Raw genomic sequence first — 132,054 nt, forward strand, 5'->3', positions numbered from 1 at the left:
CAGTAGAACGGACCCGACTGAGATCGGCAATTTCCGCCTATTTCCGAGTGGAGAGCCACAACAGTGCCCCCGCTGGAACAGGGAAAGGTAAACATTGCACAGCCTGACATTTGTCGGCTGTGCATTCAGTGGGCTGCAGGCAGCGAGATCGCCGTGGGACACAGGAGGATGGAGGAAGCCTCGATAGGGTCCAGAGGCTTCCTCCATCCTCCCGAGGTGAGTACCCCTCAGGGGAACTTTTTTAAATTACAGAGTCTCTTTAAAATCACTGCGCTTCGCAAGTTCAAATAGCTATACAGAGAGTCTCTCCCTGAACGGTGCACTATTGAGACGATCAATGTATCCCCCACAAAGTACAATTCAACTTCAACAGCACTGCCAGCTCACGTCCTATGTCTAACCTGGATCACAGTGTCCACATACAGCGCTCTAGCCTGAGTGATTATATCCCGTCCATAGCGGGTCTTATGGATGGAATGTAATCACTCAGACTAGTGTTGTATGTGGCCATTGTGATCCAGTTTAGACATAGGATGTGAACTGGAAGCGCTGTTGAAGTTGAATTATACTTTATGGGGGATACAGCTGATGATACTGCAGAGAGATAATTGTAAATGACCCATTGACTGGCCAATACTACAAATTTCATGGAACATTCCTAATATCAGAAGACTTGTCCGTGGAAATGTCCCTGGTTTGCTGCCCTGCACCATTATACACTTGTTTCTTATTGACTTAGATTATATTTACTTATCGTCTGCTGGTAGATATCTTATCACTGAGGATGGTATAGTCTGCACTTCCTGATGAAGGGGACCCTCTGTGGCCCCGAAACAATTCTCAATCTATGTGTTGGCTTACGATGTGAAGAATAAATACTTCTGAACTTACAATTAGTGTGCTAACCGAACCTTGGACTCTGCTACTTATCACTGAGGATGCGGATCAGTGAATAATGGCGCACATCGCCTATGCATAAAAATGGCGACGCATTAAGAAGATACGCTTATCGCTATTTATCGTTAGTACTGCATAATAATGGTGCACAGGGAAAAAAAAGAAAAACGGCACACACTAACGTTATTTATCAATAGCGCCCTACATAAGCCAAACTGCAGACGTTATTTCCCACCGAAACGTTATTTATCAATAGCGCCCTACATAAGCTAAACTGCAGATGTTATTTAACTGCAAAACGGTGAATGGATTTAATGTAACATTGTCAAGGTTAGGGTTAGGCACCACCGGGGGGGGTCTTAGGGTTAGACACCACCAGGGGGGTGGTTAGTGTTAGGCACTAACAGGGGGTGGTTAGGATTAGGCACCACCAGGGGGGTCTTAGGGTTAAGCACCACCAGGGGGGTCTTAAGGTTAGGCACCAACCATGGGGGTCTTAGGGTTAGGCACCACCAGCGGGGTCTTAGGGTTAGGCACCACCAGGGGGGTGGTTAGGGTTAGGCACCACCAGGGGGGTGGTTAAGGTTAGGCACCACCAGGGGGGTCTTAGGGTTAGGCACCACCAGGGGGGGTTTAGGGGTTAGGGATAGGTACAGAGAGGGTTCTGTGTGTTAACGGTAAATAACAATAAGGCTTAAGCGTTAAATAGCGATAAGCGGCAAACGGATTAGCGGCAACACCATGCGCCATTATTCGCAGGTGCCATTTTCACATGGATGCCTGAGGATGAGTATGAAAAATACAACAGTAAAGAGGAAAAGATTGTGAAATATGTTTATTTTTGTATAAAGAATAGTAAAAATATGTTTAGCACAGTAAATAAAACATGAGATTACCTATAGGTATGTTATATTTACCACTTCCATCCAGCAGGTGGCGCATGAATACTATGTTTGCTTTGGACAGGTCTGTGTTAACAGCTTTTGTTCTCAGACCACACTGCAGACTTACTCACTCATGCAGGACATAATCCATATTCATTTTTATAGATGTCATATCAGGAAATGCATACGGTGCTTGCCTTTCTTAGCAGAAAACAATCACACTTTGCAAACTGTGCATTATGATTACTGTGTGTTACATTATTATTTATAGCTATCCTACTGCAATTTTATTGCTTTTCTTCAAGTGTACCTAAACTCTGGGCGTCATTTTTAAATAAAATGGATTTTTATGTTTTCCATGGAAGCATGATTAGCCACATGTCTTTACTTTATCTCTTTGATGTCATGCTCCTCAGATACACTGGAAGATACAGGAGGCTGCACATCTTGGTGTTGATGGCACAAAATGGGTGGGGCCTGCTAGGTGGGTGATGCTACCTAAGGATGAGTGGGTTTCAGATATCTGATGAGTGTTGGTGAACTCAGCCCGCAGCAGAGGGATTTAACTCAACTTGGCCACAGCGCTTCATGCCTCTCTACAGCCTCCCGATACTTCCTCCTTCCAGGTGTGAAGGAAGAAGTGTCTTTAGGATGTAGCATGGCATGGAATGCTGCACCAGAGGTGGGGATCTAGGTAAGTTAGCACCCCTCTGCCACGGGTCATGTCCACCAACATTTTGGTACAGATTTGGATCAGGCAAATCTGAATCTCACACTCACCCAATCATCCCTAAACAAAGCAATAAAGTCAACCCCAGCTGGAATATACTATATTGCTTACATTCCAAAGATATTTTCCTCTTGTGGTCTTTCTTTGTTACAGAGAGGGGCTGTGAGTGGAGTCATGTGACCACTGATCAGACTCCATTTTGTTGTAGCCTCAGAAGAGAAAGATGAAGAAGACAGTTATGGTCATTCCAGTAAAGAGCAGGCGGTTCACGGAGAATCCTCCAGGGGCTGCAAAGATAGAATAAATACAATTATTACGGAGCACAATAGGATCAGCCATGTCTGTACAAATTAAAATGTATAACTTTATGCATGTAAGTTAAAATGTCTTTAAAGGACACCCGAAGCGAAAATAAACTAATCAGATAAACAATTGTATCTATCTTCCTTCTCCTAAAAACTTGTGAACATATTCCACAGTTTTATTTTATGTTTAAATCTACTTTTTAAGTTTTAACTGTTTTATTGTTTTTTTTCAATGACACATTCATTGAAGTATGCCAGAGCTAAAATCGATGAACTATTGACCCTTTTTGTCTCTTTCCTGCTCTCAGAAGCCATTTTCTGCTAGGAAAGTGTTTTATGGTTGGAATTTCTTATCATTGAATTTCACACTGTAGTCACTTCCTGTCTAAGTCAGGCCTGAGTCAGCCACTTACGTACCTGATGTTTTACTCTTTCAGGCAGAGAAAGTAAAAAAAGGAACACAGCCTAGTTATTTGTGTGCTAGGCACTGTACATACCCATGTCTATCTCATCATGTCACATGTCACTTCAGGTATCCTTTAAATAGAACCCGAGGTGTGAGACCTATGGAAGCTGCTATATTTATTTCCTTTTAAACAATACTAGTTACATGGTTAAGAGTTATGGTTAAAGGGAACCTGAAGTGAGTAAAATTATTTAAAATAAACACATGATGTACCTGCAAATGAATATTACATACTTACCTCGCAGTTAGTTCCTGTCAGAAGCTCACCATGTTCTTCTTACAGTGATCCCTTCCAGTTCTGACTTCTGACAATATTTTGTCAGAACTGAAATATACCAGTTGCTGTCAGTTACTGTGTTTCCCCGAAAATAAGACACTGTCTTATATTAAATTCAGCCCCAAATAACATGCTACGTATTATTTTCGGGGGGGGGGCTTACAATTTTGTTCCTTAGTGGCAGCCCCAGCCAAGTAAAGCCATTCCCTCCCTCCCTCCCTCCCTGATGTGCTGCCCTGTAGTTCCCTGGTCAAGGACGGCAGCCCCAGCCCAGTAAAGCCAGGGAGAGGAAGCTGGACGCTGCGGAGGAAAGATGTTAACGCGGGCACGTCGGAAGCCGGTGAGTTTCTTCTGCTGTAACGGTAATGCTCTGCTCACGACTCTGCAGAGGGAGGGAGCGAATGGGAGGGGGACAACAAACTAGGCCTTATATTCGGAGGATGTCTTATATTTCAATCTCGCTTAAAATATATGACACGTCTTATTTTCGGGGGATGTTTTATTTTAGGGGAAAGACGTTATATATCAGCAGCTGTCAGTTACAACTGAATGTGCAAGGTAATGTCCATGCTTCCCTATGGCTCAAGTGGGTGATATTACAGTTAACAGTGTGCTGACCAGGAAGCTGTTATGGGGTAATGGCTATTTTTAAAATGGAGGACAGAGAATTCCCTTGATCACAGAGGACAAACAGGATGCAGGAGAGGAGAAAGAGATTGAGGAGGTGACTACACAGGAGGTAAGTATGACTTGTGTATGGTTATTTAGAGTTTTTATTTTCAGTTCAGGTTCTCTTTAAGGTTAGGAGTTATTGGAATCATCTTTTTGTCTTATGCAGCATGACAAATTTGGGCATTCAAACTAGAACAAAAACGTTTGACATTATTATTGGTGATAATCTCAGGGATCCCCTAAGATCATGGTGGTGCTTTCAAGAGGAACCTTACCTGATTGCTAAATAGGGGGTGGTCTCAGCAGGTGGCCAAATTTGTCACGCTCGAGCGGACAAGGGGATGAGCATGACCTTTAATGGCAGAGCTTCGGCAGTAGTGGGGCGGAGTTAGCTACATGAACCCACCATATATAAGTTGAGCCTGACATGGGTAATTCAGCTCTGACTTGGGCCATTATGATGTCCGGGGGGGGGGGGGGGCGTTATGATTTGATGTGGGTGGGGCTTGTACATACTTTTGTTAGTGCAGTGTTGCCAACCTCAGAAATACATTTTTACTGACAAAGCACCAAAAATTTACTGACAGAACACTTTTTTTTACTGACATCTAATATTATTGAAATTCAATGAAATATATCACACATTCGCCCTACGTGCAATACACCGGCAACTACTTGGGGCGCGAATGAGGAAGAAGAGTGCGGTGGCGGACACCGGACAGGTGAAGTAATAATGCACGGCATCTGGAGGGGTGGGGGGGTCGGGGTGGGGGAGACTTTGATACATTTACATTTGGAGGGATGCAACCAGGGGTTTCCTTCACATTTGTTCTTGATTATCGCAGCCCTTACCGCTGCACACCTGATTGAGCATGCCAACCTGAGATTTTCCAGCATGTGTGATTGTTACATGCGATCGATACATGCAACCGATTTCAGCCCGAAATTGGTTTGATTGTCAACTAGACATGCTCTTGATGGCACCGATTTTTATAATATCAATAATAATAGTCTTATCTGATGGTTTATCGGCCGCCAAGTCTACAGATGTATGGCCATTGGCCACCTTTAGCTAGATCAGTGTACATACCAGAGTGATACGTGAACTGATAAAGAGAGAGGTTTTTAAAAAAAAATGTTCATGGACTTTACTGACAGCCCAGATTTGTTGACTTTTTTACTGGCTGTCAGTAAATTTACTGACGGTTGGCAACACTGCTGCACTGTTGTATAGCATTCCTGAGGATGCCCTTCGGGGTGAAACATGTAGAGTTTGTCATTACATATATGGTTTAATCCTCCTCACTAGTGATGGGAACAAATTCCGCATAGTCATAATTTCGCATCATAATTCGCAATTACAATTGCAAAATTTTAATGCAAAATCTCTGGAAAATTCATAATAAATTTCCCATGTATACTTAATTCATCCATAATTTTGCGTAATTTCGACAAATTTCTCATAATTTTGAGCCGTCTTTGGCGGTTAATAGCAAATCCCCCATTCATACTATCATTAAAAGACCTTGTTGTTTTTAAGAAAATTGGTTTTAAAAATGCAAAGAAAACGTTTTTTAACTGTAATTTTTCAGAGATAAAAACATTTTTCTTTGCATTTTTAAAATTGATTTTCTCAAAAACTACAAGGTCTTTTTGAATTTTTTTCTCCTTAATTTATGTAGCAATTTTGGTGTCAGTGGCACGTGTGGGGCTTTGCTATTTGCTGCTAAATTTAGCACAAAAGTATGTGAAAATTACACTAAAATTTACGCAAAATTACATATGATTACATAAAATCACTTGAATTTGTAAATAGTTGCGTATAGGCGTAAATGCGAAAATTGTGTGTGGAAATTTTTGTGTAATTAGCTGATTACGATCATCACTACTCATTACCTATAAAGGAAATTTGAGAAAATTATAGATTTTTTTGAATATCTAAACCATAATCCCGCAGGCCTTAAAGCGGAATATAACCCTGCATTTCAACTTTGCTCTAAAACATTATTTACAGCATATTATATGCAACCAGCATTTTTTTTTTTTTTTTTTACTAGACCAGCATTGGAAGGGTTACACAGTGCTTTAAAGTTCCGTGGATAGAAATGCAGACGCATCCAAAGTTTAGATAGATACATTTAAGTAAACACAATGTAACAAGTGGTGAATGTTACACACTCTCTGGCTGTCCTCCAGCTCCTGCACAGTCAGAGAGTGTGTGTCACATTCCACACTTGTTACATTGTGTTTACTTAAATGTATCTATCTAAACTTCGGATGCGTCTGCATTTCTATCCACGGAACTTTAAAGCTCTGTGTGTAACCCTTCCAATGCTGGTCTAGTAAAAAAAAAAAATGCTGGTTGCATATAATATGCTGTAAATAATGTTTTAGAGAAAAGTTGAAATGCAGGGTTATATTCCGCTTTAAGTTCACTTTCCAGTACAATCCAATGTTCATAGAATTCTTTGACCTGTTTTTTTTTTATTGATCAAAACCAGATAAAAACAAAAGCACATTTTAAAAAAGTGGACACCAACAATTATATACATTTTAACACTTCCACCACAAATCCTGGATCCAAAACACACCTTACAGTGATTTCAAATGTATACCTAGAAATTGCACAGACTACACTGACTAATGACTATGAGACACAATCACGGGTTCTAGTGCAAAAAATCAAAGATAAAAAATAACTGAAAATGAATTAAAAATGCCAGATTCAGAGATAAACACCCTAAACCCGACTAAACAAACACCACAGTAAATCCATCTAACTTTGACACCAATCTACGATTCATCGCCAGGTTCAGTGCCCAGCACAAAAGCATAAGAAGCATCCTCACAAACAACTGGGAGATACATGAAGGCCCACTCTTGAGACCGATTTTACCTAAAGCTCTTACCTTAGCATTTAAAGGACAACTGTAGGAAGAGGTATGTGGAGGCTGCCATATTTATTTACTTAGTTGCCCGGCTATCCTGCTGATTATCTGCATCTAATACATTTAGTCAAACCACGAACAAGCATACAGCAGATCAGGTGTCTCTGGCATTGTTGTCAGATCTGACAAGATTAGCTGCATGCTCGTCCCTGGTGTGATTCAGACACTAATGAAGGCAAATAGATCAGCAGGGCTGCCAGGCAACTGGTATGGTTTAAAGAGACTCTGTAACAACATTTTCAGCCTTATTTCTTCTATCTTATAAGTTCCTATACCTGTTCTAATGTGGTCTGTGTTACTGCAGCCTTTCCTAGTTGCACAGTGGCTGCATTATCTCTGTTATATGATCTAATCTTTTTTCCTCTGTTGTCTTTGTCGGGCTCAGACACTCAGGCTGGAATGTGCAGCTCTGTTTGTGATAGGATAGAAGCTATACACACCCTCTCCAGCCCCCCTGCAGGCTTTGTGTGAGTCACAGAGTGAGCTTCTCTCAGCCTATCACAAGCTGGTAACAGCCATGTCTTTTGTTTGTAAACACTGCCTAAAACTGGCAATTACAATCCAGGATTGCAGTAGGGAGTGGCAGAAACAGCACAGAGGGGTCCAGGAGAACATAATGAATAGAATGGTATGTTTTTTATTGTAAGAATTTTAGAGTACAGATTCTATTTAAAAGGAAATAAATATTGCAGCTTCCATATTCTTCTCACTACAGCTGTCCTTTAAGAGTGCTAAGAGTGCTAAAAACCCACGCAATATTCTAGCTCAGGGCAAGTTAAAAACAAATAGCAAACCCCCACTCAACAACCCCCCCCCCCCCCCCCCCTGTGTCAGTTTTATGTTATGCTTTAGACCAGTTCCAGGGTGTTGTGACTACGGACCTCACACCCAAGACTAGGATACTGTGTCAGTTCTATGTTATGCTTTAGACCAGTTCCAGGGTGTTGTGACTACGGACCTCACACCAAAGACTAGGATACTGTGTCAGTTATATGTTATGCTTTAGACCAGTTCCAGGGTGTTGTGACTACGGACCTCACATCCAAGACTAGGATACTGTGTCAGTCATATGTTATGCTTTAGACCAGTTCCAGGGTGTTGTGACTACGGACCTCACACCCAAGACTAGGATACTGTGTCAGTTCTATGTTATGCTTTAGACCAGTTCCAGGGTGTTGTGACTACAGACCTCACACCCAAGACTAGGATACTGTGTCAGTTCTATGTTATGCTTTAGACCAGTTCCAGGGTGTTGTGACTACGGACCTCACACCCAAGACTAAGATACTGTGTCAGTTCTATGTTATGCTTTAGACCAGTTCCAGGGTGTTGTGACTACGGACCTCACACCCAAGACTAGGATACTGTGTCAGTTCTATGTTATGCTTTAGACCAGTTCCAGGGTGTTTTGACTACGGACCTCACACCCAAGACTAGGATACTGTGTCAGTTCTATGTTATGCTTTAGACCAGTTTTAGGGCGTTGTGACTACGGACCTCACACCCAAGACTAGGATACTGTGTCAGTTCTATGTTATTCGTTAGACTAGTTCCGGGGTGTTGTAAATACGGACCACACACCCAAGACAAGCACTGTACTTCCTTGGTTCGCCACTAGGCTGTAGTGAGATAGGATCTCACAGCCAGATAGAGCAAATCTGTTCATATTAGTAGCAGGGCTTCCTGCAACCAGGCCTAGGTCCCTCTCCTAGGAAGCCTTTGGCCTAAAGGAATTCACCCACGGCTAGGGGTGAATTTCCTTCTCCTCACTGCCTCCAGTCTTCCTGGCAGTTCCCTCTCAAAGTGTTACTGTTAACCTATACACTCACGTCTCAGGTGTCCAGAGGTTAGACATACCTGGATTATTGGTGATTCTGCAGATCATCCATAATCTGGTGTATATCTGCATTATTGGTGAGTCTGCAGCCCACCAATAATCAGATTCTCTCTGCGTGTTGACACCGATCGTTACACAGACATAAGGTTAACATCCTGTGTTTACACCTTAGCTGGTCTGCTTGGCAGATGAGATTCCAGAGGTGACAGCTGAGAGATCAAATTACAGTTGTAATTACGGTAGTCACAGATGAAGGGGAATTGGACAAACTAAAGTCTCAAAATACACACAGGGTGCATTTCTCTGTGTTTTCCTTCTGTCCTGTGCAAGAGTTCAGCTCCACTTTAAAATGTTATTGTACCCATTAGATTTCTCTATTCCCTCCTAACACATCAGATTGCAAAGTTTGATCGAATTTACATAGACCAATGAATATTGTTTTAAATTAACTCTGTAGCTAATAGTATTGTTGTTATATTTTATCTAGGAACATAATTGGCTATATTATCACTGTCAGCATTAATTTGGCTACGTTATTATTATTATTATTAATCACATTCACTTCCCCTTTCCCGGGACAAGTAACTACGTCCCTTTAAAATGCCATATCTCCGAACAGGGACTTAGCGATGGTTACCATTACTAATCACTTGCCAGCAAATCAATGAAAGGGAGCACAGTTCCCGCTCATTGATCTAAGTCCCCAAGTGAATGACCGCGCCCATCTATTAGACTGTATAGCCATTCAAAAAAATGATACTTACACACCCATGCATTACTTCCTCTTTGTGTAGTCATACTACGCATACGGAAGATATGCATGAGGACATCTTGTGGCCAAATGGTAAAATTACATCTACACACTTTTTTTTTTTAATGACATTTTTTTACATTTAAAATTACCCATTACCTCCCACACTCCCCAATAGTTACCCCAAAAATGTCGGGAAACAAATATATATATACAATTAAAAAAAATACATGAATAGTTACCTTAGTGACTGAACTTTTTTAATATGTATGTCAAGAAGGTTTATTACTGTTACTTTATAAATGATGGGCTTGTAATTGGGGATGGACAGAAAACTTTTATTTCCAAATAAAATATTGTCGCCATACATTGTACTAGGGAAATATTTTAAACGTTCCAATAACCGGGACAAATGTGTAAATAAAATGTGTGGGTTTTAATTATGGTAGCATGTATTATTTTAAAACTATAATGGCTGAAAACTGAGAAATAATGAATTTTTTCAATTTTTTCTTATTTTTCCTGTTAAAACACATTGAGAATAAAATCATTTTTAGCAAAAAAGTACCCCTCAAAGAAAGCCTAATTGGTGGTGAAAAAAACAAGACATAGATTGCCTTGTTGTGATAAGTAGTAATAAAGTTTTAGGTGAATGAATGGAGGAGCGCTGACAGGTGAAAATTGCTCTGTTTTTGTAAGGGGAAAAACCCTTGGAGATTAAGTGGTTAATGCTATTGTCATTACCATAACCTGTATTTTTATTCAAATAAATCTTCTATGGTTGGTGTCACTGTTATTATAGTGATGAGAAATTAGAAGCAGCACTCGTGTTGTCTTTCACCAGGGCCGAGCCGAGGCAGAGGCGAGAGAGGCTCCAGCCTCAGGGCGCAGTGTAGGAAGGGGCACACTCAGCTCAGCTATCATTTCTATATTGTGTTTGAAGCAGAGAGAAATAAGAGAAGTGGATACATGACAGTGACTGCAAGCCAGATAACTAGAGATTAAGGTGTTGGGGGCCCTGGGGAGCCTCTTAGTGTAATAACAATCAGTGTGTGACAGCTGGGGTGGGAGGGATGGAGGGGCACAGTTTGGTCTCTCAGCCTTGGGTGCTGGAGGACCTTGTCCCTGCTCTGTCTTTCACCTACGTACTCACACCGACATTCACAAAGACAATCTGTCCTTTGTACTTCATGTCCTTTTGGTGTACAGTACTTTAAATATCTTTCTCCATTTTTACCACTAGATGGCAACAACATACTGGAAACAAAGGTTGTGAATATTCTGCTTTAAAGTAAATGTAATAAGAAAAAAAAAAGCCAGATACTTACCTATGGAAAGGGACGGCTCTAGATCCTATAGAGTCTTTCCTGTCTTCTCTTGCTCCCTTTGTTCCAGCGGTGTCGCCCCAGTTGTTTGTACTTGCCTGTGTGCCCTCGGGAGCTTTGGAAGCAGTCGTGTACTCGAGTTCTTCTTAAGACATGCTTCTCCATACTCAGGGCCGGATTTATACTTTTTTACCGACATAGGCCATCTGTCACCAGTCGCCCTCCCCCCCTTTCTTCCACACATACATATACCAATACACAAATTCCACTTTTCTGGCGCCCTAGGCCATGGCCAAGTGGCCTTGCCAGAAATCCGGCCCTGTCCATACTGCGCATGCGTAAGAAAGCAACCAAACGCGATCATGCATGCACAGTACGGAGCCACTGGGACCTGATACAGGAACCTGCACCTGCCTTCAGAAGCATTCATGGACACGAGTGCTTCTGCGGACAGGCATCTCCATACTGCGCATGCGTAAGCGCGCAAACAAGTGTGATCACGCATGCACAGTACAGAGCCGCTGGGACCTGATACAGGAACCTGCATCCATCTTCAGAAGCATTCATGGACACGAGTGCTTCCGCAGACAAGCATCCCTATACTGCACATGCATAAGCGCACGCACTCACTGTGCGGAACCGCCCATCTACGGAAACACTCGACTACACAATTGCTTCAGAAGCCTCCAGAAGCTGCAAATTAAATGGAGTGCATTAGACAACCGAATGCCCTCTCTTTGTAATGAAGAATTACTTTTTGTACTGTTTGGCATAATTTTAATCTATTTTAGCAGACCTAAAAAAATCCCAGTTGACAACATTTTTGTAGCATTTCTACACTTATGAATGGCCTTATTTGCTGCTGTCACAACCTCCTCCAAAAGCCAGAAGAGTCGTGGAGCAAACAGTTGTAATTACATAAGAAAATACGCTCAGAATCACATAATGGGAATATTGTCCCTATTTACATATGAAAGTAATACTGAAGCTACCCTAAAAAATAATATAAAAAAATAGATAACCACATATAGAGGCGACCGATTAGAGCCTTCCTGTAACAGCCGGCGGGGATACCGCCGCGGCGGAGAGCGGCAGAGACACCGTCTCCACGTGTCAGCCGGCGGCGGTCCCCGCCTCGCTGTCACACAAAGGTCCTTCGGCCGCAAACAGGGCACGCATTACGCGTGCGCGCGCCCGGCGGCAGGACCTTTATGCAGCTAGACGGGGAGTCCGCTGACTTGCCGGTCAGCTGACTCCAACTAGCTGTTGGATTGGCTGGGCGGCTGGGTGGCGCTGCAGATGCGCTTCCAGCATATAAGGAGCTTGTGTCCAGTTGCTCCTCGTCTGCTGTCGTGAATACATTTGTGTTAGCGCTCAGACCTTAGTCCAGTTTCCTAGGTGTTGATACCAAGGACGTCACACCTTAGATTAGGATTGTATTTGTATACTGTATTTACCTGTGTTTTGACTCTGGCTATCCCTGACTACTCTTTACTCTAATCGCTCTTGTACTTTTGCCTATCTGATTCAAGTTGCCGACCCTGCCTGTTTACCGACTTTGAATCAGCCTTCCGTTTCTGTACTGCTGCCGCCTTCTCTGTTGCCGAACCTCTGCTTGTCTGACCTTTCTCCCTTCGGTGGAACGTCTCCCACTGTAGGGTTATCTCTGAGGCTTGCCTCTCCGAGACGCCTGCCCTAGCAGACAATTACTGCTAGGGGCCGAGATTCCTTTCTTTGCCTGGTTTGAGGATCTCACGTACGGGGTTCCCATTCAGAGGTAACCACACCTCTGAGGAATTGCCGTGTGGTGGATATTTCCACGATATTGTGAACTATTACTGTCGTTAGTATCATTTACTGTATTAGGTGTCCAGAGGTTAGTTACACTTGTATTATTGGTGATTCTGCAGATCATCAATAATCAGGTGACATCTGTATTGTTGGCGATACTGCAGATCACCAATAATCAGATTCTCTCTGTTTGCTGACACCGATCCTTACACTTCCCAGTCCTCTCTCTGTGCCCTCGACCCACCGCCATTGTCTTCTCTCCCATCTTGAAGTAATTCGACCAGCAGGTTGAACGCACCTCTGTTTGTCTTCTTCAGACTCTTCAGAAGATTCCCAAAGGTGCAAAAATTTCACCAGGAGACAATGGTGGCCCGATGGCATGGAGAGGGGACCAGGAAGTCTCTAAGGGATCCAGAGCTTTCCCCTTCCATAGATTAGTATATATCTTTTTTTATGGACTGGTCTCTGATTTCTGTCCTCCTGTATTGTTATTTTTGGTCACTACCTCAGGACGTGCATGCCATGCCTGCTGCCTTCCTTGGATGTGTGGTGGTAGCCATTTCTCAGGCTCCAACTCCGGACCGGAATCGAACCCTCATTCCCCGGCCATTACCCTGGGTCACAAATGGCAGACTTGCCCGACCTCCATATGATTCTCGTGAAAGGCAAGTGGTGTAATCACTGAGTGAGGAAGAGCAATCTCGCCATGTTGCGCAGTAGTCCAGCACGGCCTTCACTACACAAACAGATGTTTGCGGTGCGTTACACAGTGAGTTTGGTCTGTCAGTGTGAAGCAGAACTCTAATTACACTCCCTGATTGATGTATACAATGCAAGATGTTTTAAAGCACTTTAGGCCTGCAATTTAGCATTCAATGTGATTTCTGCCCATAAAAAGCTGCTTTGCGTCAAATCCAGATTTTTCCCCGGGACTTTTGGCAAGTATCCCACTCCGCCATGTCTCCCTCCAGGTTTTAGACCCCTTGAAACATCTTTTCCATTACTTTTGTGCAGACGCGTATCTGGAGGGATGCATGCATGACACGTGCCCCAGGCGACCTCCCTCTTCAATCATCAAGGGGGGCGCAGTGCTGCTGACAGCATTCCTGAGTCTAAGGGAGTAACAATCATCCAGCAGCCTGCCCGTCTCAGCCTTTGTCTTATATCTACATTACAAGCTATTGAGAGGTGAGCTCCGAAGTTTTCCCTCACTCCCTACCATGTCTCAGTCCCCGGAGATAGCAGCAGATGCTCCTGGTCTGGAGGTTACAAGATCTCACATCCATTCAGCTCTGTCATTCACACATTCCTCAGCCTTATCTTAGTGTGCTGTTTACTTACTTTTATTTATGGCACTCTCTGCACTTTAACCATTATCCTGCTGGCATCTCTGTGGCCAGATTTAACAACCTCTCTCTTGTACAGTGTACCTCAGTTGTTAAAATGCATTATATTTCTAGCTCAGTACCTATCTACTGATATTTAATAGGTTGTCAGCCTTTTATTATGTTATAATTGTCACTGCAAATGTTTCATTGCTTTCATTCATATGAGAGTGGTGGCTGCCATATTTATTTCCTTTTAAACAATACTGGTTGCATGGAAATCCTGCTGATCCTTCTGGTCACTAGGGTCTAAATCACACACCTGAAACATGCATGCAGCTAATCTTGTCAGATGTGTTATAGACATTTGATCTGCATGCTTGTTCAGGGTCTATGGCTAAGGCGGGGATCACACTTGTTTTTCAGTTTTCAACTCTGCTTTTTCTGCACACATTTTCTGCACACCAAGTGTGTTTCTATGCAGAAAAACGTGTGCTTTTTTCACAACAGCTAATGTAATTGATACAGAAAACTGACAAAATGTGCACAATTATCATGCAGAATGTCAGTTTTTTTTCTGTGCAAGAAAAACACATTAAGTGTGAACTAGCCCCTTGATTAACATGAGTTTTCAGTTCTACTGTGCAGAAAACGCTTATGAAAACAGTCAAGTATGTTCCCTGCCTTAAAGTATTAGAGGCAGAGGATCAGAAGGATAGCCTCATTTATTTCATAGTGACTGTTACATTCTGGTATTTGTGTGTGCGTGTGTGTTCTGAATGCATGATGGGGTTACCCTGTCCAAAAAGGTTAGACAGGATGCTGTTGATTGTAGGTGTGTGTGTGTGTGTGAGTGTGTGTGTGTGTGTGTGTGTGTGGGGGGGGGGCCTGGGGGGCGCAATTTTAGTATTTGTCATGGGCGCTGTCTTGCCTAGATACGCCACTGCTTTTGTGGCCAGCATAAGTGTTTCTAGTTTTCTAAGCCTCCCCATTGAACTCTATTGCGGTTCGCGAAGGTTCGCGTGAACCGAACCTTTTGCGGAAGTTCGCGAACCCGGTTCGTGAACTGAAAATCGGAGGTTCGGGCCATCTCTAGTCTTCAGTTACATTAGCAATGACTCACAACCAAGCACCTACCAAAATTCAGCACTCTCTTTCTTTGTGTAAGCTTGATATAGGAGTCCTAAAACTAGAAAAGCACTAAAGTTGTTTTCATTGCAAAGTCAGTCCAATTACAGCAATGACTGAATTCTTAGAATGGGACCAAGTTGAATTATAACATGGGGCCATTTGGTGATTCTAGGGGGACTGCACTTAAGGCCCCTCTATATCTAATGAAAAACAAAAATGTGCTTTCCTAAAACAGAAAGAATTTGCGATAATTCAGGTTGGAGTGAGCTTGAGATGTCTCCCAGAGCACCACTGCTGAATATATGCAAATTAACCATTGTACCCTTAGAAGCTAAACACACCTCCAGAACCGCTGGAATGCAATGATGTGTCAGCTTGTTAAATTGTACAGAGCCATAATAATCCAACATGCATACAGACTGTTTCGGATTGTTTGATCCTCATCAGTGCATGGCATGGATTAATTTGGCTCTATGGAGTAGGGCTTGTAAACCGAGAGGTACAGACTAACCAGCAAGCTCATGGTGACCCAGAACTCATTGGAGTGTGTAAGGGACTACAATGGTCCTAAAAGCCCCCTTACTAAGATGTTAAGAAAAACAAAAATGTGCTTTCCTAAAACAGAAAGAATTTGCGATAATTCAGGTTGGAGTGAGCTCGAGATGTCTCCCAGAGCACCACTGCTGAATATATGCAAATTAACCATTGTACCCTTAGAAACTAAACACACCTCCAGAACCGCTGGAATGCAATGATGTGTCAGCTTGTTAAATTGTACAGAGCCATAATAATCCAACATGCATACAGACTGTTTCGGATTGTTTGATCCTCATCAGTGCATGGCATGGATTAATTTGGCTCTATGGAGTAGGGCTTGTAAACCGAGAGGTACAGACTAACCAGCAAGCTCATGGTGACCCAGAACTATATCTAATGCATTGACCATAACTGCTCTGGTGCTCTGGTGATGTCATCATTAATGTGGCTTATGGAAATGCCTCGGTATACAGTGGACCAGAAACGATCTCAGGTCAGGCTGAGGAGCTCGGAATTGGCCCAGCACAAAGTTGCACACTGTTGGCATACAAGCAGGAACTTTTTGCATCTCATTGACCATCTGTAGTCCTAAGAACCCCCTCACATTTACCTAAGCAACCACCACTGTAGACCTTATTACTCTTACCTGAACTCTTCTCTGGAGTGCATGTAGGAGAACTCTGTTTCTCACCTGAAAATACAGAAACAGGACAGGGAATCAGAGGAAAACCCATAAATACTGGCTGATAGGTCTCAACAGGGTGAGTAATAAAGTTATGAAGAATTTTTCAAGTGGACCTAAAGAAATGTAAACATCATGTACTTAAAGAGACACTGAAGCGAAAAAAAATATATGATATAATGAATTGGTTGTATACTATGAATAATTACTAGAAGATTAGTGTAAGGCTTGGTGGTGTATTCTCCACAGTCAGCATGCAACGCATGAGCTGACGTGGAGGAGGTACACACACTAGCACACGGAAACAGGTTATCCCTAGTATAGTGGAGGGGAGGACTGACTCCAATAGGAGATTGTGGCGCACAGAGCCGGTGCAGATCCGACAGCCACAAACAATACTTTCGCTATAACGTCTCAGCGCAAGGTAGCGCTGAGCTCATAAACCAGAACTGAGGAGATCAGGACAGGTAGACAGAATGAACGCTTGCTAGCCAGCCGCTACTCAGCGACAGCAAGCGTCCACAACGAGACAGACTGGAATGAGGCAGCCAATGCGTTGCAGCGATGGCGTGCCTCACAAAGACAGGACAGGATAGTCAGGAAATAGCAGGATCAAGATAGATGAACGTAACACAGACAAATATACAATAAGTATGTTTTCCTAGCGTATTACAATTACAGCTATCAAAGAAACTATTTGTAACGTCTGACTAACATATGTATATATCGGCAATGAACCGATATATGACATAAGCAGGAACGCTGACTAGGACTGGAGTAATACAGGGAACAGGACTCAGAAGGATTCGCTATCTCTTCGCAGAGATGAACGCAATCCACAAACGGAAACAGAACAGGATTCAGAAGGATTCGTTATCTCTTCGCAGAGATGAACGCAATCCACAAACAGTAACAGAACAGGATTCAGAAGGATTCGTTATCTCTTCGCAGAGATGAACGCAATCCACAAACGGTAACAGGACAGGATTCAGAAGGATTCGTTATCTCCTCGCAGAGATGAACGCAATCCACGAACAGGACCAGGAGCAGGATACTAGCTCAGCACGGGTGCTCACGATACGCGCAAACTACCAAAACGTGCTGGAAAGCTGACAAACTGCACACAGGATATAAACAGTTCGTGTACGTATACATCAGCGACACTAATGTATCAACGTAACACGAATACAAGAAAAATAATAAACGTGCTGGTATGCATATATATTGGCAATGAACCAATATATGATGCAAAGACCAGCAAAGTATCTTTAGAACAAGAAACACGATCGGGGCTGAAGCGACAGCAAGACAAGCTTAAACTGAAGCTATGAGAACCCGAGGAAACCCTGCAGGAAGCAGATCTTTATACTGAGGTCATCCAATGGGAGCAGACATGCAGATTCCCACACAGGTGAATGATAATCAGTCACAAGCTGACAGCAGGGAAAGGCAGACAAAGCTATGCAGTTTGCATGGAAAGAGATCAGAACTGCCTGAGCTGCAGCACTACTACTTCCAGCAATACCTGCTGCAGCAGCGATCATGACAGTACCTCCCCCTTTAAAAGCGGATTCCAGACGCTTTTCAAAACTGAAATTCCCAACAAAACAGTCTGACTGATAATTCATGATGACCGGGACAGCCCGGCAAGACCAAATTCCAGAATCAGTCCCCACAAGACTGGACCCATCAGAACCAGAACCTACAGAACCATACCCATCAGTACCACAAGCCCCAGTGTGACACCCATCAGAACCATGATTTCCAGAAGAAAGCCCTCCGAAACTCCCTGAGCGATACCCACCACCTTCCAAGAACCGTTCAAAAACGCCAAAGCCTTTGCAATGCCCACCAGGATTGTCTTTACCAACACATAACCCACTGTTGAACCAGTCCAAGGCACCAGGACAAGTTTCCTCAGAGATCTCCCAGAACACTTCGAAGCTCCAAAGAGACCCCCATAGGTCAGAACGCCCCTTAGGCTCACATAGAGAACTATCAAGAACCCCTATGGAACCTAGGGCAATTCCCGAGTCAGGGCCACAGGGACAAACATCAAGATCAGGGCTTTCAGAGACCAGAACCATCTCTGGGCATGCAGGCAGACTGGCAACATCAGAACATGTTCCCACTAAGGAAGCATCAGGGCACGCTAACACCTTAGACACACTTGGGCATTCTGGCACACAAAGAACATCTGGGCACACTGGCACAAGAGAAACCTCTGGGCATGTCAAGGAACTGTGAGCCTCAGGGTCAGCCAAGACAGGACCAAAACCAGGACCGGCCAAAAAAAAATCATCATGACTAGACTTCGCAACTACTGGACTTTCACACAAGAATGCAGGATCAGACTTAGATGTCGCTGATTCCAGCAAAGTCAGTAACAAATCAGGTTCAGGGGCACTAACAAGACGGGACAAATCTTCTGATGTATGCACTGAACCAGATAGGGACTCCACAACTACCTCTGGACTGGACAGAGACTCATCTAATACACTGGATTGGAGCTCATGAGGGGCTGCAGAACAAATCAGTATTGCAGCAGCCCCCACTGGACCAGGCAAAACTGAGGGATTCCCTGGACAGGAAGGGAACTCCGGAATCTCTGCCACACCGGCCAGAGAATCGGAATTTCCCAAGATACCAGACGGGTTTTCAGGAACACTTACTAAATCAGACTGAAATTCTGAGACTTCTGTTATTTTGACCAGAGAATCAGAATTATCCATGTTACAGGGCAAGACTTCTGAAACATGCAGAGGACAGGGCTGGAGTTCCTCGGCTGTTACAACACTGGAGAGGGACTCCACAACATTGGTTAAATCAGACTGTGTACAGGGCAAGGTATCTAACACACTTGCTGACGAGGACAATATTTCAATGGCTTCTGCTTCTCTGGGCAGAGATTCATCAAGTTTTATTAGAGCAGACTGTAATTCCAAAACAGCTGCTAAACAAGTGAATATTGCTGCAACACCCACTGAGGTAAGTAGTGCCTCAGCGTCTTCTGCTAGAGGGTTTGAAGTATCCAAAGTACTGGGTGAAGCATAAGACTCTGCGACCCCAGCTTCACTGGACAGGATCACTGAACAGTCCATATTGCAGGGCAAAACCATGGAAGCACCTGCTGGACAGCATAATGATTCTGTGACCTGAGTTTCATTGGAGAGATCTACTGCACAATTCATGGTACAGGGCAAATTTACTGGAACATTTTCTGAACAAGGCAATAATTCTGCGATTTCAGGTTCACATAGCAGATGCTCTGAGCTATTCACGAAACTAGAGCGAGGTGTAGAAACAGGAAGATCAAGACACAATGTTTGCTCATCTGAATCACCATTCATCTGTAAAATTGGGAAATTCAGATGCTGGGGTTCTGAGGTTTCTAGACAGGATTGCTGGGACTCGGAAACTGATGTAGTGCATCTATTGGCATCTGCTGGATCAGACAGGAGTTGAACTTTATTAACACAGGTAATTTCTGCAGAAGTGTTTGCAGAGGCAGGCAAGATTTTTCTGGTGTCTGTTTCACTGAACAAAGACTCATGAGTACTGGCTAGACTGGACTCGGAAGTCAGCAGGACCTCTGGATTCTCTGCTGAGAAATTTGCGCAGGGCAAGGTTAAGAATGTATCAGTGGCTTCTGTTTTACTGGTAAGTAACACTGAGTTATCCATGGTACAGGGTGGAATTGCAGGAACTTCAATTTCACACAAAAAGAGCTCCGAATCACCTGCTGAATCAGCCAAAGGTGCTGAAGCAGGCGGGTCAGAACGCCAAATTTGCGAATTCGGAGTCACATAAAAATCATCCAAAATCAGTTCCCACACATCAATCAATGGAGCCACAAAGTCATACCCACACACACCAGTTTTTATTAGGTTATAGGCAGACTTAATGCATGCATTCAATACTAATTCACTTTTTGCACTGTAAAATTGACAAAATGAACTTGAATCATTCTTCCAATCATTGACCAGAGCTTCCATCTCTCCTTTCTCAAATGGAGGATTCCAAGCATACTTAACAGGCAGATCATGGTTTGCAGATATGATTGTAGCAGGGACATATATTGGGTTAATTAGCAGGTGATTGGCAGATTCCTTATTCTTAAGAATCTCCAATACCTGTAGCAAGTGTTGAACTGTAGTGTATGCAAACTTTCCTTGCTTCACAAATAAGTTGATTTGTTCAATACTCTGTAATATCTCCTCATAATCATACTCAGATAATTCTTTTAAACAAAAATCTTTATTTTCCCTAGCCAGGGAGGAAAGTTCATTAGTAGTTTCATAAGTCCATTTAACTCCCCTGAAAGACAATTGCATTTCATTATCTGTTAATGGCAGAATCTCATTATAGGTCTCAGTCGCTAAGGATAACGACTCTGCAGATCGGACACGTTTCTTAGAACGTTTGCGTTTTGCCTTAGACCCTGCTGTTTTTGGTGATTTATTCAAGGCTGCAGGAAAATTATCAGTAACACTTTCTGCTTGCTGAACATTTTTGCAAGCAATTGAAGGAGAAGCTGATTGGCCTGCTGCCAGGAGTTCATTAAGAGGAAAAGGCAATGGATCTATGCGCAACCAGTTATGGATCACAAACGCTAGAAATTCAAGCGGTCTCTCTTTCAAATCGGAATGATTGAGAACATCAAATGCCCACTGGAATAATTCCCCTTTAAATAAAATATAACTTAGTTGGAGTGCCCAGGTTGAAACAGGAGTCGCTTGGAGATCGGGATTGGCCAGGAACCTGGCACATTCAGAGAAAAACTCATTTTCTGTTTCAGAGCTAAGTTCTTCAAATTTCTTAAAGGAACAGGAACCATAATTAACAGTGTCATACTTTCTGGGAATCCCCCCCACAATGGGGATTGGTAATGGGGTTCTCATAATGTAAGGCTTGGTGGTGTATTCTCCACAGTCAGCATGCAACGCATGAGCTGACGTGGAGGAGGTACACACACTAGCACACGGAAACAGGTTATCCCTAGTATAGTGGAGGGGAGGACTGACTCCAATAGGAGATTGTGGCGCACAGAGCCGGTGCAGATCCGACAGCCACAAACAATACTTTCGCTATAACGTCTCAGCGCAAGGTAGCGCTGAGCTCATAAACCAGAACTGAGGAGATCAGGACAGGTAGACAGAATGAACGCTTGCTAGCCAGCCGCTACTCAGCGACAGCAAGCGTCCACAACGAGACAGACTGGAATGAGGCAGCCAATGCGTTGCAGCGATGGCGTGCCTCACAAAGACAGGACAGGATAGTCAGGAAATAGCAGGATCAAGATAGATGAACGTAACACAGACAAATATACAATAAGTATGTTTTCCTAGCGTATTACAATTACAGCTATCAAAGAAACTATTTGTAACGTCTGACTAACATATGTATATATCGGCAATGAACCGATATATGACATAAGCAGGAACGCTGACTAGGACTGGAGTAATACAGGGAACAGGACTCAGAAGGATTCGCTATCTCTTCGCAGAGATGAACGCAATCCACAAACGGAAACAGAACAGGATTCAGAAGGATTCGTTATCTCTTCGCAGAGATGAACGCAATTCACAAACAGTAACAGAACAGGATTCAGAAGGATTCGTTATCTCTTCGCAGAGATGAACGCAATCCACAAACGGTAACAGGACAGGATTCAGAAGGATTCGTTATCTCCTCGCAGAGATGAACGCAATCCACGAACAGGACCAGGAGCAGGATACTAGCTCAGCACGGGTGCTCACGATACGCGCAAACTACCAAAACGTGCTGGAAAGCTGACTAACTGCACACAGGATATAAACAGTTCGTGTACGTATACATCAGCGACACTAATGTATCAACGTAACACGAATACAAGAAAAATAATAAACGTGCTGGTATGCATATATATTGGCAATGAACCAATATATGATGCAAAGACCAGCAAAGTATCTTTAGAACAAGAAACACGATCGGGGCTGAAGCGACAGCAAGACAAGCTTAAACTGAAGCTATGAGAACCCGAGGAAACCCTGCAGGAAGCAGATCTTTATACTGAGGTCATCCAATGGGAGCAGACATGCAGATTCCCACACAGGTGAATGATAATCAGTCACAAGCTGACAGCAGGGAAAGGCAGACAAAGCTATGCAGTTTGCATGGAAAGAGATCAGAACTGCCTGAGCTGCAGCACTACTACTTCCAGCAATACCTGCTGCAGCAGCGATCATGACAATTAGCAGCAAAGAAAATATTCTCATATTTTTATTTTCAGGTATACAGTGTTTTTTCTAACATTGCATCATTCTCTAATATGTGCAGATTACACAACACTCCGCATTCAAAATTATTCTTTCAGAGCAGTCTGTGAACTAATGACCTCTCCTCTGGCAGAGGAAAAGTAAAAAATTAACTAACAGTTGAGATAATAAAAGTCAGAAGACAGCCCTCTCCACGACTTTGAAAGTCGTAGAGCTTAATGGCTTTTTTGTATGGAGATAACAACTGGAGTTTCTTAAATCTTCCTGTACTGGAAACAATTAGACTGATGGATCTGATCTTAATGTTTTATTTCTTAGCTGTACTACACATACAAAGCATAATATCATAATTTTTTTTTCGCTTCAGTGTCTCTTTAAAGGATACCTGCATCCACGCAGAGAAAGCGAAGTTACACACTCGCCTAAGAAGAGGAAAGGCTCTGGATCCCCTCAAGCCCCACCCTCATGCCAGCCTCTAACTTTAATGTCAATGGGAACCGATTAGTTTAACAACTTACCGTATTTTTCGGACTATAAGACGCTCCGGACTATAAGACGCACCTTGGTTTAGAGGGCAAAAAACAAGGAAAAAAATAAAAACTAAACCTAGGTGCATCCCTGGTCCAGGAGTGGCTTATGAACCTTAAACCCCCTCCACTCAGACTTCTCTAGCTAAGTAGTTACACTGCCCAGCTACACTAACCACTGCTGCCCCCACCAACTACACTACACTGCACTTCACTTCACTAAGCCCTGATGCCTCCCCCACCCAGCTACACTACACTACACTGCACTGCACTGCACATACCCCTACTTCCCTTCACCCTGACCTAGCTACACTAACTGACCACTACAATAACATTGAGCTCTCACCCATCCAGCCTGGGTGGCAGCTTCTTCTTTAAAAAGTAGTGGTCCAGTGTAGATGTCCAGGCTGCACATCGTCCTATTGAGGTCCCCGGTCAGAAAGCAGCAGCAGCATTATGATCTAATGCGTTTCCGAGTCCCCGGCGGCATAGCAGCAGCGCTGTAGTGATGTACAATTCATCTCCCCGGCAACGCTTTCCTTGTCCCCGCGGTGAGGCAGCTGCATGATCGGATGTCCTGACTTGGTAAAGCAGCAGCCGCTGTAATGTCCTATGCTGCTGGTCCTTTTCCGCCCATTTTGCTGGCGATTATCATGCCCCTCAGCCGCTATAGCGGCAGAGTCCTCCGAGGCTTCCGTACTGCCTTGGCTACTGGCGCCCTTTCATGACCTGTGGCGCATGTGCCGGGGTCATGGGGTGACGTCAATAAACAGAGCAGTACGGAAGTCTTGGAGGATGCTGCCGCTATAGCGGCTGAGGGTGTCTGTTCTGTCTGTCCGCTGCAGGGGATTTGAACGGAGGAGCTGCCGCTGTGACGAGGGCACCAGGAGAGAGGAGGGGAGGCTCACTAGGGCGCAGAGCCTTCCCTCTCCTTAGGTAAGTATCTGGCTTCTTTTTATTAATCAGGGTCCCATTGACTTTAATGTCGAAGAAGCCGTTGGGTTTCTTCGGAAGGCTACGGAAGTACTCGGGTCTCCAAGTACTTCCGGAGATGAATCCATACTACCCAGATGCAAGCGTGGAGCTGCTCATGTGCAGAAGTACTCAGAGAACCCAAATACTTCGAAGGAGACCCGAAGACGTAGCCGGTGGGAACTTTAAACAGGGGCCCAGTGATGTAATGAGGGCGTGCAGAGAGGACCAGGAATGCTCTAAGAGATCCAGAGCCCTCCCCCTCTCAGGAGAGTATGTTACTTTTTTCTGATTGTGGTTACAGGTATTCTTTATATCCGTCACACAGTAACGGGAAAGACAAACAAAGTTCTCCAGCACCAGAGATGCCCCCAGAATTGTATAGATATCAGATGTGCCCACAGTATTGTGTGCCCCCCCCCCCCCCCCCCCCCCCGGGCATTTCTATCCTTTTTGTCACTCCAGGCAAGAAGTCCTGTGTCATCTCCAACGCCTCCCTGAAAGAAAATACCACGCACTAGAGAATATACACCATGTGCCGTACGGGGTAAATGCATACTACAGGGAGTCCCTGAGATACAAACAACACGCCGATCCTGACGCATTTTGCTGCACACCCCCTCCTGCAGAAGCTGTGCTCTCATCTCTCCACTGGAGTCCAATGCTGTGCTTCTGCCTGTCATCTCACCACTCGCCCTAGTGCCCAGCATCTCATACCGCATGTAGCGTGATTACACTCTACATGAGGAGAGCCAGCACTAGAGGGAGCAGAAAACAGACAGGATGGTTGCACAGGCACAGCACTGGACTCCAGAGGAGAGGTGAGAGCACAGCTTCTGCTGCACTATACTCTGCCTTTACACACTGGACTGGGGGAGTGGGAACAAATAGTGGGACAAGGGGACAGAGGCATGCACAAAGGGGGACAGAAGGAGGCACAGTGGGACAGAGGGAGGCACAGAGGGATGCATACAGAGCCGGATCATCCACAAGGCAACTTAGGCAGGTGCCTAGGTCTGTAAAGAGTATAGGGGCCTGGTTTATGCTAACCCCCAATAAATCTTGCCAAAAAAGCTAGGTAGCCATCATGTGTGGGCCAAAAGTTTTTGCTTACCTAGGACACCATTTCACTTTAATCCATCTCTGGACACACAAAGGGGCAGAGGAGGCACAGGGGGGCTGAACTTGGCACAAGGAGACAGAAGGAGGCACAAAGCTAGACAGAAGGAGGCAAAAAGAGAGACAGAAGGAGGCACGGGGGGCAGAGAGACACACATGGGGCAGAGGTGGCACAGTGAGAATAAAAGTGGCACAAGGAGACAGAAGGAGGCACAAGGGGACAGAAGTAGGTACAGACACCTTTGGGGTGTGCGGCTTCCTTCGGGAGGTGTGTTTTAGCTGGGGGTGGGGCTTAATTCAGGGGGTGGGGCTTAATCTCAGGCATGCTGCCCTCCCAGAACTAATGGCACTCCAGGCAGTGGCCTGTAATGCCTATACATAAAAATGCCCCTGATGCCCCCTCCCCTCCAGTATAGGTAGCCAGATATGCCCTCAGTATTTAGTATGTTCCCCTCCCCCCACATGCATGCCCAGATGTGTCCCAGTACTAGGGAGCTCTCTTACCCAGTATAGAAAGCCAGATGTACCCTGAGAATTTGGTAACCTGTTTCCCAGTATAGGTAGCCATATGTGCCCTTGCCCCCCCCCCCCCATATAGAGGGGCGTCCCCTCTACAGTATAGGTAACCAGATGAGCCCCCAGTACCCCCAGTATTAGGTAGCCCCCAATCCAGTATAAGTACCCAGATATGCACCCAGTAAGGGGTAGCCCTGCTCCCCAGTATAGGTAGCCAGATGAGCCCTCAGTATAAGGAACCCCCCTCCTACCCGGTATATATTGGCAGATGTACCCTGAGTATTAGGCAGCCCACCTTCCCAGTATAGATTGCCAGCTAGGCCCCCTGCATTAGGTAGTAACCCCCCCCCCCCCCACCACCACCACCACCACTATGTAGAGTCATAAACAAATTTGTACCGTAGAAGTTTCTCATCTCTTGGTGCGTTATACACACGGGGGACCTGTCGCCGCAACACGCCCGTGCCATGTGGTTGCAGCGACAGTTGTAACCCGTGTCTATGAGGCTTAAGAGAGGGGACGCTGCGACAGGGCTGAAGGGAGATAGCAGAACTGAGAAGTAAATAGCTGCTCCAGCACGCTCTGCAAATATTGGTGGAATTGAGTTTTAAAAAGACAAAAAACGGTTTAGTGAATCAACCTCATTGGGTCTAGTATCAAAAACAGTTTTATTTTCACTACCTGATGCGTTTTGCTGGATGACCTGCATTGTCGGGCAAAATTCTGGAGTATCTTTCTTTCCAAAATCTGTGACCTTTGCACCTCCATCTTGTAGTGTTTTTGATACCAGTACCCATTGTGCCTGAATTACCAAGAGGTAAGTCCACCACTACCTCCCTTTTAATTAGCTTTTAGTGTATTTAACCTTTGTTGGTGCCACTGTGTTGAGCGTTATTTTCCTAAGGAAATGCAGACACTACGGAGGTTTAAATGTTGGCACCTCTGTACTCACATCCAAAGTAGGTACAGTTGAAGAAGCTGCAGATTTGCCGAGTGCTCTTCAGAGTGTATGTTGTTCCAGACTGGCTGACTCTGTTAAATGTTTCTCCAACAGGAATGAGGAACTCTAGCTCCTCATAGGGCGAATATCCATCAATGTCCACACCGTAACATGTTGAGATGATGAAAAAGGGGTTTTGTCCAAATTTTTGAGCCTTTGCTTTACTCAAAGATGAAGATGCAAATCGATCGAATCGCATTTCATTGGTGACTTTCACGGGACCAATGTTTGTCCCCCTGTAGACCTGAGTCATGGTACTGCAGTTGCTTCTCAGCATCTGCAAGGCTCTGGTCAGGTAGAAATGAAGAGCTTTGAAATGGAATTTGTCCATGTAATAATCTCTAGACTGTCCAGCAATGGAGATATTACGATTCAGCTGGCTGTAGATCGGGTATGGACTTTCCATTGTGTACAACAAGAGTGCAATCCCGTATTCATCTTTAAATTCCTTAGGGACATTGAAATTAGTTCTGTTCCATTCTTGGCTTGACTTGTTCCACATTGTGGCAAACTGGTCATCCCTCATCTCTACCTCTAGTATCTTTGGCATCACTGCCTCCATTTTGTCTGCACAGCCGATGTACTGATCATCAAACGTATCGGGCATCATGTCCAAAACCACCACTTCTTTTTGAAAGCTCATCTATGAAAAAGCATGAAAATATAAACATTGCTAAACAAGCTTGGTAAAGACATGTTTATCTATATATCTATATATATAAAAGTGTGTGTGTGTGTGTGTGTGTGTGTGTGTGTGTGTGTGTGTGTGTGTGTGTGTGTGTGTGTGTGTGTGTGTGTGTGTGTGTGTGTGTGTGTGTGTGTGTGTGTGTGTGTGTGTGTGTGTGTGTGTCACTCACGAAACTTGGTACACGGATCCCTCACTACCTGGGATGATATGTTCTGGGGGTCTCGTGTCCCCCCTGCACATCTGGGTGGAGCTACAAACAGCAAATCAGATTTACAGTCGAGTATGCCAAGCAGCTAAAATCCTTATTGGAGGAGGGACTCTTGTCCGGAATATTGGACCAGAGGGAATATGATTTCCTGATGGTTAAACATCCCAGGAGACCAATGTTTTACCATCTGCCAAAAGTACATAAAGATCTGGCAAGTCCACCGGGCAGGCCTATAGTGTCGGGGGTGGGATCCCTAATGGCAATCCTCTCTAGATATGTGGACACATTCTTACAAAAATATGTTAAAGAGACCAGAGCTTATATTAAGGATACTAGGGATGTGTTGAATACTGTAGAGGGTTTGCCGTGGAAGGAGGATTTGATATTGTGTACTATGGATGTGTCATCTCTTTATACTGTTATTGAACATAGGAGAGGATTGGAAGCAGTCAGGTTTTATCTAGATAAAGATGAAACAATGAATGATGCACAAAAGGATTTTATTTTAAGATCAATAAAGTTTATTCTAGAACACAATTATTTTGAATATAATGGTTGCTGGTACCTACAAGTCGGAGGAACGGCGATGGGGACCAGGTTCGCACCTGCATATGCAAATTTATTTATGTCCCATTGGGAGGAAAGTTATGTGTATGGAGAGGAGGGCCCGGGTGCGGACCTGGTCCTATGGCGCCGTTTCATCGATGATGTGATACTGATATGGCGCGGTAACAGAGTGGCGCTAGATGAATATATTACAGCGGTAAATGGAAATGATTGGAAGATTAGATTTACCACAGAGATAACATAGTTACATAGTTATTTTGGTTGAAAAAAGACATACGTCCATCGAGTTCAACCAGTATAAGTAAAGAAAGTATAAATGTTTTGGATTTGGAGGTATATGTGGGAACGGAGTCTCTGAAAACGAGAACTTTTCAGAAGACGGTTGATGTTAATAGCTATATTTTATATACAAGCTGCCACCTACCAAGGTGGCTTAATGAGGTTCCCAAGGGGCAGTTCACCAGGCTTCGCCGCCACTGTACGGATACCGTATACAGGAATATGATTTAGAGGCCCAGAAGCTGGGAAACTGCCTCTTAGAGAAGCGGTACCCAGCAGAGAGGGTTGAACAATCCAGGGTAACGGTTAGACAAAGGGACCGTGAAGAGTTGTTGGTGCCCAGGAGCAGACAAGATTGGGACGGTAATGATTTCAGTGTGACACTACAATATAGTGTGCAATCAAAGAAAATGAGGCACATTATTAATAAGCATTGGAATGTACTGAAACAGGATAAAACCCTGGGGGAATTACTACCGGAAATACCTATGGTTATTTTTAAGAGGGCCCCTAATATAGGATTATCCATAGCAACAGCAGCTAATGAGTACAAGGGCGATGGAATCGAGGGGAGGAATGGGAGGGGGAGGGCTGGTTTTGTTTGAATTGTAGGAGAACCAGTAATCCTGGCAGGATAATAGAAGTTGAAGCACTGGACTCAGTGAAATATAAAATCAAAGATCAAATCACCTGCACTACATGCGGAGTTATCTACTGTATCCAGTGCCCCTGCCGGAAGAGGTATGTGGGAAGGACGAAAAGAGCACTGCAGAGCAGGATTAGGGAACATTTTAATAAAATTGAAAATAAAAGTGAAACACACCCGTTGTCAAAGCATTATAAAGATAAACATGGGGGGAGTCTAAATGGTACCATTTTTTTCGGGTTAGAAGTAATTGGTCGTGGGAGAAGGGGTGGTGATTATATTCAGAGGATGTCTCGTAATGAATCCAAATGGATTTATCAGTTGGAAACACTAATTCCTAAAGGTTTAAATAGTGAGATGGAGTTGTTCGCCTTTTTTTAAGTAATTTTAATTTAATTTTACTTAGAGGGTTGGTATTGCATAAATGTGGGGGGTGGGATGCTTATTAGTATGTATATGTAGTGGATAATCGGCAATTGTAACAATGGAGTGTAGATGTTTGATTACAAGTAGCAGCCACTATAGCTCATACACATACTGGCTATGGGCTACACAAAAATGGAGTCTGTCAGCTGACGAAAATCACGCCGAGAATGAGGAAGGGCAGGCAGTAACTAAGGTCAGATGACTATAAAGATGGAAGGATCAAGCTGCCCTTGGAACTTTAAATCCTCCTGAAGAAGGCCGACGGCTATCGGCAGAAAAGCGTAGAGGTGCTAATGCAAGTGTTTGAAGAGCCTGCAACAATCTGTATAGGTCCTGGAAGCGGCGTACTGTGAGCGCGCAACAGCCGCCAGCAGAGTTCCAGCAACCTAAAGAGGTGACGTCACCCAAAAACAGTGCATGCAGAAGACTGCCGGATGTGTAGTACAGCGAGCGGACTCTTGCCACTTACAAACGGAAGTGACGTATGCTGTACGGAGAACGCCAGTCTGGAAAGCGGCACGTAGATTGTAACTACCAAAGAGACAGTCACACGCAGCTGTTTGGGAGTTGAAGTGGAGCGGAGCTAGTGTTCTATCAAGATCCAAAGTGGACTTGGAGAGGAGGTGGTGTATCCATTAAGAAGGAACCGTGAGTGTTTTGACCATAGTACTGTTTGGAGATTAATCGGCACAGATTGACCCAATACTTGCAATAGAGGAGTATAAGTGATATCTGCTATACATGTTAGAAGTTACACTCCTTTGCCAAAGAAGATTTGACGATTTATATGGAAGGTCTAACAATCAATTTTTATTAAGGGTTTTGTAGCGAATGTATATTTTTTACGTGGATCCATTCATTTTTTAGGGAATAGAGAGGCCTCTCTAGGGTATGAATTTATGATGAGTATGTATGGTTGTTAATTGAATCTGATTTTGAACCTATGTGTTTTAACCTCCTTGCCGGTTATCCTGAACTCAGTTCGGGGTAACCTGCGCAGGAGGATTTCTCAGGCCCCGCCGGGCCTATTTGCATACAGTGGTGCTCAACAGAGCTCGAATATTCGAGTTCTTTTTCAGCTATTCGAGCTCGGTATTCGAGCTCCGAATAGCTGCAGGTATTCGAATGGGCTATTCGAGTAAACTCGAATAGCCCATCCACTATTCACGCTATTCGAGCAACAGCGCTATTCGAGCTCGAATACCGAGCTCGAATAGCGTCATAGCCCAGATTGATGTCCTTAGAGCCAATCAGAGGGCTCCCAGGCCCTCTGACGGCAGCCAATCACAGAGGGGGACCCTGGCCAGCCCCTACCCTATAAATAGCGGCCGCCATGTTCCGTTTTTCCGTCCTTGCCTGACTTTGTACAGAGAGAGATCTGCTCCTTTGTGCTTTGGCTTAGCAAGAGCTCTATAGTGGTCAATTACCTAGCGTTTTTGCTCACATACACCTCCTATATACACCTATATTGTTGTTAGTTAGATAGACATTGTATTTTAGTTAGTAGCTTGTGTGTTACTAGAGACAGCCAGCTGCTGCAGGCAAGCTTACAGCTTTAGGCCTCAGGGCCTTGCCTGTGTGGGCAGCTGTCCTCCTGTCCTCTGTTACTTTATTTCTCTTCTTATCTATACCAGTGTTTCTGCTGTCCTTTACTACTGATTGATTGTATTGTGTAGTTATACTGTAACTGTACTAGGACACTCACTGTCACTGTTTGTTCATCATAGCTCCTGCGTGTGTGTGTGTGCACAGTACACACTCTATTTCCTTCTGATTACTACTGATTATTGTAATTTCTAGTTGTACTTACTGACTGTTACTACTTACTGTACTGTAGGGACACTCAGTCACTGTTCATAGGCTAGCTCCTGCGTGTGTGTGTGCGTGCACTCACTGTCTGTAGTGTACACACACTCTATTTCCTTCTGATTACTACTGATTATTGTAATTTCTAGTTGTACTTACTGACTGTTACTACTTACTGTACTAGTAGGGACACTCAGTCACTGTTCATAGGCTAGCTCCTGCGTGTGTGTGTGCGTGCACTCACTGTCTGTAGTGTACACACACTCTATTTCCTTCTGATTACTACTGATTATTGTAATTTCTAGTTGTACTTACTGACTGTTACTACTTACTGTACTAGTAGGGACACTCAGTCACTGTTCATAGGCTACTAGCTCCTGCGTGTGTGTGTGCGTGCACTCACTGTCTGTAGTGTACACACACTCTATTTCCTTCTGATTACTACTACTGATTATTGTAATTTCTAGTTGTACTTACTGACTGTTACTACTTACTGTACTAGTAGGGACACTCAGTCACTGTTCATAGGCTAGCTCCTGCGTGTGTGTGTGTGTGCACTCACTGTCTGTAGTGTACACACACTCTATTTCCTTCTGATTACTACTGATTATTGTAATTTCTAGTTAGTGTACTATTGGAAACACTCACTGTGTTCACTGTTCACACTTACTGATTACCAATACCGATTATTGTATTTTGTATTTGTACTGTACTAATCACTTAGCGATCTAATCACTTAGTGATTAGTGTCACCTCACCCACCAACCCACTCCATTAAAGTACCCCACTTTTTCACCCGCCCTTTTAAAAAACTTTTGTGTTTACGCCCAAAACATCTAAGATGTCTGGAAGTGGCAGCCAGCGCGGTTTGGGCAAGGGGAAGGGCAGCAAGGGAATCAGGAGGCGAGGGAGCAGCATTGTGGCAAGCCGCGGCCGCGCCACCATGCACAGTTCCGCAGCAGCTGCGTCAGTGGCTAACATTCCTCCTATAGCCACTGGCCGTGGATGCCTTGGGCGCCGCCCAGCAGGAGCATCTGCAACTCACGCTGCAGAGACACAGCAGCAGCAGCGTGTAGCACCTGCTCCTATTTTCCTCCAGCCGGGTCGGAAACGTCCCATTGAGGAAAAGGATGCAGCCACTGTGGTGCAACTGATGACGGAGGATGAGCAGCCCGCCATCAGCTCTGCATCCGAGGCCTCCACCCTCACCACCACCACCACCCCTGTTCGCAGCAGCCGCCCAGCAGGGCCTGGGGAGGAGGCCAGTTCACCGTCAGTCGCCGACCTGTCACTCAGCAGTCTTTTTACCCCAGGCATCATCAGGGTATTGTCTGCTGTTGTTGGCGATTTTGAGGAGGGGATGCTGATGGGCACTTTGGGGGAGGAGGGATTGGACAGCAAGACTGTGGCGACAGTCAAGCAGCCCATCCATGCATCAGGAGAGGAGTTTGGGGGGTCATCATCCCAGCAGGACATGTTTCAGGAGGGGGATGATGATGATGACACGGTGAAAGACAAAGACTGGGTGCCACCAGCTCCAGGGGATGTCGTCATCAGCAGCTCTGAGGAGGAGGAGGAGGATGCACTTGTGGGCCTTGCAAGGAGGCGCTCAGCAGGCTCAGCAGGCTCAGCAGCAGCAGCAGCAGCATCTGCCAGTACCACCACCAGCCGCACCCCCCCCCCCCCCCACCAACCACAGGGAGACAGGCAGCAGCGGCTCCAGGCCATAGGGGGTTGTTTTTGTCACCAATCTGGCGATTTTTCACCATGCCCACAGTGTACAGCAAGTACGCCACTTGCAACCACTGTCAGCGGAAGTTGAGCAGAGGTGCAGACCCCTTAAAGTTCAGCACCAGCTCGCTCATCAACCACCTTCCTGCGAAACATTTCCACCAGCATGAGGAGTTCCAGAGGTTGAAGGCATCTGGTGCTGGCAGTGGCACCACACCCATCACTGCACAGCCTTCAGCAGCAGCAGCAGCAACAGCAGCCACCCGCCCTCCTGCTCCTCCAGCAGCACCAGCAGGAGTGCGGAAACGCACTGCTCCTCCCCCCTCTGCAACTCCTGCCGCCGACACTGAGGCCTGTTCTGGCAGCCAGTCCTCAGTGGCCTCCTCTGCTGTGTCCGCTGATTCCCGTGCTAGCAAAAGGCCACGCCAGAGCCTTTTGAGCGAGTCCTTCCAGGGGGTGGTTAGGGCTCTGCCTCCCAGCAGCCGTCGCGTGCGGCAGCTGAACGGCTTGCTGGCACGGGCCATGTGCTCCCAACTCCTGCCGTACACGCTCGTGCAGGAGGGGAGCGACATGCGTGCGCTGCTTGCTTGTGCAGCCCCAGACTGGCAGCTCCCCAGCAGACACTTTTTCGCCCGCAAGGCCATTCCTGCACTGCACCGCTTTGTGATGGCCAATGTGGAGCGAGGGCTGGAGCACGCGGTTGGTGAAAGGGTCCACGTCACCATGGACTCCTGGAGCAGCCGCTTCGGGACAGGCCGCTACCTGTCTTTCACTGTCCACTGGGTCAGCTTGGTGGAAGGGGGTGAGGATGGGAGAGCAGCAGCGGGCACAGCAGCAGCAGCAACACAGTGAGTGGTGCCACCCCGCAGGGTCAGGGGAACTGCAGCAGGTTCCTCCGATCCTCTGCCATCCTCCGGCACACCTGGCCAAACCCCCCACCTCAGCAGCAGCGTGAAGGCCTGCCACTGCCAAGCGCTGCTGCAGTTGGTCAGCCTTGGGAAGACCAAACTGACGGCAACCCATGTGTTGGCCAAACTCCAGGAGCAGGAGAGGATTTGGCTGACCCCCAGAGGCCTCAGAGTCGGAGAGGTGGTGGCCGACAATGGGGCCAATCTGGTTGCTGCAATCGACAGGGGAAACCTGACCCACATCCCCTGTCTTGCCCACGTGCTGAACCTGGTGGTGCAGAAGTTCTTGCGCACCTACCAGGGGATGGGCGAACTGCTGGAAATGGCAAGGAACGTTGTGCGTCACTTCTGGCGCTCGGCTGCAGCCTGTGCGAGCCTGGAAGACGTGCAAAAGGAGCTGGAGCTGCCACGCCATCGGCTGATCATTGACGTTCCAACTCGCTGGAACTCCACCCTGGCGATGTTGGAGCGTCTGGTTGAACAGAAGCACGCTGTCAACCAGTAAATTGCCCTGGCCACTGTTTCCGCCGCTCAGAGAAGGGACAAGACCAGCAACATCCCGTCCATCGTCCCCGATGATGACTGGAGGCACATGCAGCAGGTGTGCTTAGTGCTGGCTCCCTTTCTGCAGGCCACTAACATGGTGAGCAGGGACCATGCTACGGTTTGCGAGTGGGTGCCCCTGGTTTGTCTTGCTCCCTCGATGCTTTGCTGGAACAGGGAGCGGCAGCCTTGGACCAGCAGGAGCGGCATGCAGCTGCACAGTCCACCTCTGAGGGGGAGGAGGAGGAGGACTTGGTGGAGGTCCCTGACCTTGCTGCTGATGAGGGGGATCAGCACAGTGCAGCTGAGTTGGTGCGGGGGTGGAGAGAGGATGAGGCTGAGGAGGCAGAGGAGGAGGATGAGGACAGCACTGCCGTCGATGTGCCAGCACACGTGGCCCGCCTCTTCCCAATGGCAGCGCACATGCTGACGTGCCTGCGCAAGGACCCCAGGGTGATCCAGATGAAGCAGAGGGAGGACATCTGGATCAGCATGATGTTGGACCCGCGCCTCAAGGGGAAGTTGAGCCAGTTCCTGCCGCCTGCAGGAGGAGACCCAGCGCAACAAATAAGGAGCTTGCAGCAGGCCCTTGTTGAGCGCTTGGAGGAAGCCTTCCCCCAGCCTTCCACCCCCACTGTCCAGCCAGCACAGAGGCAGCAGCAGGTGCCTGCATCCAGCAGCAAGCGCCTCACAGATCTGCTGTCTCTCAGCAACGAGCTCTACAGGACTGTAGAGGCTCCGGCAGCAGTGACTAGAGAGGAGGTGCATGCAGCAGCATCCTCCTCCGGTCACAGCCAGCACCTGACCCGCATGGTGGCTGACTACATGGGGTCCTACAGCGGGCTTGACAGCGATGCCCCTGTTGATCCCATGGAGTATTGGGTCAAGCGCCTGGAGATCTGGAGCGAGCTGGCGCAGTACGCCCTGGAAGTGCTGTCCTGTCCCCCTTCTAGCGTGCTGTCCGAGCGCTGCTTCAGTGCAGCTGGTGGCGTGGTCACCGAGAAACGCTCACGTCTGTCTCACAAGTCTGTGGACAGACTGACGTTTCTCAAGATGAACCAGGCGTGGGTGGAAGGTGAGTTCCTGGCCCCTGTTGTCGGCGAGAGGGAGACATGAACTGGCTACCGGAACAACCATCGTTAATGTGCCTTACCACCCTTTACCACCTCCTGGCTCCTGCTCACTAAGCCAGCCTGGTTCACTTTGACTATTACGTCGCCTGCAGCCACACATTTAACACCTACAGTGGGCTGCTGTGTACTGCCCTTCTGCTGTCTGTCTGTGTTTCCCAATGCCAGGGTACACAGCTTTACCTTCTGCTGCCACTCTGCCACCAGCTATTACGTCAAACAATAGCTATATCTGTCTGTGTAATTTGCTGTAAAAAAAAAAATAAAATAAACCATAAAAAAAAAAAAAAAAGGTTTAATTTTTCTGAGGTGCCCGGGTTGAAAACTGTGTTGTCCCAGTTGTGTATTGGACACGATGTGGGCTGCACGACCGCTGTCTGGGACCTCCTGTTGTGTTTATTTACGCCCTGGTATCACCGCTAGGTACCAGGGCTATTATGTCACGCTGCCTGCCTGCTGCCACACTCACACTACTCCTCCATTCCTCCTGCTGCTGCTGCTGTCTGTCTGTGTTTCCCACTGCCAGGGTACACAGAATTACCTTCTGCTGCCAGTCTGCCACCAGCTATTACGTCAAACAATAGCTGCTCACATTACTCCTCCATTCCTCCTGCTGCTGCTGCTGTCTGTCTGTGTTTCCCACTGCCAAGGTACACAGAATTACCTTCTGCTGCCACTCTGCCACCAGCTATTACGTCAAACAATAGCTATATCTGTGTAATTTGTTGTAAAAACAAAACAAAAAAAACCATTAAAAAAAAAAAAGGTTTAATTTTTCTGAGGTGCCCGGGTTGAAAACTTAGTTGTCCCAGTTGTGTATTGGACACGATGTGGGCTGCACGACCGCTGTCTGGGACCTCCTGTTGTGTTTATTTACGCCCTGGTATCACCGCTAGGTACCAGGGCTATTATGTCACGCTGCCTGCCTGCTGCCACACTCACACTACTCCTCCATTCCTCCTGCTGCTGCTGCTGTCTGTCTGTGTTTCCCACTGCCAGGGTACACAGAATTACCTTCTGCTGCCAGTCTGCCACCAGCTATTACGTCAAACAATAGCTGCTCACATTACTCCTCCATTCCTCCTGCTGCTGCTGCTGTCTGTCTGTGTTTCCCACTGCCAGGGTACACAGATTTACCCTCTGCTGCCACTCTGCCACCAGCTATTACATCAAACAATAGCTATATCTGTGTAATTTGTTGTAAAAACAAAACAAAAAAACCATAAAAAAAAAAAGGTTTAATTTTTCTGAGGTGCCCGGGTTGAAAACTGTGTTGTCCCAGTTGTGTATTGGACACGATGTGGGCTGCACGACCGCTGTCTGGGACCTCCTGTTGTGTTTATTTACGCCCTGGTATCACCGCTAGGTACCAGGGCTATTATGTCACGCTGCCTGCCTGCTGCCACACTCACACTACTCCTCCATTCCTCCTGCTGCTGCTGCTGTCTGTCTGTGTTTCCCACTGCCAGGGTACACAGAATTACCTTCTGCTGCCAGTCTGCCACCAGCTATTACGTCAAACAATAGCTGCTCACATTACTCCTCCATTCCTCCTGCTGCTGCTGCTGTCTGTCTGTGTTTCCCACTGCCAAGGTACACAGAATTACCTTCTGCTGCCACTCTGCCACCAGCTATTACGTCAAACAATAGCTATATCTGTGTAATTTGTTGTAAAAACAAAACAAAAAAAACCATTAAAAAAAAAAAAGGTTTAATTTTTCTGAGGTGCCCGGGTTGAAAACTTAGTTGTCCCAGTTGTGTATTGGACACGATGTGGGCTGCACGACCGCTGTCTGGGACCTCCTGTTGTGTTTATTTACGCCCTGGTATCACCGCTAGGTACCAGGGCTATTATGTCACGCTGCCTGCCTGCTGCCACACTCACACTACTCCTCCATTCCTCCTGCTGCTGCTGCTGTCTGTCTGTGTTTCCCACTGCCAGGGTACACAGAATTACCTTCTGCTGCCAGTCTGCCACCAGCTATTACGTCAAACAATAGCTGCTCACATTACTCCTCCATTCCTCCTGCTGCTGCTGCTGTCTGTCTGTGTTTCCCACTGCCAGGGTACACAGATTTACCCTCTGCTGCCACTCTGCCACCAGCTATTACATCAAACAATAGCTATATCTGTGTAATTTGTTGTAAAAACAAAACAAAAAAAACCATAAAAAAAAAGGTTTAATTTTTCTGAGGTGCCCGGGTTGAAAACTGTGTTGTCCCAGTTGTGTATTGGACACGATGTGGGCTGCATGACCGCTGTCTGGGACCTCCTGTTGTGTTTATTTACGCCATGGTATCACCGCTAGGTACCAGGGCTATTATGTCACGCTGCCTGCCTGCTGCCACACTCACACTACTCCTCCATTCCTCCTGCTGCTGCTGCTGTCTGTCTGTGTTTCCCACTGCCAGGGTACACAGAATTACCTTCTGCTGCCACTCTGCCACCAGCTATTACGTCAAACAATAGCTGCTCACATTACTCCTCCATTCCTCCTGCTGCTGCTGCTGTCTGTCTGTGTTTCCCACTGCCAGGGTACACAGATTTACCCTCTGCTGCCACTCTGCCACCAGCTATTACGTCAAACAATAGCTATATCTGTGTAATTTGTTGTAAAAACAAAACAAAAAAAACCATAAAAAAAAAAAAGGTTTAATTTTTCTGAGATGCCCGGGTTGAAAACTGTGTTGTCCCAGTTGTGTATTGGACACGATGTGGGCTGCACGACCGCTGTCTGGGACCTCCTGTTGTGTTTATTTACACCCTGGTATCACCACTAGGTACCAGGGCTATTATGTCACGCTGCCTGCCTGCTGCCACACTCACACTACTCCTCCATTCCTCCTGCTGCTGCTGCTGTCTGTCTGTGTTTCCCACTGCCAGGGTACACAGAATTACCTTCTGCTGCCAGTCTGCCACCAGCTATTACGTCAAACAATAGCTGCTCACATTACTCCTCCATTCCTCCTGCTGCTGCTGCTGTCTGTCTGTGTTTCCCACTGCCAGGGTACACAGATTTACCCTCTGCTGCCACTCTGCCACCAGCTATTACGTCAAACAATAGCTATATCTGTGTAATTTGTTGTAAAAACAAAACAAAAAAAAACATTAAAAAAAAAAAGGTTTAATTTTTCTGAGGTGCCCGGGTTGAAAACTGTGTTGTCCCAGTTGTGTATTGGACACGATGTGGGCTGCACGACCGCTGTCTGGGACCTCCTGTTGTGTTTATTTACGCCCTGGTATCACCGCTAGGTACCAGGGCTATTATGTCACGCTCCCTGCCTGCTGCCACACTCACACTACTCCTCCATTCCTCCTGCTGCTGCTGCTGTCTGTCTGTGTTTCCCACTGCCAGGGTACACAGAATTACCTTCTGCTGCCAGTCTGCCACCAGCTATTACGTCAAACAATAGCTGCTCACATTACTCCTCCATTCCTCCTGCTGCTGCTGCTGTCTGTCATTGTTTCCCACTGCCAGGGTACACAGATTTACCCTCTGCTGCCACTCTGCCACCAGCTATTACGTCAAACAATAGCTATATCTGTGTAATTTGTTGTAAAAACAAAACAAAAAAAACCATTAAAAAAAAAAAGGTTTAATTTTTCTGAGGTGCCCGGGTTGAAAACTGTGTTGTCCCAGTTGTGTATTGGACACGATGTGGGCTGCACGACCGCTGTCTGGGACCTCCTGTTGTGTTTATTTACGCCCTGGTATCACCGCTAGGTACCAGGGCTATTATGTCACGCTGCCTGCCTGCTGCCACACTCACACTACTCCTCCATTCCTCCTGCTGCTGCTGCTGTCTGTCTGTGTTTCCCACTGCCAGGGTACACAGAATTACCTTCTGCTTCCAGTCTGCCACCAGCTATTACGTCAAACAATAGCTGCTCACATTACTCCTCCATTCCTCCTGCTGCTGCTGCTGTCTGTCTGTGTTTCCCACTGCCAGGGTACACAGATTTACCCTCTGCTGCCACTCTGCCACCAGCTATTACATCAAACAATAGCTATATCTGTGTAATTTGTTGTAAAAACAAAACAAAAAATAACATATAAAAAAAAAGGTTTCATTTTTCTGAGGTGCCTGGGTTGAAAACTGTGTTGTCCCAGTTGTGTATTGGACACGATGTGGGCTGCACGACCGCTGTCTGGGACCTCCTGTTGTGTTTATTTACGCCCTGGTATCACCGCTAGGTACCAGGGCTATTATGTCACGCTGCCTGCCTCATTGACTGCCTGCTGCCACACACTCATCCTCCTTCTCCTGCTGCTGAATTTACCTCCTGCTGTCTGTGTGTTTCCACTGCCAGGGAGCACATACAATGGCGCTTCCAACATGCGTGCGCCACCAGCTATTTATTACGCTCAAAAATAGCTGCATTTCTTTAAAAAAAATATATATAAAAGAGAAATAAGTGAAGAAGAAGAAGACGATATAGAAAAATAAGAAGAAGGAGAAGAAGAAGAAGGAGAAGAAGAAGAAGAAGAAGATATAGAAAAAGAAGAAGACGAAATAGAAAAATAATACGAAGAAGAAGATATAGAAAAAGAAGATATAGAAAAAGAAGATATAGAAGAAGAAGATGAAGAAGAAGAAGATGAAGAAGAAGAAGATGAAGAAGATGAAGATGAAGAAGATGAAGATGAAGAAGATGAAGAAGAAGATGAAGAAGAAGATAAAGAAGATGAAGAAGATGAAGAAGAAGAAGATGAAGAAGATGAAGAAGAAGAAGATAAAGAAGAAGAAGAAGAAGAAGATGAAGAAGATGAAGAAGAAGAAGATAAAGAAGAAGAAGAAGAAGAAGATGAAGAAGAAGAAGAAGAAGAAGATGAAGAAGAAGATGATGAAGAAGAAGATGAAGAAGAAGAAGAAGACAATATAGAAGAAGAAGAAGAAGAAGATATAGAAGAAGAAGATATAGAAGAAGATATAGAAGAAGAAGATGAAGAAGAAGAAGATAAAGAAGAAGAAGAAGAAGAAGAAGAAGTATATACAGTACTGAACAAAATTTTGGACACAACTTCTCTTTCCACCTTTTTTTTTTTTGAAGGAACATCCCCACATAATCACTTGCTGTTGTTACTTGGAAAAAAAGATGTTTCTTGCATCATTCACCCTCAAAACTAGTTTTGGAAGCTATTTAAGGCCAATTCGAATAGTCAGCTCGAATAATGAGCTCGAATACCGACTCGAATAGTGAGCTCGAAGTCCGAGGTCGAATCGAATAGTAAAAAATATTCGACTCGAATATTCGACCGAATTCGAATAATTTACTATTCGAATTCGACCAAACTCGAATTATAAAAAGGGGTATCCGAGCACCACTGTTTGCATAATATCCGCCGCAATCCGCCGCGCCGAGCCGCTCCCCCCCCGCCCCAGACCCCTGCGCTGCCTGGCCAATCAGTGCCAGGCAGCGTTGAGGGGCGGATCGGGATTCCCTATGACGTCATCCCGCCCCGTCGCCATGGCGACCGGGGAAGCCCTGTAGGAAATCCCGTTCTGAACGGGATTTCCTGCTTACTCTGATCGCCGAAGGCGATCGGAGTGGGTGGGGGGATGCCGCCGCTCAGCGGCTATCGGGCTCGCTACATGATTTAAAAAAAAAAAAAAAAAAAAAAAAAACTCCTGCGCTGCCTCCTTGCTGGAGGAATTGAACCGGCAAGGAGGTTAATATACTAAGGATATTCTTTTGGAGTTATTAATAAAATATAGAGTCTTGGAGCGCGTGTCAGTAATATATAAATAGATAGACTACGCAATTTGGGGGTTAAGGGATCCCTCTACGTGTCATGCAGCTTGTTTGAGGATAGTGTTCCAGCGCCGGAAAGTGTGTTTTGTACAACAGCAAATCAGATTTCACCCATTCAAGTCAATGGAAAAATGTAAAAGGCTGCCATTCTGCCAGTAATCAAGCCAGAGTCCCCACACATGGCATAGTTGGTCACTTGGTGACGAGGTTACGAATCCAGGAAAAATGGGAGGAGCATAACACAGCCAATCAAATTTCAGCCATTCATTTTAAATGGGAAAATGTAAACTGCAGCCATTCTTAGGCTCTTAATCGCAGGGTTCTCAAACTTGCCACACTTGGTCCCTGGGTGAATGCAATTAAGATTCAAGAAAATGGGTGGAGCCTACAACAGCCAATCAAAATTCACCTATTGATTTTCAAGGGGAATATTTAAAATGCTGCCATTCTTACACTGTTACTGGAAGAGGCTTCAAACTTGCTACAGTTGGTCATTGGGTGACTGGGGTCCAAATTCACTAAAGGGGCGGGGCCAGATTTCCTTGGTGGATAAACTGCTTTCATTCACACATTTTTGATGCCAGGAACCTGAAAGCTCACAAACTTGGTCACTGGGTGACTGTGTGTCAAGGCTACAAAAAGTGGGCGGAGCTAAAAACAACTTTTACTGGAAAATATAAACTGCAGCCATTCTTACACAGTTAATGGCAGGGCTCTCAAACTTTGCACAGTTGGTCACTGGGTGAATGAGATTAAGATTTTGGAAGTTGGGTGGAGCTTACAACAGCCAATAAAAATTGCTGCCATTCTTACACTGTTACTGGAAGAGGCTTCAAACTTGCTACAGTTGGTCATTGGGTGACTGGGGTCCAAATTCACTAAAGGGGCGGGGCCAGATTTCCTTGGTGGATAAACTGCTTTCATTCACACATTTTTGATGCCAGGAACCTGAAAGCTCACAAACTTGGTCACTGGGTGACTGTGTGTCAAGGCTACAAAAAGTGGGCGGAGCTAAAAACAACTTTTACTGGAAAATATAAACTGCAGCCATTCTTACACAGTTAATGGCAGGGCTCTCAAACTTTGCACAGTTGGTCACTGGGTGAATGAGATTAAGATTTTGGAAGTTGGGTGGAGCTTACAACAGCCAATAAAAATTCACCTTTTGATTTTCAAAGGGAATATTATACTGTTAATAGCAAATGCCTCAAACCTGATACAGTCAGTCATTGGGTGATTAGGGTTCAAATTCAGAAAGGGGGCGGAGCCACAAACAGCCATATTTGCTTATTTTTCAATGGGAATATACAAAGTATTGATACCAAGGACCCCAAAGCTGATAAACTTGATAACTGAGTGACTCTATGTCAAGGTTAGAAAAAGTGGCCGGTGCCAACAACTAAATTTTTAACATGGCAGGGTTCCCAAACTTTACACAATTAGCCACTGGGTGACTGGGATGAATATTCAGAAATGTGGGTAGAGCCTACTGTCAGGAACCGGCCCGCGGCACGCCTACATATATGGTTCCCGACTGCGGGTTTGACCAGATCAAGCGGGGAGCAGCCTTATTCGAGCTAAAACAAGGTTGGGACCCCTCAGAACACCTCTCACTGCCACCACTAGCGGTTCGCTAGACACTTCCACTCTGCTGTCGAGTCCTCAGCGCGCAATCCGCGTTTTCGTATTCGGGTCAGCTTTGCGCTTAGGCCGAATACGGGAACGCCACGCACCCACACACACAGTTGCAATCTTACACTGTAGTGAAGCAAAACCACTAACAGTCGTTCCGAACGATACTGTTAGCCACTCAGCTGTTGAGCTACTCGCACTGGCGTTTTTGTATGTTGGGTCAGCTGCGCGCTTTAGGCCAACGTATGACAAACGCCCCACACACAATGCAATTACAATTTCATATGGTAGTGTTGCTCAAGCATACAATTAGGCATGGACTTATACACACTTCAATCTCTTCTAAGCTATGAGTGTTAGTTTAGTATAGCAGAAGTCAAGCTTATTAAATAATAATTTAATATTCCAGGAAAAACGTGGAACAATGCAGAACAGAATATATACAAAAGATTACCAAAAAACAAAATAAAACGTTACAAAATTAAGAGTTTACAAAGATGCACACAAGACAAGTTGCCAAAAATAAAAATGGAATAAACGTAAAGTGAACTTTTACCATCGCAAATGTCCAACCGTGGAGAGACGCGGATTTACCGATTTCCTCGGGATCATCTCTAGCAATGAGCTACTCTCGAGAGAAGATGCCTGTGCCTGTTCTGGACACACTTAAATAGTCTGAAGTACCTCCTGGGGCATTTAATGTTCAGTCCCCAGGAACTAATGCAATGTCCCCGTTTGTGACATCACCGAACGCTTGTCATAATCTTCCTGTGACATGCGAACTTCAAAGGGTTCCTGTCTCAGCTTTTTGAAGGTTGCCGATTTCACAGGTAAGATTGTATCCTGAGAACAACAAGTATCCTGTTTACACTTACAGATTCCAAAGCAATTCCACTTCCAGCTAGTGATGGGCGAACACCTGGATGTTCGGGTTCTGGAAAGTTCGCCGAACATGGCCGAGATGTTCGGCATGTTCGGGCCGAACCCCGAACTTTCCGAACATCCAGCTTTTGGGGGCCCTATGGGGTCGCAGGCATAAGGGGGGAGCATGCCCCGATCGCGGGGGGGGTCGGAAATTCCCCCCACCCCCTCCGCTAGCGCTCCCCCCTCTGCTCACTGCTGAACCGCCCGCTGCCCGGCCTCCCTCAACGCGTCACTCTCCGGACTCCTCCTCCTCATTCAGTCACTGCATAGTGCCGCCCACTGCCAGCCACCCACACTACCACCGGACACAGCAGGTACTTCTTGAAACTTTGTTATGGGGAAGCGGGCAGAGGGGGGAGCGCTAGCGGAGGGGGTGGGGGGAATTTCCGACCCCCCCCCCCCGCGATCGGGGCATGCTCCCCCCTTATGCCTGCGACCCCATAGGGGGGCCGTATTCGGCCGAACAGGGCCCTGTTCGGCCGAACAGGGGCCCTGTTCGGCCCTGTTCGGCGGCCATTAGAAGTTCGGGGCGAACCCGAACTTAAAAGGCCGAACACCATCAGGTGTTCGGCCGAACGCGAACATCACCCGAACAGGGTGATGTTCTGCAGAACCCGAACAGTGGCGAACACTGTTCGCCCAACACTACTTCCAGCCGGCTGTCATGTACATTTCAAACCTTCAGGTGTCAGCTTCCCCCTGTGCCCCAAGACTCTGGCAGGCTTGCTTTGTATAATGGGACAATGGCTGACGCCAGACTCAAAAGCCATGCCGACCAGCCTATTCTTCCTCAATTGGCAGCTGATTAGCAGTAGACAGTTTCCCCTGCTGGACAATGGGGCAGAGGTACTGGACATTTACATACAGAATTACATTAGACTTCAGTTTACTCTGGCCATGTGACCAATTACTCCCCAGCACAATACACATCTGAGGTTTTACCCAGTAGACTGAAACAGGACAGAAATATGTTCTGTTATTATCCTTAACGTTATCAGCCTCATAACTAGCGGCTATATTCCTGACACGCCCCCTCTTCCAGATGGCACTGGCAGATGTTTCTAACGAATCATCCTGCCAAAGCCTACATTGACGGCCGGGCCGGGTGGGGTAACCCTTTAGCATCCTCAGGAGGGTTCCCCACCTGTCAGTTAGCTCCAAGCTACAGAACTGGAAAGCTAGGTCTGGTTGCTGCAATGTGTCATTGCCCCTGGCAACCTGACGTAACCAACCAGGGGAATGAGGGTCAGTGACGACCGTGAATTCGCAACCATAGAGACAGTGCTGCAGCTGGGGAAGGGTTCCCACAGTCGCTACACGCACTTTCTCTATAGTGGTAGGAGCTATCTCTCTGTCCCTTTGGGGAACGATTATCTGCCAGTCTGCCTTCTCCACTTCGGACAGCTCCGAGGGAATAACTTCCCAGAAACCTCTCAGACCGCCCCTCCCAGCAGGTGACCTGCTGGCTAGCCCCCTGAGCTCTTCCAGGCTGCTGTCAAATCGAACAGCCCCAGAGAGCTCAGTGCTGCCTGTCACACATTCCAGGAAGGCTGCAGACGGAGAGGCCCCTGGGCCCTCAACATTTGTCACTTCAGTGGACAGTCCCTCTGCTGTAGACTCGCTAGTGCTGCGGGTTACCACGGCAGCTGAGGGAGCGCCCACTTTACACATATCATAAACCACATCACCTTTGGTCTTGAAACCATCTGAAGGGGAAGGATCTGGCCTGGTGCCATCTGCCTCTTCAGTGGACAGTCCACCTGCTGCAGCCCAGCGACCACTGCTGGTTACTCCTGCAGCCGACGGAGTGTCTACAGGACAAGCATCATTATGTAGCACAACACATATGACATCAACATTATCCGTCTTATACATATTGACATTTAGAACATCACATAAAATATCCACATTATCTGTATCATTACACACATTGCTACTCAGCACTTCACAACTATCATCAACAGTTCCTGCATCGATCGCCTCGATAGTCCGTGCGTCATAAATGACATCATCAGTTTCTGCATTCTCTGTATCAACAGGTTCCACTCCAGGCCTAGGCACTGGAGACTCACTAGGGCTGGCTCCTAACATACAGTCCGTAACCCCTGGGGCCTCGCCAGCACTCCCCACTTGCACAGCATTATCAAACAGTACCTTGCAAGAGTCCTGAACTTCTGCTGGGGAGGCGGGCTCCCCGGGGTTTGGAGTAGGCTCATACCGGGCTACTAACCGTCCCAGGTCAGTACCCAGCAAAACGTTGGTGGGGATTTTGTCAGTTACCCCAACTTCTTTCATTCCGCTGCTGGCCGCCCAATTCAGGTGGACCAAGGCGGTGGGTATGGCTGGGGTGACACCCCCAATTCCTCTGACAGCAATCATTTTCCCAGGTATGTACTGCTCCGGGTTCACAAGCTGGGGATGTATGAGAGTCACTTCTGCTCCAGTGTCTCTCAGCCCAGTGGCAATTGTACCCCCAACCGTGACAAGCTGCAGATTCTCTGCATAGCCAGCGGCATTTCTGGTAGCACACAAAGCAGTTGGGACTTCACTGGGGGTTGAGGCCTCACTGGATTTTGGGGCCTCCCTCTTCCTCTCTGGGTAAGTCATGCTGATATGACCCACCCTGTCACATACAAAGCATTTCCGAGTGTCAGTGGTTGGTTGCCTGAATCCAGAAGACAGCGGTGCTTGCCTCCTCTGGGTGCTGGGTGAAACAGGTTTAGCAGTCTGTTCTCCTCTCCAGCTGGGCGTAGTAGTCCTCCGGGACTTGGGTGCTCTATGGGCCATGTAGGAATCGGCCATTTCCGCAGCCTCATCCTCTGTCTTTGGTTCTCGATTCAGCACAAACAGCCGGACCTCAACAGGACAGGTGTGTAGGAACTGGTCTTTTATCATCAGTTCCTGCAGGGCATCCAAGGTTTTGACTGACAGTCCTTTTAACCACTGCTGGAAGGCAGTGTGCAGGTTGCAAGCATGATCCAGGTAACTGTCATTTGGACCTCGCTGCACTGTCCTGAAACGTTTTCGATACACCTCTGGCGTGAGGTGGTATCGCGCAATAATGGCTTTCTTAATTGCCTCAAAGTCTGTTTCTTCTTCCTGGGGGAGACTCACAAACGCCTCCAGGGCCTTGCCTCTCAGCCCTGGTGTGAGGTATCTTGCCCACTGCTCACGGGGCACCCCATATTGCCGACAAGTCCTTTCAAACCCCTGTAGGAAAGTGTCTATGTCAGAGTCCTTGTCCATAGCGGGGAACTTATCCAGGGGGATTCTGTGGACTCGCTCACCTTCCGGTTCTGCTGCTGAAGTTTAGCCAGCTCCAGCTGGTGTTGCCATTCAGCACTTTCCCTCTCGGCTTGGTGTCGCTGTGCAGCTTGTTCCCTCTCGGCCTGGAGTCGCTGTGCCGCTTGTTCCTTCTCTGCCTGTCGGTGCAATAGGATCAGCTTCAGGCGCAGTTCAGGATCAGCCGAGTTCAGTAGCTGTAGATCAGCTTCCAGGGATGTCATCTCCGTGTTAGGTGGATCATCCAGGACATCGTCTCCACTCGCATCCTGTGGCGGGAGCGATTCCTCCTCTGGCGTGTCGTGAGCTGCATCCGCTGACGTTGAAGCACGGGCTTGCTCTGCCTCATACTCCTCAAGGGCACGAACTAACTGCTCCTTAGTCTGGCCGTTTGCCGTCTCGATGCCTCTGTGCTCACACAGGTTGAGTAGCATCTCTTTGCTTTGCCTTGCGTAGTTGGTTGCTTTCTGAGCCATCGTGTTGCAAAATAACAAGAAAAAGGGGGAAAGGGAAGCAAAATGCCAAGTGTGTATCCTTGAACAAAAAAAAAAGTATATAGATTCTGCACTGAGTAGACTTCTGTAGGCTAGTTGCTTCTAGCAAGCTTCCAGCCCTTAGTACTCAGAATAGCGAGCTAAACTGCGTACTAATGTACTAAACAATCCCACCACTGCCACCAATTATGTCAGGAACCGGCCCGCGGCACGCCTGCGTATACGGTTCCCGACTGCGGGTTTGACCAGATCAGCCTTATTCGAGCTAAAACAAGGCTGGGACCCCTCAGAACACCTCTCACTGCCACCACTAGCGGTTCGCTAGACACTTCCACTCTGCTGTCGAGTCCTCAGCGCGCAATCCGCGTTTTCGTATTCGGGTCAGCTTTGCGCTTCGGCCAAATACGGGAACGCCACGCACCCACACACACACACACAGTTGCAATCTTACACTGTAGTGAAGCAAAACCACTAACAGTCGTTCCGAACGATACTGTTAGCCACTCAGCTGTTGAGCTACTCGCACTGGCGTTTTAGTACGTTGGGTCAGCTGCGTGCTTTAGGCCAACGTATGACAAACGCCCCACACACAATGCAATTACAATTTCATATGGTAGTGTTGCTCAAGCATACAATTAGGCATGGACTTATACACACTTCAATCTCTTCTAGGCTATGAGTGTTAGTTTAGTATAGCAGAAGTCAAGCTTATTAAATAATAATTTAATATTCCAGGAAAAACGTGGAACAATGCAGAACAGAATATATACAAAAGATTACCAAAAAAACAAAATAAAAAGTTACAAAATTAAGAGTTTACAAAGATGCACACAAGACAAGTTGCCAAAAATAAAAATGGAATAAACGTAAAGTGAACTTTTACCATCGCAAATGTCCAACCGTGGAGAGACGCGGATTTACCTATTTCCTCGGGATCATCTCTAGCAATGAGCTACTCTCGAGAGAAGATGCCTGTGCCTGTTCTGGACCCACTTAAATAGTCTGAAGTATCCCCTGGGGCATTTAATGTCCAGCCCCCAGGAACTAATGCAATGTCCCCGTTTGTGACATCACCGAACGCTTGTCATAATCTTCCTGTGACATGCGAACTTCAAAGGGTTCCTGTTTCAGCTTTTTGAAGGTTGCCGATTTCACAGGTAAGATTGTATCCTGAGAACAACAAGTATCCTGTTTACACTTACAGATTCCAAAGCAATTCCACTTCCAGCCGGCTGTCATGTACATTTCAAACCTTCAGGTGTCAGCTTCCCCCTGTCCCCCAAGACTCTGGCAGGCTTGCTTTGTATAATGGGACAATGGCTGATGCCAGACTCAAAAGCCATGCCGACCAGCCTATTCTTCCTCAATTGGCAGCTGATTAGCAGTAGACAGTTTCCCCTGCTGGACAATGGAGCAGAGGTAATGGACATTTACATACAGAATTACATTAGACTTCAGTTTACTCTGGCCAGGTGACCAATTACTCCCCAGCACAATACACATCTGAGGTTTTACCCAGTAGACTGAAACAGGACAGAAATATGTTCTGTTATTATCCTTAACGTTATCAGCCTCATAACTAGCGGCTATATTCCTGACACCTACAACAGCCAATCAAAATTGACCTAATGATTTTCAAGGGGAATATTTACATTGCTACCATTCTTACACTGTTAATGGCAGAGGCCTCAAACCTGATACAGTCAGTCATTGGGTGACTGGGGTCCAAATTCACTAAAGGGGTGGAGCCACAAACAGCCAATCAGATTTGTTAGATTGATTTCAGCTGTTCTCTTATTGGCAGGGTTCTCAAACGTGACACAGTTGGCCACTGGGTGACTGGGACTAATATTCAGGAAAGTGGGTGGAGCCTACAGCATCCAATCAAAATTCACCTTTTGATTTTCAAGGGGAATATTTACATTGCTGCCATTCATACACCCTTAATGGACAAGGCCTCAAATCTGGTACAGTCAGTCACTGGGAGACTGGGGTTTAAATTCTAAAGGGAGCGGGCCAAAACAGCCAATCAGATTTGTTTAATTTCAATGGTAAAATGCAACTTATTTATGTCAAGGACCCACTGGCGTAACAATAGGGGATGCAACCCCTAGGGCCCGCTGGAGCTCTTCCGTTCTCTAAGAGCTTCATGCAACTTCCTGTGTAAACAGGAAGTTGCTCTTAGAGAACAGAAGAGCGAGAAGGAGGTAATGTATTCAGCCTGCCGCCGCCGCTGCTGCTGCCACCAATGATTGCAGGAGGGGAGCGCTGAGAGGAGAGTCCGAGGTGAGGGGGAGGGGGGGGGGAATTTCCCCCCTCCCTACCAATCTGCCACACTCTCCTTTTATGCTGCGACCCCTCCTGCCCCCCCAAAAGTCCGTAAACGGACCCGGGGGGGACGGATTTTTTTTTTTGCAGAGGGGCCCGGGGATTTCTAGGTACGCCCCTGCAAGGACCCCACAGCTCATAAACTTGGTCATTGAGTGACTGTATGTTAAGGTTACAAACAGTGGGCGGAGCCAAAAACAACTAACTTTTTACATAGGAAAATATAAACTGCAGCTTTTCTTACACTGTTAATGGTAGGGTTCTCAAACTTCACACAGTTGGCCACTGGGTGACTGGGATTAATATTCGGAAAAGTAGGTGGAGCCTACAAGAGCCAATCAAAATTCACCTATTGATTTTCAAGGGTAATATTGAAACTGCAGCCATTCTTACACTGTTAATGGCAGACGCCTCAAACCTGTTACAGTCGGTCGTTAAGTGTTTTGGGTTCAAATTCAGTAAAGGGGCGGAGCCAAACACAGCACATCAAATTTCTTTGCTGGATAAACTGCTTCCATTAGCACAATTTTGATGCCAGGAACACAAAAGCTCACAAACTTGGTCATTGAGTGGCTGTGTGTCCAGGTTACAAAAAGTGGGTGGAGTCAAAAACAGATTTTTCTGGGACATTGTAAACTGCAGCCTTTCTTCACTGTTAATGGCAAGGTTCTCAAAATTTGCACAGCTGGTTACTGGGTGACTGGGATTAATATTCAGAGAAGTGGGTGGAGCCTAAAAATGCCAATCAAAAATCACATATCGCTTTTCAAGGAGAATATTAAAATTGCTACCATTCTTGCACTGTTAATGGCACAAGCCTCAAACCTGGTACAGTTGGTCATTGGGTCACTGGGGTTCAAATTCAGAAAAGGGGACAGAGCCACAAACAGTCAATCAGATTTGTTTAATTTCATGGGAAAGTACAAATTATCGATGCCAAGGACCCCAAAGCTCACAAAATTGGTCATTGAGTGACTGTGTGTCCAGGTTACAAATAGTGGGCGGAACCAAAACCAAATTTCACTGGGAAAATATAAACTGCAGCCATTCTTACACTGTTAATGGCAGGGTTCTCAAACTTTACCCAGATGGTCACTGGGTGACTGAGATTAATATTCAGGGAAGTGGGTGAAGCCTATATTAGCCAATCAAAATTCACCTGTTGATTTTCAAGTGGAATATTTAAATTGCTGCCATTTTTACACTGCTAATAGCAGATGCTTCAAACCTGCTACAGTTGGTTATTGGGTGACTGGGGTTCAAATGCTGGAGAGGGGGTGAAGCCACGAACAGCCAATCTGATTTGTTTCATTTCATAGGAATATACAAATTATTGATGCCAAGGACCCCAAAGCTCACAAACTTGGTCATTGAGTGTTTGTGCGTTAGGGTTAGAAAGTGGGCGGAGCCAACACCAGTCAAATACATACCCGGGCAACGCCGGGTCATCAGTGGGTGGAGACAAATACAAATTTCCCTGGGAAAATGTAAACTGCAGCCATTCTTACACTGTTAATGGCAGGGTTCTCAAACTTTGCACAGTTGGTCACTGGGTGACTGAGATTAATATTCAGAAAAGTGGGTGGAGCCTACAAAAGTGAATCAAACTTCACCTATTGCTTTTCAAGGGGAATATTTAATTGCTGCCATTCTTGCACTGTTAATGGCACAGGCCTCAAACCTGGTACAGTTGGTCATTGGGTGACTGGGGTTCAAATTCAGAAAAGGGTGTGGAGCCATAAACAGCCAATCAGATTTTTTAATTTCAATGCAAATTATTGATACCAAAGACCGCAAAGCTCACAAACTTGGTCATTGAGTAATTGTGTGTTAGGGCTAGAAAAAATGGGCGGAGCCAACACCAGCAAAATACATACCCGGTCAACGCCGGGCAATCAGCTAGTTCTGTATAAAATCATAGCAAAATATTGGCATAGTTACCCTTCCTCCCATCTGTAGTGAAAGGGTGTAAGTGAATGGAATACTCTTCTCGTTCTGGTCTGCAGTTTGGTATCAAATAAACCTTGTGTTGTCAAATAAGGACCATTTCTAGCCTTAAAGAAAACCAGAGATGGCTATAACTACAGATTTGATACTCACCTGGGGCTTACTCAACCTCCATAAGCACGTCTGAGTTCCTTGCCGTCCTCCCGCAGCACTCTGTTCAGCCGCAATCAGCCCCAGTATCTGGCTCAGTCGCGTTAGTCAGGGTCTTCTGCGCCTGCGAGGACCTCCCGCTCATGGGCAGAAGACCCTGCCTTGACGCGACTGAGCCAGATACTGGGGCTGATTGCGGCTGAACGGCAGACTGCGGGAGGATGGCAAGAGACTCAGATGTGCTTATTGGGCTGGAGGAAGCCCCTGGTAAGTATCAAATCTTTAGTTATAACCATCTCTTGTACACTTTAAAGGAAACTTGGGAGCACAAATAAAAAAGATTTCTTTCATTCTGCAATGCCCTTCTGTCTGGTCTTCCTATGACCTGAATTGCCCTGCTGCAGTCCATCATGAATGCAGCAGTCAGAATTATCCACTGCTCCCATCGCTCCACCACGGCAGATCCCCTCCTAGAATCCCTCCACTGGCTTCCTATCCAATACAGAATCAGATTTAAGATACTGTTTCTGACCTACAAATCTGTCCACAAAACTGGCCCAACCTACATTTCTGATCTTACTCAGATGTACACACCTAGCCGCTCACTCCGCTCTTCCAATGAAGCTCGCCTTACTGCCCCCCACATCACCCAGTCCCATGAACGCCTCCATGACTTCTCAAGAGCTGCTCCAACAGTATGGAACTCCCTACCTCCCCCAATTAGGGTTTCCCCTCCTTCAACATCTTCATGAAGGCCCTCAAAACTAACCTTTTCTCTCTGGCCTACTCCTCCTCACTGGAGCTCTAAACCCGCAGATGAACTCTGGTCCCCTACCTTTCATGTCCCCACCTCTCCCTCTAGATTGTAAGCCTTCGGGCAGGGTCCTCCTCCTTATGTCTTCTACCTGTTTACGCACCTCCTTCACCATTTATCCATCCTATGGATCTGAGTGAACTCGACTTGCCTTATCTCCATGCTCCCATCCAGTGACTGACTAAGCATTACCTTGTAGATCTGGTTTGCATATATGTGTTGGTATATGTGGGCGCTTTATAAATACAATACATAAATAAATGTATATAGCAGTGACATCTTCTGCAGCACTGTACAGAGTACCTAGTCATGTCACTGACTGTCCTTAGAGGAGCTCACAATCTAATCCTGCCACAATCATAGCTTATGTCTTACCAGGGATGCTCACTACGACCTCGTAGTTATGAATCAGTCGTATTTATGACCAAATTCTGCATTTTTGTCTTTGTAATCATCATTTGCGGTTGGCCGCAATCATGAATGGCGATTTTGAATGCACCCATAATTGCATTTGAATTATGAGTCGTAATTCCGAATGGACTCGTAACTAAGTAAATGCAGTTTTATATATAAATGCATTTGTTTTTTTCTTATTTTTATGTTTAGAGTGTGGGAAATATAAAAAAATGACGTGGGGTCCCCGCCTCTTTAACCCATTGTCTCCCATGCAGGCTGGGATAGCCAGAATGTGGAGCCCAGGCTGAGTGGGGCTTTGTACCCTGAGCTATACCAGCCCCCATGGTCCATGTTATGGGGGGCTCTGAGGGAGAGGCCTCCCCTTCTGCCCCAGAGCAAATCGATGGACGAGGGGCTCTTCCCCACCTCTGGTGCCCCAAGGAGGAAATGGTGGTCAACAATGCCCTGGGAGGGTGTTCATGGTGGCAACTGGGAGTCCCCTTTAAGAAGAAGAGTCCCAGATGTCAGTCCCCTCATCAGGAGACATGAGTATAGGGGTACATAGTACCCTTTACCAGTTTCCACAAAGGGTTAAATTAAAAACACAACTACGAGTAAAATCTTTAATATTCTTAATTAACTATGAATATTTATCTTTAAAAATAGTTCCTCCGCCAATATCCTCGGAAATGGTCCCACACCCTTATGGTCCCATATCCTCTAGCTTGCAAGCATGATTGAAGATCTTCGCCACAAGCTGCCTCAAGCCACTCCCCTGCACAGCTCTTAGCTATACTAAGTATAGCTGAGAGCGGAAACATCTTCAAATAGCCCTACAAGGCTTCCCATTGGTCTATTAACAGCAACTATCCACCAAGTAAATTTTTTGATTGTCCCCAGTTCATGGGTACTTTAAAGCCTGATGCTTGGGTGACATGGAAGGTCCACCGCTGTTCACCATGAAGACGGGACTGTTTTGTCTGTGGCACTGGTGAGATATCCCCGGACACTTCATACATGTTGAGTGAATAGAATGAAGACCATTTTAGTAGAGATGGCCCGAACGGCTCGCCGGCGAACGGGAACCAGCGAACTTCGAGATCGCGGAGAACCGCAAACTTTTGTGGAAGTTTGATCCATCCCCATACTACATCATTAGGGTCAACTTTGACCCCCTACATCACAGTCAGCAGGCACAGAGTAGCCAATCAGGCTACACTCCCTCCTGGAGCCCCACCCCTTATAAAAGGCAGGCAGCATCAGGCATTTCACTCACTCGTGTGCCTGCAGTAATTAGAGAAGGGAGAGCTGCTGCAGACTCACGTAGGGAAAGCTTAGTTAGGCTCTTGTAGGCTTGTTAGCTTGCTCCTTGCTGATTCTTATTGCTAAAAAAACACCCCTCAACAGCTCTTTTGAGAGCTACTCTTGTTCTTGTGATCTATTTTTTTTTTTGTGTGTGGCCCACTTGCATTATATACAGCCCTGTCACCAGTCACTGCACCTATTCATGGTACCAGTGTGTGTCAGACAGCTGGACAGTTGTAATACCAATCACTGCAGTGCTTACCTGTAACCTGTTCAGTGCACCTATGTGACTGACCGCAAGCAGTGTTATAAACCAATAGTCACTGCACCTGTTCATGGTACCTGTGTGTGTGATAGCTGCACAGTTGTAATACCAGTCACTGCATACCTTTCACTGCACCTGTGTGACTGCACATTGTATTAATCAAGTCAGTGCATACCTTTCACTTCATCCCCCCCCCCCCCCACCGATATAGACAAACTAACAGGCAGAGGCAGGGGCAGACCCAAAGGCAGGCCACCCGGCCGGTCTGTTCGAGGTTATGCTGACATGATTTTGTGCGGCCCAAGACCAAAGTACAGTGCTCAGAAGAAGGCACGCCCCATCAACTCCCAAGATTGTCAGGACGTGGTTGACTATTTAACACAGAACACCTCATCTTCCCCAGCTACCGGCACTACTCCAAGTACCACATCCGCTACATTTGACACTTCGCAGGAGTTATTTGGTGGGGAAGTCACTGATTCACAGCCATTATTGTTACAACAAGATGAAGGCGCTAAGCAAGTTAACCACCACCTCAAATGTCTGAGTTAGGTGGCACTATGGACGTCAGGTGTGAGGAGGAGGAAGATGAAGTACCTGCTGTTGGTGCAGTTTTGGAGGTGTCCGATACAAGCGAAGCTGGGGAGGATGATTATGATGATGCTGTCATGAATGTCTTGTGGGTTCCCAATAGAGGAGATGAACAGGGGGACAGTTCAGAGGGGGAGTCAGGAGGAGACGAGTTGCTGAAAGAAGCAGGGGGAACTCGTCATCAGAAACAGCTGGTGGCAGTGTCTGGCACCATGTATCAACACCTATGGACAGCCAGCCAACATGCCCTTCAACGTCAGCTGCTGATGCCACCATAGTGCCATCACCCCAGGGGGGCTCAGCAGTGTGGACATTTTTTAGTGTGTCTGCCTCAGATCAGAGAAATGCCATCTGTTCTCTCTGCCTCCAAAAATTGAGCCGTGGAAAGGCCAACACCCACGTAGGTACAAGTGCCTTACGAAGGCACATGCAGAAAAGGCACAAACTGCAATGGGAAGACCACCTGAGGAAAAGCAGCACACAAAAGCAAAGCTAACCTCCTTCTCCTCTTCCTCCTTCAGGTGCATCATCTTCAGCTGCTTTCTCCCTTGCACCTTCACAATCACAGCCAACCTCCTCCACTCCGCCTCTCACCTTGAGCGGCTCCTGCTCTTCTGCCCACAGCAGCAGCCAGGTAGAGTTGGGCCGAACGGTTCGCCTGCGAACGGTTCCATGCGAACTTCCGTGGTTCGCGTTCGCGTCCCGCAGGCGAACCTTTGCGGAAGTTCGGTTCGCCCCATAATGCACCATGGAGGGTCAACTTTGACCCTCTACATCACAGTCAGCAGGCCCAGTGTAGCCAATTAGGCTACACTAGCCCCTGGAGCCCCACCCCCCATATATAAGGCAGGCAGCGGCGGCCATTACGGTCACTCGTGTGCCTGCATTAGTGAGAGTAGGGCGAGCTGCTGCAGACTGTCTCTCATAGGGAAAGATTAGTTAGGCTTAGCTTGTTCCTGGCTGCATACCTGTTCTGTTCAGTGAGACCACTGCATACCTGTTCAGTGAACCTGCCACTGCATACCTGTTCTGTGAACCCACCACTGCATACCTGTTCAGTGAACCTGCCACTGCATACCTGTTCTGTGAACCCACCACTGCATACCTGTTCTGTGAACCCACCACTGCATACCTGTTCTGTGAACCCACCACTGCATACCTGTTCAGTGAACCTGCCACTGCATACCTGTTCTCTGAACCCACCACTGCATAACTGTTCTGTGAACCCACCACTGCATACCTGTTCTGTGAAACCACCACTGCATACCTGTTCTGTGAACCCACCACTGCATACCTGTTCAGTGAACCTGCCACTGCATACCTGTTCTGTGAACCCACCACTGCATACCTGTTCTGTGAACCCATCACTGCATACCTATTCAGTGAACCTGCCACTGCATACCTGTTCTGTGAACCCACCACTGCATACCTGTTCTGTGAACCCACCACTACATACCTGTTCAGTGAACCTGCCACTGCATACCTGTTCTGTGAACCCACCACTGCATACCTGTTCAGTGAACCTGCCACTGCATACTTGTTCTGTGAACCCACCACTGCATACCTGTTCTGTGAACCCACCACTGCATACCTGTTCTGTGAACCCACCACTGCATACCTGTTCTGTGAACCTGCCACTGCATACCTGTTCTGTGAACCCACCACTGCATACCTGTTCAGTGAACCTGCCACTGCATACCTGTTCTGTGAACCCACCACTGCATACCTGTTCAGTGAACCCACCACTGCATACCTGTTCAGTGAACCTGCCACTGCATACCTGTTCTGTGAACCCACCACTGCATACCTGTTCTGTGAACCCACCACTGCATACCTGTTCAGTGAACCTGCCACTGCATACCTGTACTGCTCAGTGAACCCGCCACTGCATACCTGTTCTGTTCAGTGAACCCGCCACTGCCGTCACTACACAAACAGCTGTTTGCGGTGCGTTACACGGTGAGTTTGGTGTGTCAGTGTGAAGCAGTACCTTAATTACACTACCTGATTGATGTATACACATGCAAGATGTTTTAAAGCACTTTAGGCCTGTCATTTAGCATTCAATGTGATTTCTGCCCTTAAAACGCTGCTTTGCGTCAAATCCAGATTTTTCCCGGGGACTTTTGGCGTGTATCCCACTCCGCCATGCCCCCCTCCAGGTGTTAGACCCCTTGAAACATCTTTTCCATCACTTTTGTGGCCAGCATAATTTTTTTTTTTTTCAAAGTTCGCATCCCCATTGAAGTCTATTGCGGTTCGCGAACCTTAACGCGAACCAAACCTTCCGCGGAAGTTCGCGAACCCGGTTCGCGAACCTAAAATCGGAGGTTCGGCCCAACTCTACAGCCAGGTGTCCATGAGGGAAATCTTTGAGCGGAAGAAGCCTATGTCTGCCATTCACCCCCTTGCCCAGCATCTGAAAGCTAGCTTGGCGGAACTGTTAGCCTGCCAGCTGTTACCATACCAGCTGGTGGACTCTGAGGCCTTCCAAAAATTTGTGGCCATTGGGACACCACAGTGGAAGATACCAGGCCGCAATTATTTCTCAAAAAATGCGATACCCAAACTGTACCATGAAGAAGAAAGACAAGTGGTGTCATCTCTGGCACACAGCGTTGGGTCAAGGGTCCATCTGACCACGGATATCTGGTCTGTAAAGCACGGTCAAAGCACATTACTTACACAGCCCATTGGGTCAACCTGGTGACCAATGGCAAGCAGGGAGTACATGGCTGTGCAGCACACCTACTTGTGACACCTCCACGGCTTGCAGGCAGGCCTGCTGCCACCGCCTCTCCTTCTCCTCCTACTCCTCTTGCACATCCGCTTTGCTGTCATCCTCCTTGGCTGAGTGGCAGCGCAACTCTACTGATGCTACGATCTCCTCTCCAGCTACACAGCTCCAGCTCCCCAGGGTCTATGCTGCATGCCAGCTACGACGGGGTCATGGCATCTTAGACATGTCTTGCCTCAAAACGGAGAGTCACACTGGAGCAGTTCTCTTGGCTGCTCTTAACAAGCAGGTGAATCAGTGGCTGACCCCGCACCAACTGAAAATCGGCAACGCGGTGTTTGACAACGACAGCAATCTCATTTCGGCTTTGAGTTTTGGAAAATTGACACATGTACCCTGCATGGCACATGTGCTCAATCTCGTAATCCAGAGATTGTCTGTAAGTACCCAGGCTTACAGGATGTCATGTAGCAGTCCAGGAAGTTGTGTGGGCATTTCAGGCGGTCTTACACGGCCATGGCACGCTTGGCCGATACTCAGCAGAGAAACAACTTGCCGGTGAGGCGCTTTATTTGTGATTGCCCGACTCACTGGAATTTGACCCTCCTGATGTTCGACCACCTGCTACAACAGGAGAAAGCCATCACCCAGTATCTCTACAACTACAGTAGAAGGACATGCTCTGGGGAGATGGGGATGTTCTAGCCGAAGAACTGGACACTCATGCGAAATGCCTGCAGGCTCGTGCGGCCATTTGAGGAGGTGACAAACATGGTTAATCGCAGTGAAGGCGCCATCAGCGACTTGATCCCCTATGCTTTCTTCCTGGAGCGTGCTGAGCGTAGAGTGGTGGATCAAGCTGTGGAGGAGCGTGAAGAGGGACAGTTACAGGAGGAAGAGTTGTGGAATCAATTCTCAGCAGAACCAGATGTTTCCTCAACACCTGCGGCAGCACAGAGAGGGGAGAAGGGGGAGGAGGAAGAGTCGTGTGGGGAAGAGGAGTCAGATGATGATGAGGAAGGTGGGGTTTTTTTGGAGGAGGAAGCGGCAGAAGAACAACCGCAGCAGGCATTGCAGGGGGCTTGTGCTGCTCAATGTTCCCGTGGTATTGTTCGTTGCTGGGGGGGAGGAGGAGAACTTACCTGACATCACTGAGGAAGAGCAAGATGAGATGGATAGTATGTCTGGATCCACATTTGTGCAGATGGTGTCTTTCATGCTGTCCAGCCTGTTAAGGGACCCCCATTTAAAAAAACTCAAGGGGACCTGTACTGGATGGCCACGTTCCTAGACCCTCGGTATAGGCACAAAGGGGCGGACATGTTAACAACTCACCTAAAGGCAGAAAGGATGCTGCACATGCAGAACAAGCTGGCAACTATGCTTTACAGTGCATTTAAGGGTGATGTCACAGCACAACAGAATAAAGGTACCACTGCCAGTAATCCTTCTCCCATGTCAACGCAGGCAAGGACAGGATGCTCTAGCGATCTCATGGTGATGGCGGACATGCAGACATTCTTTACTCCAACGTCTCGCCTTAGACCTTCCAGATCCACCCTCCACCAACGCCTCGACCGGCAGGGAGCCGACAACCTGGCCTTGAGTCTGGATGTAGACACTGTGAGCAGCGATGAATCCTTGGACTACTGGGTGCACAGGCTTGACCTGTGGCCAGAGCTGTCACAATTTGCCATTCAACTTCTGTCTTGCCCTGCCTCAAGCGTCCTGTCAGAAAGAACCTTCAGCGCAGCTGGAGGCATTGTCAGTGAGAAGAGAAGTTGCCTAGGTCACAAAAGTGTTCAGTACCTCACCTTTATCAAAATGAATGAGGCATGGATCCCGGAGGGCTACTGCCGCCCGAAGACTAAGTCAGTCCCCACACACACAGCATCTCTGCCTGCAGGCCGCTTGACTGGCTGCCACTACCAACAGGGTCCAGGACTCCAGGCGGATTCCTGAAGCGGCCGCTGTAATAATTTTTCTGGTGCATGTACATGCCTGCCTAATTTTTCTGCCTGCACTGCGGGCGGCTGCAACAACAAAACAAAAGGCATGTACACGTGTCAGTTCCCCTTCGTGATCATTACCTTGCCGCGGTAAAGGGGCTTGCATATCACAATGAAGCAATGACGCCTGCTATATGAGTGGTTCGGGGTGGGGGGGGGGGGGGGGGGGGCTTGGGCACACCCAAGATAATAAGGTCATTGCTTCATTGAGGACAAACCAAATTTATCAGCTGGACAGTCACGGTTGTTCTGTCATTGAGTTACCACAGCCTGGCGACCATTTGGGCTGGAAAACCGCCACGGCCTGCACTCTGGCCATGTTGCGCACCAGTCCAGAACGGCCGTCACTACACAAACAGCTGTTTGCGGTGTGTTACACAGTGCGTTTAGTCTGTCAGTGTGAAGCAGTACACTAATTACACTAACTGATAGATGTATACACATGCAAGATGTTTTAAAGCACTTTAGGCCTCCAATTTAGCAATAAAATGCAATTTCTGCCCTTAAAATACTGCTGTGCATCAAATCCTGATTTTTCCCCGGGACTTTTGGCGTGTATCCCACTCCACCATGCCCCCCTTCAGGTGTTAGACCCCATGAAACATCTTTTCCATCACTTTTCTGGCCATCATAAATGTTTCTAGTTTTTAAAGTTTGCCTCCCCATTGAAGTCTATTGCGGTTCGCGAAAAGTTTGTGCAAATCGAACTTTTGCGGAGGTTGGACCATCTCTACATTTTAGAGGCCTATAGCCCACCAGGATACTGCCAGCTTCCAATTCTCATGCCTAAAGGGAAGCTGAAGGTAGAGGGATGTGGAGCCGCGTACGTTAAAAAGGGGCGCTGGGAAAAAAGGGCGCCGGGTTTTAAACGATAAACATGGATAACGTTTAAAAATATAATGTACTATATTTCGTTTAAAAATAATGTTTTATAAAGTTATAAATCATTAAATAATGTGCATGAAATTGGCAATTGTGAAAACGTTAATCTTCCGTTTAAAAAGTGAAACGTATAATAACGTTTAAAAAAAAATAGTAAGTAACCCTCCCTGTACCTACCCCTAACCCCTAGACCCCCGTGTTGGTGCCTAAACCTAAGACCCCCCTGGTGGTGCCTAAACCTAAGACTCCCCTGATGGTGCCTAAACCTAAGACTCCCCTGATGGTGCCTAAACCTAAGACCCCCCTGTTGGTGCCTAAACCTAAGACCCCCCTGTTGGTGCCTAAACCTAAGACCCCCCCTGGTGGTGCCTAAACCTAAGACCCCCCTGGTGGTGCCTAAACCTAAGACCCCCCTGGGGGTGCCTAAACCTAAGACCCCCCTGTGATAAGCATTAATAACGTGTGAAAAAAATATTGTGCTGTTTTTCGTTAAAAAATAATGTTTTTAAAAAGATTGTACTGTTTTTCGTTTAAAAATAATGTTTAAAAAATTATAAATCATAAAATAATGTGTAATCATGAGAAGCAGTTATAAAACAGTAAAAGTCTCCGGGCGCTGCTTATAAAACGTTATTTTTCTCCGGCGCCCTTTTTTCCTGTCGGGCGCCCATTAAACGATATTTATTATGGGAGTGAATGGCGGCGCCCGATTTGTCCACTTGCCTCAAGCGCCTGAATTTACTGTTACCTGTGGAGCCTGCCATATGTATTTGCTTTTAGACAATACCAGTTGCCTGACATCTTGCTGAGCTCTTTGAATGCAGTCATGTTTGACTCACACTCCTGAAACAAGCAGGTGGCTAATCTTATCAGAAACATTTGATCTGCAGGCTTGTTCAGTGTCTACAGCTAAAAGTAATAGCTGCAGGTGATCCCCAGGACAGCCAAGCAACTTGCATTGTTTAAAAGGAAATTTGTATGCCAGCCTCCATACCCCTCTCACATTAGGTGCCCTTTACAAACTGCTGCCCCTCACAAAAAGTGGTAAGTGTCTCTGTATCAGATTGTCAGGTTTTCCAAAGTGTGGTCACTGCTGAATTCTGACCACAAGGTGGTGCTGCTGAATTCTAACCACAAGATGGTGCTGCTGAATTCTGACCACAAGGTGGTGCTGCTGAATTCTGACCACAAGATGGTGCTGCTGAATTCTGACCACAAGGTGGTGCTGCTGAATTCTGACCACAATATGGTGCTGCTGAATTCTGACCACAAGATGGTGCTGCTGAATTCTAACCACAAGATGGTGCTGCTGAATTCTGACCACAAGGTGGTGCTGCTGTATTCTGACCACAAGGTGGTGCTGCTGAATTCTGACCACAAGGTGGTGCTGCGGATTTCTGACCACAAGATGGTGCTGCTGAATTCTGACCACAAGATGGTGCTGCTAAATTCTGACCACAAGGTGGTGCTGCTGAATTCTAACCACAAGATGGTGCTTCTGAATTCTGACCACAAGGTGGTGCTGCTGAATTCTGACCACAATATGGTGCTGCTGAATTCTGACCACAAGGTGGTGCTGCTGAATTCTGACCACAAGGTGGTGCTGCTGAATTCTGACCACAAGGTGGTGCTGCTGAATTCTGACCACAATATGGTGCTGCTGAATTCTGACCACAAGGTGGTGCTGCTGAATTCTAACCACAAGATGGTGCTGCTTAATTCTGACCACAAGATGGCACTGCTGAATTCTGACCACAAGGTGGTGCTGCTGAATTCTGACCCCAAGGTGGTGCTGCTTAATTCTGACCACAAGATGGCGCTGCTGAATTCTGACCACAAGGTGGTGCTGCTGAATTCTGACCACAAGATGGTGCTGCTGAATTCTGACCACAAGGTGGTGCTGCTGATTTCTGACCACTTGATGGTGCTGCTGAATTCTGACCACAAGGTGGTGCTGCTGAATTCTGACCACAAGATGGTGCTGCTGAATTCTGACCACAAGGTGGTGCTGCTGAATTCTGACCACAAGGTGGTGCTGCTGAATTCTGACCACAAGGTGGTGCTGCTGAATTCTGACCACAAGATGGTGCTACTGAATTCTGACCACAAGGTGGTGCTGCTGAATTCTGACCACAAGGTGGTGCTGCTGATTTCTGACCACTTGATGGTGCTGCTGAATTCTGACCACTTGATAATGCTGATGAATTCTGACCACAAGATGGTGCTGCTGAATACAAGTCATACAGAGCAGTATATGTCAACTTTCTCAGCACCTTTACAGGTCATCCCTGAGCCAATGTACCTCCTATGTGTTTTGCAAGCCAAAAGCATATTAGGCGCTACAAATGTTCTCCCAAAATATACGCATACTAGATGATGACCCGACATTGCCCGGGTATGTATTTGGCTGGTGTTGGCTCCGCCCAATTTTTTTAAGCCTAACACACAAACACTCAATGACCAAGTTTGTGAGCTTTGGCATCAATAATTTGTATATTCACATAGACATTAAACAAATCAGATTGGTTGTTTGTGGCTCCTCCCCTCTCCAGCATTTGAACCCCAGTCACCCAATGGCCAACTGTAGCAGGTTTGAGGCATCTGCTATTAACAGTGTAAAAATGGCAGCAATTTATATATTCCCCTTGAAAATCAACAGGTGAATTTTGATTGGCTATTATACGCTCCATCCACTTCCCTAAATATTAATCCCAGTCACCCAGTGACCATCTGTGCAAAGTTTGAGAACCCTGCCATTAACAGTGTAAGAAGGGCTGCAGACTAGTTTATATTTTCCCAATGAAATTTGTTTTTGGCTCTGCCCACTTTTTGTAACCTGGACACACAGTCACTCGATAACCAAGTTTGTGAGCTTTCGGGTCCTTGGCATCAATAAAAACAAATCTGATTGGTTGTTTGTGGCTCCACCCCCTTTTTTGAATTTGAAGCCCAGTGACCCAATGACCAACTGTACCAGGTTTGAGGCTTGTGCCATTAACAGTGCAAGAATGGCAGCAATTTTAATATTCCACTTGAAAATCAACAGGTGAATCTTGATTGGCTTTCTTAGGTTCTACCCACTTTTCTGAATAATCCCAGTCCCCCAGTAACCAATTGAGCAAAGTTTGAGAACCCTGCCATTAACATTGAAGAAGGGCTGCAGTTTACATTTTCCCATTGAAATCTGTTTTTGACTCCACCCAGTTTTAGTAACCTTGACACCCAGTCACTCAATGACCAAGTTTGTGAGTTTTCGGGTTCCTGGTATCAAAATGTGTGAATGGAAGCAGTTTATCCAGCAAAAAAAATATGATTGGCTGTTTGTGGCCCTGCCCCTTTACTGAATTTGAACTCCAGTCACTTAATGACCGGGTAACAGTAAATTCGGGCGCCTGAGGCAAGTGGACAAATCGGGCGCCGCCATTCACTCCCATAATAAATATCGTTTAATGGGCGCCCGACAGGAAAAAAGGGCGCCGGAGAAAAATAACGTTTTATAAGCAGCGCCCGGAGACTTTTACTGTTTTATAACTGCTTCTCATGATTACACATTATTTTATGATTTATAATTTTTTAAACATTATTTTTAAACGAAAAACAGTACAATATTTTTTTCACACGTTATTAATGCTTATCACAGGGGGGTCTTAGGTTTAGGCACCACCAGGGGGGTCTTAGGTTTAGGCACCACCAGGGGGGTCTTAGGTTTAGGCACCCCCAGGGGGGTCTTAGGTTTAGGCACCAACAGGTGGGTCTTAGGTTTAGGCACCATCAGGGGAGTCTTAGGTTTAGGCACCATCAGGGGAGTCTTAGGTTTAGGCACCACCAGGGGGGTCTTAGGTTTAGGCACCAACACGGGGGTCTAGGGGTTAGGGGTAGGTACAGGGAGGGTTACTTACTATTTTTTTTTAAACGTTATTATACGTTTCACTTTTTAAACGGAAGATTAACGTTTTCACAATTGCCAATTTCATGCACATTATTTAATGATTTATAACTTTATAAAACATTATTTTTAAACGAAATATAGTACATTATATTTTTAAACGTTATCCATGTTTATCGTTTAAAACCCGGCGCCCTTTTTTCCCAGCGCCCCTTTTTAACGTACGCTAATGACCGACCGTAGCAGGTTTGAGGCCTCTGCCATTAACAGCGTAACAATGGCAGAAATTTCAATATTCTCCTTGAAAATCAAAAGGTAAATTTTGATTGGCTGTTGTAGGCTCCACCTACTTTTCAGAATATTAATCCCAGTCACCCAGTGACCAACTGTGTCAAGTTTGAGAACCCTGCCATTAACAGTGTAACTGTGTAAGAATGACTGCAATTTATATTTTCCCATGTAAAAAGTTAGTTGTTTTTGGCTCCGCCCACTGTTTGTATCCTTGACATACAGTCACTCAATGACCAAGTTTATGAGCTTTGAGGTCCTTGGCATCAATAAGTTGCATTATTCCATTGAAATTAAACAAATCCGATTGGCTGTTTATAGCCTGCCCTACTTTCCGAATTTAAACCCCAGTCTCCCACTGACTGTACCAAATTTGAGGAGTCTGCCATTAAGAGTGTAAGAATGGCAGCAATGTAAATATTCCCCTTCAAAATCAATAGGGGAATTGTAAGTGACTGTTGTAGGCTCCACCCACTTTCCTGAATATTAATCCCAGTCATTCAGTGACCAAGTGTGTCAAGTTTGAAACCCCTGCCAATAACAGAATGGTTGAAATCAATCTAACAAATCTGATTGGCTGTTTGTGGCTCCACCCCCTTTAGTGAATTTGGACCCCAGTCACCCAATGACTGACTGTATCAGGTTTGAGGCCTCTACCATTAACAGTGTAAGAATGGTAGCAGTGTAAATATTCCTCTTGAAAAATCAATAGGTGAATTTTGATTGGCTGTTGTAGGCTCCACCCACTTTCTAACTATTTATCCCAGTCACCCAGTGGCCAACTGTGTCAAGTGTGGGAACCCTGCCATTAACAGTGTAAGAATGGTTGCAGCATATATTTTCCCATGTTAAAAATTTAGTTGTTGGCGCTGCCCACTTTTTCTGATCTTGACCTATAGTCACTCAATTACTCAATTACCAAGTTTATAAGCTTTGGAGTCCTTGGTATCAATAATTTGTATATTCCCATTTAAATTAATTAAATCTGATTGGCTGTTTTTGGCAGCAATTTAAATATTCCCCTTGAAAATAAACAGGTGAATTGTGATTGCTTGTTGTAGGCTCCACCCATTTTCATGAATATTAATCCCAGTCACCCAGTGACCAACTGTGCAAAGTTTGAGAACCCTGCCATTAACAGTGTAAGAATGGCTGCAGTTTTCCCAGTGAAATTTGTTTTTGGCTCCTCCCACTTTTTGTAACCTTGACACACAGTCACTCTATGATCAAGTTTGTGAGCTTTCAGGTTCCTAGCATCAAAAATGTGTGATTGGAAGCAGTTTATCCAGCAAAGAAATCTGATAGGCTGTTTGTGGCCCCACCCCTTTAGTGAATTTTGAACCCCAATCACGCAATGACCGACTGTAGCACGTTTAAAGCCTCTGCCATAAACAGTGTGAGAATGGTAGCAGTTTCAATATTCCCCTTGAAAATCAATAAATGAATTTCGATTGGCTGTTGTAGGTGTCAAGAACCGGCCCGCGGCACGCCTGCGTATACGGTTCCCGACTGCGGGTTTGACCAGATCGAGAGGGGAAGCAGCCTTAGTCAAGCTAAAACAAGGCTGTGACCCCTCAGAACACTTCTCACTGCCACCACTAGCTGTTGCTAGACACTTCCACTCTGCTGTCGAGTACTCAGTGCACAATCCGCGTTTTCGTATTCGGGTCAGCTTTGCGCTTTAGGCCGAATACGGGAACGCCACGCACCCACACACACAGTACAGTTGTACAGTAACACGGCACAACCAGGCACTGACTTGTTGTAATGCAAGTTACACGGTCGTGCAGCAAAACCACTAACAGTCGTTCTTAACGATACTGTTAGCCACTCTGCTGTCGAGCGTAAAAGTGCCCCATACACACAATGCAATTACAATCTTATACGGTAGGGTTGCTGAATCATACAATCAGGCATGGACTTATACACCGTTACACTTCAGTCTCTTCTAGGCTATGAGTGTTAGTTTAGTACAGCAGAAGTCAAACTTATTAACTAATGATTTAATATTCCAGGAAAAAAAAGTGGAACTGTAAGGATCCGCTCGGCTGGCTGCACAGGCAGACAGCTGTTTGACCATTTCTTGTGTCTGAGGGATGCAGGTCTCTGGATAAGAGACCTGGCTTTGTCTTGCAAGTTCCAGACCTGCTCTGTTGCTGAGGGATTTGCATACATTGGTTATGCAAATCATCTAGCTGCTGGCAGTATAAAGGTTGGGATTACCCACAATCCTTTGCTGGTCATTCCTTCAGGGTTTGTAGTAAACACTCCTAGAGTGTCAGCCAAGCTACTTCTTGTTAAAGTTATCTTAGAGTAATTCTTGGGACTGCACTAGGTAGTTTCCCTAGTGCAGTTAGGATTGCATATCTGTTTGTTTTTCTGTTGCGATTGTCCTGTCCCAGTGGTGGTCGACAGGAAATCGTTCTGTTTGTTTGGGTGCTAACCGGGGCAGCGGTTGCTACCGGTAGCCCCTTCTGATCTGTCTTGCTTGGATCGCACTAGTCTTGCGCTAGCACTGTGGATCCTTCTGTTCTGTTTTCCTGGATCGCACTAGCCTCTAGCGGTAGTGCTGTGGATCCTTCTGATCTATCTTGCCTGGATCGCACTAGCCTTGCGCTAGTGCTGTGGATCCTTCTGTTCTGTTTTCCTGGATCGCACTAGCCTCTAGCGGTAGTGCTGTGGATCCTTCTGATCTGTCTTGCCTGGATCGCACTAGCCTTGCGCTAGTGCTGTGGATCCTTCTGTTCTGTTTTCTTGGAGTTTAGCTGGAGCAGCGGCTGCTACCAGCTATCTCATCTGCCTGTCTTGCTTGGATCGCACTAGCCCCTAGTTGTAGCGGCTGTGGATCCTTCCTAGCTTATTCCTGTTTTCCGTTTGTCTGTCTTGTCTGATACGAACGCTTGCTGTAGGCTCGGTGAGGTAACCGTTAAGCAAGCGCTCGTGTTCTCTGTTTCGTGTTTGTCTGTCGGTGGTTAGTTAGGGTGGCGTGCTTGTCTCTGTTGTGCTTATCACGCGGAGACCGCGCTGTAAACGCGTTCGCTGTTGCGAATGAGTGCGGTGTTTGCGTTTAGTTAGCGTTTGTTATTTTCGTTATCTTCTCATTGTATGATTTGCTGTGCCTTTGCTACTCTCATGCCCTGTCTTGCTTAACCCCCTTGGCGGTATGAAAAATACCGCCAGGGGGAAGCGCAACAGTTTTTTTTTAATTTTTTTTTTTTTTTTATCATGTAGCGAGCCGAGGGCTCGCTACATGATAGCCGCTGCTCAGCGGCATCCCCCCAGCCCCGCCGATCGCCTCCGGCGATAGGCGATCAGGAAATCCCATTCAAAGAACGGGATTTCCTGGAGGGCTTCCCCCGTCGCCATGGCGACGGGCGGGATGACGTCACCGACGTCAGCGACGTCAGGACGTCATTGGGAGACCCGATCCACCCCTCGGCGCTGCCTGGCACTGATTGGCCAGGCAGCGCTCGGGGTCTGGGGGGGGGGGGGCCGCGCGCCGCACCGGATAGCGGTGATCGGGCGCGCGGCGGCGGCGATCGGGGTGCTGGCGCAGCTAGCAAAGTGCTAGCTGCGTCCAGCAAAAAAAAAATTAAGTAAATCGGCCCAGCAGGGCCTGAGCGGCACCCTCCGGCGGCTTACCCCGTGTCACACACGGGGTTACCGCCAAGGAGGTTAAGCCTTGTGTCCCCTCTGGCAATCGCCTCTCTCGCGATTGCGTTCCTACTTTGTTTCTGCTGATGTGTGTTCACCGTCGCTGGGTCGCGACTAGTTTGGTGAACACACATTCATACTGTACCTGTGCTCTTTCTCTTTAAGGGCTGTTCAGCCCCGCATTGTCTTGATCCGAACAATCCCCATCTGGCATCTGTGGCCGTGCAGCGGTTGTACTCGTCTGCACTCCACAGCGCCATCTGCCGGTGGGAATTGCCCTCTACTGGTGCTTGCACCAAAGCTGGGTTCCCCCCTTCATACGCTTGTGGAGGATTTCCGCCGTGTCAGCGCACGCCTTGTGCGCTGATCACGGAGATTATTCCGCAATCGTTACAGGAACAATGCAGAAAATAATATATACAAAAGATTTACAAAAACAGTAAAAAAGTTACAAAGTAAAAGTTACAAGGATAAAAGTACAAAGATACACACAAAGCTATTTGCTTACCAGAATAAACGGGGAAAATAAACGTTATCAGCGTTGGTTGAACGTCATTTGCGGGAGAATGCCGCTTTCGACCAGTAGTCGGGCAGTCCTACCGTTTGCTATCTCCAAAGAGCTACGAGTTGTGACTCTCCTAGCTGCTGTTTTATAGCCCGATTTGGGGCCTCGGGCAATAGAGGTTCCGTCCCACAATCTAATGCAATTTCCCCAAAGTGTGACATCACCGTCTGCCGAGCCCCCTGATTGTTCAGTTTGTCATCCCCCTTCTGTGATATGCGAACTTCCCAGGTTTTTCCTGTACACTTTTGATCTTTACAGAGATTTCCCATCCCCAGGTGACAACTTGAGCAAGGCTTTCAACATTGCAGCAGGATGTCATATGCAAATGCCTGGCTCAGGCTGGTGTGAGCTGCGTCAAAGCGTACTGCAGCCAGTCCAGGTGACAATTGCTCCCAAGCACAATACAATTGTCTGATTAAGGGTTTCCTAATTAGAAGCAGACAATGATAGAGTTAATACAGAACTCCAGGAAGCTAGTTGCCAATACCTTCAAAGCCAGACTGGCTGACATACATAATATACAGCAGATAGAAAAATGGAAATATACTCCTGTATTATTCCAACATCATAAGCATCATAACTAGCTGCTATATTCCTGACAGTAGGCTCCACCCACTTTCCTGAATCTTAATCTCAGTCACCCAGTGACCAAGTGTGGCAAGTTTGAGAACCCTGCGATTAACAGTCTAAAAATGGCTGCAAATATATAAGAGAGGGGAGAACCGAGAGCCCAATATAGTGTAGTAAGTCAAGGCAAAATTGGTATAATAAAGAGTAATGTATATACTCACAAACCAGTGTTACCTCCAGGCAACCACTGTATAAGCAAGTGAGGAGATTGGCCTGTCCTCATTTAGGACTAAGAAGTCGCTCTCTGTAGACGTGAAGAAGAACAAAGGGGTATCCCCCTCCACCAAGGGTGGATATATAATATAATATATGACTGAACAGAGGCGCCAAGAGAATAAAAACAGTATTCAAAATGTTAAAAATTGCTTAGGAGGCAGTGGTGGACTTTTTCAACAAAAAACGTAAATTTATTGGTACACTCCAGGGTATTGTTTACTTGAGGGAGGTAAGTCCACCACTGCCTCCTAAGCAATTTTTAACATTTTAAATACTGTTTTTATTCTCTTGGCACCTCTGTTCAGTCATATATTATAAAAATGGCTGCAGTTTACATTTCCCATTGAAAATGACTGGCTGAAATTTGATTGGCTGTTTTATGCTCCGCCCTTTTTTCCTGGATTTGTAACCTCAGTCACCAAGTGACCAACTGTGCCCAGTGTCGGGACTCTGGCTTGATTACTGTGAGAATGGCAGCCTTTTCCATTTTTTCCATTGACATGAATTGAGGAAATCTGATTTGCTGTTCATAGCTCTGCCCACGTGTGCAGGGAGGACCCGACACCCCCAGAACATATCATCTCAGTTAGTAAGGGATCTGTATACCAAGTTTCGTTCAAATCGGTCAAGCCGTTTTCGAGTGATCGCGGCACACACACACATACATACATACATACATACATACGATTTTATATATAGATTGGCAGCATTTCCCACAAAATACACACAATATGGCAGCGCTTTTCCAAATATGCACATAATAAGGCAGCGTTTCCCCAAAAAATTCATTACGTGGCACATTATGTGGCAGTGTGCCCAGCCCCCCTCCCCCTATTTCTCCAGTATGTATAGTATAAGCTGTTAATCTGTGCCTGTACTGATAGTAAACTAGCTGCAGTGTGTGCTGATCTATGCTACCTCCAGTATGTTTAGTATAAGCTGTTACTCTGTGCCCGTACTGATCGTAAATTAGCTGCAGCGTGTGCTGATCTCTACTACCTCCAGTATGTACAGTGTAAGCTGTGCTCTGTGACTGTAGTGATAGTAAACTAGCTGCAGTGTGTGCTGATCTCTACTACCTCCAGTATGTACAGTGTAAGCTGTGCTCTGTGACTGTAGTGATAGTAAACTAGCTGCAGTGTGTGCTGATCTCTACTACCTCCAGTATGTACAGTGTAAGCTGTGCTCTGTGACTGTAGTGATAGTAAACTAGCTGCAGTGTGTGCTGATCCCTGCTTCCTCCAGTATAAGCTGTTACTCTATACTTGTAGTGATAGTAAACTAGCTGCAGTGTGTGCTGATCTATGCTACCTCCAGTATGTTTAGTATAAGCTGTTACTCTGTGCCCGTACTGATAGTAAATTAACTGCAGCGTGTGCTGATCTCTACTACCTCCAGTATGTACAGTGTAAGCTGTTACTCTGTGCCTGTACTGATAGTAAACTAGCTGAAGTTTGTGCTGATTTCTGTTACCTCCAGAATGTACAGAATAAACTGTTACTCTATGCCTGTACTGATAGTAAACTAGCTGCAGTGTGTGCTGATCTCTGCTACCTCCAGTATGTACAGTATAAGCTGTTACTCTGTGCTTGTACTGATAGTAAACCAGCTGCAGTGTGTGCTGATCTCTGCTACCTCCAGGAATACAGTATTAGCTGTTACTCTGTGTCTGTACTCATGGTAAACTAGCTGCAGTGTGTGCTGATCTCTGCTACCTCCAGTACATGGGCGTAGCAATCACCCCTGCAGCTCCAGCCATTGCAGGGGGGCCCAGGGCCCCTTCACCTTCCTTTTCCCAACCACAAGTGCAGTCAATTAGCAAATAAATCTCCCCATTCACTCACAAAAACCGTGTGCAGCAGCGTGCGTAATTTTTTCCTGCTTCCAGAGTTTGCTTCACATCAGAACACTCCATGCTGCCATTCGCCGGCACCCAATCCTGTGGGTTCAGGGACAAAGGGGGCCCCATGCTCATTTTTGCAAGGGAGTCCTATTAAGTCTAGTTACATCCCTGCTTCAGTATGTACAGTATAAGCTTTTACTCTGTGTCTGTACTGATAGTAAACTAGCTGCAGCGTTTTCTGATCTCTGCTGTCTCCAGTATGTACAGTATAAGCTGTTACTCTGTGCCTGTACTGATAGTAAACTAGCTGCAGCGTTTTCTGAACTCTGCTGTCTCCAGTATGTACAGTATAAGCTGTTACTCTGTGTCTGTACTGATAGTAAACTAGCTGCAGTGTGTGCTGATCTCTGCTACCTCCAGTATGTACAGTATAAGCTGTTACTCTGTGCCTGTACTGATAGTAAACTAGCTGCAGTGTGTGCTGATGTCTGCTACTTCCAGTATGTACAGTATAAGCTGTTACTCTGTGCCTGTACTGATAGTAAACTAGCTGCAGTGTGTGCTGATCGCTGTTGCCTCCAGTATGTACAGTATAAGCTGTTACTCTGTGCCTGTACTGATAGTAAACTAGCTGCAGTGTGTGTTGATCTCTGCTATCCCCAGTATCTACAGTATAAGCTGTTACTCTGTGCCTGTACTGATAGTAAACTAGCTGCAGTGTGTGTTGATCTCTGCTATCTCCAGTATCTACAGTATAAGCTGTTACTCTATGCCTGTACTGATAGTAAACTAGCTGCAGTGTGTGGTGATCTCTGCTACCTCCAGTATGTACAGTATAAGCTGTTACTCTGTGCCTGTACTGATAGTAAACTAGCTGCAGTGTGTGCTGATCTCTGCTGCCTCCAGTATGTACAGTCTAAGCTGTTACTCTATGCCTGTACTGATAGTAAACTAGCTGCAGCATGTGCTGATCTCTGCTACCTCCAGTATGTTCAGTATAAGCTGTTACTCTGTGCCTGTACTGATAGTAAACTGGCTGCAGTGTGTGGTGATCTCTTCTGCCTCTAGTATGTACAGTATACACTGTCACTTTTTTGCCTGTACTGAGAGTAAACTAGCTGCAGTGTGTGGTGATTTCTGCTGCCTCCAGTATGTGCAGTATAAGCTGTTACTCTATGCCTGTACTGATAGTAAACAAGCTGCAGTGTGTGGTGATTTCTGCTGACTCCAGTATGTACAGTCTAAGCTGTTACTCTATGCCTGTACTGATAGTAAACTAGCTGCAGTGTGTGCTGATGCCTGCTACCCTCAGTATGTACAGTATAAGCTGTTACTCTATGCCTGTACTGATAGTAAACTAGCTGCAGTGTGTGCTGATCTCTGCTGCCTCCAGTATGTACAGTACAAGCTGTTACTCTATGCCTGTACTGATAGTAAACTAGCTGCAGCGTTTTCTGATCTTTGCTACCTCCAGTATGTACAGTATAAGCTGTTACTCTATGCCCGTACTGATAGTAAACTAGCTGCAGCGTTTTCTGATCTTTGCTACCTCCAGTATGTACATTATAAGCTGTTACTCTATGCCCGTACTGATAGTAAATTAGCTGCAGTGTGTGCTGATCTCTGCTGCCTCCAGTGTGTACAGTATAAGCTGTTACTCTATGCCTGTACTGATAGTAAACAAGCTGCAGGGTGTGCTGATCTCTGCTACCTCCAGTATGTACAGTATAAGCTGTTACTCTGTGCCTGTACTGATAGTAAGCTAGCTGCAGCGTTTTCTGATCTCTGCTACCTCCAGTATGTACAGTATAAGCTGTTACTCTATGCCTGTACTGATAGTAAACTAGCTGCAGCGTTTTCTGATCTCTGCTACCTCCCGTATGTACAGTATAAGCCAGGGGTTCTCAAACTGGGTGCCGCGGCACCCTGGTGTGCCTCGGACACCTTTCAGGGGTGCCTCGGCATGCATCCCCATCCTTTATACAATACCATCAGGTAATGCAACCGCACATTGCTATACAATGTGGCTGCATTACCTAGTTAACCTTTAGTCCCCACAACCATGGTTGAAGTTGAACATGAGAGGAGGAATCGCAGTGCCTAAGCATCACTAGCTACTTGGAGTGAGTCGTCCCCTGCTAAGGGTCATAACAGCATTTCTGTAGTGGTTTTTGCCGAGGGGTGCCTTGAAAAAATGTCAAAACCATCAAGGGTGCCCTCACCCAAAAAAGTTTGGTAACCACTGGTATAAGCTGTTACTCTGTGCCTGTACTGATAGTAAACTAGCTGCAGTGTGTGCTGATGCCTACTACCCTCAGTATGTACAGTATAAGCTGTTACTCTGTGCCTGTACTGATAGTAAACTAGCTGCAGTGTGTGCTGATCTCTGCTACCCTCAGTATGTACTGTATAAGCTGTTACTCTGTGCCTGTACTGATAGTAAACTAGCTGCAGTGTGTGCTGATCTCTGCTACCTCCAGTATGTACAGTATAAGCTGTTTCTCTGTGCCTGTACTGATAGTAAACTAGCTGCAGTGTGTGGTGATCTCTTCTGCCTCCAGTATGTACAATGTACGCTGTCACTCTATGCCTGTACTGATAGTAAACTAGCTGCAGTGTGTGGTGATTTCTGCTGCCTCCAGAATGTGCAGTATAAGCTGTTACTCTGTGCCTGTACTGATAGTAAACTGGCTGCAGTGTGCGCTAATCTCTGCTACCTCCAGGAATACAGTATAAGCTGTTACTCTGTGTCTGTACTGATAGTAAACTAGCTGCAGTGTGTGCTGATCTCTGCTGCCTCCAGTATTTACAGTATAAGCTGTTACTCTGTGCCTGTACTGTTAGTAAACTAGCTGCAGCGTTTTCTGATCTCTGCTGTCTCCAGTATGTACAGTATAAGCTGTTACTCTGTGCCTGTACTGATAGTAAACTAGCTGCAGTGTGTGTTGATCTCTGCTACCTCCAGTATCTACAGTATAAGCTGTTACTCTATGCCTGTACTGATAGTAAACTAGCTGCAGTGTGTGGTGATCTCTGCTGCCTCCAGTATGTACAGTCTAAGCTGTTACTTTGTGCCTGTACTGATAGTAAACTAGCTGCAGCGTTTTCTGATCTCTGCTGCCTCCAGTATGTACAGTATAAGCTGTTACTCTGTGCCTGTACTGATAGTAAACTAGCTGCAGTGTGTGCTGATCTCTGCTACCTCCAGTATGTACAGTATAAGCTGTTACTCTATGCCTGTACTCATAGTAAACTAGCTGCAGTGTGTGCTGATCTCTGCTGCCTCCAGTATGTACAGTATAAGCTGTTACTCTGTGCCTGTACTGATAGTGAACTAGCTGCAGCGTTTTCTGGTCTCTGCTGCCTCCAGTATGTACAGTATAAGCTGTTACTCTGTGCCTGTACTGATAGTAAACTAGCTGCAGTGTGTGCTGATCTCTGCTGCCTCCAGTATGTACAGTATAAGCTGTTACTCTGTGCCTGTACTGATAGTAAACTAGCTGCAGTTTGTGCTCATCTCTGCAATCTCTAGTATGTGCAGTATAAGCTGTTACTCTGTGCCTGTACTGATAGTAAACTCGCTGCAGTTTGTGCTGATATCTGCTATCTCTAGTATGTGCAGTATAAGCTGTTACTCTGTGCCTGTGCTGATAGCAAACTAGCTGCAGTGGGTGCTTATCTCTGCTGCCTCCTGTAGGTACAGTATAAGCTGTTACTCTGTGGCTTTACTGATAGTAAATTAGCTGCAGTGTGTGCTGTTCTCTGCTACCTCCAGTATGTACAGTATAAGCTTTTACTCTGTGCCTGTACTGATAGTAAACTAGCTGCAGTGTGTGCTGTTCTCTGCCACCTCCAGTATGTACAGTATAAGCTTTTACTCTGTGCCAGTACTGATAGTAAACTAGCTGCAGTGTGTGCTGATCTCTACTATCTTTAGTATGTGCAGAGTGGTGCTCAGCAGAGCTCGAATATTCGAGTAGCTCGAATATTCGAGCTCTTTTTCAGCTATTCGAGCTCGGTATTCGAGCTCCGAATAGCTGGAGCTATTCGAATGGGCTATCCGAGTACACTCGAATAGCCCATTCACTATTCGAGCTATTCGAGCAACCCGGCGCTATTCGAGCTCGGTACCGAGCTCGAATAGCGTCATAGCCCAGATTGATGTCCTTAGAGCCAATCAGAGGGCTCCCAGGCCCTCTGACGGCAGCCAATCACAGAGGGGGACCCTGGCCAGCCCCTACCCTATAAATAGCGGCCGCCATTTTAGGTTTTTCCATGCTTGCCTGAGACTTGTACAGAGAGAGAGTTGCTCCTTTGTGCTTTGGCTTAGCAAGTGCTCTATTGTGGTCATTTACCTAGCGTTTTTGCTCACCTACACCTGCCATATACACCTATATTGTTGTTAGTTAGATAGACATTGTATTTTAGTTAGTAGCTTGTGTGTTACATTAGAGAACTGCAGGCAGCTGCTGCAAGCTTACAGGTTTAGGCCTCAGGGGTAGTGTTGGGCGAACAGTGTTCGCCACTGTTCGGGTTCTGCAGAACATCACCCTGTTCGGGTGATGTTCGAGTTCGGCCGAACACCTGACGGTGCTCGGCCAAACCGTTCGGCCATATGGCCGAACTAAGAGCGCATGGCCGAACGTTCCCCGAACGTTCGGCTAGCGCTGTGATTGGCCGAACGGGTCACGTGGTTCGGACCCGAACGCGCTCTGATTGGCCGAACTGTCACGTGGTTCGGGTAAATAAATACCCGAACCACGTCATATCTCCGCCATTTGTCTGTGGGTTTAGCTTTGGGTAGGCAGGCAGGGTAGTTCGCGCTCCAGCCACGCTAGCCAGGGTCCCCCCCAGTCATTGTGTGTCGCTGCTGGGAATAGTAGTACACCGCTCGCTCAGCATTCTGTTTACTGCCACTCTGTGTACCTCGCTCAGCCACACTATATAGCATTCTGTTTACTGCCACTCTGTGTCTGCTGGGAATAGTAGTACACCGCTTGCACAGCCACACTATATAGCATTCTGTTTACTGCCACTCTGTGTACCTCGCTCAGCCACACTATATAGCATTCTGTTTACTGCCACTCTGTGTCTGCTGGGAATAGTGGTACACCGCTCGCTCAGCCACACTATATAGCATTCTGTTCACTGTTCTGTGTCTGCTTGGAATAGTGGTACACCGCTCGTTCAGCCACACTATATAGCATTCTGTGTACTGTTCTGTGTCTGCTGGGAACAGTAGTACACCGCTCGTTCAGCCACACTATATAGCATTCTGTGTACTGTTCTGTGTCTGCTGGGAACAGTAGTACACCGCTCGCTCAGCCACACTATATAGCATTCTGTTCACTGTTCTGTGTCTGCTGGGAATAGTGGTACACCGCTCGCTCAGCCACACTATATAGCATTCTGTTCACTGTTCTGTGTCTGCTGGGAATAGTGGTACACCGCTCGCTCAGCCACACTATATAGCATTCTGTTTACTGTTCTGTGTCTGCTGGGAATAGTGGTACACCGCTCGCTCATCCACACTATATAGCATTCTGTTCACTGTTCTGTGTCTGCTGGGAATAGTGGTACACCGCTCGCTCAGCCACACTATATAGCATTCTGTTCACTGTTCTGTGTCTGCTGGGAATAGTGGTACACCGCTCGCTCAGCCACACTATATAGCATTCTGTTTACTGCCACTCTGTGTACCTCGCTCAGCCACACTATATAGCATTCTGTTTACTGCCACTCTGTGTCTGCTGGGAATAGTGGTACACCGCTCGCTCAGCCACACTATATAGCATTCTGTTCACTGTTCTGTGTCTGCTTGGAATAGTGGTACACCGCTCGCTCAGCCACACTATATAGCATTCTGTTTACTGTTCTGTGTCTGCTGGGAATAGTGGTACACCGCTCGCTCAGCCACACTATATAGCATTCTGTTCACTGTTCTGTGTCTGCTGGGAATAGTGGTACACCGCTCGCTCAGCCACACTATATAGCATTCTGTTTACTGTTCTGTGTCTGCTGGGAACAGTAGTACACCGCTCGCTCAGCCAGAGTATATAGCATTGTGTTTACTGCCACTCTGTGTACACCGCTCAGCCAGACTATATACCATTGTTTACTGACACTCTGTGTACACCACTCAGCCACACTATATACCATTGTTTACTGACACTCTGTGTACACCGCTCAGCCAGACTATATACCATTGTTTACTGCCACTCTGATTCTGCTGGGAACAGTAGTACACCGCTCGCTCAGCCAGACTATATACCATTGTTTACTGACACTCTGTGTACACCGCTCAGCCAGACTATATACCATTGTTTACTGACACTCTGTGTACACCACTCAGCCACACTATATACCATTGTTTACTGACACTCTGTGTACACCGCTCAGCCAGACTATATACCATTGTTTACTGCCACTCTGATTCTGCTGGGAACAGTAGTACACCGCTCGCTCAGCCAGACTATATACCATTGTTTACTGACACTATATAGCAGACTATATAGCATTGTGTGTACACCGCTCAGCCAGACTATATACCATTGTTTACTGACACTCTGTGTACACCGCTCAGCCAGACTATATACCATTGTTTACTGCCACTCTGATTCTGCTGGGAACAGTAGTACACCGCTCGCTCAGCCAGACTATATACCATTGTTTACTGACACTCTGTGTACACCGCTCAGCCAGACTATATACCATTGTTTACTGACACTATATAGCAGACTATATAGCATTGTGTGTACACCGCTCAGCCAGACTATATACCATTGTTTACTGACACTCTGTGTACACCGCTCAGCCAGACTATATACCATTGTTTACTGCCACTCTGATTCTGCTGGGAACAGTAGTACACCGCTCGCTCAGCCAGACTATATACCATTGTTTACTGACACTCTATGTACACCGCTCAGCCAGACTATATACCATTGTTTACTGCCACTCTGATTCTGCTGGGAACAGTAGTACACCGCTCGCTCAGCCAGACTATATACCATTGTTTACTGACACTCTATGTACACCGCTCAGCCAGACTATATACCATTGTTTACTGCCACTCTGATTCTGCTGGGAACAGTAGTACACCGCTCGCTCAGCCAGACTATATAGCATTGTGTTTACTGCCACTCTGTGTACACCGCTCAGCCACACTATATAGCATTGCGTACTCTGCCAGTCAGTGTGTATATTGCTGGGATCAGTAATACTCCACTCACCGTCAACCACTATATGAGCTCAACATGAGTTCCCCAGAGACCTCCGCTGTGAGCAGCACTCCCAACAACAGCAACAGCCAACGCCCCACGCAAGCTATAACATCCACCCCAGCAGCCAGTGGTCAGCAGCAGCCCTCCCCGGAGGAGAACGTTGTGTCCATCAGTCCGTCGCCAGAGCGATTAATGAGGGCTGCCATTGAGGAGATGATGGGGCCTGATGTGGAGGAGGAGGTCTGGCTCAGGCCAGCATCCCAAGTTAATGTTGAGGACGATGAGGGGTCTGTGTCTGGGGATGTTGGGGTGGCAGAGGTGGTGGGTGGGTCAGACTCAGGAGAAGAGTTGTATGATGAGGATGATGATCGGGACCATCTGTATGTGCCTCAGAGTCCGACCCCGGAAAACATGTTGTATCGTGTGTTTAGGTACTAAAATCTGCGTTCCCTCCCAGTAGTGTTGGGCGAACAGTGTTTGCCACTGTTCGGGTTCTGCAGAACATCACCCTGTTCGGGGTGACTATATAGCAGACTATATAGCATTGTGTTTAATGCCACTCTGTGTACACGGCTCAGCCACACTATATAGCATTGTGTTTACTTCCACTCTGTGTCTGCTGGGAACAGTAGTACACCGCTCACCCGCCACTGTATAGCATTGTGCTCTGTGTCACTGCTGACAATAGTGGTACACCGCTCACCCACCACTGTATAGCATTTCTGTACTGCCACTGTACTGCTGCCAGTCAGCGTGTACTTTAAGGATAAGTGAAATGAGGAAGAAATCCGGTGAAAGAGGGAGGGGCAAGGGAAGAGGTGTTTCCCCTGACGGTTCACGTACAGGCCACAGGGGAGCACCCAAGAAAACCCACTCAATACTGCCCATGTTGTCCAGGACAACAACCCTCACAGATCCAAAAGAACAGGACCAGATAATTACTTGGATGACCTCTCAAGCGTCCAGCAGTGGGTTAAGCAGCACCAGCACATCACGCACGAGGTCCGAGTCCTCAGCCAGTTAAAGTCTGGGCTTTCTTTGAAGACTGCACTGAGGATGTTACCATGGCGATTTGCAAGGTGTGCAAGACCCGCCTGAGCAGGGGGAAAAGTATTAACAACCTCTCCACCACCAGCATGAGCCGCCACATTCTATCCAAACATCCCACTCTGTGGGCAAACGCGGCAGGACAGGGTACCACCAGCAACACTGCCTCCCTTGGGTTCACCAGACTCACCACCAGACCCGCCTCAGCAGCAGCAGTAGCCCAGCCATTGCGTGGTTCACAACATTCACAAACATCAGACGATGCTGACACTGTCACTTTCCGGACTAGTGCTCTTGAGGTCTCCCAGTGTTCATCAAACACAACAACCAACAGCCCTTCGGTGTGCAGCGCTACGGTTGAGTTGTCTGTTTCTGAGATGTTTGAGCACAAGAGGAAATTGCCAGCAAATGACCCCCGGGCCGTGGCAGTAACAGCCAGCCAGCATAGCCAAGCTTCTGGCCTGCGAAATGCTGCCATATCGAGTGGTGGAGACAAACAGCTTCAAGGGCATGATGTCAGTGGCCATCCCACGTTACGTGGTTCCCAGCCGCTACCACTTTGCGCGCTCTGCAGTGCCTGAGTTGCATGAGCACGTGGTCAGCTAAATAACCCGAAGCTTGAAGAATGCCGTTGCCTGCAAGGTTCACCTCACCACTGACACCTGGACGAGTGCGTTCGGCCAGGGTCGATACATCTCCCTTACCGCGCACTGGGTGAACCTTGTGGAGCCTGGCAGCGATTCCTCACCTGCTACGGCGCGGGTGTTGCCCACGCCGCAAACAGCTGGATAACAACAGCAGCACCTACCTCTCTGACTCCTTCTCCTCCAACGCATCTCAAAGCTGTACCTCATCCGGAAATGCTAACCCAGCACCAGCAGCAGTAGGATCGTGGAAGCAGTGCAGCACAGCTGTTGGCATGCGTCAGCAAGCGTTGCTGAAGCTGATCTGCCTTGGGGATAAGCAGCACACAGGGGAGGAAATTTGGAGGGGAATAAAGGAACAGACGGATTTGTGGCTGGCACCGCTGGACCTGAAACCGGGCATGAAGCTAGACACCTGGCACGAACTGGCAATGTACGCAATAGAGGTGCTGGCTTGCCCGGCAGCCAGCGTTATGTCGGAACGCTGTTTCAGTGCTGCCGGAGGCATCATCACAGATCGGCGTATCCGCCTCTCCACAGAAAATGCAGACCGTCTGACTCAAATTAAAATGAATCAATCCTGGATTGGAAACGACTACGCAACACTCCTGGACCCCAACCAAGTAACATGACCGATGAACATCTGGGATGGTTTAGCGTTTCCGGTCCCTGTTTATTGAACCTCTCATCTGTATTACATTTATGACTGCATGGCGGCAAAAAGCATTGCTGCTATATCCGCACGCTTTTTGTCCTCATGCAAGGCCTGGGTTGTTGTGTCTCACAAAGCGTGGCCTTCTCCTCCTGCGCCTCCTCCTGTTCCATCACGTGTGCTGCTGCTGCTGCTGGGTTACCGTTGCCGCGTGGTCCCTGTTTATTGAACCTCTTATCTTTATTACATTTATGACTACATGGCGGTACAAAGCATGCTATCCGCACGCTTTTTGTCCTCATGCAAGGCCTGGGTTGTTGTGTCTCACAAAGCGTGGCCTTCTCCTCCTGCGCCTCCTCCTGTTCCATCACGTGTGCTGCTGCTGCTGCTGCTGGGTTACCGTTGCCGCGTGGTCCCTGTTTATTGAACCTCTTATCTTTATTACATTTATGACTACATGGCGGTACAAAGCATGCTATCCGCACGCTTTTTGTCCTCATGCAAGGCCTGGGTTGTTGTGTCTCACAAAGCGTGGCCTTCTCCTCCTGCGCCTCCTCCTGTTCCATCACGTGTGCTGCTGCTGCTGCTGCTGCTGCTGGGTTACCGTTGCCGCGTGGTCCCTGTTTATTGAACCTCTTATCTTTATTACATTTATGACTACATGGCGGTACAAAGCATGCTATCCGCACGCTTTTTGTCCTCATGCAAGGCCTGGGTTGTTGTGTCTCACAAAGCGTGGCCTTCTCCTCCTGCGCCTCCTCCTGTTCCATCACGTGTGCTGCTGCTGCTGCTGGGTTACCGTTGCCGCGTGGTCACTGTTTATTGAACCTCTTATCTTTATTACATTTATGACTACATGGCGGTACAAAGCATGCTATCCGCACGCTTTTTGTCCTCATGCAAGGCCTGGGTTGTTGTGTCTCACAAAGCGTGGCCTTCTCCTCCTGCGCCTCCTCCTGTTCCATCACGTGTGCTGCTGCTGCTGCTGCTGCTGCTGGGTTAGCGTTGCCGCGTGGTCCCTGTTTATTGAACCTCTTATCTTTATTACATTTATGACTACATGGCGGTACAAAGCATGCTATCCGCACGCTTTTTGTCCTCATGCAAGGCCTGGGTTGTTGTGTCTCACAAAGCGTGGCCTTCTCCTCCTGCGCCTCCTCCTGTTCCATCACGTGTGCTGCTGCTGGGTTAGCGTTGCCGCGTGGTCCCTGTTTATTGAACCACTTATCTTTATTACATTTATGACTGCATGGTGGTACAAAGCATGCTATCCGCACGCTTCTTGTCCTCATGCAAGGCCTGGGTTGTTGTGTCTCAAAGCGTGGCCTTCTCCTCCTGCGCCACCCTCCTCCTGTTCCATCACGTGTGCTGCTGCTGGGTTAGCATTACCGGTCCCTTTTCCTGGAACCTCTTATATGTATTACATTTATGACTGCATGCCGACAAAAAGCATGTTACCTGTGCAAAGAAAACAGACATTTCCCGCATTTAAAAGACAGTTTTCCCTTTGAAACTTTAAAATCGATTTTCTCAAAAACTATAAGCTCTTTTTGCTAAATTTTTTTTTCCTCTTGTACCCACTCCCAAGGTGCACATACCCTGTAAATTTGGGGTATGTAGCATATAAGGAGGCTTTACAAAGCACAAAAGTTCGGGTCCCCATTGACTTCCATTATGTTCGGAGTTCGGGTCGAACACCCGAACATCGCGGCCATGTTCGGCCTGTTCGGCCCGAACCCGAACATCTAGATGTTCGCCCAACACTACTCAGGGGGGCCTTGCCTCTGTGGGCAGCTGTCCTCTGTTTATTTCTCTCATCTATACCAGTATTTCTGCTGTCCTTTACTAATAGTATTGTAGTTATACTGTACTAGGAGTAGGACACTCACTGACTGTCACTGTTTATAGGCTACTAGCTAGCTCCTGCGTGTGTGCACTCACTCACTGTCTGTGTGTACACACACTCTATTTCCTTCTGATTACTGATTGATTATTGTTAGTTGTACTTACTTACTACTTACTCTTACTGTACCCGTAGGGACACTCACTGTCACTGTTCATATAGGCTACTAGCTCCTGCGTGTGCGCACTCACTGTCTGAGTGTACACACACAACACACACTCTATTTCCTTCTGATCGCTGATTGATTATTGTAATTAGTTAGTTCTACTTACTGTTATTACTTACTCTTACTGTACTAGGAGTCTAGGACACTCAGTCACTGTGTTCATAGGCTACTAGCTCCTGCGTGCGTGCACTCACTGTCTGAGTGTACACACACCCACACTCCATTTCCTTCTGATCGCTGATTGATTATTGTAATTAGTTAGTTCTACTTACTGTTATTACTTACTCTTACTGTACTAGGAGTCTAGGACACTCAGTCACTGTGTTCATAGGCTACTAGCTCCTGCGTGCGTGCACTCACTGTCTGAGTGTACACACACCCACACTCCATTTCCTTCTGATCGCTGATTGATAATTGTAATTAGTTAGTTCTACTTACTGTTATTACTTAGTCTTACTGTACTAGGAGTCTAGGACACTCAGTCACTGTGTTCATAGGCTACTAGCTCCTGCGTGCGTGCACTCACTGTCTGAGTGTACACACACCCACACTCCATTTCCTTCTGATCGCTGATTGATTATTGTAATTAGTTAGTTCTACTTACTGTTATTACTTACTCACTCTTACTGTACTAGGAGTCTAGGACACTCAGTCACTGTGTTCATAGGCTACTAGCTCCTGCCTGCGTGCACTCACTGTCTGAGTGTACACACACCCACACTCCACTTCCTTCTGATCGCTGATTGATTATTGTAATTAGTTAGTTCTACTTACTGTTACTACTTACTCTTACTGTACTAGGAGTCTAGGACACTCAGTCACTGTGTTCATAGGCTACTAGCACCTGCCTGCGTGCACTCACTGTCTGAGTGTACACACACCCACACTCCATTTCCTTCTGATCGCTGATTGATTATTGTAATTAGTTAGTTCTACTTACTGTTACTACTTACTCTTACTGTACTAGGAGTCTAGGACACTCAGTCACTGTGTTCATAGGCTACTAGCACCTGCCTGCGTGCACTCACTGTCTGAGTGTACACACACCCACACTCCATTTCCTTCTGATCGCTGATTGATTATTGTAATTAGTTAGTTCTACTTACTGTTATTACTTACTCTTACTGTACTAGGAGTCTAGGACACTCAGTCACTGTGTTCATAGGCTACTAGCTCCTGCCTGCGTGCACTCACTGTCTGAGTGTACACACACCCACACTCCATTTCCTTCTGATCGCTGATTGATTATTGTAATTAGTTAGTTCTACTTACTGTTACTACTTACTCTTACTGTACTAGGAGTCTAGGACACTCAGTCACTGTGTTCATAGGCTACTAGCACCTGCCTGCGTGCACTCACTGTCTGAGTGTACACACACCCACACTCCATTTCCTTCTGATCGCTGATTGATTATTGTAATTAGTTAGTTCTACTTACTGTTACTACTTACTCTTACTGTACTAGGAGTCTAGGACACTCAGTCACTGTGTTCATAGGCTACTAGCACCTGCCTGCGTGCACTCACTGTCTGAGTGTACACACACCCACACTCCATTTCCTTCTGATCGCTGATTGATTATTGTAATTAGTTAGTTCTACTTACTGTTACTACTTACTCTTACTGTACTAGGAGTCTAGGACACTCAGTCACTGTGTTCATAGGCTACTAGCACCTGCCTGCGTGCACTCACTGTCTGAGTGTACACACACCCACACTCCATTTCCTTCTGATCGCTAATTGATTATTGTAATTAGTTAGTTCTACTTACTGTTATTACTTACTCTTACTGTACTAGGAGTCTAGGACACTCAGTCACTGTGTTCATAGGCTACTAGCACCTGCCTGCGTGCACTCACTGTCTGAGTGTACACACACCCACACCCCATTTCCTTCTGATCGCTGATTGATTATTGTAATTAGTTAGTTCTACTTACTGTTACTACTTACTCTTACTGTACTAGGAGTCTAGGACACTCAGTCACTGTGTTCATAGGCTACTAGCACCTGCCTGCGTGCACTCACTGTCTGAGTGTACACACACCCACACTCCATTTCCTTCTGATCGCTGATTGATTATTGTAATTAGTTAGTTCTACTTACTGTTATTACTTACTCTTACTGTACTAGGAGTCTAGGACACTCAGTCACTGTGTTCATAGGCTACTAGCTCCTGCCTGCGTGCACTCACTGTCTGAGTGTACACACACCCACACTCCATTTCCTTCTGATCGCTGATTGATTATTGTAATTAGTTAGTTCTACTTACTGTTACTACTTACTCTTACTGTACTAGGAGTCTAGGACACTCAGTCACTGTGTTCATAGGCTACTAGCACCTGCCTGCGTGCACTCACTGTCTGAGTGTACACACACCCACACTCCATTTCCTTCTGATCGCTGATTGATTATTGTAATTAGTTAGTTCTACTTACTGTTACTACTTACTCTTACTGTACTAGGAGTCTAGGACACTCAGTCACTGTGTTCATAGGCTACTAGCACCTGCCTGCGTGCACTCACTGTCTGAGTGTACACACACCCACACTCCATTTCCTTCTGATCGCTGATTGATTATTGTAATTAGTTAGTTCTACTTACTGTTATTACTTACTCTTACTGTACTAGGAGTCTAGGACACTCAGTCACTGTGTTCATAGGCTACTAGCACCTGCCTGCGTGCACTCACTGTCTGAGTGTACACACACCCACACTCCATTTCCTTCTGATCGCTGATTGATTATTGTAATTAGTTAGTTCTACTTACTGTTACTACTTACTCTTACTGTACTAGGAGTCTAGGACACTCAGTCACTGTGTTCATAGGCTACTAGCACCTGCCTGCGTGCACTCACTGTCTGAGTGTACACACACCCACACTCCATTTCCTTCTGATCGCTGATTGATTATTGTAATTAGTTAGTTCTACTTACTGTTATTACTTACTCTTACTGTACTAGGAGTCTAGGACACTCAGTCACTGTGTTCATAGGCTACTAGCTCCTGCCTGCGTGCACTCACTGTCTGAGTGTACACACACCCACACTCCATTTCCTTCTGATCGCTGATTGATTATTGTAATTAGTTAGTTCTACTTACTGTTACTACTTACTCTTACTGTACTAGGAGTCTAGGACACTCAGTCACTGTGTTCATAGGCTACTAGCACCTGCCTGCGTGCACTCACTGTCTGAGTGTACACACACCCACACTCCATTTCCTTCTGATCGCTGATTGATTATTGTAATTAGTTAGTTCTACTTACTGTTACTATTTACTCTTACTGTACTAGGAGTCTAGGACACTCAGTCACTGTGTTCATAGGCTACTAGCACCTGCCTGCGTGCACTCACTGTCTGAGTGTACACACACCCACACTCTATTTCCTTCTGATCGCTGATTGATTATTGTAATTAGTTAGTTCTACTTACTGTTATTACTTACTCTTACTGTACTAGGAGTCTAGGACACTCAGTCACTGTGTTCATAGGCTACTAGCTCCTGCCTGCGTGCACTCACTGTCTGAGTGTACACACACCCACACTCCATTTCCTTCTGATCGCTGATTGATTATTGTAATTAGTTAGTTCTACTTACTGTTATTACTTACTCTTACTGTACTAGGAGTCTAGGACACTCAGTCACTGTGTTCATAGGCTACTAGCTCCTGCCTGCGTGCACTCACTGTCTGAGTGTACACACACCCACACTCCATTTCCTTCTGATCGCTGATTGATTATTGTAATTAGTTAGTTCTACTTACTGTTATTACTTACTCTTACTGTACTAGGAGTCTAGGACACTCAGTCACTGTGTTCATAGGCTACTAGCTCCTGCCTGCGTGCACTCACTGTCTGAGTGTACACACACCCACACTCCATTTCCTTCTGATCGCTGATTGATTATTGTAATTAGTTAGTTCTACTTACTGGTGTTACTACTTACTCTTACTGTACTAGGAGTCTAGGACACTCAGTCACTGTGTTCATAGGCTACTAGCTCCTGCCTGCGTGCACTCACTGTCTGAGTGTACACACACCCACACTCCATTTCCTTCTGATCGCTGATTGATTATTGTAATTAGTTAGTTCTACTTACTGGTGTTACTACTTACTCTTACTGTACTAGGAGTCTAGGACACTCAGTCACTGTGTTCATAGGCTACTAGCTCCTGCCTGCGTGCACTCACTGTCTGAGTGTACACACACCCACACTCCATTTCCTTCTGATCGCTGATTGATTATTGTAATTAGTTAGTTCTACTTACTGGTGTTACTACTTACTCTTACTGTACTAGGAGTCTAGGACACTCAGTCACTGTGTTCATAGGCTACTAGCTCCTGCCTGCGTGCACTCACTGTCTGAGTGTACACACACCCACACTCCATTTCCTTCTGATCGCTGATTGATTATTGTAATTAAGTTCTACTTACTGGTGTTACTACTTACTCTTACTGTACTAGGAGTCTAGGACACTCAGTCACTGTGTTCATAGGCTACTAGCTCCTGCCTGCGTGCACTCACTGTCTGAGTGTACACACACCCACACTCCATTTCCTTCTGATCGCTGATTGATTATTGTAATTAGTTAGTTCTACTTACTGGTGTTACTACTTACTCTTACTGTACTAGGAGTCTAGGACACTCAGTCACTGTGTTCATAGGCTACTAGCTCCTGCCTGCGTGCACTCACTGTCTGAGTGTACACACACCCACACTCCATTTCCTTCTGATCGCTGATTGATTATTGTAATTAGTTAGTTCTACTTACTGGTGTTACTACTTACTCTTACTGTACTAGGAGTCTAGGACACTCAGTCACTGTGTTCATAGGCTACTAGCTCCTGCCTGCGTGCACTCACTGTCTGAGTGTACACACACTAAATTTACTTGTGATTACTACTGATTATTGTAACTGCTAGTTGTACTTCCTGACTGTTACTACTTACTTACTGTACTAGGGGACACTCACTCAGTCACCTCACCAACCAAACCACTCCATTAAAGTACCCCACTTTTAACCCGCCCTTTTAAAAAACTTTTGTCTATACGCCCAAAACATTGAAGATGTCTGGAAGTGGCAGCCAGCGCGGTTTGGGCAAGGGGAAGAGCAGCAAGGGAATCAGGAGGAGAGGGAGCAGCATTGTGGCAAGCCGCGGCCGCGGGCGCGCCACCATGCACAGTTCCGCAGCAGCAGCAGCAGCGTCAGTGGCTAACATTCCTCCCATAGCCACTGGCCGTGGACGCCTTGGGCGCCGCCCAGCAGGAGCATCTGCAACTCACGCTGCAGAGACACAGCAGCAGCAGCGTGTAGCACCTGCTCCCATTTTCCTCCAGCCGGGTCGGAAACGTCCCATTGAGGAAAAGGATGCAGACACTGTGGTGCAACTCATGACGGAGGATGAGCAGCCCGCCATCAGCTCTGCATCCGAGGCCTCCACCCTCACCACCACCACCACCACCACCACCACCCCTGTTCGCAGCAGCCGCCCAGCAGGGTCTGGGGAGGAGGCCAGTTCACCGTCAGTCGCCGACCTGTCATTCAGCACTCTTTTGACCCCAGGCATGATGAGTCAATTGTCTGCTGTTGTTGGCGATTTGGAGGAGGAGATGCTGATGGGCACTTTGGGGGATGAGGGATTGGACAGCAAGACTGTGGCGACAGTCAAGCAGCCCATCCATGCATCAGGAGAGGAGTTTGGGGGGTCATCATCCCAGCAGGACATGTTTCAGGAGGGGGAGGATGATGGTGATGACCCGGTGACAGACAGAGACTGGGTGCCACCACCTCCAGGGGATGTCGTCCTCAGCAGCTCGGAGGAGGAGGAGGATGCGCTTGTGGGCCTTGCAAGGAGGCGCATCATTGCAAGCATTGGCAGCGTCCCACAGCCTGCTGGTGTCTCAGGCTCAGCAGCAGCAGCAGCAGCATCAGCCAGTACCACCACCAGCCGCACCCAAGCCCCCCCCCCAACCACCACAGGGAGACAGGCAGCAGCGCTTCCATGCCGTAGGGGGATGTTTCTGTCACCAATCTGGCGCTTTTTCACCATGCCCACTGTGTACAGCAAGTACGCCACTTGCAACCACTGTCAGCGGAAGTTGAGCAGAGGTGCAGACCCCTTAAAGTTCAGCACCAGCTCGCTCATCAACCACCTTGCGGCTAAACATTTCCACCAGCATGAGGAGTTCCAGAGGCTGAAGGCATCTGGTGCTGGCAGTGGCACCACACCCATCACTGCACAGCCTTCAGCAGCAGCAGCAGCAACAGCAGCCACCCGCCCTCCTGCTCCTCCAGCAGCACCAGCAGGAGTGCGGAAACGCACTGCTCCTCCCCCCTCTGCAACTCCTGCCGCCGACACTGAGGCCTGTTCTGGCAGCCAGTCCTCAGTGGCCTCCTCCGCTGTGTCTGCTGATTCCCGTGTCAGCAAAAGGCCACGCCAGAGCCTTTTGAGCGAGTCCTTCCAGGGGGTGGTTAGGGCTCTGCCTCACAGCAGCCGTCGCGTGCGGCAGCTGAACGGCTTGCTGGCACGGGCCATGTGCTCCCAACTCCTGCCGTACACGCTCGTGCAGGAGGGGAGCGACATGCGGGCGCTGCTTGCTTGCGCAGCCCCAGACTGGCAGCTCCCCAGCAGACACTACTTTGCCCGCAAGGCCATTCCTGCACTGCACCGCTTTGTGATGGCCAATGTGGAGCGAGGGCTGGAGCACGCGGTTGGTGAAAGGGTCCACGTCACCATGGACTCCTGGAGCAGCCGCTTCGGGACAGGCCGCTACCTGTCCTTCACTGTCCACTGGGTCAGCTTGGTGGAAGGGGGTGAGGATGGGAGAGCAGCAGCGGGCACAGCAGCAGCAGCAACACAGTGGGTGGTGCCACCCCGCAGGGTCAGGGGAACTGCAGCGGGTTCCTCCGATCCTCTGCCATCCTCCGCCACACCTGGCCAAACCCCCCGCCTCAGCAGCAGCGTGAAGGCCCGCCACTGCCAAGCGCTGCTGCACTTGGTCAGCCTTGGCAAGACCAAGCTGACGGCAGCCCACGTGTTGGCCAAACTCCAGGAGCAGGAGAGGATTTGGCTGACCCCCAGAGGCCTCAGAGTCGGAGAGGTGGTGTCCGACAATGGGGCCAATCTGGTTGCTGCCATAGACAGGGGAAGCCTGACCCACATCCCCTGTCTTGCCCACGTGCTGAACCTGGTGGTGCAGAAGTTCCTGCGCACCTACCAGGGGATGGGCGAACTGCTGGAAACGGCAAGGAATGTTGTGCGTCACTTCCGGCGCTCGGCTGCAGCCTGTGCGAGCCTGGAAGACGTGCAAAAGGAGCTGGATCTGCCACGCCATCGGCTGATCATTGACGTTCCGACTCGCTGGAACTCCACCCTGGCGATGTTGGAGCGTCTGGTTGAACAGAGGCACGCTGTCAACCAGTACCTTGCCCTGGCCACTGTTTCCGCCGCTCGGAGAAGGGACAAGACCAGCAACATCCCGTCCATCGTCCCCGATGATGACTGGAGGCACATGCAGCAGGTGTGCTTTGTGCTGGCTCCCTTCCTGCAGGCCACAAACATGGTGAGCAGGGACCATGCTATGGTCTGCGAGTGGGTGCCCCTGGTTTCTCTGCTGAACAGGGCCCTCGATGCTTTGCTGGAACAGGGAGCGGCAGCCTTGGACCAGCAGGAGCGGCAACCAGCTGCGCAGTCCACCTCTGAGGGGGAGGAGGAGGAGGACTTGGTGGAGGTCCCTGACCTTGCTGCTGATGAGGGGGAGCAGCACAGTGCAGCTGAGTTGGTGCGGGGGTGGAGAGAGGATGAGGCTGACGAGGCAGAGGAGGAGGATGAGGACAGCAGCACTGCCGTCGATGTGCCAGCAGACGTGGCCCGCCTCTTCCCAATGGCAGCGCACATGCTGACGTGCCTGCGCAGGGACCCCAGGGTGATCCAGATGAAGCAGAGGGAGGACATCTGGATCAGCATGATGTTGGACCCACGCCTCAAGGGGAAGTTGAGCCAGTTCCTGCCGCCTGCAGGAGGAGACCCAGCGCAACAAATAAGGAGCTTGCAGCAGGCCCTTGTTGAGCGCTTGGAGGAAGCCTTCCCCCAGCCTTCCACCCCCACTGTCCAGCAGCCAGCACAGAGGCAGCAGCAGGTGCCTGCATCCAGCAGCAAGCGCCCCACAGACCTGCTGTCTCTCAGCCACGAGCTCTACAGGACTGTAGAGGCTCCGGCAGCAGTGACTAGAGAGGAGATGCATGCAGCAGCATCCTCCTCCGGTCACAGCCAGCGCCTGACCCGCATGGTGGCTGACTACATGGGGTCGTACAGCGGGCTTGACAGCGATGCCCCTGTTGATCCCATGGAGTATTGGGTCATGCGCATGGAGATCTGGAGCGAGCTAGCGCAGTACGCCCTGGAAGTGCTGTCCTGCCCCCCTTCCAGCGTGCTGTCCGAGCGCTGCTTCAGTGCAGCTGGTGGCGTGGTCACCGAGAAACGCTCACGTCTGTCTCACAAGTCTGTGGACAGACTGACGTTTCTGAAGATGAACCAGGCGTGGGTGGAAGGCGAGTTCCTGGCCCCTGTTGTCGGCGAGAGGGGGACATGAACTGGCTGCCGGAACCATCGTTAATGTGCCTTACCACCCTTTACCACCTCCTGGCTCCTGCTCACTAAGCCAGCCTGGTTCACTTTGACTATTACGTCGCCTGCAGCCACACATTTTACACCTACAGTGGGCTGCTGTGTACTGCCCTTCTGCTGTCTGTCTGTGTTTACCACTGCCAGGGTACACAGAATTACCTTCTTCTGCTGCCACTCTGCCACCAGCTATTACGTCAAACAATAGCTATATTGGTTGTAAAACCAAAAACCAAAAAACCATAAAAAAAAAAAAGGTTTAATTTTTCTGAGGTGCCCGGGTTGAAAACTGTGTTGTCCCAGTTGTGTATTGGACACAATGTGGGCTGCACGACCGCTGTCTGGGACCTCCTGTTGTGTTTATTTACAGCCCTGGTATCACCGCTAGGTACCAGGGCTATTATGTCATGCTGCCTACCTGCTGCCACACTCACACTGCTCCTCCATACCTCCTCCTGCTGCTGCTGCTGCTGTCTGTCTGTGTTTCCCACCGCCAGGGTACACAGATTTACCTTCTGCTGCCACTCTGCCACCAGCTATTACGTCAAACAATAGCTATATATCTGTGTAATTGGTTGTAAAACCAAAAACCAAAAAACCATAAAAAAAAAAAGGTTTAATTTTTCTGAGGTGCCCGGGTTGAAAACTGTGTTGTCCCAGTTGTGTATTGGACACAATGTGGGCTGCACGACCGCTGTCTGGGACCTCCTGTTGTGTTTATTTACGGCCTGGTATCACCGCTAGGTACCAGGGCTATTATGTCACGCTGCCTACCTGCTGCCACACTCACACTACTCCTCCATTCCTCCTGCTGCTGCTGTCTGTCTGTGTTTCCCACTGCCAGGGTACACAGAATTACCTTCTGCTGCCACACTGCCACCAGCTATTACGTCAAACAATAGCTGCTCACATAATTACTCCTCCATTCCTCCTCCTGCTGCTGCTGCTGTCTGTCTGTGTTTCCCACCGCCAGGGTACACAGATTTACCTTCTGTTGCCACTCTGCCACCAGCTATTACGTCAAACAATAGCTATATATCTGTGTAATTGGTTGTAAAACCAAAAACCAAAAAACCATAAAAAAAAAAAAAGGTTTAATTTTTCTGAGGTGCCCGGGTTGAAAACTGTGTTGTCCCAGTTGTGTATTGGACACAATGTGGGCTGCACGACCGCTGTCTGGGACCTCCTGTTGTGTTTATTTACAGCCCTGGTATCACCGCTAGGTACCAGGGCTATTATGTCACGCTGCCTACCTGCTGCCACACTCACACTGCTCCTCCATACCTCCTCCTGCTGCTGCTGCTGCTGTCTGTCTGTGTTTCCCACCGCCAGGGTACACAGATTTACCTTCTGCTGCCACTCTGCCACCAGCTATTACGTCAAACAATAGCTATATATCTGTGTAATTGGTTGTAAAACCAAAACTACAAAACCATTACAAAAAAAGGTTTAATTTTTCTGAGGTGCCCGGGTTGAAAACTGTGTTGTCCCAGTTGTGTATTGGACACAATGTGGGCTGCACGACCGCTGTCTGGGACCTCCTGTTGTGTTTATTTACGGCCTGGTATCACCGCTAGGTACCAGGGCTATTATGTCACGCTGCCTACCTGCTGCCACACTCACACTACTCCTCCATTCCTCCTGCTGCTGCTGTCTGTCTGTGTTTCCCACTGCCAGGGTACACAGAATTACCTTCTGCTGCCACACTGCCACCAGCTATTACGTCAAACAATAGCTGCTCACATAATTACTCCTCCATTCCTCCTCCTGCTGCTGCTGCTGTCTGTCTGTGTTTCCCACCGCCAGGGTACACAGATTTACCTTCTGCTGCCACTCTGCCACCAGCTATTACGTCAAACAATAGCTATATATCTGTGTAATTGGTTGTAAAACCAAAAACCAAAAAACCATAAAAAAAAAAAAAGGTTTAATTTTTCTGAGGTGCCCGGGTTGAAAACTGTGTTGTCCCAGTTGTGTATTGGACACAATGTGGGCTGCACGACCGCTGTCTGGGACCTCCTGTTGTGTTTATTTACAGCCCTGGTATCACCGCTAGGTACCAGGGCTATTATGTCACGCTGCCTACCTGCTGCCACACTCACACTGCTCCTCCATACCTCCTCCTGCTGCTGCTGCTGCTGTCTGTCTGTGTTTCCCACCGCCAGGGTACACAGATTTACCTTCTGCTGCCACTCTGCCACCAGCTATTACGTCAAACAATAGCTATATATCTGTGTAATTGGTTGTAAAACCAAAACTACAAAACCATTACAAAAAAAGGTTTAATTTTTCTGAGGTGCCCGGGTTGAAAACTGTGTTGTCCCAGTTGTGTATTGGACACAATGTGGGCTGCACGACCGCTGTCTGGGACCTCCTGTTGTGTTTATTTACGGCCTGGTATCACCGCTAGGTACCAGGGCTATTATGTCACGCTGCCTACCTGCTGCCACACTCACACTACTCCTCCATTCCTCCTGCTGCTGCTGTCTGTCTGTGTTTCCCACTGCCAGGGTACACAGAATTACCTTCTGCTGCCACACTGCCACCAGCTATTACGTCAAACAATAGCTGCTCACATAATTACTCCTCCATTCCTCCTCCTGCTGCTGCTGCTGTCTGTCTGTGTTTCCCACCGCCAGGGTACACAGATTTACCTTCTGCTGCCACTCCACCAGCTATTACGTCAAACAATAGCTATATATCTGTGTAATTGGTTGTAAAACCAAAAACCAAAAAACCATAAAAAAAAAAAAAGGTTTAATTTTTCTGAGGTGCCCGGGTTGAAAACTGTGTTGTCCCAGTTGTGTATTGGACACAATGTGGGCTGCACGACCGCTGTCTGGGACCTCCTGTTGTGTTTATTTACAGCCCTGGTATCACCGCTAGGTACCAGGGCTATTATGTCACGCTGCCTGCCTCATTGACTGCATGCTGCCACACACTCATCCTCCTCCTCCTGCTGCTGAATTTACCTCCTGCTGTCTGTGTGTTTCCACTGCCAGGGAGCACATACAATGGCGCTTCCAACGTGCGTGCGCCACCAGCTATTTGTTGTTACGCTCAAAAATAGCTGCATTTCTTTAAAAAAAAAAAAATGAAAAGAGAAATAAGAGAAGAAGAAGAAGAAGAAGAAGAAGAAGAAGAAGAAGAAGAAGAAGAAGAAGAAGAAGAAGAAGAAGAAGAAGAAGAAGAAGAAGAAGAAGAAGAAGAAGAAGAAGAAGAAGAAGAAGAAGAAGAAGAAGAAGAAGAAGAAGAAGAAGAAGAAGAAGTATATACAGTACTGAACAAAATTCTGGACACAACTTCTCTTTTCACCTTTTTTTTTTTTAAAGGAACATCCCCACATAATCACTTGCTGTTGTTACTTGGAAAAAAATATGTTTCTTGCATCATTCACCCTCAAAACAAGTGTTGGGAAGCTATTTAAGGCCAATTCGAATAGTCAGCTCGAATAATGAGCTCGAATACCAACTCGAATAGTGAGGTCGAAGTCCGAGGTCGAATCGAATAGTAAAATTTATTCGACTCGAATATTCGACTGACCTCGAATAATTTACTATTCGAATTCGACCAAACTCGAATTTTAAAAAGGGGTATTTGAGCACCACTGTGCAGTATAAGCTGTTTATCTGTGCCTGTACTGATGGTAAATTAGCTGCAGTGTGTGCTGATCCCTGCTACCTCCAGTATGTAAAGTATAATCTGTTAGTATATACAGTACATGCACTGATAGTAAACTACTGCAGTGTGTGATGATCTCTGCTACATCCAGGTTGTACAGTATAAGCTGTTACTCTGTGCCTGTACTGATAGTAAACTAGCTGCAGTGTGATCTGATCTCTGCTGCCTCCCGTATGTACAGTATAAGCTGTTACTCTGTGCCTGTACTGATAGTAAACTAGCTGCAGTGTGCGCTGATCCCTGCTACCCATAGGATGTACAGTATAACTGTTGCTCTGTGTCTGTTCTGATAGTAAACTAGCTGCAGTGTGTCCTGATCCCTGCTACCCCCAGTGTATACAAAGAAAACCTACAGAAAAACTGGAAGAACATGCAAATCCTTCCTACACAGGAAGTTCCGAGGAGTTGCAGTTACCTGTATAAACGAGAGCAGAAGGCAAAGCGTTGTCCCTAATTCCAGCATCATCTTCATTCTAGAATAAAAACACACAAAGGTCTGAACTGGATGGTCTTCAATATTTTTTTCTCTCCCTTTTGTGTCTTGTAGGTTGTTGTACATTTTGTTACTGATTATACAGGCGTCACTTTTTATGTACTGATTGCCGTTTCTATTGGGACAGGAAAAAATGGCGCATAGCCCCGTTGAAACCTTCCGGTGCACCATAGAGTTACATTGTAAAATGTTATACTCCGTTCTGAAGTATAACATTATGGCGCCACACACGGAGAGTAAAAAATGGCGCACAGAGACGTCTAGAATTATCACCTGTTCATTGGCTTGATCCGCTTGCTGTTAATTATCTTCCATTTTTTTACAGTACAGTACTTATTAAAGTTAATACCCGTTTATTGGCTATATCTTTTCTTCATGTAACAATGGCAAGTTCGTTTTATTTAGCATTTGTATTAATGACACACAGTCCCTAATAAAGTTGGTTACCGTAATTAAAGTTATTAGGAACTGTATGCTGTGCGTCATTAATTCAAATCTATATATATAATAGGCTAAGTGCCTCAACCTTCAAACAAGAAGAAGAAGTAGTGCCCCGCCCCCAGGGCCGGTCCAAGCAAGAAGAAGGGGCTGGTCCAAGCAAGAAGAAGAAGTAGTGCCATATTAAACCAAGGGTGAAGAGGGATAATTTGCATATTCAGTAGCAGTGCATTGTGGGTAACCACAAATGTTCACTTATAGCTGAATTATTGCAGATTTGCTTCTGTTTTAACCTCCTTGGCGGTAATCCCGAGCTGAGCTCGGGGTATGCCGCCGGAGGTCGCCGCTCAGGCCCTGCTGGGCCGATTTGAATTCTGTAAAAAGCAGCACACGCAGCCGGCACTTTGCCAGCCGCGTGTGCTGCCCGATCGTCGCCGCTCCGCGGCGATCCGCCGCGTGCAGCGGCGAAAGAGGGTCCCCCCAGCCGCCCGAGCCCAGCGCAGCCGGAACAAACAGTTCCGGCCGGCGCTAGGGGCTGGATCGGGCGGCTCTGACGTCCATGACGTCACTCCGCTCGTCGCCATGGCGACGAGGAAAGCGAAACAAGATAGGCCGCTCATTGCGGCCTATCTTGTTACTTTCGATTGCCGGAGGCGATCGAAAGTACGCTTCCGGAGCGCCCTCTAGTGGGCTTTCATGCAGCCAACTTTCAGTTGGCTGCATGAAATATTTTTTTTTTTATTCAAAAAAAACCCTCCCGCAGCCTCCCTGGCAAAATAATTAAACCGCCAGGGAGGTTAAGAAGGCAAATTACACCAAGCTTTGATTTTTTTAGTAGAAGGTCTTTTTGGTCCCTTTTATCCCCCTATACATTCCAAGTGGTTTGGGTCACCCTGAGCTGCTTGGTTACTCTGTTGTACTGGTCCAAGCCCTATCGCATACAGCCTTGCCATGTACTGATGAGGAACAAAAGTCTGAAACAGGCTGTCTATGTCTACATGTGGTTTTGATATGGCTGTGTAAAATTTAAAGCTATAGGTTTGCTATACACCAGTAGAGATGCGAAGTTCAGATCTATTCAATGATCTGGATGATTCAAAGTGGATTATTGAAAAAATCCGGATCTTTGATCTGAATTTTGGATCATTTTACAAGTGAAGCATTCGGGGGTGAAATGACTAGCAGGGCAGGAGAGGGGGAGAAGATGGACAGAGAGCAGGGAGCAGAAATGTTTGTTTGGACACAATACCCACATGCTGCAATCCTATGCTTTACATATACTTCACCTATATGTTCATCTGTATACTCCCAACTCCCATTCCCCAAAGCATTCCCAGAAGTGAAGTGCAGCTGTATAGAGCAGTGCAGGAGGATCATACTGCACAGCAATCACAGTGCCTGCCCTGTCCTAGCCCAGCATGCTGCCTGTAACGTTACTGAGTTGTGCCAAAAGTTTCCAATGTGTTCACTGTGCACAACTACAGAACAGACAGCCTATAATGAGCAGCACATTTCAGCCAGTATGTGTGCTCTACACATATCTGGCAGTGGCACCGATGTCCCCTCTCTCTCATCTACCTGTCCCTGCAAGGCTGCCTCCCCTTCAACAGAGCGATCCATCTCTGCTCTGCTTCCAGGAACCCACTGCCCGCTGAGTGTCGCTCCTGGCCCCGCCCCCTTTGCGATCCGAATCACTAATTTTGATGATTCGGATGATTCGACTCACAAAATAGATTCGGATCAAAGATCCGAATCGTTCATGATCCGGACAACACTATACACCAGTGGTTCTGGATGCTTATTACGGGGAAAGGGATAATTTGCATATTTAGTAGCAGTGCCTTGTGGGTAACCACAAATGTTCACTTATCGCTGAATTATTGCAGATTTCCTTCTGTTTTGAGAAGGCAAATTACACCAAGCTTTGCTTTGTTTAGTAGGAGGTCTTTTTGGTTCCTTTTATCCCCCTATACATTCCGAGTGGTTTGGGCCACCCTGAGCTGCTTGGTTACTCTGTTGTACTGGTCCAAGCCCTATCTCATACAGCTGTATTAATCCCTGCCATGTATGTACTGATGAGGACCAACAGTCTGAAACAGGCTGTTTTCATGTGGGGTTGATATGACTGTGTAAAATTTAAAGCTGTATGCTTGCTATACACCAGCGGTTCTGGATTCCTTCTTGGCTTACCAAGGGTGAAAAGGGATAATTTGCATATTTAGTAGCAGTGCATTGTGAGTAACTACAAATGTTCACTTAAAGCTCAATTATTGCAGGTTCTCTTCTGTTTGAAGAAGGCAAATTGCACCAATACAGTGGGCGGCATTGCAGGAAGTGACAGTGGAACACACGCTGGAATGCGGAAGAGGTGCTGCTGAGCTTAAGCTGGAGGGGAGCGCACATGGGGGACCCAGGTGAGGGGGGGCCTGCTGAGCTTAAGCTGGAGGGGGAGTGCACATGGGGGACCCAGGTGAGGGAGGGGGGGGGGGGGCCTGCTGAGCTTAAGCTGGAGGGGGAGCGCACATGGGGGACCCAGGTGAGGGGGGGCCTGCTGAGCTTAAGCAGGAGGGGGAGTGCACATGGGGAACCCAGGTGAGGGAGGGGGGTCCTGCTGAGCTTAAGCTGGAGGGGGAGCGCACATGGGGGACCCAGGTGAGGGGGGGCCTGCTGAGCTTAAGCTGGAGGGGGAGCGCACATGGGGGACCCAGGTGAGGGGGGGCCTGCTAAGCTTAAGCTGGAGGGGGAGCGCACATGGGGGACCCAGGTGAGGGAGGGGGGTCCTGCTGAGCTTAAGCTGGAGGGGGAGCGCACATAGGGGACCCAGGTGAGGGAGGGGGGGCCTGCTAAGCTTAAGCTGGAGGGGGAGCGCACATGGGGGACCCAGGTGAGGGAGGGGGGTCCTGCTGAGCTTAAATTGGAGGGGGAGCGCACATGGGGGACCCAGGTGAGGGAGGGGGGGGGGGTCCTGCTGAGCTTAAGCTGCAGGGGGAGTGCACATGGGGGACCCAAGTGAGGGGGGGTCTGACCCCCCTCCCCGCTGCTGTGCCCAATACCCCCCTTCCTGCCCTCTACCCCCTTATGCGGCGTATGCTACGCCGCGGGTCAGCTAGTGCTGAATAAAACAAACTTGCCATTGTTATATGAACAAAAGATATAAACAGGAAGCAGACCAAGCCAATAAACAGGTATTAACTTTAGTAAATACTGTACTGATAAATGAATAGCCGATAATTAACGATGCGCGGATGAAGCACAACATTATGGTGCAAAGAGACGCTATTTCGTGTTTTAAAATCATTACGCATATTACCTTTACAGTTCACTTAAAATGCTATTTATTGTCTTAGTCATAATGACTAAAACAATAAATAGCATTTTAAATGAACTTTAAAGGTTGTATGTGCTATTACTTTAAAATGCTAAATAGAGTTGTAAGCACTTTACTGGGCGTCACCGTGCTCCATTTTTGACTGGATGCGTTTCTATATGTCTGTATTTTTATCTACCAATGTTTGTGGTCTCTCTGTATAGCACCATGGAAGATCATAGTGCTATATAAATCAATAATAGTCATTTGCAATAAATCCTTATCCTGTGTGCATATAAGTGACAGGACCATTGCCCAATCCAGAACCGCCAGTATGCTAGTGCAGTGCTGCTATTGGCGCCAAAAGTGGTTAAGGTGGGCTTACTGAAAGTCCCTACATTGTATGTGTCACGGAACAGCCGTGAGAAACGTGGGTGAATTGGAAGGATCCGCGCAGTCCAATTTCTGATCGCTTTCTGGCTAAATTTGTGCAGCCATTACAGGTATCAGAACTGACATTCCTGGGGTTTTTTTCTTTCTCTCCTTCCACCAAAAGGCAAGAGCCTGCTGCAGAGTGTCCCTGGCTTCAAGCTGTGCTGATGGCCCATCCATCAGATGTAGTTGATAAGCAGGATGGCAGAACCAATTTAGTTGAGAAGAAGTCAGACATTCTGGCTTCCCTCCCAGCAGGGGAGCTGACACGTAGCTTGACACGTAGCTTGCTGCTGCAAGCTTCAAAAGAGCAGTCACCTAGGAATGACCTGCTATAAATCCCAGATGTATATCATATTCCATAAACTGCTATATGTGTCATATTTTATGTATTGCCAGGCTGGCAGACCCTCCAAACTAACAGAGCATGTAGGGCCCTGTCTGGCGCTGGTTCTGAGAACGTTTCAGAACATTCTGAGGTAAAGACTGCCAGTTAGACAGTTCGAAAGTGCCCTGATGATACCACAGGGGTCCCACCCCTCATGTTTGGTATCAGACTGCTGGGTAAATCGAGACAGACCTGAAAATGTTAGTAAATCTGCCCTGACCTGTACGGTTCTGTGAGATAGAGCCCATATATGGTTAGATATGATTTCTGGTCCCCAGGACAAGGGGAGGACTCATCTCATCTTCTAAAGGGGTGTGTGGCCCCGCCCTCACTCCCTCCTACTGGATCAGGGGCATAAGAATGGCAGAGGAGCCAAACTCAGTGTCCTCCACTTTGAACATCTTCCTGAATTAGATCCTTGCCAGCTTGAGGACATGCTGGCATCCGGTTTATTTGGACTTTGCTACTGAACCAAGAACTTTCTGATTTTCCCAGAACGGACATATTTCCACAAACCCTAAGTATTTTCTCCCTTTTTTTATTTCATACTGGCTATTAATGTTTCAATAATTGTTGATTTTAATAATTGTCTGTATATATTCATTATTTATATTGCCCGTGAATAAAGACTTTATCAAAGTCATTCACTGTTCCGCTACCCTATTATTCAGCATACACAGAAACTGAACTCAAGATAAAGGGAGGGGGAACACCAAGAGCCCAATAGTGTGATATTGTATAGATGATAATTAATAATGAGTAATATAACAATTTAATACTCACAAACCAGGGTTACCATTAGGCAACCACTGTGAAGGCAGGTGGGGAGATTAACCTGACCCCACTCAGGATTAAAAGTCGCTCTCTGTAGATGGGAAGAAGATGGGTACAACCCTCCACCAAGGGTGGACTTAGCAATATGTAGAAGCTTTCCAGAGGCGCCAATAGAATAAAAGTCACTTAAACGAGCTTAAAACCGATGGGGCAGTGGTGGGCCTATCCCATCCATGCGGACAAAACAAACAAAGGAAGGACTGTGGCATCAACAGTCAAACAACAATTTATTTATACTCCACAGTAAAAATAGGCAACGCGTTTCACGGGCTCAATCCCGCTTCATCAGGCCAATCAAAAAGGAGCATACAGCTTAACAGCATCAAAACAACACTGAGGCACTCAGTGTGGTTTTGATGCTGTTAAGCTGTATGCTCCTTTTTGATTGGCCTGATGAAGCGGGATTGAGCCCGTGAAACGCGTTGCCTATTTTTACTGTGGAGTATAAATAAATTGTTGTTTGACTGTTGATGCCACAGTCCTTCCTTTGTTTGCTTTGTCCGCATGGATGGGATAGGCCCACCACTGCCCCATCGGTTTTAAGCTCGTTTAAGTGACTTTTATTCTATTGGCGCCTCTGGAAAGCTTCTACATAGAAACTGAACTCAGACTTCTGAAGAGACGCTACTGTTGTTACTAGCCAGACAGAATAAAGTGTGTTTAACTGTTTTTATTTGCAGGACTAGTCAGTCAGTCGGGTCCACTGGCCCATACCAGTGGTGGTGGCAGATACCCTGAAATAGTGTGTAAAGTTGGAATTACCGTACCTCACAGGCTCCCTTCTGGTCTGGCTGCTGCCCAAATTCCGTTGGTTCCTGCCCACTGATCGCGACCACAGCTTGCATGATTGGTGTGCTGAAACCGATTGGAAGGCAATTTGCGGTCTGACCTGTAATGGATTGCGGAGATGCCGCCGCGCGGTCTGGCAGCGGGGTGGCTGTCTCCGCGTTCAGACCGGCGGTTTCCGCACAGCAGCATGCGTCTGGTTTGCCTGGGCCTTCTAGTGCACACAGATGGAGAGCTACGCGTGCGCGCGCCATGCGACAGGACATTTATACCAGCAGAAGGGGAGTCAGCTGATCAGGCCGATCAGCTGATCCCAGCTAGACTCTGGATTGGCTGAGTGACTTGGGCGGAGCTGCACAGCACTGCAAGTATATATAGACCTTGCTTGTCAGTTGCTGGTTGTCTGCCGTTGCGAATACTTATGTGTGAGCACTCAGACCATAGTCAGATCCCACAGTGTGTTAGAACCAGGTGGACCTGGGAATTCACACTTAGCCAGATTACGCTATTGTTATATGCTGTGTTATACTTTAGACCAGTTCCGGGGTGTTGTGACCAAGGACCTCACACCCAAGCTTAGGATTACTGTGTCATTGCTGTGTTATACTTTAGACCAGTTCCAGGGTGTTATGACCAAGGACCTCACACCCAAGCTTAGGGATACTGTGTCATTGCTGTGTTATACTTTAAAACAAAAAGACGAACTGGCTGTGGCGAGTGCACTACATGCATATGCCATAAACCACATACAATAGGTGGTGCACATCCGGAATTATTGTGAAAAGTCCATTCAATAATGCAGAGAGAGAAAAGCAATTCCAGGAGCAGCTCATCCAGTATAAAAAACAACTTTTAATCATCTTCATTTAAAAAATGACAGTGGCATAGCAATGGCATAAAAGGTTTTGCATGTGAAAAGAAAACCAGTGGTACTTATCCAATCACTGCAGCAGCATGGAGGTGCAGAGGTGTAGTCGACAGCCGTTTCGCCCCCAAATTAGGGCTTTCTCAAGACCGAACACCCCATACTGTGGCAAGCAGGGTCTTATACCAAGGGTCCCACCCCCTCACTGAGATTGCACCTGAGTGGCCAATCCCACCAATGTCCTTACTGACCAATCATGTGGGTGATAGATACAAAGTGGAACAACACTCACCTGCCGTGCGGGAGGCGGCCAATCAACTGGGTTGAACCGTACACCCACGGGCGGTGAGCGTCACACCAAGTCGCACTGCCTGTGACATCGCGTTAGGTCACGTGGTAAATGACGCGTCCGTCACGGCCAGGGCCGGCCTTTGCTATGAGCGACCTGTGCGGTCGCTCAGGGCGCCGTGCTCTCAAGGGCGCATGTGCCCTGTCGCCTCTTGCCGCCCCTCGCCGCCCCGCTGTCTCCCGGTGTCCTCTCAGTGTATATTTAGAGCAGGACTACAAGAAAATGGCCGCCGATGTCCACAAATGCAGACAAACGGCGGGCATTTTCTTGTAGCCTGCTCTAACTACAGATGGAGCGGAGGCGGGGAGAGAAGAGTGACGTCGGCGCTGGAGATGGATGTCAGGTGAGTCGGTCTCTGCCACATAAAGGGGGGGGCATACTGGGGCAAGCTACCTACGCTGGGGCTAGCTACCTACACTGGGGGCATACTGGGGCAAGCTACCTACGCTGGGGGCAAGCTACCTACGCTGGGGGCATACTGGGGCAAGCTACCTACGCTGGGGCAAGCTACCTACAGTGGGGGCATACTGGGGCAAGCTACCTACACTGGGGGCATACTGGGGCAAGCTACCTACGCTGGGGGCATACTGGGGCAAGCTACCTACGCTGGGGGCAAGCTACCTACACTGGGGGCATACTGGGGCAAGCTACCTACACTGGGGGCATACTGGGGCAAGCTACCTACGCTGGGGGCATACTGGGGCAAGCTACCTACGCTGGGGGCAAGCTACCTACACTGGGGGCATACTGGGGCAAGCTACCTACGCTGGGGGCAAGCTACCTACACTGGGGGCATACTGGGGCAAGCTACCTACACTGGGGGCATACTGGGGCAAACTACCTACGCTGGGGGCAAGCTACCTACACTGGGGGCATACTGGGGCAAGCTACCTACACTGGGGGCATACTGGGGCAAGCTACCTACGCTGGGGGCATACTGGGGCAAGCTACCTACGCTGGGGGCAAGCTACCTACACTGGGGGCATACTGGGGCAAGCTACCTACACTGGGGGCAAACTGGGGCAAGCTACCTACGCTGGGGGCATACTGGGGCAAGCTACCTACGCTGGGGGCAAGCTACCTACACTGGGGGCATACTGGGGCAAGCTACCTACGCTGGGGGCATACTGGGGCAAGCTACCTACGCTGGGGGCAAGCTACCTACACTGGGGCAAGCTACCTACGCTGGGGGCATACTGGGGCAAGCTACCTACGCTGGGGGCATACTGGGGCAAGCTACCTACGCTGGGGGCATACTGGGGCAAGCTACCTACGCTGGGGGCAAGCTACCTACACTGGGGGCATACTGGGGCAAGCTACCTACACTGGGGGCATACTGGGGCAAGCTACCTATGCTGGGGGCATACTGGGGCAAGCTACCCACGCTGGGGCAAGCTACCTACGCTGGGGGCATACTGGTGCAAGCTACCTACGCTGGGGGCATACTGGGGCAAGCTACCTACGCTGGGGGCAAGCTACCTACACTGGGGGCATACTGGGGCAAGCTACCTACGCTGGGGGCAAGCTACCTACACTGGGGGCATACTGGGGCAAGCTACCTACGCTGGGGGAAAGCTACCTACGCTGGGGGCATACTGGGGCAAGCTACCTACACTGGGGGCATACTGGGGCAAGCTACCTATGCTGGGGGCAAGCTACCTACACTGGGGGCATACTGGGGCAAGCTACCTATGCTGGGGACATACTGGGGCAAGCTACCTATGCTGGGGGCATACTGGGGCAAGCTACCTATGCTGGGGGCATACTGGGGCAAGCTACCTACGCTGGGGGCAAGCTACCTACACTGGGGGCAAGCTACCTACGCTGGGGGCAAGCTACCTACGCTGGGGGCAAGCTACCTACGCTGGGGGCATACTGGGGCAAGCTACCTACGCCGGGGGCAAGCTACCTACACTGGGGGCATACTGGGGCAAGCTACCTACACTGGGGGCATACTGGGGCAAACTACCTACGCTGGGGGCAAGCTACCTACACTGGGGGCATACTGGGGCAAGCTACCTACGCTGGGGGCAAGCTACCTACAATGCTGGGGGCAAGCTACCTACAATGCTGGGGGCAAACTACCTACACTGCTCGGGGCAAACTACCTACACTGGGGGCAACCATGCTACTACACTGGGGGAAACTGTACTAGCTACACTGAGGGCAGCTATGCTACCTATATGGGGCAACTATACTACCTACACTGGGGGCAACTATGCTACCTATATGGGGACAACTATGCTACTGGGGGGGCAACAAAATCCGGTTTCGCTCAGGGCGCTGTGAAACCTAAGGCCGTCCCTGGTCACGGCCAAATCACAGCTTCATACTGCGTTTCCTGTTCCGTATGCATGGAGCGCATATGCGCTCCATGCCCCACCGTATGACGTCGGTCGATACGTACAAATTTTCGCATGCTCATGCGTGATACATGTGGGTGGCTACTAGCACCATCTAGTGGAGATTTAGCAAACCAGTGCAGGGGGATATTAGCTGGATACACCACATATAGACCCCGCTTGACACAAAAAGGACATACAAACACAAGTATCAAACAGTAACATCTGTTAAAAATAAACTGGCAATCATCCTTAGAGAATTAATGAGGAATCATACAGGTTATTTAAATGTCATTCTATTGGGTGTCTCAGTTTGCGACGTACCCGGGACAAACTTCCGGGAAAAAGCGTCTCTTTTTATCATAGAATCACCCCTTACACTCCTATTATTAGAATAATCTCCACATGAAAAACAGTTGTTTTATACTTTAGACCAGTTCCAGGGTGTTGTGACCAAGGACCTCACACCCAAGCTTAGGGATACTGTGTCATTGCTGTGTTATACTTTAGATCAGTTCCGGGGTGTTGTGACCAAGGACCTCACACCCAAGCTTAGGGATACTGTGTCATTGCTGTGTTATACTTTAGACCAGTTCCGGGGTGTTGTGACCAAGGACCTCACACCCAAGCTTAGGGATACTGTGTCATTGCTGTGTTATACTTTAGACCAGTTCCGGGGTGTTGTGACCAAGGACCTCACACTCAAGCTTAGGGATACTGTGTCATTGCTGTGTTATACTTTAGACCAGTTCTGGGGTGTTGTGACCAAGGACCTCACACCCAAGCTTAGGGATACTGTGTCATTGCTGTGTTATACTGTAGACCAGTTCCAGGGTGTTGTGACCAAGGACCTCACACTCAAGCTTAGGGATACTGTGTCATTGCTGTGTTATACTTTAGACCAGTTCTGGGGTGTTGTGACCAAGGACCTCACACCCAAGCTTAGGGATACTGTGTCATTGCTGTGTTATACTGTAGACCAGTTCCAGGGTGTTGTGACCAAGGACCTCACACCCAAGCATAGGATACTGTGTTATTGTAATGATCGGTGTCAGCACACAGAGAGAATCTGATTATTGGCGATCTGCAGTATCGCCAAGAATGCAGATATATAACCGATTATTGGCGATCTGCAGAATCACCGATAATACGGATATATCGCTAACCTCTGGACACCCAGCAAAAGAAACACAATAAATAAAGTAATATCACAAAGGTGTGGAAATATCCACCTCACGGCAATTCCTCAGAGGTGTGGTTACCTCTGAATGGGAACCCCGTGAGTGAGATCCTCTAACCAGGCAGAGTGAGGAATCTCGACCCCTAGCAGTAATCGTCTGCTCGGGGCAGGCGTCTCGGAGAGGCAAGCCTCGGAGAAAACCCTCCAGTGGGAGACGTTCCACTGAAGGGAGAAAGGTCAGACAGGCAAGGGTTTGGCAACAGAGATGGCGGCAGCAGTACAGGAACGGAAGGCAGAAGAGTAATCGGTAATCAGGCAGAGGTCAGCAACAAGAATCAGATAGGTAGAGGTACAAATAGCGTAGAGAGAGAGAGTAGTCAAGGATAGCCGGAGTCAAAAGACAGATACAATATCAAATACAATCCTAACTAAGGTGTGAAATCCTTAGTATCAACACCAGGGCACTGAGCCAAGGTCTGAGCGCTAACACAGAAGTGTATTCACGACAGCAGACAAGGAGCAACTGAAGCCCAGCTCCTTATATGCTGAGAGTCCCTCAGCTAATCCGCCCAGAAGCCCAACCAGTCAGGAACCCTCCTGATGTCAGCTGACAGGAGAGTCAGCTGACCCTCCTACGTAGGAGGTAAGAGTCCTGCCTCCTTGCGCGCGCGCGTGTGACCCTCTGCCTCAGTGTATCCGAGAGGCCAGGCCCCGAGTCCATGAGCGCCTGCGTCCCAAAGTCCGCCAGCCGCATAGCGGGACCCGCCGCCATGTTGCTAGTGGCGGCGGCGGTGTCCGCATCCATCTGTGCCCACAACTCCTCCGGCCGAGCAGCGGGACCCGCCGCCATCCCGTCTGCCGCGGCGGCGCCCGCCCTGCTCTGTGCCGGCGGTTACGTGAACTGAACAGAAACCGCCGGCTGGGATGCGGAGGCCGCCGCCACGCTGCCCTGCGCGACGGCGGCTCCGCTATTGCTTACAGTTATTCCCTAGACTAGTTCCAGGGTGTAGAGACCTCACACCCCAGACTAGGATTGTGATTTATATCTGTTATTACCATTTGCTCGGGTGTTGCCGACCTGGCCTGCCCGACCCTTCTGGCTGTCACTCATCCCTTGAGATAGCCTATAGTTACACCAAACACTTACTCCTTATTAGGTGTCCAGAGATTAGTCATACCTGTATTATTGGTGATTCTACAGATCATCCATAATCAGGTAAACATCTGTATTGTTGATGATTCTGCAGATCATCAATAATCAGATTCTCTCTGTGTGCTGACACCGATCATTACAGAACGGCAGACCGAAAACACTATGGACGCACTGTATAGTCATGTTGAAGTCCTGACCACCGCGGTAAACAATCTTTCCGGGGTAATTATGAACCAACAGACTCAGATCAATCAGTTATTTGGGGCTATTCAGGAAATTCAATTAACTATAAATACAGTGCGATCCCCTCCAGTCACGGACATTCGCATGCCCGTACCTGAAAAGTTTTCTGGCCATAGATCTGACTTTCGGAATTTGAGAAAACGGGTACTGTCTTATTTTGAGGTTGAGGCCTACCTTGTCAGGAACTGAGTCCCAAAGGGTAACTTTTATAAAGACCCTGCTGTCGGGTGATTCTCAAACATGGGCATATAGCCTACATGCAGAGCATGAGGCGTTATCATCAGTTCAGGAATTTTTTAAGGCCATGGCCATTATATACGATGACCCGGATATTTCTTCCACTGCTGAAAAGAAGCTCAAGATGCTCAGGCAGGGTCGTAAATCGGTAGAGGTTTACGCCGCTGAGTTTAGGAAGTAGGCTGTCTCGGCTAGATGGGGAGCATATGCTTTGTTAGTCTGTTTTTTGGCAGGATTGTCGGATGCGATCCATGACGTGATGATAGGACATCCTGAACCCAAATCTATAGACGAGGCAATTTCTTTGGACATGCAGATAGATCGCCGTTTGCGCTACCAGAAACAGATTCGTGGTAGGAATGCTATAAGGTCTGTCTCATACGACTCTTCTCGACCTTCATCACCCCCAGACGAGCCGATGCAAATCGGATATTCAGGGCTGAGTCAAGTGAAAAAGAGTCGCAGAAGGCCAAGAAAACGCTTTCTATATGGTGCTAAAGGGCCAGGAGAATGCTGCCGCCTGGGTTTAGTCAATACCATAGGCGAGCGGTCTTTATCTCTAAACAATAATCGTCTGCTCCTTCCTTGCTCTATTACATGGGAGGGTCGGGCTAGTTCCGCAGAAGCCTTTGTAGACTCCGGTTCTGCAGCGAACTTCATAGATTACGATTTCATAAAAAAATTGGGGATACCCTTGTTCCCACTGGACCGGCAGATTCTGGTCACTGCAGTGGATGACTCTCCGTTGCAGAGTGGTCAATCTCTTTCCCAAACCCCGTTGTTGGCGCGCGCACGCGTAGCTCTCCATCTGTGTGCACTAGAAGGCCCAGGCAAACCAGACGCATGCTGCTGTGCGGAAACCGCCGGTCTGAACGCGGAGACAGCCGCCCCGCTGCCAGACCATGCGGCGGCATCTCCGCAATCCACACCCAAGCTTAGGATTACTGTGTCATTGCTGTGTTATACTTTAGACCAGTTCCAGGGTGTTGTGACCAAGGACCTCACACCCAAGCTTAGGGATACTGTGTCATTGCTGTGTTATACTTTAGACCAGTTCCAGGGTGTTGTGACCAAGGACCTCACACCCAAGCATAGGATACTGTGTTATTCCCTAGACCAGTTCCAGGGTGTCGAGACCTCACACCCCAGACTAGGATTGTGATTTATATCTGTTATTACCATTTGCTCGGGTGTTGCCGACCTGGCCTGCCCGACCCTTCTGGCTGTCAATCATCCCTTGAGTGTTCAGTCTGTCTGTACTATCCATGACACTATTCCACCAAGTGTCAGTGAGCTGCAAGGACCTCCTGCTCAGCAGAGAGTCCTTCCTGCAGTACAGTCTGATTTCCAGCTTACCAAGGAATCACTGGCTGCCAGATTATCTCTATCTCCTCTCTCTAGGAGATAGTCCCTGCACAGCCCAGGGCCACCTGCCCCTCAGGAGGTTCCTGGCCGAGCTGCCCATATCTCCCGCCTCACGGGAGATAGCCTACAGTTACACCAAACACTTACTCCTTATTAGGTGTCCAGGGGTTAGTCATACCTGTATTATTGGTGAAAAAAATGTATCTGGGTACTTCTGAGCAGTATAGGTGACTAAGCATAAGAATGCATTCTTCTGTGAACTAAAACCCTGGCTTTTAACTTACTGTGTTTCCCCGAAAATAAGACACTGTCTTATATTAATTTTTGCTCTAAAAGATGTGCTAGGGCTTATTTTCAGAGGATGTCTTATTTTTTTGGCAAACACTGGTAGTTTTCCTATACAAAATGTACATACTGTATGCCATGTGCAACATACGCAGAGCTTGTGGTTTGCAGATATTGGCTCTCAATTACAAGAAAATAATTCTGCTGATCATGTAATTAAGAGTCTATTTCTTGCAGGCAGAGAACTCTGTCAGACTCCCCCAAGCATAGGATAAGCTGTGTGTGTGTCCTAGGAAGAGGTGAAAAGGTGAAGTGCTGCTGATGCTTATCACACAACAGATCAGGAGGGCTGGCTCCAACAAAAACACAAATTGCCTGACACATATATAGGACTGTGTAGAACTCACATTAAACTGCTGCTCTCTTGTATCCAGGCTTTGTATTGAGCGTGACTTGCTGGTGTCATGTGGGCTGCTGCCTAGCTAGGGCTTAAATTCGGAGGATGTCTTACATTCCAAGCATTCTTGAAATTCCTGCTAGGTTTTATTCTCAGGGGATGTCTTACTTTAGGGGAAACACGGTAGCTGTAGGGATAACAGTTGTGCCTGGATGAGTGAATCTGTGAATGCATTTGTTTGAACATTTGCATGTGAGAGTGCGAAGGGTTAATAGATTTTTGTATTATTGGTGATTCTGCAGATCATCCATAATCAGGTATACATCTGTATTGTTGATGATTCTGCAGATCATCAATAATCAGATTCTCTCTGTGTGCTGACACCGATCGTTACATGACCACTATGGCTCCTGTGACAGTGGTGGCAGCGGTGGGATCTGTGTTGTGCTGAAAGTATCTAAGCGCTAGCGCTATCAAGAAACGAACTAATTCGTTGGTGTAGCTGGAATGCAATATATTTTTTATATATACAGAGAGACTGTGTAGCCAGTACCCCTCCCCAAAAGTTTTATTTTATTTGGCATGGAAATGTCCGGGAATTACAAGAACATGTGCCTGGCGGACCTGCAAACTCTTTACCAAGCGAAAGGCATTGACGTCGGCCGCAAGAAACACCAGGACCTGGTAGCGGACTTGTTCCAATGGGATACCCAGCAACTGCGGGAACCGGGTGTGTCCGCTGAAGTGGATACCAGCCCATCTGACCCAAGTCAAGGGGAACCAGAGACTGAAGATTCTGAGCGTACAGAGGTTGAGCATCTTGCGGGCCCTGTTGCAACAGTTACGCCAGAGACTGTCAGCGTGGACCCCAATCCCAGAGTTTCTGAAAGTACTTGCCCGGAACCGGCCAGTACTGGACTGTCCGTTTGTACTGATCCGCTAATGCAGCAGGCATTACGAAAGCTGATGGACACTGACCTGGAAAAGTACATGCAGTACATGGCGGAGTGAGAGGAGCGCCAGGCTGCAGAAGCACGTGAGGCGTGCCAATCTGCAGAACGCCACGCGGAGAGGAATGCCGCTGAGCGAGAACGGGAGCTCCAACGACAGCATGAGCTAAACATGGCAAAAGTTCAACAGGCCAGACGGAGTTCTCCACCCAGCCTCCCTGCTGAAGGAGCATCACCCGTAAGTGCAAAATTTAAATTTGCTAATATTGAAAAAGACACTGACATTGACTTGTTTTTGCGATCTTTTGAAAAAGCATGCCGTCAGTATCGTCTGTCCCAAGACCAGTGGGCCAGACATCTGACACCTTTGCTGCGCTACAAAGCGTTTGATGCTTTCGCAGAGTTACCTGCGGAAAAAGATAATGATTATGCCGCAATAAAAGACGCTATCATTACTAAGTACCAGCTGACGCCAGAAGCCTATCGCAAAAAGTTCAGGTCCTGGCAGAAAAAGTCTTCTGATTCTTATCGAGATGTGGTCAGCAGCTTGCTCATCACACTCCGCCAGTGGACTCTAGGCCTCACCAAAGGGTCTTATGATGTCCTGGAGGACTTGATAGTCCTAGAACAATTTCTGAACATTTGCCCTGCAGATGTATGACAGTTTGTGCTTGAGCGCAAGCCTGCATCAGCAACTGTCGCTGCAGACCTCGCTGAAACCTTTGCAACGACGTGGGTGCCTGACACACGCAGAACTGCACCATCCAGCTGGAGAGGAGGTCAGCCCAATACTCTGGCAGACTCTCCTGCCCCTGTGAGCCGTCAGCCACAGAGGCCACCCAGCGCAGCTGCTGCACCCAGGCCTGCAGCACCTGAGGGGGTCACCTGTCACTACTGCCACAAGACGGGACACATGAAATTCGACTGTCCGGAGCGGAGACAGACACCACCAGCACCTGCAGCACCTGTATCACCTGTACCTCACCCACAGCAGAGGCATCCCGCCAGCGAACCACAGCCTGGATCATCAGATTTTGTTCTGTTTGCCCGCGGAAAGGAAATCCGCGACAGAACCGACCAGCAGCAGCCTGTTAGAGTGAACGACAAAGTTGTCACCGGATTCCGAGACACCGGAGCTGACATCACGTTAGTTCACTCACACCTTGTGCCAAAGGAGAGCATCAGCTCCAGCCGATCCCTTGCCCTTACTGGAGTAGAGGGCACCCTTTTACACATAGCCCACGCGAGAGTGAAGCTCGACTGGGGAGTAGGGGTCCAAGAAAGGGTTGTTGGGGTTGTGAAGGATCTCCCAGTCCCTGTGTTGCTGGGGACTGATTTGGGCAAGCTTGTGTCCTACTACGAACCTGCCACGACCGCCTTGTTGCTCACGGAAGGAGATGGACTCTCCACCCACCAACAGGTACTTTATACACTTGGGGGAGCACCAGGGGGAGGTGGGTTGAATGTGCCCAGTTCAAGGGTACCAGGTTCAATAGTGCCTGCTTCAAAGGCACCTGAGTTTGATGCACGAACTGTCTGTAATGAAGATGTAACTGAACCTGTGTTCAATGTACAAACTGTCCGTAATGAAAATGTGTCTATGCCTGTCACTGTCATTAATGCATGCAATGATGATTTGAGTAATGCCAGTCTGTGCCATTCTGAAGGTATACCTGTGCTAGCAGTACCACGCAGCTGTACTGCTCAGAACCCGAGCTCAGAACAGGTGGAGGGGGCTCCGGCCTCCTCCCCCTCCTCTGACCGCAGGGATGAGACCTTTCAGGCGCTGGCCTTGTGTGACATGAGCCAGTTGGCTGAAACTGACAGCGTCCTCACAGCAGCACTACAAAGCGACCCAAGCCTGGAGGTGCTCAGGCAGCAAGCCTCTGAGTCCCTCACAGACGGGGCCGCTTTCAAGGTGTACTGGGAAGGTGGGAGACTGTACAGTGAGTCTGTACAGTCCCCTCCAGGTAGATCACATGCGAATATCAAATGGCTTGTGGTCCCGAGTGCGTTCAGGGGACATGTGCTGAAATCCACACATGGTAGTCCTCTGACAGGGCACTCAGGTGTCTGCAAGACACTTGCCTGTGTTCTGAAACAGTTTTATTGGCCCAGGATGAACAGGGATGTAGCAAACTACTGCAAAGCCTGTGCCGTCTGTCAGGAGCTGGGAGGGTCCAGGGATTCCCGTGGGGTTCCCTTAGGTCCACAGCCACTTAGCATGGAACCCCTGCGTGGGCTGGCTGTTGACCTACCCAACTCACTGCCCATTGTCAGCAGTCCTGGCAGACGCCACGTCCAAACGCAGTGGTGCAAACGCCTTGTCCAGGACGGTCCATGTCGGGTCAAACCTGAGGGTAGCGGACAGCGACCTGTCCAGGTGAACCGAGCCGCAGGCTCCAATGGGTTTTCCCGCCGTGCCGGCTGCCCGAGACCCATCAGCCAGGTTAGCCGACACAAAGCAGGCAGCCGACACCAAAACGCTGATGGGCTGTCCCGGTGTCAGGGGGAACTAGACCCAACAGCGCCAATGGCTGCTACGGAGGATGTCTTGATGACAACCCCCACGCAGCATCAGGAAGAGGAGGTGTCACGGAACAGCCATGAGAAATGTGGGCGAATTGGAAGGACCGATAGTCAATGCAGGGACGGAGGCCTCCATCTTTTTTCTTTACAAAAAAGAACCCAGCGCCCGCAGGTGACCGGGAGGGGCGAATAAATCCCTTAGCTAAATTTTCTTTGATGTACTCCTGCATAGCCAACTTCTCTGGCCCGGACAAGTTACAGTGGTGTGAAAAACTATTTGCCCCCTTCCTGATTTCTTATTCTTTTGCATGTTTGTCACACTTAAATGTATCTGCTCATCAAAAACCGTTAACTATTAGCCAAAGATAACATAATTGAACACAAAATGCAGTTTTAAATGATGGTTTTTATTATTTAGTGAGAAAAAAACCTCAAAACCTACATGGAGCTGTGTGAAAAAGAAATTGCCCCCTGAACCTAATAACTGGTTGGGCCACCCTTAGCAGCAATAACTGCAATCAAGCGTTTGTGATAACTTGCAACGAGTCTTTTACAGCGCTCTGGTGGAATTTTGGCCCACTCATCTTTGCAGAATTGTTGTAATTCAGCTTTATTTGAGGGTTTTCTAGCATGAACCGCCTTTTTAAGGTCATGCCACAACATCTCAATAGGATTCAGGTCAGGACTTTGACTAGGCCACTCCAAAGTCTTCATTTTGTTTTTCTTCAGCCATTCAGAGGTGGATTTGCTGGTGTGTTTTGAGTCATTGTCCTGCTGCAGCACCCAAGATCGCTTCAGCTTGAGTTGACGAACAGATGGCCGGACATTCTCCATCAGGATTTTTTGGTAGACAGTAGAATTCATGGTTCCATCTATCACAGCAAGCCTTCCAAGTCCTGAAGCAGCAAAACAACCCCAGACCATCACACTACCACCACCATATTTTTCTGTTGGTATGATGTTCTTTTGCTGAAATGCTGTGTTACTTCTACGCCAGATGTAACGGGACACGCACCTTCCAAAAATTTCAACTTTTGTCTCGTTGGTCCTTAAGGTATTTTCCCAAAAGTCTTGCCAATCATTGAGATGTTTTTTAGCAAAATTGAGACGAGCCTTAATGTTCTTTTTGCTTAAAAGTGGTTTGCGCCTTGGATATCTGCCATGCAGGCCGTTTTTGCCCAGTCTCTTTCTTATGGTGGAGTCGTGAACACTGACCTTAATTGAGGCAAGTGAGGCCTGCAGTTCTTTAGATGTTGTCCTGGGGTCTTTTGTGGCCTCTCGGATGAGTTTTCTCTGCGCTCTTGGGGTAATATTGGTCGGCCGGCCACTCCTGGGAAGGTTCATCACTGTTCCATGTTTTTGCCATTTGTGGATAATGGCTCTCACTGTGGTTCGCTGGAGTCCCAAAGCTTTAGAAATGGCTTTATAACCTTTACCAGACTGATAGATCTCAATTACAGTACTTTTGTTCTCATTTGTTCCTGAATTTCTTTGGATCTTGGCATGATGTCTAGCTTTTGAGGTGCTTTTGGTCTACTTCTCTGTGTCAGAGGGCCCCTATTTAAGTGATTTCTTGATTGAAACAGGTGTGGCAGTAATCAGGCCTGAGGGTGACTACAGAAATTGAACTCAGGTGTGATAAACCACAGTTAAGTTATTTTTTAACAAGGGGGGCAATCACTTTTTCACACAGGGCCATGTCGATTTGGAGTTATTTTTCTCACTAAATAATAAAAACCATAATTTAAAACTGCATTTTGTTTTCAATTATGTTATCTTTGACTAATTGTTAACGGTTTTTGATGAGCAGAAACATTTAAGTGTGACAAACATGCAAAAGAATAAGAAATCAGGAAGGGGGCAAATAGTTTTTCACACCACTGTATAAAGGTGACCCCTAGGAGGCATACAACCAGATCTTAAGTCAATCGGACAATCGAAGGGACGGTGAGGGGGTAGTCTGTCTGCTGATTTAGGACAAAAAACATCAGCAAAATCTTTATAGTGCTCTGGCAATCCTTCCACCTGAATTCTGGTGTTACCCATGGTTACCTTCGCCAAACAATGATGATAGCAGCGGGTAGACCAGCTCGTTAGCTGACCAGAGGCCCAATCAATCTGAGGGGCGTGGAGTCGCAACCATGGCAAACCAAGGATAATGGTGGAAGTTGCCATTCGTAAGACAAAATACTGCAGACTCTCTCTATGTAAAACCCCTATAGTGACCCCCAACTCCGGGGTCTGAGACAGAGGGTATTTACTCTGCAGAGGAGAGTCATCCACCGCAGTAACTAACACCTTGTGACTTAATGGGACAATAGGAATTCCCAATTTTTTAGCAAAATCATAGTCAATAAAATTGGCGGCCGAGCCAGAGTCGAGGAAGGCCTCAGTAGAAACTGTTTGGTCCTCCCATGAAATGGCGCATGGGAGGAGCAATCGATCGTCTTTAAGAGGTAAATTCTGCGTGCCTAGGGTGTTACCTTTGACCACTCCTAGGCGGCAGCGTTTCCCGATTTTTTGGGACAGTTCAGTACTTTATGACCCTCCTCTGCACAGTACGAGCAGAGTTGTTCAGCCTTTCTACGACTCTGCTCAACCCGGGACAATTTTGACCGTCCAATCTGCATGGGTTCAGGGGGAGGTGACGTAGGTGGAGAGGAAGCATAGGAAACGTATCTCACACTACTCCTGCACCGACTTTGTCTCTGGTACCGTAGGCAACGGTCCACTCTGATCGCTAGAGAAATGGCTTCATCAATGGTTTTTGGCTCAGGAACTCCTAACATCAGATTAGACATTGCATCTGATAAACCTGACAGGAAACAATCCAATAACGCAAATGAGCCCCATCTAGCTGACACCGCCCACTTCCTGAACTCAGCTGCATAAGTCTCTACCGAATATTTGCCTTGCCGCAACATCTTGAGCTTCCGCTCAGCGGTCGAAGCAAAGTCCGGATCATCGTAAATAATAGCCATAGCTTTGAAAAATTCCTCCACAGAGGTCAGGGCCCCATCCTCTGGTTTAAGACCATATGCCCAGGTCTGGGAATCCCCAGTCAATAGTGTCTTAATAAAGATAACTCTCTGTGTGACAGTACCTGATGCATTAGGTCTCAACTCAAAGTAAGATAACACTCGATTTTTAAAGTTTCGAAAGTCAGATCTATGACCAGAAAACTTCTCGGGCACAAGCATACGTAAGTCTGTAACAAGAGGAGATCTCACTGCGTTAACAGTCGTCTGAAGGGCTTGTATAGACCCAGACAAAGCATTGATCTGGGTCTGATGACTATCCAGCACGCTGATGCAATTCTCCACCGAGGTGGAGAGTGCAAGCAGATGACTGTCAAGTGGATCCATATTGTTTGGGTCTGCCGTTCTGTAACGAAAGGAGTCAACAGGCAGAGAGAATCTGATTATTAGTGATCTGCAGAATCACCATTAATACAGATATACACCAGATTATGGATGATCTGCAGCATCACCAATAATCCAAGTATGTCTAACCTCTGGACACCTGAGATATGAGTGAAGAAACAGTAGTACTTTGAGTGAAAACCACTGCTAATATGAACAAACTTGCCCTAACTGGATGCGAGATCCTAGCTCTCTACACCCTAGTGGCGGGCCAAGGTAATGCAAGTACACAGTGCTTGTCTGGGATGTGAGATCAGTATTCACAATACCCTGAAAGTAGTCTATCTCTTAACATAGAGTGACCTAGGCTTGGGTGTGAGGTCCGTAGTCACAACACCCTGGAACTAGTCTAAAGCATAACATAGCATTGAGACCGTATCCTAGGCTTGGGTGTGAGGTCCGTAGTCACAACACCCTGGAACTAGTCTAAAGCATAACATAGCATTGACAGTATCCTAGGCTTGGGTGTGAGGTCCGTAGTCACAACACCCTGGAACTAGTCTAAAGCATAACATAGCATTTACACAGTATCCTAGGCTTGGGTGTGAGGTCCGTAGTCACAACACCCTGGAACTAGTCTAAAGCATAACATAGCATTGACACAGTATCCTAGGCTTGGGTGTGAGGTCTGTAGTCACAACACCCTGGAACTATTCTAAAGCATAACATAGCATTGAGACAGTAATCTAGATCAGTGTGAATTCCCAGGTCCTTCCCAGTTCTAACACACTGTAGGATCTGACTAAGGTCTGTGTGCTAACACATAAAGTATTCACAACGGCAGACAACGTGAGACTGAGGGACGACAGGTTATATAGTGCAGCGCTGATCAGCGCTGCCCAGTCCCTTCCAGCCAATCCGCATCCATCCTGGGATCTGCTGACCAGGGGAGTCAGCTGATCCCTCTCTGCTTCCCATAAAGCTTCTGTCTCTCCGCGCGCGCGCGTGTATTCCTCAGCCTATGTGCACAGGAAGGCTGTATAACATCAGACACATGTCGCCGTGCGTAGACCGCCGGGCTGGACAACAGTATTACAGCAGTATAATCAGCCTGAACCTGCCTGCACTAAGCACAGTAATCAGTACACTCTCACTATGACTACACTGACTACAGCTAACTGAAGTAATAATAAATCACTAACAGGCTAGCTAGCTAAATACAACTGACAAGTACAGTATCAGAGCAATGCTAGGAGTAAAAACAATGAAAAGCACTTGGTGAAGCAACAATGGCCTGGAGATGATCATCTCAGTGCCACAGTCTAGCAAGGATGGAGCTTTTCATCAGGGCCGCCACTTTTTATAGATGATTGGTTGCTAGGGCCTGGCTGGGGGCCTCTGATTGGCCCACGGAAGTCATTTCCGCCCATTTTCGCTAATCACGACCTAACCACGGCTTTCCCTGCCGTGTTCACAATCATGAATGCATCCGGATATATCACGCCTGTCGTGGCCGTGTTCCGTGGTGCTAAATCAATCCATGGCTTCGGATTTCAAAGCCAAATACTGAAATAATGCTTGTGTATCACGGCTAATCCAAGATCACGAGTTCGTGGTGAGCTTCCCTAACCACACTGGTCCTTGGTATTAACATTTAAAAATAATAAATATATCAATGTAAAGGATGTGACTAAAGTTTAGAGTCAATCAAACATGTTTTTCAGCAGAGAAATATATTTACATACAGTAGATCTGTACATCAGTCCTGAAAGAGGGACACATGAGGAAGAAAGGAGGACTGGGTCCCAAAGAGGGACTGTCCCTCCAAAAGAGAGACAGTTGGGAGCTATGAAATTACAGAGGTGCCCTTTTTCAGTATACGCAGTGAGGGTGTTCGCATGAGGGGACAATTGTCAAGAATTGAATATGTTTCCCTTATAGGGTGAATGATGGTAAAATGTACAGTGTTACATGCAGAAAGAGTTGTGTTTGCAGGTCTGTTTGAATTTCTTGTGGTTTTTGTGGTGGGATGCAGAGACTGTCTTGTTTGAGTTGGCTGTTGGAGTATTTTCCTGTGATGGTGCCTCTGTTAGGTGCGACTCCTATTGTATGTGTTTTGTTGTGTGCTTATGAGTTTTGGGACTGAAAACAAGTATGTAAAAATAACATAAAAATTGTATGCAAATAGACCTCAATAACTACTTTGGCTTATTAAAGTCAACCTGAGGAGAGAGGAATATGGAGGCTGTGTTGTGAAATATCATAGATCAGTCTATTGGAAGTATAGTAGAAGTTTACTTACTGTACAGGAGACATTGACAGAATAGCGATGTCTGTTCAGGGAAAGCTTGGAACACACATATATACACTTTGAAATGAATTACAGATTATAATTATTCCGCCTATCTAAAGCGCCGATTGGGTTCCTAACATAGGAGCTAACTAACTTATTGGATGATACAAAATGCATAAATGAATACATGAATATTTATGAATAATAATAATAGGTAAGCTTGTTAAAAATTTACTTGGCTCATGGACAGTTCAGTGGACAATAGATCTGTGTAGGTCAAGGTTATAGCTTGTGGGAGACACTGCGTTGTCTCTTATCTGCAAGGTGCCAACCTGAAATCCCACAGCTGCACATTCCTATGTCATGAGCCTGTGTGAAACTGGGAACAAGATAACAAGATAAAATAAGATTATTTCAGAGGATAAATGTACAGTACAGACCAAAAGTTTGGACACAACTTCTCATTCAAAGAGTTTTCTTTATTTTCATGACTATGAACATTGTAGATTCACACAGAAGGCATCCAAACTATGAATTAACACATGTGGAAGTATAGTACATAACCAAAAAGTCTGAAACAGCTGAAAATATGTCATATTCTAGGTTCTTCAAAGTAGCCACCTTTTGTTTTGATTACTGCTTTGCACACTCTTGGCATTCTCTTGAAGAGCTTCAAGAGGTAGTCACCTGAAATGGTCTCCCAACAGTCTTGAAGGAGTTCCAAGAGATGCTTAGCACTTGTTGGTCCTTTTGCCTTTACTCTGCTGTCCAGTTCACCCCAAACCATCTCGATTGGGTTCAGGTCTGGTGACTGTGAAGGCCAGGTCATCTGGCGCAGCACCCCATCACTCTCATTCCTGGAGAAATAGCCCTTACACAGCCTGGAAGTGTGTTTGGGTCATTTTCCTGTTGAAAAATAAATGGTGGTCCAACTAGACACAAACCGGATGGAATAGCATGCCGCTGCAAGGTGCTGTGGTAGCCATGCTGGTTCAATATGCCTTCAATTTTGAATAAATCCCCAACAGTGTCACCAGCAAAGCACCCCCACACCATCACACTTCCTCCCCTATGCTTCACGGTGGGAACCAGGCATGTAGAGACTAGAGATGTCCCGAACGGTTCGCCGGCGAACAGTTCCTGGCGAACTTCGGTGGTTCGCGTTCGCCTGCCAAAGGCGAACTTTTCTGGAAGTTCGATTCGCCCAATAATGCTCTATGGAGCAAAACTGTGACCCTCTACATCACAGACAGCAGGCACATTATTGCCAATCAGACTGCACTCACTCTTGGAGCCCCACCCCTTATACAAGGCAAGGTCCTTGAGCCATTTGACTCACTTGTCTGCCTACACTAATTAGTTAAGGAACAGCTGCTGACAGACTCTGTTAGGGAGATTTTAATTAGCCTCCTGTGGGCTCCCTCCACCCTCCTCCCGGAGGTAGGAGGGTCTCATCTGCCAGGGCATGACAGTATTTCAAAAACCAGCTATATACCATGGGTGGGATTTGAATCCAGGTCTCACTGTGTGGTGGGCAAGTACCTTAACTGCTGTACCACAGCAGTACTAACTGAAGCTGGCCTAGCATTTACCATTTATGCTCAATCCAAGAGAAAAATTAGACAAGACAAATAACATTTATATCACACTTTTCTCATGGCAGACTCAAAGCACCAGTGCTGCAGCCACTAGGGCACACTCTATAGGCAGTAGCAGTGTTAGGAAGACTTGCCTAAGGTCTCCTACTGAATAGGTGCTGGCTTACTGAACAGACAGAGCCAAGATTTGAACCCTGGTCTCCTGTGTCAGAGGTAGAGCCCTTAACCATTACACCATACAGCCACTGGATTCGCAGCTAGGCATGGCCTTGCCTTGTGGGTTCAACAGTTGTCAAGAGAAGAATTAGACAAGACAAATAACATTTATATCACACTTTTCTCCTGGCGGACCCAAAGCACCAGTGCTGCAGCCACTAGGGCACACTCCAGCTGGTCTCTGTGACTGCAATAGTGGCTGAATCACACCCTGAAACAAGCATGCAGCTAATCCAGTCTGACTTCAGTCAGAGCACCTGATCTGCATGCTTGTTCAGGGGCTGTGGCTAAAAGTATTAGAGACACCGGATCAGCAGGCGATTCAGGCAACTGGTATTATTTTAAAAGGAAAAATCCATATCCTTTTCAGTTTAGGTTCCCTTTAAGGATTTGTAGCATAAAAACCAACTCACATTGGCTGGGAATTGAACCTGGGTCTCACTGTGTGGTGGGCAAGTACCTTAACCACTGTACCACAACAGTACTGACTGAAGCTCGCCTAGCATTTACCATTTATGCTCAATCCAAGAGTAAAATTAGACAAGACAAATAACATTTATATCATGCTTTTCTCCTGGCGGACTCAAAGCACCAGAGCTGCAGCCACTAGGGCACGCTCTATAGGCAGTAGCAGTGTTAGGAAGACTTGCCTAAGGTCTCCTACTGAATAGGTGCTGGCTTAGATCCTTAAGCAGTGCCTGGATGGTGTAATGATTAAGGGCTCTGCCTCTGACACAGGAGACCAGGGTTCGCATCTCGGCTCTGTCTGTTTAGTAAGCCAGCACCTATTCAGTAGGAGACCTTAGGCAAGTCTTCCTAACACTGCTACTGCCTGTAGAGCGTGCCCTAGGGGCTGCAGCTCTGGTGCTTTGAGTCCGCCAGGAGAAAAGCGTGATATAAATGTTATTTGTCTTGTCTAATTTTTCTCTTGGATTGAGCATAAATGGTAAATGCTAGGCCAGCTTCAGTTAGTACTGCTGTGGTACAGCAGTTAAGGCGGCGAGCGGAGGCACCTAATCGGTGCGGAGCGGCGGCGATCAGACTGCACACGCAGCTAGCAAAGTGCTAGCTGCGTGTTGCAAAACAAAAAGTGTACAAATCGGCCCATAAGGGCCTGAGAAATCCCCCTGCGCGGCATAGCCCGTGCTCAGCACGGGCTTACCGCCAGGGAGGTTAATGGTGTTTCTGATTGTGAATAAAATCACCATTGCTGTATCAAAAATTGTGACATTCAAAAAGGTAGGTACAAAACATCATCATCTGTAGAAAAATCGTCATGTGCAAACATCTTGTGCATTCAAACAGTTGCAAGAGGAGGATGTCCTACCATATCAAAGGTGGCGGTGGTGGGTGCAGGGCAAAAACGGTAGCCTAACGGCCGTTTCGCACGGCGGTGCTTCTTCCGAGGCTGATCCAGTGTGAATGTTTTGCTATTTTAGTCATGAGCACGCAGTATCTGTTACAATATCAAGGTGGCTTATAGAACATCCGTCCATCCTTTCTCCCAGTAACACGGCTAGAGACTCTGTAGTGCCGGCAACCTTTCACTTTTTGAGGAACCCCCCCCTCACCTGGGTTCCCCATGTGCGCTCTCCCTCCAGCTTAAGCTCAGCAGGAACCCACCCCCCACCTGCGCCCCCCTCACCTGGGTCCCCCTCCAGCTTAAGCACAGTAGCAGCCGCCACTATTAGTAAGAGGCAGCGGGTGGGGATGACTCACCTCTTCCGTGTTCCATCGTGCGTTCCACTGTCGTCACTTCCTGCAATGCCGCACACTGTATTGGTGTAATTTGCCTTTTTAAAACTGAAGGAAATCTGTAATAATTCAGCTATAAGTGAACATTTGTGGTTACCCACAATGCACTGCTGCTAAATATGCAAATTACCCCTTTTCCCCCTTGGTAAGCCAAGCAAGCATCCAGAGCCGCTGGTGTATAGCAAGCATATAGCTTTAAATTTTACACAGTAGTGTTGTCCGGATCATGAACGATTCGGATCTTTGATCCGAATCTATTTTATGAGTCGATCATCCGAATCATCAAAATGAGTGATTCGGATCGCAAAAAGGGGCGGGGCCAGGAGCGACACGCCCCCTCTCAGCGGGCAGCGGGGTCCTGGAAGCAGAGCAGGGATGGATCGCTGAGTTGGAGGGGAGCCAGCCTTGCAGGGACAGGTAGATGAGAGAGGTAGAGGGGACATGGGTGCCACTGCCAGATATGTGTAGAGCACACATACTGGCTATAACGTGCTGCTCATTATAGGCTGGCTGTTCCGTAGTGCTGCACAGTGATCACATTGGAAGGTTTTGGCTCAGGACAGCTCAGTAACTTTGCAGGCACTGTGATTGCAGCGTAATATGATCCTCCTGCATTCGCTCTATACAGCTGCACTTATCTTCTGGGAATGCTTTCTTTCACTGTGCGACGTTTGCATTGAAAGTACACAGATGAGCATATAGGTGAAATACATGTAAAGCATGATTGCAGCATGTGGGTATTGTGTGCAAACATTTCTGCTCTCTGCTCGTCCCTCCTCCCTTCTCTGTCCACTCTCTGCCCGTCTTCTCCCCTTCTCTGCGTGTCCACCCCCCTCCCCTTCTCCTGTCCACAGACCTGTCCTGCTAGTCATTTCACCCCCGAATGCTTCCCTAGTAAAATGATCCGAGATTCGGATCAAAGATCCGGATCTCTTCAATGATCCGATTCGAATCATCCGGATCATTGAAAAGATCCGAACTTCCCATCTCTATTACACAGTCACATCAAACCCACATGTGACAGCCTGTTTCAGACTTTTGGTCCTCATCAGTACATGGCAGGGATTGATACAGCTGTATGAGATAGGGCTTGGACCAGTACAACAGAGTAACCAAGCAGCTCAGGGTGACCCAAACCACTCGGAATGTATAGGGTGATAAAAGGGACCAAAAAGACCTCCTACTAAAATAAGCAAAGCTTGGTGTAATTTGCCTTCCTAAAACAGAAGGAAATATGCAATTATTCAGCTATAAGTGAACATTTGTAGTTACCCACAATGCACTGCTATTAAATATGCAAATAATTCCTTTTCACCCTTAGTAAGCCAAGCAAGCATCCAGAACAACTGATGTATAGCAAGCCTATAGCTTTAAATTTTACACAGCCATATTAAACCCACATGTGACAGCCTGTGTCAGAGTTTTGGTTCTCATCAGTACATGGCAGGGATTGATAAGACTGTATGAGATAGGGCTTGGACCAGTACAAAAGAGTAACCCAGCAGCTCAGGGTGACCCAATCCACTCGGAATGTATAGGTGGATAAAAGGGACTAAAAAGACCTTCTACTAAAAAAATCAAAGCTTGGTGTAATTGGCCTTCTTAAAACAGAAGAAAATCTGCAATAATTCAGCTATAAGTGAACATTTGTGATTACCCACAATGCACCGCTACTAAACATGCAAATTATTCCTTTTCACCTTTGGTAAGTTAAGCAAGCCTATAGCTTTAAAGGTAACCTTAAGTGTGGCAAAAAAATGACATTTACTCACCTGGGGCTTCCCTCAGCCCCCTGCAGCCGATCGGTGCCCTCGTCGTGTCTCGGAGATCCTCCCGTCCTCGCCGGCGACCACTTACGGTTTGGCCGTCACCGGCCGACAGGCATGGGAACGTAGGTGATCCTTCGCGTTCCCAGCCATAATATCGCCCCCTATGCTGCTATTGCAGCCTCCTGGCCGCAATAGCAGCATAGGGAGCAATATTGTGGCTGGAAACGCGAAGAATCACTTGCGTTCCCATGTCTGTCGGGTCCTGACGGCGAGGGCGGGAGGATCTCCGAGACACAGCGAGGGCACCAATTGGCTACAGGGGGCTGAGGGAAGACCCAGGTGCATAAATGTCATTTTTTTTTTTGCCACACTTAAGGTTGCCTTTAAGTTTCACACAGTCATATCAAACCCACATGTGACAGCCTATTTCAGACATTTGGTCCACATCAACCCATAGCAGGGATTGATATGGCTGTATGAGAAAGGGCTTGGACCAGTACAACAGAGTAACCAAGCAGCTCAGGGTGACCCAAACTACTAAGAATGTATAGGGGGATAAAAGGGACCAAAAAGTCCTCCTACTAAAAAAAGCAAAGCTTGGTGTAATTTTCATTCTTAAAACAGAAGCAAATCTGCAATAATTCAGCTATAAGTGAACATTTGTGGTTACCCACAATGCACTGCTACTGAATATGCAAATTATCCCTCTTTGCCCTTGGTTTGATATGACACTACTTCTTCTTCTTGCTTGGACCGGCCCTGGGGGCAGGGCACTACTTCTTCTTCTTGCTTGGACCGGCCCCTTCTTCTTGCTTGGACCGGCCCTGGGGGCAGGGCGCTACTTCTTCTTCTTGCTTGAAGGTTGAGGCACTTACTCTATTATTTATATATGTCATATTTTCAGTTGCTTCACACTTTTTGGTTATGTACTATACTTCCACATGTGTTAATTCATAGTTTGGATGCCTTCAGTGTGAATCTACAATGTTCATAGTCATGAAAATAAAGACAACTCTTTGAATGAGAATGTGTCCAAACTTTTGGTCTGCACTGTATATTATAAAGAAAGTGTGCAATATGGCTTACAGGTGGTCATTTTGTTATAAACAATCAATTTTACTTCAGCTGCCATTTATTTCTTGTTAAACAATACCAGTTGCCTGGCAGTCCTGCTGATCTCTTCGGCTGCAGTGGTGTCTGGATCACACACCTGAAACAAGCATGCAGCTAATCCAGTCAAATTTCAGTCAGAATCATCTGATCTGCATGCTTGTTCAGGGTCTATGGCTAAGGCTGCATACACACCTTTGACGTATGTGACGCCACATGGGTGGGCAGGGGAACGGCAAAAATAATGGGATCGGCGGGGGATCTGCGTCACTGAGCGTGAGTAAAACCATCTGGCAGATCGCTCACGGGTAGGGGGGGTTGCTGGGTGACGTACACACACCTGATTATTGCCTGAGCTGTAGAGATGGCCCGAACCTCCGATTTTCGGTTTGCGAACCGAGATCGCTAACTTCCGCGGAAAGTTCGGTTCGCGCGAACTTTTGCGACCCCCAATAGACTTCAATGGGGATGCGAACTTGGAAAACTAGAAACACTCATGCTGGCCAGAAAAGTGATGGAAAAGATGTGTCAAGGGGTCTAACACCTGGAGGGGGGCATGGCGGAGTGGGATACATGCCAAAAGTCCCGGGGAAAAATCTGGATTGGATGCAAAGCAGCGTTTTAAGGGCAGAAATCATATTGAATGCTAAATTGCAGACCTAAAGTGCTTTCAAACATCTTGCGTGTGTATACATCAATCAGGGAGTGTAATTAGAGTTCTGCTTCACACTGACATACCAAACTCACGATGTAACGCACTGCAAACAGCTGTTTACGTAGTGACGGCCGTGCTGGACTGGTGCGCATCATGGCCAGAGTGCAGGCGATAGCGATTTTCAAGCCCATATAGTAGATAGGCATAGGTAGGTGTCCCAGTAGTTAGCTAGGCATAGGTAGGTGTCCCCGTTTAGTTAAGTAGGTGCCCCAGAAGTTAGCTTGGAATAAGTAATTGTTCCCGTATAGATAGGTGGGTGCCCCAGTAGTTAGCTAGGCATAGGTAGGTGTTCCCGTATAGGTAGGTGGGTGCCCCAGTAGTTAGCTAGGCAGAGGTAGGTGTTCCTGTATAGGTAGGTGGGTGCCCCAGTAGTTAGCTAGGCATAGGTAGGTGTTCCCGTATAGGTAGGTGGGTGCCCCAGTAGTTAGCTAGGCATAGGTAGGTGTTCCTGTATAGGTAGGTGGGTGCCCCAGTAGTTAGCTAGGCATAGGTAGGTGTTCCCGTATAGGTAGGTGGGTGCCCCAGTAGTTAGCTAGGCATAGGTGGGTGTCCCTGTATAGTTAGGTAGGTACCCCAGTATAGGTAGGTAGGCATAGGTAGGTGCTCCCATATACGTAGGTGGGTGCCCCTGTAGTTAGCTAGTCATAGGTAGGTGTTCCCGTATAGGTAGGTAGGTGCCCCAGTAGTTAGCTAGGCATAGGTAGGTGTTCCTGTATAGGTAGGTGGGTTCCCCAGTAGGTAGGTAGGCATAGGTAGGTGTTCCCGTATAGGTAGGTAGGTGCCCCAGTATAGGTAGGTAGGCATAGGTAGGTGCTCCCGTATACGTAGGTGGGTGCCGCTGTAGTTAGCTAGGCATAGGTAGGTGTTTCCGTATAGGTAGGTAGGTGCCCCAGTAGTTATCTAGGCATAGGTAGGTGTTCCCGTATAGGTAGGTGGGTGCCCCAGTAGTTAGCTAGGCATAGGTAGGTGTTCCCGTATAGGTAGGTGGGTGCCCCAGTAGTTAGCTAGGCATAGGTAGGTGTTCCCGTATAGATAGGTAGGTGCCCCAGTAGCTACCTAGGCATAGGTAGGTGTTCCTGTATAGGTAGGTGGGTTCCCCAGTAGGTAGGTAGGCATAGGTAGGTGTTCCCGTATAGGTAGGTAGGTGCCCCAGTATAAGTAGGTAGGCATAGGTAGGTGCTCCCGTATACGTAGGTGGGTGCCTCTGTAGTTAGCTAGGCATAGGTAGGTGTTCCCGTATAGGTAGGTAGGTGCCCCAGTAGTTAGCTAGGCATAGGTAGGTGTTCCCGTATAGGTAGGTGGGTGCCCCAGTTGTTAGCTAGGCAAAGGTAGGTGTTCCCGTATAGGTAGGTGGGTGCCCCAGTAGTTAGCTAGGCATAGGTAGGTGTTCCCATATAGGTAGGTGAGTGCCCCAGTAGTTAGCTAGGCATAGGTAGGTGTTCCCGTATAGGTAGGTGGGTGCCCCAGTAGTTAGCTAGGCATAGGTAGGTGTTCCCGTATAGGTAGGTGGGTGCCCCAGTAGTTAGCTAGGCATAGGTGGGTGTCCCCGTATAGTTAGGTCGGTGCCCCAGAAGTTAGCTAGGCATAGGTAGGTGTTCCCGTATCGGTAGGTAGGTGCCCCAGTAGTTAGCTAGGCATAGGTAGGTGTTCCGTATAGGTAGGTGGGTGCCCCAGTAGTTAGCTAGGCATAGGTAGGTGTCCCAGTATAGGTAGGTGGGTGCCCCAGTAGTTAGCTAGGCATAGGTAGGTGTCCCCATATAGGTAGGTGGGTGCCCCAGTAGTTAGCTAGGCATAGGTAGGTGTCCCAGTATAGATAGTTAGACAGGGCCTGGCACAGTATAGCGATTACCAAGGTCCAGCTGCAACAGATAGGCCGGTATAATGCAGTGTCAGTGGGCAGCACACACAAAAAAAATAGATCACAATAACAACATTAGCTCTCAAAAGAGCTGTTGTGGGGTGCTATTTTAGCAAAAAAAAAAATCAGCCAGGAGCAAGCTAACAAGCCAAGAGCCTAACTAATCTTTCCCTATGAGAGACAGTCTGGAGCAGCTTGCCTTTCTCTCACTATTGCAGGCACAGTGAGTGTAATGGCCGGCGGAGCCTGCCTTATATACGGGGGGAGTGGCTCCAGGAGTGAGTGTAGCCTGATTGGCTACAATGTGCCTGCTGACTGTGATATAAAGGTTCAAAGTTGACCCTAATGGTCCATTATGGGGGCGAAACAAACTTCCGCAAAAGTTTGCGGTTCTCCGCGAACGTGAACCACCCGAAGGTCGCCTGGAACCGTTCGCCAGCGAACCGTACGGGCCCTCTCTACTGAGGTGGTCTTGTCATGAGCCAACAGTGAGCACACTGAGTAATGTGTACACTATTAGGCAGTTCACATAAGAAAAGAGGTAATTTTTTTGAAAAAAATACCCGACAACACGTATCAACCCACTTTCTCATGTCAGTGAACAGTGAAGGTAAGAATCGCATGGCGAGGGTTATGGCTGGGTGGGCCTGTAGCTATCACATGGCAGAGTGCACCTGTAGCTACAGGCACTCTGAGCCATGCGATACTTATCTTCAGACACTGTTCACTGACCTTAAGAATTGGGTTGAAACCAGTGAAATGTGTTGTCTAGTTTTGTTTTGTTTTTGTTTTGTTTTTTTCAATCAAATTGCTTGAACTATGTTTCTTTTCCTAAGATAAGTTCCTCTCACCTTTTAAACTGCTTTAAATATTTTATATTTTTCGAGGCACCTCCTTCCCTCCAAATCTGTTATAACTACCTCCATGGGGGTATTTTTTAGTTTGGGCCATATATGGTTTTTCCAAACTTAAGCGGTCAAGCCAATCAGGATGTCCAAAACAATGTCCATAAAAAGTGGGTTTTCAGTTGAATACATTGCTCTGTCTAAGTGCCCCTTGAACCAATCAGACCATTTTTAAAGTCAATGGGAATCGTATATTATAAAGAAAAGATATTTACCTAAGTAGAGGGAAGGCTCTGGGTCACAACAAGCCTTCCCTCTCCTCTCCTGGTGCCCTCGGTGCAGCTCTAGCTCCCTCGTTTGAATCCCCTGCCACGGGGGACTTCAGAAGCCCCAGGTATGTATAAAATTGTTTCCTATTTTTTTATTTGCTCTGTCTCTGGTTCCCTTTAACCACTTCAGCCTTTAGTTGTTTTTCATCTTATGCATCCAATCAATTTTCTACCTCCCATTCATTCACCAATAACTTTATCACTAATTATCACAATTAATGTTTACCCTCATGACCTGGCATCTGCCCCAAATCACCCCCATACACACTTACAAAACACCTCCCCACTGCAGATGCATTTCACTTTCAGCATGTCCGGCTACCATATGGTACGACCCAGGACAGGGACAGCACTTCCATAGAGGCAAAGGAGGCAATTGCCCCAGGGCCACAGAGCCTGTAGGGGCCCCCAAAGTGTGTGGCTCCTCCATACCAACTATGGTGACCCCATACGTGCATGCAGGGAATGAGGAAGGGAGAACCAGTGGGGAGAAGTCCAGAGTGTAGAGCATGGGGCTGCCTCCTGGGTCCCCACCCCTCCAGCTATGGTGACCCCGCCCATACATGCCTGCAGGGAATGAGGAAGGGAGAACTAGTGGGGAGAAGTCCGGAGTGTAGAGCATGGGGCTGCCTCCTGGGTCCCCACCCCTCCAGCTATGGTGACCCCGCCCATACATGCCTGCAGGGAATGAGGAAGGGAGACCCCGTGGGGAGAAGTCCGGAGTGTAGAGCATGGTGATGCCTCCTGTGTCCTGCCTGGATTAGGTAAGACCCTGCTGTGTGTACACTCCAGCTATGGTGACCCCATACATGCCTGCAGGGAATGAGGAAGGGAGACCCCGTGGGGAGAAGTCCGGAGTGTAGAGCATGGGGCTGCCTCCTGGGTCCCCACCCCTCCAGCTATGGTGACCCCGCCCATACATGCCTGCAGGGAATGAGGAAGGGAGACCCCGTGGGGAGGAGTCCGGAGTGTAGAGCATGGGGCTGCCTCCTGGGTCCCCACCCCTCCAGCTATGGTGACCCCGCCCATACATGCCTGCAGGGAATGAGGAAGGGAGACCCCGTGGGGAGAAGTCCGGAGTGTAGAGCATGGTGATGCCTCCTGTGTCCTGCCTGGATTAGGTAAGACCCTGCTGTGTGTACACTCCAGCTATCGTGACCCCATACATGCCTGCAGGGAATGAGGAAGGGAGACCCCGTGGGGAGAAGTCCGGAGTGTA

The 132,054-nt window shown here is 47.4% G+C and overlaps 1 protein-coding gene across 1 annotated transcript; it reads right to left on the bottom strand.

Moving 5' to 3' along the window:
- Window positions 1-1,715: 1,715 nt before the first annotated feature.
- On the bottom strand, window positions 1,716-120,708 carry LOC137542534 (ecto-ADP-ribosyltransferase 5-like). The gene is made up of 5 exons (XM_068264527.1): window positions 120,650-120,708; window positions 96,828-96,885; window positions 26,902-27,592; window positions 16,523-16,567; window positions 1,716-2,798 (listed from the first exon to the last, which is right to left on the bottom strand). Exons 1-5 carry the CDS (start codon window positions 120,661-120,663, stop codon window positions 2,722-2,724), a joined length of 885 nt encoding a protein of 294 aa, XP_068120628.1. The 5' UTR covers window positions 120,664-120,708; the 3' UTR covers window positions 1,716-2,721.
- Window positions 120,709-132,054: the final 11,346 nt, after the last annotated feature.

The sequence above is a fragment of the Hyperolius riggenbachi genome, chromosome 2, assembly GCF_040937935.1.
Source record: "Hyperolius riggenbachi isolate aHypRig1 chromosome 2, aHypRig1.pri, whole genome shotgun sequence".
NCBI classification, from domain to species: domain Eukaryota; kingdom Metazoa; phylum Chordata; class Amphibia; order Anura; family Hyperoliidae; genus Hyperolius; species Hyperolius riggenbachi.

Excerpts from the sequence above, each read along its gene's own strand:
- LOC137542534 (XM_068264527.1), bottom strand. Across the intron at positions 16,568-26,901 it reads CAACTGTACCTACTTTGGAT|GTGAGAAACAGAGTTCTCCT; the intron begins GTGAGTACAGAG and ends CTGTATTTTCAG. Across the intron at positions 2,799-16,522 it reads CACTCCAGAGAAGAGTTCAG|CCCCTGGAGGATTCTCCGTG; the intron begins GTAAGAGTAATA and ends CTATCTTTGCAG.